General features: G+C 51.3%; 1 protein-coding gene across 4 annotated transcripts; it reads right to left on the bottom strand.

The window, feature by feature from the left end:
* Positions 1 to 1,396: 1,396 nt before the first annotated feature.
* Positions 1,397 to 115,237, bottom strand: SEMA5B (semaphorin 5B). 4 transcript variants are annotated; one of them, XM_045088823.1, is made up of 22 exons: positions 114,906 to 115,236; positions 39,435 to 39,635; positions 34,153 to 34,252; positions 31,080 to 31,125; positions 20,487 to 20,549; positions 20,006 to 20,104; positions 19,075 to 19,288; positions 18,124 to 18,409; positions 15,651 to 15,786; positions 14,102 to 14,309; positions 13,796 to 14,003; positions 7,153 to 7,270; positions 6,831 to 7,012; positions 5,712 to 5,855; positions 5,349 to 5,496; positions 5,015 to 5,240; positions 4,606 to 4,824; positions 4,008 to 4,178; positions 3,767 to 3,916; positions 3,399 to 3,443; positions 2,752 to 2,957; positions 1,397 to 2,527 (listed from the first exon to the last, which is right to left on the bottom strand). In XM_045088823.1, exons 2-22 carry the CDS (start codon positions 39,586 to 39,588, stop codon positions 2,369 to 2,371), a joined length of 3,282 nt encoding a protein of 1,093 aa, XP_044944758.1. In that variant the 5' UTR covers positions 39,589 to 39,635; positions 114,906 to 115,236; the 3' UTR covers positions 1,397 to 2,368. The 4 variants fall into 4 exon arrangements, with proteins under 4 accessions (XP_044944758.1, XP_044944757.1, XP_004745502.2 ...); XM_045088822.1 differs by lacking the exon at positions 114,906 to 115,236 and adding an exon at positions 47,645 to 47,903; XM_004745445.2 differs by having other exon boundaries at positions 5,015 to 5,496; positions 114,906 to 115,237.
* Positions 115,238 to 121,896: the final 6,659 nt, after the last annotated feature.

Below are 121,896 nucleotides of genomic sequence, written 5' to 3'. Positions count from 1 at the left end.
CATACATACAGGGTTATCCAAAAACAAGATGGCCCAAGAAGGCCTAGAGCGCCCAACCCCACATTTCCCTTCCCCTTTGGCTGAGCCAGCTGAGCCTAAGAAGCACCTCTTCTTCATACCTCAGCTTCCTGACACTACACAGTCATCCAGGTGGCCTCAAACACCTGCCAGAGAACACAGCCTCCAGGAAGAACATTCTTGGCTTCCTCATCTGTGGGTCAGGGCTGGCTACAGAGCAGCTTTTGCCAACCACGCAAGCTCATTTGCAGGCAGTGTGGATCCCTTTAATGCATTCTGGTGGTCATGCGTCCAGACACAACAGTTTTGTTTTGTTTTTATTAATAAAAAGTGAATTCAGTGTGTGTGTGTGCGTATGGTGTTTTTCCACTGCACCCATAGGTTTTTCATTCCCACCAGTGCCATTCCAGTCAATAGGGGGTTCCTACAGACCTATCCAGTCCCTCCACTTGAACATACAAGTGGCCCTTGAGAAGTAGGCCCTGGGCCCTTGGACACTCTTAAGCTTCACTTGCTTCTACCAGGTCCAAGAGAATCAGAGACCTCAAGATCTAACACACCCTTGGTTCCCACAAGCTCTGCGCTCATGTTAACAGGAACCTGGTGAGAAACCCCAAAGCAGAAATACTCCTTTGTCCCCTGAGCTCTCTCTGATTGGGCTCCACCCTGCCCTGAGGACACCACTACTTAATTTGTCCCAGAAAGGACAAGGGATTGTAGGACTGGGGCCCAGGAATGCGCTTTTCCTCCTCCTTACTCCTAGGATCATAGGCCTTAAAGTCTGACCTACAAGTGGAATTCGTTGGGAGTCCTGGGAGAATTGATCCAGCCAATTAAGTTGGGAAATTTTGCTCTGAATTGAACATATCCATCCATTTATCTCTCTTTCTGACTTGGTGGGCTGAGGCTTTGAGGTTATTTTTACTTAATCCAGCAAAAACTATATTGGGCTTCTCCTACTTCACTGGTTTATTCATTGTTTCAGTCAGCTTTGGTTTTTTATTAAACTTAGCCTTATAAATACGTCATAAATTAACCCCCATCAATACTCTGTTGCTGCACTCATGCATTTCCATTCTGGAGCTGTTGTCCAGAAGAGCTACTAAGGGAACAGGCAGAAAAATCTCCAGTTGTGTTGCCTTTGGTGGACTTTGTGTTCCTACTTATGGATTTGTCCCTCATCTCTTTCCCAAAAAGGGTTTAGAGCAGCAAGTGTGTATGTACATATTGTCACTTTGGAAAGATACCCTCTATGAAAGTCAAATTCTCTGTGGATCACTCCCCGAGCCCTGAGAAGACCACCTATTACCCCAGTGCACTGCTCGGCTTGACGAGCCCGCGCTGAGAGGAGCCCACACACATAGGCACGAAGACAGAATTCTATTTGGAGACTGGATATCATCTTTAATTAATAATGCCACAGTCCAACATCCTTCTTGTTGCTGTAGCATGTTGAGTGTGTATATACGTGTGTGTGTGAGAAAGTGTGTGCATATGTGTGTGTGTGTGTGTGTGTGTGTGTGTGTTCCTGAACAGACGAAGGGCCAGCAGAGACTCCCAAGCAGGTCTCAGCCAACAGCTCTACCGAACAACAATCGAAGACAGTCTCCATAGTGGCACGGAGGGTGGACTCCTGCCTCCCTTTCTCTTGGACCACAATTCCTGCATTCTGAGGGCAAAGCTGAGGCCTGCACCAGCCCAGATTAAAGGGCTTCTTAGCAAAGATCGATCTTCAGTCCCCAGCCCTCACTGCCTCTGACCAGAGGAGGGATGTCTCCTGGGCAAAGCACAGACTGCTAGGCAAAAGTGGACAACCTGGGCCAGCCTTGGTCGCCAGGTCACACAGGGGCAGCACCACAGTGGCCCAGCCCTGGGCAGAGAATCCGCAGCTTCTGGGACCATTTGCTTAGTTCCTCTCAGAGATAATCAGGGTGGAGGCTGGCCCTTCCTGGGGCCAGCCAGAGAGGGACAGCTTCAGCCCATGGGGGCCATGTGAGCCTCATTTCCAGCCCAAACCTAAAAGTCTGCTGTCCTGCCATCTCCACTCTCCAGCTCCTCTCATGCCCAGTAGGTCCACAGCCCACACACGGCAGGGGAGATCAGCACGGTAGTGGGTCACAAGGAGGCCATGAGAGACCTGGGCTGAGCTGGAAGTGCAGCCATGTGCCAGCCCTCTCCCCCATGGTCACCGCCAGCCAGAGCTCTTTGAAGTTGGATGGGACCCCCGAAGGCAAGGCAGCAAGTTCTTGGCCTAGTGCAGAAGGAGAAAACCAAACTGGCTCCGCCGTCCCATTTCCATCTGCTCTGTGTCTCAAGAAGGCAAGGAGCCCAGGTCCCCAGAACAGTGTTATCAGCTGTTGGGGAAGCACCGTTGTCCAGGCGAGGCCTCGGGCCGGAAGCTGTGTTTGTTCAGCGGGCTGGGATAGTAGGTGGTTGTGTACACATTGGTCTGCTGCAATGGGTAGAAATTGGCTCTGTCATCGGGGATCAGGTTATTCTTGTTCAGGGTCTGTGGGAGAAGGAAGGAACCAGAGAGGAAAGGGTAAGGGAGAGATGGGAAAAGGGACGGGCCAGGGCAAGGGGATCAGGCACCAGGCAGTGAAAAAACATTCTGGCCGCTGACACAGTTCACACCACTAGGGCGCCCTCCCCAGTGCCCAGCCCAGTTCAGCCCAACTCAGGGCCAGAACCCAGACACCCTTCACCCCACAGTCTCTGTATGAAGGCTCCCACCTTGAACTCCATGGGCGTGTACTTCTCATTCTTGGGGGTGCCCCCACCCTTGTAGTGCAGGTGGTTGGGGGTGGCGGGGTGGACGAGTGTGGATTCCTGGGACTGACGTTGGCAGTGCTGGCAGGACAGGTACACTGCCAAGGTCAGCAGCCCGGAGCCCAGGAAGCAGGAGACACCTGTGGCTACCAGGTGGATGAGACTGAACCCTGGGAGAGGAAGAAGGAAGTGGTAAGGATAGGCCCACTGTGAAGAGGAGAGACTCCAGTTCTGATAGCCTCCCAAGAAGAGGCTCTGAGACATAAAGGGAAGGGTTTTGAGGCCAGAGCCACTGAAAACAGGAAAGCTGGGCAGTCTGCCAGGGGCCTCTCTCACAGGACACCTGTGGTTGAGTAAGAGGAGGCCACCAGAGGGGGTGGAGCTGGGTGACTTTTCCTGAATACAGGTTTGGTAACTGCCTCCTAGTTGGGGGGCAGAGATGGAACCTCTTGGACCCCCCATACACGGTCCAGAGCAGCCAGGACCTCCACAAGGTTTGTCTCTCTGGAGCAGGAAGTGGAGAGACTCCAGATTTCAGAGCAGAGCTGGTCTCCTCTTTGGGGAGGAGAGGTGGAAAGACAGTGTCATGAGGTGGGGCAGGTTCCCTTTACCTCCACAGCCGGCAGACTCCTCCGTGCTGGAGGCAGGCAGGATCACTGTGGGAAGACAAGCGGAGAGGGACTTGGTGTAGGTAGGAGAGAAGGTTCCCTCTGGGGTGAGGGATATCTCTAGGAGGACCCCTGGGTCAGCACAGAGCCATGGGACATGGTCGGAGGCCTTCATTACACTCTGTCCCCACTCAGACTCTGTCTCTAAGAGGGGTCAGCCCATTCACTAGAGAAGGGGCAACAGCCCCAAACAGGCGTACCGCCCACCCTGGTGTTCCATTTGAGACTTACTAAGGTTCTTTAGAAGGGGAAGGAGGCTGGGAGCTCAGGGTGGGAAGGGCTGAGGTGAAGCCTTTGGCTTCAGGGCCTACCAGGAATCTCGCTGTAGGGGCAGGGACGGCTCTGGCTGCTGTTTCCGGCACAGGTGCTGGGCCCTGGGACCAGCTCTTCACAGTGCCGACTGCGGCTCTGGGCTCCATCCTCAGTGCACGCGCTCCACTCAGACCACGGGGACCAGCCTTCTGTGGGTTGCAGGCTGGCTTGAGTTTAACTGACCTGGGCCCCCATGAGGTTGATCAGAGGGATCCAGCCCTGGCCCAATGTTCTTAATACCTGGGCAAGCCTGTGTCGCACACAGTGCCTCCTCTGTGTGCAGACCAAGACAGATGTCCTCTCCTGGGGAGGGCGCGGGACTGGTGCAGGACCTTGTGCGTTGATAGTGGCCTCCACCACAGGAAGCTGAGCATGGGGACCACGAGGTCCAGCAGGACCAGGCACCACGCACTACAAGGGGATGGGGTGTGTGAAGGGGGCTGCAGGGGCAGGTGTGACCCAAGACAGACTTCTACCCTATCCCAAGTTAGGCCACTCTGCCCCCATCACCTGCACCCCCACCCCCAGCCCATTTTTAGGGACTGCCCCTTCCTCCTCAGGGGTCCAGGGGGAAATGCAGGATGCAGAGGAGACATCAAAAACCAACCCCACTGCAAATCAAACCTCTAATCTGGCTAACCCGTTAGGGGAGAGAAAAAAGTGACAGGGAAGATGAGGAAAGGACCCCCCCCTCTGCGGGAGTAGGTGGTGTCTGTGGTCAGGCCACAGACTTGCTCTAGGGCCCAGTCTACAGAGTTGGCAAAAAGAAGAGGTCATCTGGTTACGAAGTATGGCCTAGTGGGTCTCCCAAATGGGGGCTCCCTGAGCCCAGGGTCACCTGGACAAGCCTGGGGGTTACAGTCCTGGTACTCGGCTGCGTCGCCTACACACGGCAGGCCTCCATTGCGGGGCTCCGGGTTCGTGCACGTTCTCTTGCGGACGCGGAAGCCCAGCTCGCAGTCTCGGGAGCAGGACGACCACGGGCCCCACGCGGCCCAGCCACCACTCACCGAGTGCGGGGAGGTGCCCCCGCTGCGCAGGAGATCCTCCACCAGGGCTGGGTGGGGCACGGGTGGGGAGACTGGTCTCAGTGAGGAGCACATCCCACGGCCCCACTCCTGCCCCACAGGCCTCCCGGCTCCTTCCAAGCCACGTGATCCACCTCCCTGCTCTCTGTCCGACTCTGGCCTCCCCCAGTCCCGCGCCAGCGCTCTGGGCCTGGGAGGGTGTGGGGCGCGGCGCTGTACCGTCGGTGTCGCAGGCTCCCGAGCCGTCCGCTGGGCAGGTTCTGGTCTCTGTCCTCCTCCTGCCAAACTGCAGGCCGTGGGGGTCGGGCAGGGGCGCGCGGCACGTGAAGCGGAAACGCTGCTCCTGCCGCGCCCCACCCTGAGTCACGTTCACCGGCAGCCACGGTGTCCACGGCGTGTTGCGCCTCACTTCTGGGCAGCCCTCCGGATTGCAGGTCTTGAATTCCTTGGGATGGGACCGGGTGCTGTCTGGTGGACCTGCAGCCCCAGGCCTGCCCTGCGGCCCCGCCTCCCCCCACCCTTCCCTGGGGGCAGGTCCTCGGCAGGGCCTCACCACACCACAGCCAGGGCAGGAGTTGCCGTTCTCACAGGACCGCCGCCGCGATTGCACGCCGCCCCCACAGTTGCTGCTGCACTTGTTCCAGGAGCCCCATGACGCCCAGAAGATGGGCACCGGGCAAGGCGTGTTTTCGTTACAGAACCTGAGGGGAAGAGTGTTGGGGGGGGGGGTAGCAGTCAACGCACTAGGGAGCAGGCACCCCTTTCCCTAACAAGAGGTCACTGGGAGTGCAAGCCTGAGAAGGACAAGAGTCCACTGGCTCACTCGTAGAATCCAGGCCACTTCCTAGGGGGCCGGGCAAGTCTGGGACTGCAGGGCTAGCTTGCCTCCAAAACCTCTGGCCACACGCTCGCTCACCGCTCCTCCCGGCTCTTGCCCACGCAGATGCGGCCGCCGTGGCGGGGCGCGGGGTTGCTGCAACTTCGCTGGCGGACCTGGAATCCGATCCCACAGGACGTGCTGCATAGGGCCCACGAGGACCACGGGGTCCACGCCCCATTCCTGGTGGGGTCAGAGGGGACAGAAACAGGTGACCCTCCGACTTCTAGCTACTCAGATCTATCTATATCTGGGCGGGTGGGTTTTATATTGTTATTAGACAGTGATTCTGGGAAATGGCAGCTCCTAGCCAGGTCGGCTCAGGCAGACTTATTTATTCGTTCCTGTATTCATTCATTCCTCAAACATGTGTTGAGGGCCTTTTTCCAGGGCTAAGGGCATAGAGATAGGACCCAGGGCCTGGAGATACTAGTGGGGCCAAAGGACACATTCTCTAGAAAAGTCTCCATTTGCCTTTTCAATATGCAAACTTGGTTTCATCTTTCTGGGTTGCCCAACCCTTGCACTCGCACTCAATGCCATGCTCTCTCCCCTGTTCTCCAACATCCCACGCTTTGATCCAATCTCAGACACCACTCACTATTGTCTACTTTGACTCCAATTTTCAAGTTTTGGCTGTATCACTTACTGGCTGTATGAGCCTAGGCAAGTTACTGAAAATGTCTGTGCCTCATAAAACTCTTATCTTTAAAGTGAGGATAATGATTGTATTCCTACCCCATGAGGTTGTTTTGACAGTTCAGTCAATACATGTGTAGAGAATTGAGTTATTTTAAGAGAATCCAGGGTCATACTTAGAGGGGATGGCAATCCAGGATGGGCACCAGCTCTGCCTACTGTACCACCATCCTATGCTATCCCTCGTGTTTGGAACAGCAAGGCTTATTGAGGCCATGATCTGTGACTCTGGGCCTGTCCAGCCTTCCTGTTTGTATCAAGAGCCCCCACAAGGCAGAGACTTCTTTCCCACTAGAGTGGAGGGCTCATATTTTAGCCACCTCTCCAGTTCCCTGCACAGTTCTGAAGTGGCTTCTGTCCCTTTGTGGGAACACCTGTCTGGGGATGCCCCATTTCCTCTATTCTACCCCAGCCCCTTTTCCAGTCCAAAGCAGCCACCATCCAGGTATCTTCACATACCTGGAACAGTTGGCAATGTGGATGGCTGGCCCCAGGCAGTCTCGTCCCCCACAGCGGGGTCGGGGGGAGTCACAGGCTCGAGCCCGACAAAGGCAAGAGCCTGAATTGTCCCCATCCAAGTGCTCGCATGGTTGCCATGGTGACCACTGGCCGAAGCCCCCATCCCGAGTCACGTTTCGAACCTGCAGATACACATCAGTGGGTCAAAGGAGGCAGGGAGAGGGAAGATACCAGGTCCCAGGGGACACGCGGATACTGATGGAGAGTCATCGCATGAATTGGGGGGAGAGGTCCCAGGTGGGGAGCATGAGAGGGTTCTCACAGGACACGCTGTTATGTTCTGGGTCCAGAGGCTCATGTTGGAGCTGTCCTCAAGTGTGCTGCACCGTTGCTGCTTCCCGTCCCAGCCGCAGTATGGGTCCCGTGCCCCCAGGCACGCCCTGCCAGACAGAGGTCCTGAGACTCAAGCCTGCTGGCCTCCCAGCCTCACCTGTAACCCATGAGCACACCTCGCCACTCCCCTCTGGGTGCCCTGATCCATCCAGTTGCCCTCCAAAGTAATAACCAAGCTCACTGAACACCTTCTGTGCCAGGAATAATTTTAAACACCTTATGAGCATGAGTTAATTTAACACAACAACCCAATGCAGGAGGTACTGTTATTATCCCCATGTTATATAGAGGAAACCCAGAGAGCTGAACAAGGACTCAAACCTTTGCCTTCCAGGGCCCACACACTTAACCTTGCCTTCCCCAAGCCTGGGTGTCCCGTGTTCCCCATCTAGGCCCCACAGGAGAAGATAAGGGGAACAGAAATCCAAGACAGCAGTGCTGTGCCTCTCTGCCAGACACTATGAAGATAACTCCATAAAACACGAGTGATGAATGAGGGACAGTCCGGCTCAGGGTTCTCAGCCCTGGTTGCACACTAGAATCACGAAAGAAGCTTTTAGAAAACACCAATACCTGCCCCTTCCATACAAAAATGTCCAGGGAGGAAGGAGGAGGTTTTAAAAGCTCCTATGTGATTCTAATGGAAGCCAAGGTGAGAATTACTGGGATCCACAACACCACATTTTTATTGTATAAAGGAAGAGACAGTCACAGAGAGGGAAGAGGAGTGTCACCTAGATCACATGAATTACACATGGCAAAGCTGGGGCTAGAGACTAGAATTCTTCTTTCTAGGAGCCTAGACTTCTTGACCATGATTCTTCCACCATGTTCTTTCCTCCCAGCTGGAGGCTGTGTCTGACTTCACCCACTGAGGGAACCTAGCCCCATGCCTCAAGCCACAGGCATAGGGTCAGGGAACACCAAGGCATGGTCCCCTCTTGGGCACCCACATGCCTGTGCTGCTCAGCGGCAGGAACCAGAGTCTAGTGCGTCAGCATCATGAAAATGAGTGCAGGCTGCCAAGAGAGGGAATCACGTGGCTCACATCCCCTTTCCCGGGCTCTCAGGGCTGGTCTATCTGCAATGACCTAGAGAAGGTAATGGTTCACACAGCAATGAATGTCCCAGATGCCTCTACTTCTCACGTTCTAGGGCTCCTCTCTTCCCTTTCTCCTTCAGATGTATTCATTGTATCCTTTATAGTTTTTCTTTTAAAGATTTTATTTATTTATTTGTCAGAGAGAAAGGGAGAGAGAGAGAGGCAGCACACAAGCAAGGAGAGAAGCCAAAAGAGGGAGAAGCAGACTCCCTGCTGAGCAAGGACCCTGAGGTGGGGCTTGATCCCAGGACCCTGGGATCATGACCTTAGCTGAAGACAGACATTTAATCAACTGAGCCACCCAGGCATCCCATCCTTTGCAATTTTTTCCCCCAAAGATTTATTTATTTATTTATTTGACACACACACACACAGAGAGAGAGAGAGAGAGAGAATATCCTTTGCAGTTTTTAACAACAACAACAGCAACAAGTTAATGTTGGGGGTCCCTGGCTGGTTCAGTCAGAAGGGTGTGTTATGCTTGATCTCATGGTCATGAGTTTGAGCACTACCTCAGGTGTGGAGATTACTTAAACTAAATAAACACATAAAACTTTTATAAAACAAATCTCTAATAGTAAGATTTCAAGGAGGAGAAAAAGAGTATGGAAGTTATGGAATCAGAATTGGCTATTCATTGCTAAGTAAATGGAGTAACAGATTCTGGAGCCTGAAGGAAGTACCCTTTGCTGGGATGAACCCACTGCCAACCCCAGGGGATTCTGGGTCCCTTCTGCCTCCCCTTCCCAACTTCCACCCCTTTTACCAGACATGGCTGCTCCCCAGCAGTGGGCCTGCAAGACAGGGTCTAGAGAGAGCACTGGGAGTGGGGGCAGAAACTGGAGGCCAGGAAGCAGAATACGCTTCAGGTAAAGGGAGGTGGGGGGAGTCCACACCATGACGTGACTCTGCAGAGGGATTTTTGATGGGCCAAAGAGGCCAAGGATGTCAAAGGTGAAAGGAATCTATGAAGGAGTCAACGGTTTTCTCCTTTTGGTGTCTCCAGGGTAGAATCTTTCTTTCCTCTCAAAGCTTCAGGGAGAGTCTCCCATCAGGTGAGTTCTTTATTTTCAGTGGAGTTCAATGGACCATGTCAGGTTCCAAAGAGAAATAAGGTTATATGAGAGAGCTCACCAAGCGGGGGGTGGGGCTTCCCCTTGTTGCCAGAAGCAGCTGAAGATGCTGCCCCTTGCTCAGGCAGCCCATGACCTCATTTAAGGGGGGTGATGCCTGGGGCTTCAGTGGGTGAGGCCCATGCTGGACCCTAGCAAGCACACCATCGCCTGCCCGGGAATCCAGAATGCTCATCTGTTACTCAAAAATCTGTTTTCATTTTATTGACTCAAGGACAATTTGTGTAAATTGTACAATATAAGTGTGTTCGTATTTTCATTTGGGGCCACTGGTTTGATGCGGGGGGTGTTTCACCAGCAGAATGCATCAAACTAGACACCATGGGACTAGATACAGTACATAGGCAAAGTAGTCCCAGCAACATGTGGTTTCGAGATTCTGCTCTCTGGCTGATGCATGGGCCAAACTTGCCGCTAGCAAATCCAGCCCATCAGAACTCACTAAAGTCCACACTTCTGAGGGTATTTCCATCAGGTCTCAGAAGGCAGAATCAAACTCCAGAACCAACTGACAGGGCGCTTCAGAAGCAACACAAATTAAATAAAAGAGAGCCATGACTAGGGATGAATAATAATAATAAATAAAATTCTACTCATCAGAAACTAATGTCTGTCAGTAGAGAAAATGGAGAAGAGCAGAAAATTTGAATCAGTTTGTACAAGATAAAAGCAGATGATTCTTGAGGAATGCAATTTTGCCTCATGCTACTTCTTTCATCTATGGTCTAGCCAGTAGACTAGACTTTTGACGTCAAATTGGAAACTCCTAGGGATCTTTTAAAAAGCTTCAGCAAACAAAATACCCCCCCCCTATCTCTGGGCATTAGGGACCAAAGTTGGCTCAGCCACTGGAAGCTTTTAAACACTCCCCAGGTGATTCTCAGGAACAGCATGGTGGAGAATTGTTGTTCCGGGGCCATGTTGTTCAGGGCTCCCAAGCCAAGAGACCAAATGCCTTGTCTTTCCAATCCATGACAGAATAAGAAGGGAGGGAAGAAAAGCTCAGACTGGCCCCAGAACCCTGACTTGGGGTCCCTTACTCTCTCAGCCGGCTCTCAGTTCTCCCAGACAAGAAAGAGACCAGATTGCCCACAAACATGCCTGCTCTGCCGTTCCCCACTCCTGGGCGCCTGATGGGGCTTACACGACTCCCCCAGAGCCAATATTCAAGCTCTTTTCCTGGCCACATTTGCTGCTTTTGGCCCAAGACCACTCCAAAGCTTATAGAGCAGGGAATGTTTTTAACAAAATTAAAGCTCCAAGGAGAGAATTAAAGCGTGTCTGCCTGCAAAAAATGGGTATCAGTTGATTATTCCTTTCATAAAAGCGGCCATTAGACCAATAAGATATCACCATGTCTTCTTTACTGCAGTGTCTCAGGCAGCCATTACAAAAGGGAACAGGTTCATTCCGTGGGCTGGGAAGCAGGACAGAGACGGATGGTGTAAGTTGAAGAGTGGGCAGATTCCAGCACGGGGTAGCACTAGTCTCACAGCGGGAGCTGTCCAAGGTGGAGATTGGGAGCAAGTGGCCATCATTTCAGATGGCCAAGGAGGAAAACCCAGATTTCCTATAGGGAGTGAGGCACCTTCCTGAGCCAACCGGTATAGACACCCCCACACCCCCTCCAGTGCAGCATGAAAGGCATGCTGAAGGGAGGGAGGAGGCGGTTCACACATAAAACACTTGCTTTGCAGAGCCTGTCAACAGCTCATTCCCTCTGCCCCACCTCTTGTGGGCCTCGATCTCTCTCTGGCCAGCCCAGGGTCCTGGGTATGCCCCATGGGGCTGTGATTTGCCTGAGCCAAAGGAGGGGGATGGAGACAAGCCCCTGGATTCTGGGCAGTGGAGGGGCCTGAAAAGGCCTCTGCCAATCCACCCTCATCCTCCTGCCAGCTTTGGAAGGAATGAGGTAAAAAAGCATGAAATGTCTATGCTAGGACACGGTAAAACCTAAAACCCTGTGACAACCTGCCCCCAACAGCACAAATTCAGATATAGTGTGACAGTTGGCTTCCAGACTCTGGGGTGCACAAGGTTGGTGACTACAGGGCCTCACTCTGGTCATTTTATTACCGTCGCGATCATGAGACCTCACATTTTTAGATCCACCTAGAGCCTTACAGCAGCGTCTCACTGTACATGTCAAGCACTCTTATCTCAAATTCAGGAATCCAGAGAGGGTGAAAGTATCAGATTCCAAACTGACCTTGTTCTACCTTGCGGTTCCACCCGGCCACGGGACGCAACCTCCCTGTCCCTTCTCCGCAGCGTCACGTGAGTGGGGCAATGTCCTGGCGTTTTCCTTCCCCTGGTTCCCCTGCAGACCCTCGTATCTGGCCCGGAGCCACGCTAGCTCACGCTGGCCAACCGTCTTGTCCCCACTGTCTGATTGATCTTTGTCAAACACCTATTCATGCTGCCTATCACTCCCCTCCCCGGCTCAAAGACCACTTCAGTGCCCACAGGCGAAGGTTCAGATCCCATCTTCCCTTGGCGTTCCCAGCTGGCCCGAGTCCCCTTCCCCACTCCTCTCCTGCACCGACCTCCTCTCAGGCCATATGATCAATGAGCTGAAGGATCAGTCATGTGTGCAAGGCCACTTTGTGCCTTGGGCTGGACGTGGCCCCCTGGTGAAGTCTAAAAACTACTGGGATAGTAGTGGGTTTGCCTTCAAAGATTTACCAGCTCCTAAGCAACAAGACACACATGAAAAGTTTAATAACAACACAAGAGTTGAAGCAGAACACAAGGTACGGGGGAAAGGCCGTCAGCAGAGAGCCTGCGATTCGTGCCAAGCAGTGCTGCCTGAACTCAGCGTGACAGGTGCTGAAGCCCCCGAGAACCCAGGCGGCTGCAGGGCCCCGCCATGCATTTGTGGAGATAAGAAGGGAATAAGGACGCCAGCTACCATGCGCGAGCACTTCCTGAATGGAATTCCCAGTCCTTACAATATCTCTGCCAGAATGAACTATCATTTGCTCCATCACAGTTTCCTCCTATTTTCCCCTGAGAAGAAACTTCGAAAGTTGAAGTAGCTTGCTCAGGATTGTGTAGCTAGGAGATGACGGAGCTGAAGGAGAAGCCCAATTCTGCCATGGGAGCCCCGCTTACGATGCCCCACTGTCCCTCCCCACATGTCCACTACCAGACATCCACAGCGCTGGGGGAAATGAGTGTCCTGGGCCCATTTCATCTTGTCTCCCTCCTCCCACATCCACAGTCCTGCAAAGTGCTTTGAGCACTAGAGCTTGGTAAATGTCAGGTGTTTTGTGGCTGGAGCCAGGGGTTGGGGCCGAGGGGAGCCTAAGTGTCTGCTCTCCCTTTCTTCTTCCCTGGTTGCCACCCCGTGACCATCCAGCCTCCTCCCCGGGCGTCCGGCCCTCTGCTCAGCTCCTGGCACATCCCACAGGGACTGGAGAATGACCCTTGGCAGCAGGGGTACCATGTGTCTCTCAGATCTCAAGGACAGATGGGCGTGGCCAGGAAGCTTCTGGGTTGCAAAGACCACGGGAGCCCACATGGCTGCGGCTGTGCCAGCTAAGGCAGCTTTTGATTTATCTCGAAAATGAAGGGGCACCGCTCGGGGGGCGCTTCACATGGTAGGAATCAGAGATACATTTCCATTTGGCTTCAGAATAGGTTTTTGTTTTTCCCCTGAAATGCCAGTGCCATCATTGCCAAATTCATGAATCCACTTGAAGCTGAGGTCCCAAAAGCAGTTGGGAAGCAAATACAACCAACAGCTCCACATGGTTCCTGATCCCCACCCCACCCAAGCCAGGTCTCTCTGTCTCTTCTAAGTCCTGAAGGAAGAAAAGCAAAATTCTGATGCTGACTCAGAGAGAGAGTCCTCTCTGATCTCCCCACACATCTGGGTAGTAAGTCCTGTGGTTTCAAAGATAAAGACCTTTCTCTGGATTAAAGGGGTTGAGAATAAATCAAGTAAGCTAGAGACGGCTGACAGGCCTGAGCTGCGGGGTTGACACAAGGAATAGAGCGGCCACCCTCATTTGGGAAAGCACACACCTTCCCCGGGCAGTGATAAGTGGTATATGCAGACTAGCCCAATTAACCTTTACAAAAAGCCTGCGGATATTTTATGACCCCGGAATTGAGGTTAAGTGACTTGTCCAAAAGCAAACAACTGGAGACTGGGTCAGGAAGCCACCCCAGGCGGCTTCAGAGCTCTGCCTCTCTAGAGCCACCTCCGAGGTGTGACTGGCAGGGCCTAAGCCTGGAGAGGGCCAGGGCCAGGGCCAGGGCCAGGACCAGGACCAGGGCCAGCCCGCCCACCCGCCCTGCAACACCTCCCCCACTCCCCAGCCCCGGCTTACCCCTGGCTGCGGTAGGTGGCGCACCTCTCCAGGGGGACCCGCAGCACGCCGTCGCTCAGCCCCACGAAGAGCGCGCGTGCGCTGTGCAGGATGCGCAGGCTGCGCAGGGGCTCGCGGCGCCCCGGAGGAAGGACGTGCAGCTCTTCCAGGTAGCAGCCACGGAGGCTGCGGCTCGCGGTGGACAGGGCCTTCAGGATGGTGCCCGACTCTGGAGGGGCCAGAAGAGGGGGGCCTTGAAGGCCCAGCCCCGGCCTCGCCCCTCAACCACCTCCCGACCCGGGACAGGGCCGCGCGCCGAGGGCTCACCGGTGCCGATGTAGAGCACGTGGTAGAGCGTGTCCTTAGCCTGCACCAGGTCCACCACGAGGTGTGAGAAGCGCACGCTGTCCTGGGTGACACAGGGCTCGGGGGTCACTGGCTGCACAGCCTCGCTCATCAGGAACAGGCGCTGCGCGTCCTGCAGACTGCGCTCCGTCAGGTTCTCGTTGGGGCCCACCTCTGGCAGGGTGCCGCACTACAGAGGGGAGGGCGTGGGGGTCACGCAGGCCCAGCCGATGGGCCGCCCCGTCCCCTGTCCTTCCTTATCATAACCCAGGCGCCCGCGGGCAGGTCGTGATTACTCGATCCCAGCCCCGCCACCCCCACCCTGATATCCTCTCTCCGTTCCCTGCAACCCCTTCCTGGGAGGAGAGATGCCTCTTCCTTGAGAACTAAGGGAAAATGAGGCTGGGAAGATGCAGAGGAGGGACCTGCGAGGGACAGTGAAGGGGGGGGCGGGGGATGAAAAAGGGGCTGGGTTATCGAAAAATGAATCCTTTGAGTGTGGATATCAAGTGTCCTGAGATTTTCTACTGTTTCTGTAGGTGCTTCTCCCCCATGCTGGGCCACAACCTGCCTTCCTGATCCTGTGTTCCTACCAGCTCCAAGTTCTTGTGCCTTCTAAAGCGGAGCTGGAGGGCAGCTACCATTTATGCAGCATCCTGTCAGGTGCGTGTTTAACCCTTGCACTTATCTTTTTTTTTTAATATATATTTTTATTTCTTTATTTGACAGAGAGAGATCACAAGTAGGTAGAGAGGCAGGCAGAGAGAGAGGAGGAAGCAGGTTCCCTGCAGAGCAGAGAGCCCGATGTGGGACTCGATCCCAGGACCCTGGGATCATGACCTGAGCCAAAGGCAGAGGCTTTAACCCACTGAGCCACCCAGGCGCCCCCCCCCCCCCCCTGCACTTATCTTTGAGGTTGAGAGTGTTATCCCTAGTACCAGATAAGGGTAAAGAGATTCTGGGAGGTTCGGTGACTTGACCCATCCATCAGCATGATCCCACTGCAAAACTTGAGGTCTTCCCATACTCCATACTGCCCGGTGGGCAGGAAGTTGGATGGATTCCAAAGTTAACCATCAGTAGCTTCTTTTGCCTCATGGCTCTTTCCCCTTCTCCATCACAGCACTAGGGATGTTCCCATCACCCATGGCTGGACCCTGACCACTCCTGGCACTCAGACCCTCCAGGAAATAGTACCCAGGCTGGGTAGACTGCAAGCAAATTCCAGCTAAAAATCCCCCAGTTCTGACCAGACAGCTTGTAAGTGCTCCCCTAGTTCCCTACATTGAGTCTCCCTGGAGGTGTGAGGTCACATTTAGAGATCGCTCAGAGCGTGCTCCCTTGCTCTGCATGCCACCCACTTTCCCGCTCTCACTCCACTGTGCTAGGGAATCTTCGCAGACCCCACAGATGGGTGCAGACCAGCACGGATGGGTCGGTGTTTGCACCAAGCAGCTGGGAATCAGCTGGGGGCTGGTTATCTAGGAAAAGCTGCTCTGTGAGGAGAGGGAAAGGGGAGGAGAAGCTGTACCTGGAAGTTGGGGATGGGGTTAGCGATGGGGAGCCAGGCAGCCCTGGGGTTCTCCTGGTAGCGAAATGGGCCATTAAAAGCCTGGGAGATGGCGCTGAGGTTGAAGGCGCAGACAGCAGAAGCCGCAATGCTGTTTCTGAAAGGCAAGAGGTGGTGGGATACTGCCCTCCCTGTGGGCATTGGTGCCTTAAACCCCACTGGTGGCCGTCCAGGCATGACGTGGCACAGCTCCGAGGCCTGCTGAGGACCTAGCGCAAGACCAGTGCTCTGCACACCAGCGGTGTCACAGAAGGAGGGCATGCAGTCTTCGCACTCTGGAAACCCTGGGAAAGGCCCCCTGAGGAGAAGCCCTCTGGGAGAATTCTGTGCTAGCTCCTCACCCCTTTCCCTTCTCCAGTGGGAGGGTCAGATAAAGTTAGGGTTTTTCAGACATTTAATCTGGAGCCCACTGTCAGAAATATGTCCCATGACAACATGCACCCGAGCACACACATCTGTAAAGCATTTTCATGAAACAATACCCTTACCAAATGCATTGTACTCCACTCTTTTGATTCCATTTTATTCTGCTTTTTTCATTTTACTTGACGTTTCAAGCTGGTTATCAAACCACTGATTCCTGCTGCTGCCCACCCCAGCCTGGGCCGGACAGCCTCGTGAGACCTGTTCAGTCCCAGGATCAGGCGTTTCTGGGAGTCCGATGTGAACAGGTCACAGAACCCATAACATGCCAACAAATGTTTCTAGTTCTGTTCTCTGCATTTATTCCCTCTCCCAAAGGTGTCCATTACCCTCCCTACCCTTTCTGCCTTGCCTCAGCACCTCCATCACCTCCATGGTTGCTGTGCTGATCTCATGGCTGCCCTTACTACAGCCTGTCCAGTCTCGTGGAATCCATTCTCCACACAGCAGCCACGGTGAACATTTCAAAATACGCATCCAAGCTAGTCTCTGGCTGGCTTCAAGCCCTTCAATAATTTCTCCTTGCTCTTAGAATAAAGATCAAAACCCTGAAGCAGTCTCTAAGGACATAATTCTTCCTGTCCCAGCCCCTCAGCCTCCTCTCCTGCTTCTCCTCTTCCTCACCCCCCAGGGTCCTGCCACACTGGTCCGACTAAGTTCCTGACATTTCTCTCTTCCCACTCCAAAGCTCTGAGTATGTTGTTCCCTTGGGCTGAAATGGTCCTCTCCCCTAGTTAACTCCCATTCATCCTGTAAATGGCACTTCCTCCAGGAAGCCCTCCCTGATCACCATCCCTCCCTCCACACTGGCAGAGACTTCCCTGAGCACTGCCCTTTCCCTTTGTAGCATTCAACACAGTTAAAACTGGATGTTTAATAACTCCCATTTCTAGAAGGTAAGTCCCTTAAGGGCAGAGCCAGCTTTGCTTTTGCTCACTGGTATCCCTGCTTGTGACAGGCACCACCACAACAGGCACCTGACATGGAGAAGGTACACAATACAGAAACTATTTCCAATCCATGCCAATGTCATCACTTTCTCCCCATGCCTCTACAGCAGCTCCTGCCCCTGCCTCATGACTGTCCCCTTTCTGGTGCCAACTGCCGGACTGGTCACTAATTCCTGGTTGTTGGCTCATGGCGTGCATGGACTGTGATGCCTGGGTGTCCCTCTGTCTTGGATGGTCTCTCTGCTCCTGTTTCCCAGTTTTACCCTCATCCTTGTCCATCCCCTCAGACTGTGCTTCCTGTAGCTAGCCTGGCCCTCCTCCAGTCCCTGCTACTGGGGGCCCAGGGTAAGCACACGGCACTCTACGCTCACATGTTTCCGAGGTCCTCACCAAGAATCCCGCACAGAGTTGTGTAAGACAAACGAGTTCCTCGGTCTCTGCTGCCTGTTCAGCACTCTGTACGTGACAGTCACCTGACAGGGTCAGCCTTTACACAGAAGGGGATGAGGCGAGGAGGGCCTCGTGATCTCCATGAGGGCTACTCTTCCTTACACCCAGGAAACAAAAGGGGCTCCGAATCCCAGCCTGTGTCTCCCAGTGCTGGCAGGACTGCCAGAAGACTCTGCTGCTTAGGTTTAGCAGGATGGTGGAGTCCTGAGGTCGGAAGGGACCAGAAAGAATTCTCTCTGAGTTTGCCCATAGGGTGGCTGCTCCTGGACCCTCCCAGGGCTGCTATCCCCTCATCCAAGGCAGGCCATTTTCCTTCCTCCCCCAGCAATTTCTTCCTGCACGGAGCCATAATCCAACTCCACTTACTTTCTTCAGATCTGGCCTCAGCCTGCCCTTCAACAATTCAGAAAAAGTGCTCCCCCCTCCAAAGGCAGCAAGCCAGAGCAAGGGAGGAATGTAGGATCTGGGAGCAAGTTTACCCCAAAGACCGGCTGGAGCGCTATTGCACTCCCCACTTTACAGAAGGAGAAACAGAGGCCCAGAGAGAGGGACGTGCCCAACCCCACTGGTCTGCGAGGCGGAGAAGGGATGGCAGCGGGCCAGGGACTCACACGTTGGTGGTGAAGACCCCATAGATAAGGTCCTGCTCAGGAAGGTGGAAGGCACTCTGCAGCTCGTTGTAATAGAAGGGGACCTCGCCTGGGCGGGAGCAGTTGAGCCGGGCCTTCATGAACGTGGTCCACGTGTCCTCCAGCAGGAAGCGGCCCCCCACGTCGTTCTTGCACACTCGGGCCACGCGGGAGTACACAGTGCGTCCACAATCGTGCTCCACCGCGTTTTCCCGCAGGAAAAAGTATGCAAACAGCCCTATATCATAGGCTGCCACGAAGTTTGGCTCTGCGGGGCAGAAGAGGAACAAAGGGGTGGGTCAGGCCAGTGGGGAGGAAGGGGAGAGGTGACTTCTGTTTTCCCAGATGGGCATCCTGACACTCCTGGACAGTTGGCGGACCTGGGGGCTCTAGCTAACCCTGTTCCCACCTCCACTATGAAGTTATAATAATAGTTACTATGAGCTACTGAGCCCTCACTGCACACCAGACATTATTATAAGTACTTTATATGATCCTCTTAACAACCTATGAGGTAAGTGCTGTAATTATCCTCTGATTACGGATGAGAACATTATGGCAGAGAGAGGTCAAGTACGTGCTCAAGGCCACACAGCCAGTCAGTGGAGAAGCAGGAATTCAACTCCAAGGGAAAAGAAACTCCTACTGCCCTCTCCTAATCTGTTCTTTCCTGTAACCCTTTCTCCTAATGAATTCCCAACTCCTCTTCAGCCCTCATATCCTCCCCTCCATTTGTTCTGGGTACACCTGTGATTTCATTTGAAGTCCATCTCCAGTGTACTACTGTCCTTGGTGAAACATTGGCCCAATTCTGGGCATCTCAAGGGAGGCGGTGTGATCCCTTTCAGAGGCGGGCAGGGACGAGGATCGAAAGGGGTCAGGGCAGGCCGGCTGGCAGGAGATCCCCCCACCCCTGGGCCTGGGCCCCCTTACCATTGAGCCACTTGGAATTATACTGGGCCGTGCGAAGTGGTGGCCTGCTGCCCAGGCTGCGGTAGATGGCGGGGTCCCGACCTGAGAAGTCAATGACGGTGGCCGCATAGAGCTCCCCCTGAGAGGAGATGACAGCTGTGGAGTTGTGGCGCGGATCGTAGGGGCAGCGGGCCACACCATTGATCTTCTCTATGGTCCGGCTGAGGTTCCCCACCTGGGGATGATGGGGAGATAGGGGCACTTTTCCCTGAGACCCAGGGGCTGCATGTTCTCCCCTCCCCACCGAGCCCCAGACTTTGCTTCTTCCTGGGCCCCTGGTCTCCCTGTCTCCAACCTCTTCCTTACTCCCCACCACCACCATCGTCCCTCTGAGAGAGCCGCCATCGTGGAGGGAGGAGCTTGTGCCAGGAGCTCCTTCGGCCTCTGTTCCCTGCCCCACCCCCAAGTCAGGACCCTCCACGGTGAGGTTGACTGACAAAATAGAGTAGACCCAGTTAAACTGGAATTTTGATGAATTACTGTTTAGCATAAGTATGTCCCAAAGTTTTCATGGGATATACTTAAGCTAAAATATAATTTGCTGTTTATCTGAAATTAAATTTAAGTGGGCATTCTTTTTTTGTTTTGGGGTTTTTTGTTCTTACTAAATTTGGCAACCTCACTCTTTGTGGTGTCTGGGTGAGAGATTCTCTCCATGCCCTTTACTGTTTTTATTTTTTAAATATTTAATTCATTTATTTGACAGAGAGAGAGAGAGCGCGCGCGCAAGCATAAGCAGGGGGGAGTGGCAGGCAGAAGAAAAGGGAGAAGCAGGCTCCCTGCTGAGCAGGGAGCCTGAAGCAGGGCTTAAGCCCATGAGCTCAGGACCACGATCCCGAGCCAAATGACTGAGCCACCCTCTTGAGTCTGCCTTACCCTGAGGGGGCCCCACCTGTCTGCTGGAGCACACGGGGGAAAAGGCATTGGTCCCGCACATGAACACTTTCCGGCCAGTGACAATCAGGACTCGCAGGTAGTTCTGACACTCCTCCTAAAGCAACCGGGATAGAGAAGTAAGAGAGGGACCCGTGCACCCCGTGTGGGCCTAGCTGTCCTTCCTTCACGCCACTGCACCACAGACATCTGAGAACACTCCCCTCTGCCCCTGATGCACCCTGCTCCGAAGTTCAGGTTGCCTCTGTGGACCTCCTCTCCTCTCACACCTCTGCCCCCAGGTCAGCCCGCTCCACCAGTGCCTGCTCCCATGCTCAGTGCTGCCTCTTTAACTGCCCCCAGAACACCCCCCCACACACACACACACACACTCTCCAGGCTGGGCCTCTCTGCAGGCGGCCCCTGTCCCCACATGGTGCCCCTCTGTCAAGCCTCCCGCCAGCTCTAAGTCAGTCCCCTGGACCCCCAGAGCCACTTACCTCGGTCTTCCCTTTGCTTTGGCAGGAGCGGCGCGAGTCCTCGTTGGAGGCCCACTCTGTGGCCTGTGGGAGGAGCACACAGACATCACACGGCTGTGCTGCTCACCGTCGTGGCAGGCAGCAGGCAGGGTTGGGAGAGGACCAGAGTTGGGAAAGGGTCAATGACAGCCAGTGGGGTAAGTGTCCCCCTCACTGCATCCATGTGAACTCAGAGGGCTGCCAGATCTCCTTACACAGAGACCTTAAGGAGGTCGTCCCCTCAGTCCAACAATGCCCCCACTTGGGTCAGGGAGGTCTGCAGTAACAATGTCTCCATGTTGAACCATCCCCAGGCAGCTCTGTCCTAGGACCTCCCCTTTTTTCCTCCCCCAGGCCAGCCGGGGAGCTGGAAGTGGCCAAGGAGGACCTTTAGGACCACCCCAGACCCAGAGTGGGAGATGGAAAATGTGCCTCCCTTATGGGCCAGATGGCCCTCAAATGGGTAGGAGGCGGGGAGGGAGGAAAGGCTAGATTTGCAAACCTTAGAGACAGACATATTTCATTTTCCCACTATTATCTTGCAAAGTGTTTTGTTTAGTTTTGTTTTTCCTTAACAGGTAAAGAAACTCTTGATTCTGTGTGACTTGCTGCTGCCATGTGGTAGAGCAGGGATTGGAACCCAGGTTCTTGATTCAGAGGCTCTGTGTGTTTTTTCTCTTCATCCCACTGTCTCAGAACCTCAGTCTTCCTGTTTCCTAATTGCTCCCCCTTCCCCGACTCTGTGCTGCCAGCTTCCCTTGTAGCATGACCCTTGCTCTGTCGTGGGGTGCACCATGGGGTGCTTGGGGATGGGGCTTTCCGCTCAGGGACTTATGTTCCCCAGTATTCTTGGCATTAGGAGAGGGCGGTTCCACCTAGGAACCCGCCCCTTCCTCTTCACCCATTCTGTCTCTACTCTCTCACATCCCTCCCAGCCTCTGAAGAGCAGGGGCAGGAGGAACGCTACCCTCCATGTCCCGGCAATGCCACCAGCCCTGGAGTGGGGCTCCTTATAGATTTCTGGGTCACATGGATAAACTTGAACTGCCTATCTGCCCTGGGAGAGGGAGCCTGGAGCAAGCAGTCCTTCTATCCAAACAGGAAACAACAAAAACAACAAAGCCAACCTGCTTTTAATTTCTCACAAAGCTCCTTCTTGCCTGCAGAGCTCCAGGGCCAGGGTGTGGGAGGGGAAGGGGGCTGGGAGAGGAAGCAGCAGGCTGCTGTCCACCCACAGCTCCCCAGGCGGCTGCTTTGTGGGGCAGAGGGAGGGCTGACTCCTGCAGAGCCTGGAATCAGGAGGTGGGGAGTGGGGGGAGACAAGTTGGTCATGCCTCCGTCAGCGCTATGAGCAGACTGGGCTCCTTCTGCCACGCCAGGCCTGGAGCACAGGCTGACCTCTGCTCCCAGACCTTGGAGGGCAAAGGACCCCTGGCATCTGACCTCAGAGCCATAGGGTTTATCTGGACAGGGACAATGGAACCATTGTCATCCTCAGACCTCCATCAGCTCCCTGGCTGAGCCTGATGTGAGAGGAAAGAGGGACATAAATAAGCAACTCAGGGGGCCCCAGGGACCCGACAAGAGCAATGGCCCACAGACACTGCAGAGGTTTGGGCCTGAAGCTCCAGACAGTGGGAAACTGCGTGGGAAGGAGGGGCTGGGAGCTGGTGGGCAAAGGGGCCTTGCTCATAAGGGGGTGGGAGTTCCACTGGGTGGGTAGGGAGGACAGTTGTGCACCATCAAAAGCAGTTCAAGTTACCCCGGGCTGAACACCCAGACAGGCACTATGCCACGGACTTGACAATACCTCCCTCTTGGATCCTCACTGCCAGTGAAACATGTAGACTTTTGCTCATTTTATAGGCGAGGATAATGAAGCTCAGAGCGGTTGAGCAGTTTGCCCAAGGTCACAAAGCCAGTTAGCAACAAACCTAAGATACAAACCCGGACAGTTAGCACTAGAGCTGAGCCCTCTCTGTTATATCCTGCAGCTTCTCACTCACAGTGAATACATTTCTCAAGCCCAAAGTTAGAACATATGGCCCGAAAAGGATATGTATATTTATAATGATAACAGCACAGAACAGACTTGTTTGAGTCATTTTGAAAATTTTTATTTTATTTTAAAACTTATTTATGTCCAAGTAATGATGTACAGAGTTGAAAAAGTCAAATGATATGAAAAAATTAATAAAAAAAAAACCCCGACAACCCACTCCTCCTCCAACTCCTCCTATTTCCTAAAGACAACTACTTCCAATGCTTTTAGCTATTTCTGTGTATGTGTATGTTTTAATAGAATTTCTTTTAACTTAATTTTTTAATCCAATTTCTCAGAAATATGTATCAGTCTCAGACTTTCTCTTCTGACTTCCTGTTATGGAGGTAAAGATTTTTCCCAATCACCCATCCCATTCTCCCCCACCCCAAAGCACACATACATTTCTCTTTTCCCCATCCTCTCATTGTAATTATATAATAGTATTTAAAATGTTAAAACAGTTATTTGTTTTTAAATTAAAATCAACATTGGTATTTGCATTATTATGAATATATACAAATTGTTCACTACTACCAACCAGTGCCCTGGATTTCGCTGAATATAAAACACCGTTGATTGCAATATGAAATACCAAGAAAGGAAATATATCGCCAATCAAATCTTTATTACTTAAAATTTTAATGTAAACTTATTGAAAGTACTCTTATTTAGATTTACAAGTGTTATCATCTATCAATCTTGTGTGTACAAAAAAGAAAAACAGAAACAAGATTAATTAAGTATTCTTAAACCTTCTTTGAATTCAGAGTTTGCCTCTTCTGAGTCACTTTACAGTGGTCGGTGCTCATTTGTTTTGTTTGCTTGTTTTCGAGGATCATGTTTTTGAATTGCCTGGGGCTTCAGGGATGCAGCAATTCTTAAAGGGTATTCCACTCTGGTCTCCAGAATTTTCTTCCAAGCTATGGATCCCATTCTGGAAGTTGGGATGCTGGTACTTTCTTGGTCTTATGAGAAGGTGTCCACAGAAAGTTTTCCAAAAAATCAGGATTCATATTCCCTCCTCATATGATCCTAAAATGGTTTGTGGCCTGAAATGTTAATGGGTTGCTGTTATCAGACTAATGACCAAGTTCACGCCTGCATAGGCGAGGACAACTCAATCAGGACGACAGTCTGGCTGTCGGGGATGGTAAGACGCCACAGAAAGACATGGCCTGATTTCAGACTCATTAAAATGTGAAAATGTGCATCTGAGAGTCAATGCAATCATGTCTATTCTGATGAGGTTTCCTTCTTGACCAACTTTTTATTTTCCTGAACTGAATAATTGCCTTGGTTTTCTTCATTTGCTTGTTTTGCGATGTACTTACCATTAATTTCTTCCCGAGTGTTCAACAGATGTTACAAATCCCTCTCAATATCACTTGTATCATGTAAATACAAATGGTTCTGATCATCCATTCATTCCTGTCCTCCCCTCCTGCCCCAGCCTCCGGCCTCCTGCCCCAGCCTCCGGCCTCCTGCCCCAGTGTGCCCTGGTTGTTCCTGGGGTCTCCTATTTGGTTGTTATCCCGGGACTTACCTTCTCTCCTTTCCTTTTTGCTAAATCCCATTTTTCCCATTTTTTTGATTTACTTGCTTATTTTGGTGAAATACATTTCCAGTATCTTCCTAAGAAAAGGAACATAGTAGATCAATTTTTTAAAAGTTTTAATCTATTCATTTATTTAAGTAATCTCCACACCCAACATGGGGCTCAAACTCACAAGCCCAAGATCAAGAGTCCCATGCTCTTCTGGCTGAGCCAGCCAGGTTCCCCATGGCAGATTAATTTTTTTAAATTCTTGCGTGTCTGATTCATCTATTTTCATACTTGATCGGTAGCTATGATACAGAGTTCTAGGTTGGAAATAATCTTCACTCAAAATTTTAAAGACATTTGTTCTTCCATTGTCTTTTAGATTCCAGTGTTGCTATGAGAAGTCTGATGTAATTCTTTTTTTTTTTTTTTTTTTTTGAGGAGATGGGGACAGAGAGGGAGGGAGACAATCTTGAGCAGGCTCCATGCTCAGCACAGAGTCAGACGTGGGTGTGGATCTCACGACCCTGAGATCATGACTTGAGCCAAAATCAAGAGTCAGATGCTTAACCAACTGAACCACCCAAGCACCCCAAAGTTTGATGTAATTCTTACTCCCCAACTTTTGTAGTGACCATTTTCTTTTTCTTTAGACTCTAGGTTTTTCGGTCTTCTCTTTCATAACAATATCCTAAATTTCACACTGACGTGCTTTAGTGCATGTCCCTTTTGGGGACTCATTCAGCCCTTTCAATGTGAAGACTGGTCCTCCACATTGGCAGATATTCTTATGCAATTTCATCTTTAATTTCTTCCTCACCTTTTCCTTGGTTCCCTTTTTTGTAGTTCATTAATGCAGTCAACTGTTGGCCTTTGTCCGTTGATCCTCTGATTTTCTGTTATTTCTCTCCTGTTCTTCATTACTTATTTTTGTTGTTGTTGTTCTAATTTGTGGGAGATTTTTCTTCACCCTCCTCTTTTATTGCTTTGATTCAACTTTTATTTCCCCAATCTCATTTTAAATTTCCATATTTTTATTTATTGTTTTACAAAACATTTTTATATCTCAGAAGATTCAATTCATTTTTTCTAATTCCTTTTAAAAAATGTTTTCTTATATTTTTCTTATTGTCCCTGTTTTCTTACAGCTTTCTTAATTCTATTTGTTTGTTTGTTTTGGTCTTTCTCCTTCCCTTTAGAGGCTTTCCTGATAGGTCTGGTGATTTGGGGCTATTTTTTAATATTTAAAAATAAATCCACTAGCTATTTCCCACTGAAAGGAACTGGCCTCTTAGAGTAATGGCTGATTCCAGGTCTGGGGTTAGGAAATGTACAACAAGGCAAGTTTGGAACATCTCCTCACATCAAACAGCAAGGATGCAACCAAAGGCAACCAGGGTCATGATGTCAGAAGACCCAGGAACTAAAATGAAGAGGCAACCTACTTGCAGAGAAGGGATAGTCATGAAAGATAACTCCAATGGACTGAAACACTTCAATAATGTTTAAAGCCATTTTGAGTTTGTAATAATAAGAAAAGAATAAAATTAACTGATCATCATTGACAGACTGATCATTGACAGACACTAGCATATTCTTTGAAAAGTGGTAAATAAAGAATATCAAAATTTATCCTGCGCTTCCTATAGGACTCTATGGTTGAGTAACCAAATAGGAGATGAAAAGTTTTTCTTTGTAGAATCCAGCTCATACACTGTAACATCTGCAGAATTAATGGATCTGGGAAACAATCATCAATGGCTGCTAACATTGATAAAAACAGAATACTCTGTGTGTCCTAAAAAAAGCACACAATAATATCTACAAAGTAAGCAATCTTGCAATGATCTAAACTGAATGAAGTCTTTAGATCTAGCAATCAATTTACAGATGATACAGAGAATAGAGGAACGTGTTACAATGTACCACTTGCATGGCAATCAGCAAAATCCAGACTGTGGAGAACTCTATAGGGCAAATGACCAAGTTTCTTCAATAAATAATTGCACAAAGAGAGAAAGGAGAGAAACACTGTTTTAGCTGCATACCCCATTAGTGTCTTTAGCCTTCTTGGAGTCTTAAATTTTGGAGACTCGCCAGTTAGCTCTTTAGAGAAAGGGTCTTAGTCTCCCTTTGTTGGGGGAGGGGTAAAATGGATGATGGGACTGCTATGTGGGATGGGATAGGAACCCTGGATTCTAACCTCTCAGTTTAGACAATTTCAACTAGTTCCCCGTCTTATCGTTATACCTCATCCTCACATTCCACAATACCTAGCAACCCAATTTCTGAACCCTTCGGGTGCAGGGGGTGCAGCTTACTTCTGTGCCATATTTTCTTCTGTAAACTGTTCTGCTCTGCTGAATCAGTTATGACTGTCCATCCATGTCCCATCTCCCTGAAATATGTTTAATCTCTTCTCCATTGACATCTCTCTGTCATCGTGGATCCAAACAATTAAAAATTCTTCACTGTCCTTTTAATGGGTTTTTGTGAAGACGTGGAGATAGATATGTATGATCAAGCAATGTGCCATGCATAAAGTTTTAAACTAGGACCGTGTCCCAGAAATTCCAGTATGTTAATCTCTGGTAACTACATGGTTTTTTGCTATGGGAGAGAATGGACGAGTTGGTCAGGAACTGGAGAACTCTTTGCAGAGACTCAGCACCTCCCTTGGACACCAGTGACAATGGCTCAACATTAAAATATCCTCTGAGCATTAAGTCCACTATTCAGCAGAGGTTAGATTTCAAAGAACTTGATCGCTGCCAGACGAGGCTGGAGAATGTAGCGATAACTAGAAGAGAGCTCAAAATCAGCTTCACTGCCAAGGCCGAACAAAGCCCCATATGCGTGCTGACACGTATGTGCAGAACAGACTGCGTTTCTGCACTTTCGAGACATCTGGCAGCCCAAGGTCATAAATCCATTGCAATTAGGCCGCCAGTCAACTCATCCCCTGGAACCCCTCCAGCAAAGGGCAGAAAATTGACAAATCCAAGTTAGCTCATCACACTGTAGCCCCTGTCACTGTGGACGACTGGTCACCTTTTCTTTCCCCAAACCACTTTAAGTTACACTAATAAATAACCTCCACAGATGAGGCGATTTGACTTCCCCTTCCTGTCCACAAGCATGAGTACACACACACACACACACACACACGCGCACATGCACACACACACACACACAAACACGCCTGCACGCGCACACACGCCTTCTGTGCTGCTTCACGCATCTCCCCTCCCTTTAGCATGCTCAGCATTTCGATTTTCCTGAAGAAATAGTCATTTACATAAATTGTTTAATAGGGGTCGGGTACTTAGAAGTCCTTTTAATGGACGCTGGTTTGCATAAACTGTTTGTGATTAGATTTTCTTTAATTATTTAAACTATCAATAAAGCATGGAGCTTTAAGTTTGGTTAAATCCTACCTTGGGGCCAGTGGGGTGATCATTTGGCTGCAAGGAGAGGTAGAGCCATGGGGACTCCCGGGGCATATGGGGAGTAGAGGAAGCCGGGCAGGAGGGGGGTTGCTGGGCCCTTCCTCTCTACTGTGGGCAGTGGTCTGCTCCACTTTGGATAGCAAATGCTTCAGACTGAAAGCTTATAAGCAGGAACCCAAAGCCCCAGAGAGGGCAATGGAAGGGCACTTGTTGAGGTCAGGCTTCTGTGGTCAAAAGTCAGGGCTTGTTCACCAGGCCAGATGACAGACGAGGGGACTGGAGGCTGGGGCTCCCCCCCCCCCCAGCCTCTCCAGGGAATGCTACGCAGCTCACTCCAACTTCTCTCCCTCTCTCCACTTTGTGGCTAGAAGGTACTCACTATGGGGGGTGGATGTGGGCATGAAAAGTATTTATTCTTGGGGCGCCTGGGTGGCTCAGTGGGTTGAGCCGCTGCCTTCGGCTCGGGTCATGATCTCAGGGTCCTGGGATCGAGTCCCGCGTCGGGCTCTCTGCTCAGCAGGGAGCCTGTTTCCTCCTCTCTCTCTCTGCCTGCCTCTCTGCTCTGGATCTCTCTCTCTGAGATCAAATAAAAATCTTTAAAAAAAAAAAAAAAAAAAAGAAAAGTATTTATTCTTCTCCTGAGTTCTGTCATGGGGAATCCACTCTGGACTCCTGAGATCAGGCCCCAAAGAGACTCCCTGGTAAGGTGGTAAAACCAATTCCTGGTGCACCTGTGGCTGATTTGCCACCGCTGAAGCTGAGCCCTGCCCCTAGTGTGAGTCCCCAGTGTGCCTATGGGGCCAGCATAAGGTCTCTTCCTAGGGCTGAGGCCAGGTCCTCACAGAAAAGGATGAACCCAATGCCAGGCCTCATCAGCAAGCCAGAGAGTCCTAACATCTGATCAGGTGTGGGACCTGGGATCTGCTGTCAAGGACACCTGGGGAGGCCAAAACAGCTGGGTAGCTCCTACAGAAAAGATACTAATTTTGGCTGCACACTGGAATCACCTGCAATTAAAAAAAAAAAATCCCAGTGCCCAGCTGTACCTCAACCAATCAAGTCTGAATTTCTGAGGGTGGCACCCAGGCATCAGTGTTTTTTAAATCTCTCCTGATGACTCTAGTGGGCAGTGAAGGGTGAACCTCTAGCCACTGGCTAGCCACTAGCCACTAGCCACTAGCAACGAGCCAGGCTAGCTCCATTCCCAACCTGATCTATGCTACCCAGCTCTGGAAGCTAGAAACCTAGATGGCACCACAGGGGCTTAAGCCTTTGGCTAAGCCCTCCGGGGCTGCTAACTTCCCCAACTCCAGGGGTCACCTTCACGGGGAAGACTGTGCTGGGTACGTTTGATGTTGTGACCCTGTGTTTCTGTCCCCTGAAGATCTTTCTCTTCTCTCCATCCCCATTCCACTGCCTTAGTTCCATTTTCCCCACTACACACTTGGGTTCTGGCAGTTGCCTCCTAACTGGCTCTTCCACTAATCCATTCCCTGCACCAGGCCAAGTGATCTAAACACCAAAACTGGTCATGCCACTTCTCTGCTTAAAACACTTTGGTGAGCCCCATTGCATCCAATTTAACATATAGACTCCTCAGCTCAGCAGTGAAGACCCTCCAGTGTGGCCCCTCTCTTTCCCCAGGCCTCACTTGCCACCCCTCTCCCAGGCACACCCCATGATCCCGAGCACTGGGCCCCTCAGCACCCCATGCTATCTCACACCTCTGTGTACCCCCCTCAGTTGCTTGGCAAACCCCCATCCTTCAAGCTCCAGCCCAAGGGAAGCTTTCCGAGAAAGCTTTGCAGACCATGCGGAGCCTGATGGGTTCCTCATGCCTCTGGGCCGTGGTTGAACCCAGCATTCACCCCGCCTCGCATGCTTCCCACTGCATTGTTTTTATTTCTGTGCATCCGTTTCTCCTCTCTTTGACTGCTTTACTGCTCTAGTACTGCTCCTAGAAGACCTTCATTTGCAGACCTTGGGGACCTAACAAAAAGCCAACTACCTGAGCTCAGGGCAGGGCCCCAGGATCCACTTCCTTCCACCCACTTCAAACCACCTCAGCACCAACTTTCCCCAGGCCCTGACCTGCTGGGCTTAGCATCTTGGCTTCATTTTCTGTGGCTGTCAATTGGTGACTAAGTTCTGGACGGGCACTTGTTTACCAAGCTGGCAGGCCACTGGAAGGCCAAAGCCCAGACCCAGGACCATGCTACAGATACCCCATCCAGGACAGGGAATCATTTGTGATCTCACCTGCTTATTCCTGAGGCCAGTGACTGAGCCTTTGGATCTCAAATGCCTAGTACCATGCCTGAGACCAGACTCGGCTTTCAGTAGGTACTCAATAAATGTTTATTGGATGGGTTGGTGGATGAATGGAGGGCGGCTTGGCTGCTTAAGGTAAGGACTGAAGGATAGATGGACCCATAAATGCACGAATGGCATTTTCCTTTCAATTTGTCCTAGGTCCTCTGGGCCCTTCCCTTCTGATGGTTGCACCTTTCCTGCTCTATTTCCCCGCCCCTCTGGCAACCAGTTGCAATGTGGCCCTTGTGGGTAGACACCCAGGCACAGCTGGAAGAAACCAGACCAGAATGTCACAACAGCTCACCAAGGAGGTGCCCCTTCCCCAAATGCCCTTTGCTGTGAAATCCTGTACCAAACAGCCCAGCACTTGACCACCTCCTATAACCGTTCCATAATAAGGTCCGAGGCGGCACTTATCATCTTGTCTCGGCTACACTGTGAGCTCTAGAGGTCAGAGTCTGCTTGTCTTAGAGCCCCTGCCCGCCCCCACCCCAGTTCTGATGAAATAAACACTCAAGCCTCCCAGACACAAGAACTGAGTCTTTTCCTTCACTGAGGAAGAGATGGACTTTTTTCTAGAATGTTCTGCCTCTGCAGAGGTGGTTTGGCATCTGTTTCTCAATCTGGGATAAATGTTCTGGATCAAGGAGTCCCATTAAAATGCCTCCCAGAGCACTTAGGGAATTATGCTTGGGGAGTCCTTCTTGGCAGCAGATAATAAATCAATCACAGCTCAGTGAAAACGCTGTGTTAGAATGGGATCACTCAGGCCAAGCTAAGAAAGGAACCAGGGACAGCCTTTCTCTCGAGGCCAAAATTCAGACCTTCCTGTAGGACTACGAAGGACCAACCATTCCAGTTTGCCCAATAATGTCCCAGATTTCGCACCATAATTCCTGCATCCTGGGACCCCTTGTTCCCAGGCAAACAGGGCCAGCTGGTCATCCCCACCCACGTGCTCCTTCTCTCCGGCGGCAGCAGCCCCTCTCCATGATGCAGGAGCCCCGGGGTGTCTCCGTGTTTATGTGGCCATGTCCCCACCTGCAGCTACCTTCCCCCAGTTACCTGGAAGCCAGTCTGAGTCCATGCCCATGGGGCTCCTGTTTTTGCCCCCAAGGGCTGAATTTTGAATCTTGCTCCCTCTGCTACCCCAGCCCCAGCTCCCAAACCCCAGGGAAATCACAGGGAAGGGAAGGGAAGGGAAGGGAAGAAAAAGGAGGCAAATGTACCTGAAGGAGAGAAACATTGGCAAGGCTGAGTCTGAAGAGGTAGTTCCTGTGAAAACAGAGACAGAAATCGTAAGTCAAGCTGGCTCTGCTGATAGGTCCCCAGGAAGCAGCTTCTGGGCTCCTGTTTCATGCGGGGCTGGGTGCAGAGTGCGGAGGGCCTATGGTAGGCCAACCCCAGGGATAGCTTCACCCCCACTGGCTCTTTTGACTTTCCAGCAACCCCGGGAGTAGAGAGAGAAAACTTGATTTACAGACAAGGAAACAGGTTGTTGGATCAAGCAAAGGAGCTGGGATTAAAACCCAGACTTCCTGCCCCCTGGTGGTGCTGGCAGGCTCAGGGAGCAGCCCCACCACCATCTTCCCAGCCAGGGAGCCTACTTCTGTGAAACTGGGAGCCTCATGGACCTCCTGCTAATGAGCCATCTCCTTCCTTCCAGCCCGATGCACTCCGCTCCTCAGACAGGCCAGCCCTCTCTCCCAGTGTGGGGCCTTGGGCCCCTCCAAGTCCCGTCTGCCTCGTCATCTCCTGCCGTCCCTCCTGCAGGGACTCTGGATCTGACCTTCCCACGGCCACCTCCCTGGACCACCGTGTCTCCTCTTGCCCAGATCACCACGTCCGTCCCCTCCCGATTCCTGTCCCACACCACCCAACCCACACCACAGCCTCATTGACCCCAAACACTGTTTTCATCCCATTGGCCTGCTGCTTGAAAACCTTAAATAAGGAAACGTGTCCACACAAAAGCCTGCACATGGATGTTTTTCACACCTTGATTCACAATTGCCCACACTTGGAAGCAACCAAGAGGCCTTTCAGTGGGTGAACGGGTCAATACACTGTGGTGTATCCAGATACTAGAACATTCCACAGAGCAAAAAAGAAGTGAGCGGTGGGCACCGGGGACATCGCTTTGCATGGACTTTGGAGCAATGACTCATCATGGACATGGAGGGCGGCAGGACCACTGGTCAGCGTGCCACACAAAAGTGACGGCAGGCTCACTAAGCAGACCCCTCGGCAGAGGCAGGGAGAATTCTGGCTCGGCTATCTGCTGGGCGCCCTCTGGGAGCCTCAGTGTCTGCATCTGGGAAATGGAGAAACAAACACCTGCCTTTCTCATTTCACAGTGCTGTGAGACAAGGGAATGGTGTGATGTGTGCTAAGAAGCTTTATTAATATCAAGCAGATGTAAAGTCTTGGTTTTCCCTAAGAATTTTCTTTATTTCCTTCTAATGTCTTCTTTTGGCCGTTCGTCTTTTGGTTACTGAAGTGTTTGGGAATAATTGCTTTAGAACTTTCTGGCGTACCTCAGCTGTACTGAGAAGAGAATTGAGGAGAAGTCTGTGGCGTGGGCCAGCAGGAGAAGGGAAGGCCTTGCTGTAGGAATCCGGGGACCTGAAGGAGACCTCAGCCTAGGGACTTCTCTTCCCCAGCTGTGGCTCCAGGCCCAGCCTCCACTTAACTTTTTCGCTGTGCTGGGGCTGAGCAGGCCTTCCCCGTGACCTTGGCTCCAGACCTCTGCTGGACCTCCCTAGCCCCTGCTCTGCAGAGCTTCCCCGCCCCCTCCGTCCTGGCCTAAGGACAGATGGGCTCCGGCTCTGCTCTCAGGGAACACCAGCATCTGCTCACAACTTTAAAAAATTAGGGGAAGCATTGCATCACTTTATTAATTATTATCCCATCAAAAATCATTCATCACAGCATTGCTTGCAGTCTGCTCTTCTGGGAGATGAGAACAGAGAGAGATCTCTGCAGGCTGACCGGCCCCTGAATCCCTTATGGAATAAGACAGGGTATCCATGAGTGAAAAATATCCCAGCCTGAATGCCAGAGACCCAGGGGCTCAGAAAGAATGGGGGAAATGTCTAGCAGAAGAAAAGGAGGAAGGAAAGTGACCTAGAGAAAGGGGGAGAAGAAACTGAGGACCCACTTGATTTGCTGTGAGGGCTGCGAGGGACCAAGTCCAGGCCTGACTTTCCCTGTCTCTGAGGGCACAGGCAGGCTCACGGAGTGGGAAAGCCCTAGAGTGGGTGAGAAAGAGCCGAATGAACACAGGTGGGTGGCCCAACCCTTCCAAGCCTCAGCGTGCCAGTCCATACAATGGGGATAATCACAGAACACCCTGCCTGAGGCAAATGTGAAGATGAGGTGACTTATGACATGTGTCATTTACTACATGCTGTGGCTGCTCTCCTGCATGTGTGGTACCCTCTTGTCATCTTATCATGTGATCTTGGGAAGCTCCCCTCCCCCTCTCCTGCCCCTTGCCTCTTCATGTTTAAATCAAGGGCAGTTGGATTAGACTAGTGGCTTTCAAACCTGAGAGTCATCAAACTCACCTGGAGGGCTGCCTAAAACACATTGTTGAGCCCCCAGCCCCAAACTTTGGATTCAGCAGGTTTGGGTGGAGCCCAAGAATTTACATTTCTAACGAGTTCCCAGGGACTGCTGCTCCTGCCCTCCAGGGACCACACTTTGAGACCCACTGGAGTGAACGTCTCTAAGCTCCCTTCCCTTCTAGAGTCGATGGTCCATGCTTTTGTGAGAACTGTCCTTCTGTTCTACTCCATACTGCGTCCCCAAGTCCTCCGTGGAGCTGGAACAGTTCAGCAAGATGAGCAGCACAGAGGGAAGTGAAGGGCTTCACAGGAGACGCCCGCGGCCCAAGTCCAGCATCCCAGGTGCAGGCAGCCGGCCAGCCAGCAGGGGGCTCCTGGGCACCTTTTCTGCAGGGAGCTCCCAGGGAGGACGTGGACAGGGCGGTCCTGGCAGCAGGGTAGGGACAGGGGGTAGAAGGTGGCCGGCAGGTATTCTGCTCTTGGTAACTACCAACCATGAAGGAATATGGCTTGCTGAGATCTGGAGATCTAGAGGTCACCTCCCACCTCTGCTCCCCCCACACCTTGCTTCAACTAATGCTTCCTTTTGTGGGAGACAGACATTCAGTTACAGAAAAGGAACCTGGGCCCAAGAGAGAGTCTGCCCATAGTGGGCTCATCCCAAATAATATTCCCTCTACCCAGGTCTAAGCACACCGCCACTGGTGGCACCAGCCCTCCTACACCCCCTTACCTGGCTCCCACGATGAGCTGGTTCCTGGAGGGATCCAGGGCAAGCTGGGAGAAATCCCGGGCTCCAGGGTAGGTGAAGTTAAAGACCCACGGCTTCAGATCTGGTGGAGGGAGAGGCAACCATTCTGGTTACTGCTCTACCAGCATCCACCCCCAGAATGGAAGAGCTAAAGTCAGCATGAGGTCAGGGAGCAACGAAGCAGGGGCACCACCGAGACCTCGGTTCCACCTGCCCCCTCTGTGAGCAGCCAGCTGGGGGACAGGGAGTGGGGGTGTTGTCACTGTTCCTGCTGTGTTCCCTAGTTTGGAGAAGGGCTCCCCCTAACCCCTAGCCATCCAAAGGGAAAACTATAATTATCCTTGACTCCCGTTAGACCCTCCCCAGCACTTAAAAACACTCGCAAATCCCGACTGTTCCACCTCTGAGAAATCCATCCCTCTTGCCCTCCGTACGCCACTCCCATTCCAAGCTACTAGGGTCTCTTGCCTGGACTGGTGCCAAGAGCATCCTCTCTAGCCTGGCTTCCACTCGTGCCAGTTGACTCCTTTTTAACCCTTTACTCCCAGTTGCCCTAAGGAAAAGTTGCAATTCCTGGGAAGGCCTTTGGGTTCTGCACTCACTGTCTTCCTTCCCGGTTTGAATGCCAGGTACATTAACTATTTAGTGACCCACCGAGAGAATGATGCTTCATCTTTTACATCCCCCTCAAACAACCACCCCAGCCACACTAAACTAGAACACTGCGCAGATCTCTCTTTGCCCCTCTGTGCTTCCTCAATGGAACGGTCCTATTCACCCCCAACGCTATTGCACCTCCTCCGAGAAGCCTTCCCTGACTCCTCCAAGCCAGAGTAAGGTCTCTACTTTACTGCCATCAAAACCCCCATCTTGTTGGGGTCTAGTCCCGTTGTTTTCTCTGGGAGGTAGGGAGGATCTTGCTTCTTAGATCTGTAGGCTCTGCCCAGCGCCTGAAAGGAGTCTAGTGAATGCATGAGTAATTCACTCCCTTCTGTATACGAAGAATCGAGTTTTCGGACAAGACTCCACGGAAGTGGGAATAACAGGGACATGTGTGGTCAGTCTTGAGTCCTGTCTCCAAGGAAGGCCAAAGCCCACCAGGGGATTGGGGGTTGGGCAGAGACTTCATAGCCCTATGGATGGATGGGCAGTCGTCTGAGGAGGGGCACAGTGCCTGGGGCACAGTGCCTAGCTCTTCCATATTACCCTCCCACTGGAGAGCCCCTTCTCCTATCCAGGTCCACAGTCCCTTAACAGCTTCCCTCAGCCCTGGCCTCATGGGGTGGGGGGAGGGACCTGGCCAACAATGAGCAAGCCATGGGGCAGAGAACTTTTATGTCAGTGGGGATGAAGATGAGGGGGGAAATGTGAGACCCTGTGCTGTCTCCCCGCAGTGCATTAGCAACTGGCTCACAGAAGGTCCAGAGGAGTGTGTGTGTGTGTGTGTGTGTGTGTGTGTGTAATCCAGGGGAAATAAATCATTGCTCATTATCCTCCACTACAGAGTAAAAGCAGCCCTTCATTTCTGCACGATAGGCAAACACTTAATCGCTCCCTGGAGAACTCGAGGTTTTGTGAGCTGGATGTTTTTCAGAAAACTGTGATATGCACGATTAAAAAAAAAAAAAAAAAAAAGAGGAAGAAACTCTGCAGCAAAATGTAGCAAACCCCTTGGGTCTGCCTCAGCCCTCAGCAGGTGACTGCAGGTTAGCCAGGATCGTCATGAATTTGAAACGCCATCTGAGCAATACCGGTGTAAGGAGTAGATTGGGAGTCCGGTGGGCTGGGTTTTGAGTAGAACTCAGGGCCACTCTCAAAAATCCTGGCAGATAGTATACTACATTAGAGACTAAGCCAAGGGTCCTCCTCTTCCAGGAAGACTTCCTGGATTGTAATCTCCCCACCCTGAGTTTATTTTGTTCCATATTCTCTCTACCTTGTCTGGTTTACTCACACTGTATGTTTTTGTTGCTCTAAATGTGCTCAAGTCTGTTTTCTGTGTGTGCAGGGGTGGAATACGAGGGGCTTGCCTGTCCCCATCAGACTGCATGCTCCCCAACAGTAGCAACTGGGTCACACTTCATTCAGTTCTCCTCTCCCCCTCCGATGGGGATCTTCCAGGTGTGGGCAGCTGAACAGGGGAGGAGGTAGTGTGATTGGTGTGCAGCAAGCCAGAAGAACTCTGTCTGGGGACTTCTCAGCCTGGTCTCCACTCAGGTCCTTTCCTGGGGTGGGGGGCGGGGAGGGGAAGACAATACAGAGCAGGAGGGGGGTGGCTGGCAACGGGAGGAAGGGGCAGCGATAGGAGTGGAGTGTGGCAGCCCCTTCCAGTTTCTGTCCCTCTCCCCCAGCCCCAGAGGGACCCCCTGACAAGGGCAAGGGGAAAGAGGCGAGGGGAGAGATATGCAGCGGGTGCAGCACGATGATCCTGGGGGAGCTGTCTCGGGAAGGGAGCCAGCTTCCTCTTATTAAACAGGCAAACAGGACCAGAGGGAAGGCTGTCTTTAAAACACCAAGCACGTTCTGAGCTCCGTGTGCAGAGAAGGCTTTGGACGGTGACTTTAAGAGAAAAATGACATTCTCCATGACGCGCCTGTGATTTTAATTATAGTCAATTCAATTACCCACTTTGTGGATTAACCACTGTCAGTGTTAACTCCATACTGGCTTCTCCCTGCCTCCTAGAAATTCCATGCTCTGGCAGAAGGAAGGATGTGCAGGCCAAAGACAAACACAGGTGGGCCCCCCTTAAAAGAAACCCGTAGGAGAAAATTTAACCTTACGAAATGGAAAAATGCCTGTCAGGTTCTGCAACTGGCAGTTCCTCTAGGGCATTTAGGGGTTACTCACAGATCAGCCAGGTGTCGGGGAGAAGGGAACTCACAGCTACAGGGCTGGAAGCCTACTGATCAGTCAGAAATAAAATGTAACATCTGAGGGGATCCTGGGAGCTGGGGGTTGGCACTGGGCTTGGTCGTGTGGCAACTTCTCTGGAACATGGCATCACCCAGAACAGTCAGTCACCCAACATGAGTTGAGTCCCTTGTGTGTGCTCAGCGGTACTAAAAGATGTGAGGAGATGAAAGATCCAGTCCTGGTCCAGGACCAATAGCTCTAGGGAACCAAAGGGAGTGACCTGTAAGGAACAAGAGGTATTCGAGTACCCAAAGGGGACTCTCACTCCCCTGATGTCCCACAGCACCCAGAGCTCTGCCCCTGGTGTCAAGTAAGGCTCAATAAAAAATTTGGTGAATGGAAAACAAAGTCGTCAGAGTAGAGAACTGAGTGGGTGGAGGGCAGGCCAGGAAGGCTGGGGGAAGCGGGGTGGGGGGGTGGGGGTGGGCGGGGAGAAGCAGACATGATGCTTCTCTCCTGGGCTGTCAGTCTAGATGATGGACCATCTCTGCTTGCTGGGGGGAAGGGGATTTCTTAGTTACTCTACGTCAGCTGGAGCCTCATTTCTCCATTCAGAAAGAGGGTAGGCGGAAAGTTAGTTTCATTCAAGTGATATACACCTGCAGATTAAAAATGGTGTCAAGGAAAAAAAAAAGGGTGACAAGGAAGCCAGGCACTCGAGGAACACATCTTCTACCACTCCCTCCCCAGTTGGCTCCAGTACAGGTATAGACCAGCCTGGTGGGGGTTGGGGGGGGGTGGGCAGGAATTCCCATGCTCTCCTTCCACTGTCCCTGCTGCCAGAATTAGTCAGGCCAACTATTTCCCCCAGCAAGGCCCCCTGAGAGGAAATGGTCCATCAGGAGCTGTCACAGGGCATCCAACAAGAGGACAGCCCTCAGAATCCCACCTTCTCTGTCCCCTACTTGGTCCTTCCCTTCCGTGACGGGTACCAGAACTCGGAGCCATCAGAAGTCTGAGAGTGTACGCGTGTTTTGTAGGCTTAAAGACACTGCTAATTTACTTTAATCCACTTAAGCCTTCAAAGCCTTGGATCCCAGCTCAAACAAGACAGCACGGAGGAGACAGCTGCAGATTCTCCTCCCCCAGACGGGAGCCAGCCCACAGCTGGGAATCCCGCACTTCTAAACCACCCCAGCCTCCCCGACTTTGCCACCCCCCCCCACCTGTCCCACCCTCCAAATCCCATGCCAGCCTCAGACTCTTGCATTTATTTTTCCGCTCCAGTTTCCATCTTGGCCCCCTTGACTAGCTGTGTGGAATCCCAGAGGACGGCTTCTCATCCTCCTGCCGAGGGGCCGTGAAGGGAGCTGGAAGAGCCCTTGGATGCCCGCCCTTAAGTCCTGCCTCAGACAAAGCTCTCCAAAGCACTATACCTCAGCCCTCCCATTTGTTGTTGTTGTTGTTTTTTAAGTTGGAAAAGATTGAAATGGTTTCTTTTTTTAACATCTTAATTTTATTTTTATTTTTATTTTATTTTTTTCAGTGTTCCAAGTTATTAAAGGAGATCGACCATCTTTGCCCTGCCTCCCTGTTAGGGTCATTGTGATGTGGAAATAGGGCGGGTGTTTGTTTATTAGACTTATGAACCTGGGGACCCCTTCAAGCTACATCCGCAGATTCCAGCATGAGCTGCCATGCAGGTGATGGTTCTGGAAGGGTCGATGTGATCGTGGCCCCACCGGGGAGCCCCACACTGGCCACCAGGTTATGGGAGGACATCCGAGATGTTCTGGTATTTGTGTTTTGTTTGGGATTTAGATTATCATTGAATACATGTATATTCATTTTAGAAACTTTTACTGAGAATTTATAGACTCCTCAGAAAATGTCCAGCGATTCACAAATCCCAGTCTGTGAAACACTTTAATAGGACATCTTATGCCCTCCCTTGACAGACAAAGGGAGTTATTAGTCATCAAGCCCCCTGTCCCTGTGGGTTCCCAGGGCCCCGAAGACAGGAGTCCCTGCAACTGTCTTAGAGCAGCAGGAAGCTTCCGGAGAGCTCCAGCACTTCCTAAGCAGTGAGTTATCTTCATTCTGCCTCCCAGGGGAACTACGAAACAGAGCTCATGCTTCCAGAAGAGCTAGAACTGAGATGGCCAAAGAACCCTTGCCCACTCCAACCAGGGCCCTCCTCCTCCTGGTGAACATGGATGAAAGCTTCAGTAAATAGTCTGGATACTCAAAGCAGAGCCCTCCAGCCCATGGCTGCCCATCCTTCTTATATCTATCCTCAAGGGGGGACATCTGGGACTTCTGAGAGCTGGAGACCCTGCCGAGTCCAGACCTAAGTCCTTCTAGAACCAGGCATCTCGAAACAGGAACTAGTGGGAAGGGGTTCTCACCTGCAAAGGCCACAGTGGGGTGTTCCCTCAGGCTGCAGAGCTGCGGCTCACTGCTGGGCTCAGGGGCAACATCCTGGGAGCTGGACAGGTGGAACACCAGCAGTGTGAGGCTAGGCGGCAACAGGGTAATAGCCAGGGGTCCCGGGAACACCATGGTGGGCCCCTCCGCAGTCCTAGCTCCCGGAAGCAGGTGGGGAAGATCTGCAAGGCAAATACACTGAATCTCACCACGCGCTTCCTCAGCAGCACCCACGTCTTCCCGCTTTCTCCAAGGTTGTGAGCCGTCCCCCCAGGCTCTGTTTGTTTGTCGGTGTAAATAAATTTATATTTTACTTATGTGACTTACAGTTTACCTCGCCCTTGTAACACAAAGTTAATAGATCATATCTTGAGAGCTAATTTCCCTTGTAATGGTATTCTGGATAAAACTGACAAATTACTGAGCTTTTTCTATTATGATCCCCAACGGCTTAAAATTAGTTTTCATGATAAAGGTGGTATCTAGGGGTTTTAATAAGTGGAGCTGGGACAAGAGGGTAACCATTCATAAAAAGATAAATTGGGATCCATAATCCACACCTTGTACTAGGAAAGATTCCAACTGGATACAAGATTTAGTCGTTAAGAATAAAATCATAAAAATACTAGAAGAAAATGTGGGCAGAATTCTTTATAACTTTGGAATAGAGAACCATGACTCAAAATCCAAAAGCTGTTAAAGAAAAGATCGACAAATTTAACTACATAAAACCCCAAACTTCTGCATGGCCCCCTTCCCCCAAAAGTGAACAACAAGCAAAATCAAAAAGGCAAGTGACAAACAGGAAAAACTATTTGCAATACAAACAAAGGGCTAATATTCCTAATACATAAATAATTCCTGGGGATCCAGAGGGAAAAGATCAACAATCATTTAGAAAAATGGGCCAAGAATATAAATACAAACAGGGCTTAAAAATATGCATGACCCTATTTTCACTCATAATAAGAGCGATGCAGGGGTGTCTGGGTGGCTCAGATGGTTAAGCATCTGCCTTCCGCTCAGGTCATGATCCCAGGGTCCTGGGATCGAGCCCCATGCTGGGCTCCCTGCTCAGCGGGGAGTCTGTTTCTCCCTCTGCCTCTCCCCTTGCTTGTGCCCTCTTTGTCCTTCTTTCTCTCTCAAATGAATGGATAAAATCTTTAAAAAAATGAGAGCAAAGCAAATTAAGACTTAGCAGAGGTAAGCACTGTTCACCTATCACTTTAGAAAAAATCCAAGTGAGACGGCACTTTCGGCGAGGCTGTGGGAAAGGGGGTGCTCGTAGAAACCATGGTGCAGAACAGTACAACTACCAGGGACAGAAGTCTGGCCAAACGGCAGAGGTGTGAACTCTTCGACCTGATTTCTGGGAGTCTTAACCCGTGCAACTCAAAGTGTGGTCCATGGAGCAGTGACCACCCACAACCTGCAATGACTTTGGAGTAAGATAAACGCAGAAACTTGAGAGGGAGTGGTGAAAAAACTTTATGGTAATGCGACACAGTGATTTTTATGTCCGTTGGATCTAATAAAATTTGGGGGCTTGTATCTTTCCTAGTTTTATTATTTTTTTTGTCAATTCACTTCTCCAGTAATTCACTTTTATTGAATTTTATATAAGTACCCATCTGCGACAGATTATAAATTGAAATGTAAAACCTGCTCCTTCACCAGAGATCATGGAGAGGCAGAAATAGACTAAAGAGGCACCTGTACATATGCGAAGTGATTCATGTACAAGATGATCCCATGGGGCATTCTTCGAAAGAACAGAAGATGGGGACACGACCAACTATCTAGCCACTGGACACCACTTAAATAAGATACAGCATATATTTGTGATGGAATATTATGCAGCTCTAGAAAAGAATGGTGATTTTTCTCTAGATTTTGGTTGGGAAAAATCTCCAGGTATATTAAGTGAAGAAAACAAAACAAAACAAAACCCACAAACCAGAACAGTGTAATAGTATGCAACTTTGCATGCAAAAAAAAAGAAGGTAGAAATGAGACTATATATTTATATATGCTTGTATTAGCATTAACATAAATAAATCCAAACTAATTGTAAAACTGGTTAACTATAAGCAGAAAAATCATGATAGAGGCTTCTCAACATACACCTGTTTATGTTATTTTCGCTTTTGATTATTAAATATGTTTAATATTACCCATTCCATAAAAAATTTAAAGACCGTTTAAATCTAGTTTAGGTCCCTAAAATGTCTAATATGGGGGAGCACAGCAGTTCCTCTGGAGTCTGACTCAGAATCTCTGAATCAGCTCCCACCTTTCTCCTTCCCCATCACCAAACCTAGGTGACAGCACATCCCTCACCTGTGACCCCTCTTTGGAGTCACATCCTTACCTGGGAAATACAAGGTTGCAGCAGTCCAGAGATTTCTGGCTGGAGGTGGGAGCAAATCAGAATCACCTGCAGTGGGGGTGGGGTCCTGGGTCCAGCAGGTGAGTGATCCCAAAGGGGATTCCGACCAACTTCTGCAGGGACTAGAGATCCCTGGGGGTCCTTCCCACTCTAAGACCCTTTGCTCCCAACCCCTCCTATTTCTTCCCTTCCTATTGACGTTGCTTTACGCTAGGTCTAGAAAATGAGAGCAGGGTGATTTTCTTCCTGCCTGTTCCGGCACACACGTGTGAGATGGGCTAACACCTGACATTGTATTGCTTCGAGTTTTGTAGGAAATCCACTGGTGACTCTGTGGACTCTGCACTCAGCAGAGCCCCCTTCTCCTTTACCCTGGCCCATCCCGCACAGCCCACGGGGCAGAGGTCCCTAGAGCACCTCCTTGGTCCCCTGAGCCTCAGTGGCAAACGTGGGACTCTCTGTTCCTCCCCAGGAGAGCTGGCCATCCCTCTTTGAGGAAACCCACCGGGTGGGAGGTTTGGTCCAGGCATACCCCCTCGAGTGATTTTCACATGGCCACTGGCATGGCATCATTCCTGAGAGCTGAACGGAGTCTTTCCTGCTGCACAGGGCTGGGCACTGCTACAGAATTTCCTCTTGCCCTTTGACACTTGTGCTAGATGCTTTCTATTTGTCCCTCTACTCCGTCCCCTCCTCCCCACTGTGCCTGGACTGCGACAGGGGACTCCTTCCCTCTGTTTGGTCAATGGAGGCACTGGAAGAGATGGGAGGAAGGAGGGAGAAGGGAGCAGGGTGAGTGGCTGCACCCCTTCCCCCCAGAATGTCAGGGTTAAGCCCCCTGGTTTCAACAATTACCTGGCTCACCCTTCCTCCCTTGGCCTGGGGCTAGGGCTATTTCCTGATAACCAGCTGCAGGGTAGAGCCCGATGAGCAGTCCCATAAGGCTCCCAACCCCTTCCCAGACCTTCATAGATAGTTCCTTTATTAAGCTGCCCTCCCATATCCCGACCTAAGTGTGCCATCTGTTTCCTGGGGGGATACTGACTGATAACAACATCTCACAGGGTGATACTCGACACAGAGGCAAATACCATCTTTTCAGACCTTAGCTGGGGCTTTGCCTCTCTCGGCCCCTCCCTGGAGATGCTATGGCAACGGCCCTCCCCTCATTGTTCCCCATGGTCCCTTGGCCCCATCTTTCCTCCAGGCCACAGGCCTTAAAGTACCCAATTTCCACAGCAGAAGTTCCAGTCACATCATGGCTTTTATGTAAATATGTCCTCCAAGTCCCTCCTGAATCAATAATTACTAGATTAATATCAACCTGGTCCACCTTGGGCGCCCTGCACTGCGCTGTTTGAGACGGGAAGGGAATGGCGCACAGAAATGTGGGCGGGAAGGGTGGGTGGGGGGCAGGACCCTTATTTCAGATCAGCTCCACTCAAATGAGGGAGGAGGAAGAGGGGAAGAGAGAGCCATGCACACTGCACATAGACCAGACAAGCCCCCAGAGGGAGACAGACTGAACGCTAATCAGGGAGGAGACAGGAAAAGCCTTTATTCTGATGAACGTTCCGAGTCTTAGGAATGCAAGTTCGGGCCAAGGAGCTGACTTCAGGGATCCCGTGGGGACACATGCACCTCCTTGGCATCACCTTCGCCCTTGGTAAGAAAGCCAGCAGACCCCAAGAGGGGTGCAAAAGAGGGACAGAATGAGCAAGACAGCGAGGAATGGGGCTGGAGTGTGGAGTGCTGCTGGTCACGGCAGAGAGCCTGATAAGCCAGGGTTTGCAGCCTTGTGAATGTCCGCCGAAGTCGAGGATGCCATCCCGAATAAAGGAGAAAGGTGGTCCATCCCCACATCACTGAGCCCTACAAGACTGGTCTTCGTGAGCAGAGTGTAAGACACTTGTGTGTGTGTGTGTTGAGGGGGTGGATTTCCAACCCCTGAGGGTCCCTCTTTGGAAATTACCTCCCCTCCATCCACAGGTCAAGGGGGTAGTCCGGCCAGTCTTGCATACACCCATCCCCACCCACCATAGCCCAAAGCACGGAGGATAGTCATGTGGTCAAAACAGACCAATCAGATGCTCTCCCGTGGCGATTTGGGAGTATGACCCCCATCCCACCCCAGGGGTCAAGTCAGTCTTTGTGGAGGAAACAGAGAAGAGCAACATGGGCCCTGTGGGGGGTCTGCCTTCCCCCTGTCACATGAGATAAGTGGGGTAGCCGAGGAGATGGCCATCTAAAGATGGCCAGCCCTGGCGGGAGACAGACAACAGAGACTCTCTGGAATGCTAATAGATTTCCTGAAGTCTGATACTTCCTACTTCCAGGAGGCATAAGCCTACTTCCCAATCCCTGTAATAGAATCTTCCATGTTTGCTTAAGTCAGCCAGAGTCATGTCAAACCTGGAGTTGCCTCACACTATCAACTCTGCATGTGCATGCTTTCCTCCTCCTTCCTAAAGGAGCCTCTGCACTGGTGGGCATTGCGGGCAAGGTGCCCTGCTCAAAGCCTCTGCCAGCGGACCAAACCAGACAGGGATGGCCGGGGCGATGCGTGAGGAAGCCATCAGTGGGGCCTCTGCGGAACCATGAGAGGAGGGTTTCCTTCTCCCCACTTGGCCTACAGCCGGGATGTAAGGTGCCACATTGACTTCCCTGAGCCGCATGATACGGATGGTGGTGCAGGAGGGTAGGTGGGACCTGGGAGGGTGACAGAATCAGTCGGCTTTGGTCTGCCCCCATCCAAACCTTTTCTGTGATGTTTGCCCATCACAATTCTGTGCTTGTTCCCTTGTCTGTGACATGGGGAGACTCGTGGCACTTGACTCGGAAAGGGGTTGTGAAGATTGGATGAGGCTTAAAACGGCTCCAGTGGGCACCTGGGTGGCTCAGTGGTTTAAGCCGCTGCCTTCGGCTCAGGTCATGATCCCAGGGTCCTGGGATCGAGTCCCGCATTGGGCTCTCTGCTCAGCGGGGAGCCTGCTTCTCTCTCTCTCTCTTCCTGCCTCTCTGTCTACTTGTGATCTCTGTCTGTCAAATAAATAAAATCTTTAAAAAAAAAAAATGGCTCCGGTCACCTGGGTGGCTCAGTGGGTTAAGTGTCTGACTCCTGATTTTGGCCCATGTCCTGATCTCAGGGTTGTGGGATTGCGCCCCGCATCTCGCTTGGCGCTGGGCATGAAGCCTGCTGAAAATTCTCTCTGCCCCTCCCTAGAACCACACCTGCCCTAAAGTACAGAGCACGGGGGTTGGCTATTATTATTGTTGTTGTTGTTGTTGTTGTTGAATAACTCACTCCCCATCCATTGAAGCCCTTGTTCTTCAGGTCTCGGGGATCACCTATCCCATACAGTTCCTATCTCATACAGTTCAGGTTTTCATTCCTGTAACCAGATATGCCTCAGACAAACAGGAATTTCTATTTCTAGTACATTTGTCTGATCTGACATTAAAATAATCTGGGAATTTCTCCGCAGGCAGTGCATAACAGAGGTCTCCCCCCACTCCCCGCCATCTTCTGGAGGGCTGTAGTCCTGAGCTCAGGAGGCCACCGGGCCTGTGGAGATTGGCGGTTTTGTCACCTGTAAAATGGGGCTTATAGTTCCCTGCCTGAGAACTAAGTCTGGCACAGCGTAGGCCCTTTATGAAATCCCCTTGTATGAGTGTATTCATACACATAAAACCCTCACTAGTTACTGAAGTGTCTTCCCACGTATAGCCATTCGTTCACTTATACCACACTTGCCTGGGCATTAGTTGAACACCTGCTATATGCAGGTGTCTGGACAGACAGGGGAAGCAAGGGACGGACAAAAGCATGGTCCCTGTCTGCAAGGAGCTCAGAGTACAATCAAGGAGAGTAGACCATTTTCCCAGGGCCAATATATCACTAGACAGACACAGCAGCCCGGGCCCCGGGCTCGGACAGGTAAGGGGACCCAGAAACCCTGCACTCCGTCCTGCCCCAGAGCCACATGTCACTGGCACTGTGGCAGGGTTCTCGAGGAGTGGGGAAGAGAGGACTGTAGCACCAGCCGACTCTTGCTATTTTGGGAAACCGCCAGTGATAAGGAAAGCATTTTCCCGAATCATGGGCCAGAGCTTCTACAGCCTTCTCTCCTGCTGCTGCCCCAATTCCCTGCGGTCCTCGATATGGGGTCACTCTAATGATGCTGGGAGGCATGTGATGCATGTGCTTGTGTGTGAGAGAGAACAAACACCCACACAGGCACCCTCTTGAGGACTCCTCGCCTTCCATGGGACTTCTCCCGGGCTCATTTTCCCAGCACAGACAGTGGGAGGAGGATTAGTAGCAACCCGGGCTGGGGGGGTGGGGCGGGAGCGTGGAATTGCTGAGTGCGAGGGCAGGAAAGCAAGGGAAGGGCAGAGGACCAGGGCCAGAGCTGTTGGGAGGCCCAGTGACAAAAGGAGCTTTGCTCTTCTCTCTGGGGCAAAGGATGAGGGAGGCAGGGGCGGAGTGTGTGTGTGGGTGAGAGAGAGAGACAAAGAGAGGGCACACGAATCCCACCCTCCCATAGAACCCAAAGTGGCCCCCACTGTTTGCTGCATGACTAACTCCCCAGGCCTTCTTGCGGTGGCGAGAAGCTGAACGTCACACGGGAGACCATCTTCATTTACCAAGCCATTCAGTACGGGGACAGACAAGGGGGTCCGTCCCAGTGTCTTGCAGGTGACAGTCCAACAAAGGAGAGGGAGGCCTGAGTGGAGAATGAGCAGGAAGGGAGGTTATGAGGGGGGTCTGCAGAGAGGTGCAAGGTGTCCTGAGAAAGGGAAGAGAGAGGAAGGCCAGGGGCTGGAGGTCTAAGATGCCTCCTGTGGAAGGGAGCACTCTTTGAAGGAGAGAAGTGGGGAGCTTCCCGGGACATCAGGGGCAAAGAGCATTCCAGAAGGACGGAATGGCAAACAGCACTCAGCCCTGGACCATCCTCACATGAGCTACAGAGGCTGGAGAACCGGGCAGGGCGCACTGAGTCTGGAGAGAAAGACCGAGGCCAAATCATGGCGAACTTTCGCAAAAACCTACAACATCAGGAGGGTTCCTTCTGCTGAAAGGAGGACTAGTTGGTGGTTGGGGCAGCGGAAGGATGTGGTCAGATCTGTGCTTTGGGAAATTGGGTGGCGGTGGCAGCAAGAGCAATGGGTCAGAGCTGGCCGCTGGCCTGCTGGGCAGCTCAGAGAATGGAAGTGGGCACCTCTTGCTCCAAGAGACCCCAGCCCCACACCCAGAGCACGGTGGATCTCAGGCCTCATCTGCACCCTGCAGAGGACACCCCAGCTCAAATGCAAGTGATGGTCCTGGACAGAAGCAGGGAGGGACTGGGGGATGAGGTGGGAAAGGCTCTGTGTCCCAGAGCAGAATCAAGGCAGCAATGGAGACCACTCATGTTGCTGTTGCCGGGGGTCCTCTCCAGAGAGACCGGGGACCCTTTTCTTTTGATTGGTAAAAAGGGTGGAATCAGAAAGGAAAAGACAACCTATGACCCTGATGATGAGGGCTTACATAAACAAAGCTGCTATGTACTGAGAAATGCCAGGTACAGTGCTAAGTTCTTTCCCTGCAAGACTTCATGGCCATTTGGCAAGATCGCTGAGAGATGCCTTTGCTATCATTCAAGGATTACCCTTCACAGCTGATAGAAGGAAGTGGAGGTTGGCAAGGCTGAGGACCATGCCCAAGGTCCCAGTGCCAGTGGATAAGAGAGGAGGGATTTGAACTCAAGACGGTCTGCTGCAGAAGCCCAAGTCTGGACCACCCCACACACGCCATCCTACCTTGAGGAGATGGGATCCCAGCCCTCCTGGCACCTTCCAGAGCCCTAACTCCACATTCTCTCCAGGCAGCCTTCAGAGTTTCATTTGGTTTCCGGAGTTGGCTTCCCAACCAGGGAGAGCACTTTCTGGCTATAAATTATTAAACTGACTTCCTGCTGCAAATCAGTCTCCTGTGAGTTGGGGCTGTGGGACCCAGTTTTCCAGGTCCTGAGCAGCTACAGAAAAGGAAATTCCAGAGCTGACAGACAGGGCTGAGTCCAGACCTCAGCCTCGTTGCTAACAGCCACACCCCAGCCCCCAGCACTGCAGGACTGCCAGGGGCCAGGCTGGGTGGGAGAGAACGAGACTCTTCTTTTTGTGCCCACCTCCTGCTCAGCCCGGGAGCCCTTGAGGATCTTTCAGGAAGGGGGCACGGTTGGTCCTCCTTCCCAGCCCCTCCCTTCTTGCCACCATTCAAAATCTCCACTTGGCTGCCTGCCTGGGGAAAAGGGAGAGAAAGAGAAGGAAAGAAAAGAAGAGGAAACAGGGGGATACCAAGAGCAGGAAAGAATGCATTCTGTCTGCGGTTTGGTAAGGAGGGGAAGGCGTGGGGGCGCCCCTCACTCCCCCACCGGGGCCACCAATGCCATCTTCCCACCCACCCATCACTCACCACTTGGGGGGCAAAGCTTAGCCAAGCTCAGCACAAAGATAAAATTGAGATGCAGATTCCTTCCCATTGCTCTGAATAGAGCAGATTGGATACGGATTTTCCTCTTTTCTTCCCATTTAGACCATCTGGACAACTGGGGCCCAGAGGGAAGGTTGGGACCAGGTGGGGGAGGGACAGAGGCTCAGAAAGACTTCCCAGCACTTTTCAGCTCTGGAACCTGGGAGTGAGCACCCCCACCCACTTTTCCAGGACCAAGTTCATTCCCTGCCTTTGCAAGGTGCTCTCGGCTCTTTGACCAGGACAGGTCCTGGTTGGGTTCTCCTCTCCCCTGTCTATTTCTCACGAACTCCAGGCAATGCATTTGCCCCATCAGCGAGGGGTACTCCTTCTTGCGGTCCCACCCATATCCCCCCAGCTGCAGTCAAACCCAGATGGAAGATCAAAGGAAAAAGGCAAGCACAGAAACTTGAAGATCATTTAGTTCAACCCCATATTTTACAGATGAGAAGACTGAGGCTTTAGGGAGAGTGTCTAGCTCAAGACTGGGCAGGGAGGTGGTGGGGGAACCAAGACTAAATAAATAGCAACAACAGAGACCGTGTTACCATATATGAGGTGGTATTCTATGCTCGTTTTGCCATTTAATCCACACAATAACCCCCGGGAGGCACATACTATTATCATATCCATTTCGTGGATGGGGAAACTGAGGCACAGAGCAATTAACTAGCTTGCATAAGGTCAAACTGTCAGCCAGATCAGAACCCAGGCCGTCGGGCTCCAGAGCCTGCCCTTTGCACAGTCTTAGTGCACATCATGCTGGAAAATGGCATTATTTGACATAGCCTCGTGAGCTTCTCACCAGGGCTCAGGCGGCTCCGGTGATCTTTTGCAAATGAGAGCCCTCTAACGCACAAGCCCACGGCCATTCTGTCTTTATAATCATGGATCCCTGGCTTGCTCCAGGGAACAAAGGATGTCCACCCAAGGTAAGAATTGAAAACAAAAATACAAAGGGAATGTTCACATCACTTGGGAAAGCAAGCGAGCTCCGTAGGAGAGGGCACATGTGTGATGGCAGATGGGCCAAACGCATGAGGAGAGAACCGGTGTGGGAGGGGGCTGCACAGGTTAGACCCAGGACGCTGCCTCATATTTGCAGAGCAGCTCAAGTGAAGGGGAACAAATGTTCGGTTCATGCCTGGCACAGATCAGTATTAGGAATGGCGATGGCGGTCCCACGAAGGTAGTATGATGACGAATAGGGACTTTCCCCCCCAAACATTCTGTAATATTTTATTGTTTTTGCAAAGAAAAGGAAAACAGACTTGCCTACTTTAATTGCTGAAATTAAATGCTAAGGATGTTGCCAAACACAAATCAAGCTTATCTATTCATTAGAACAGCCGCCTTTCTCTCCTCCCCATGGGCAAGCTCTCTCCGTGGAAACATTTTGCTATCAGATATTCAGTTGCTGTATAAAATGAAAACTGCATTTGAAAACATGCCTACAACTCAAAAATAGCAAATCCGGGAAGGGCCCAGGTTTCCTTGGGGTTTCAATGACAGATTCACTGGCTCCACATAAACCTTTGCAAAGGAGGGCCCATTTCTGTTCCCGCTCCCGAGCGAGGTTTGACACCCAGAAAGCCAGTGCTCCTAAAAAGATGGGGGGTGCAGGTGGCTGCACAGCTGTGTGAGTACTTGATGGCCTGCACTGGCCTGCGCAGTGAAAACCGGCTGAAACGGGCTGGCGGGAATGCAGAATGGAGCAGCCGCTATGAAAAAAGGTATGACGCCCCCTCAATTAATTAAAAGTAGAATCACCATCTGATCCAGCCGTTCCACTTCGGATACGCCCCCCCAAAAAAGCTGAAAGCAGGAACTCCAAAAGGTATTCGTGCCCCCGTGTTCACAGCAGCCTTACCCACATCAGTCAAAAGGGGGAAGCAACCTAAGTGTCCACTGGCAGACGAATGGTAAACTAAATACAATGGACTATGATTCAGCCTAAAAAGGAAGGAAATTTGGCCACCTGCTGCCCCATGGATAAACTCTGGGGGCCTGACCCTGAATTACAATAAGCCAGACACAAAAGGACCAATACCGTATGATTTCCCTTACATGAGGTACCTGGAATGACCAAATTCATAGCCATAGAAAGTAGAGGGGGGGTTGCCAGGAGCCGGGAAGACGGGGTACTGGGGTTGTTATTTCCTGGGTACAGAATTTCAGTTTGCAAGAGGAAAGAGTTCTGGAGACTGTTGGCGGTCCGGGTTGCCCAGGAATGTGAGTATACTGGTACTACTGAGCCGTACGCTTCAAAGTGGCTAAGATGGTACATTTTATCTTCTTGTATGTGGCCCCAATTTAAAAAACAAAAAAAGAGCTCCTAAAATCCGCTGGGCTGAGGAGGACCAGGAGATCTCAGGAGGTGGGCTACAGGCCCCCCAAATGATCAGGTCTTCTCTCTGCTCTTCCCTCAGCGTGGGCCCCTGCCAGCCCCTCCCTCTTCCTCCTGCAGGGAACCCTGATCCCTGACCAGGGCCAAGTGAGCCCCCTCCTGTTCATCCGCACCTTGGCTGTGTGTATGGGACGTTGGGAAGTTCAGGGATGAGGTGTGGGCAGCAGGAGAGGGAGGGGAGCCACAGAGCATCCAAAGGGACAGACCCTGGAACGAGCTGAAATCACTCAGTGAAAGGGGAGAATTTCGGGTGAGTCCATGAACATGCGGTGAGCGAGGCCAAAGAGACGAGGTTCAGTGTGTGGCCAGATTTCCCGACAGACTGTGGGGTTGTCACCATACCCGCTTCCTGTTGCTGCTGTAACCGAGCGGCCTCAGACAACACGTCCATTCTCTTCCAGTTCTATGGGTTAGAAGTCAGACATCTGTTTCAATGGGCTAAAATCAAGGTGTCGTCAGGACTGGATTCCCTTCCAGAGGCTCTACGGGAGAAGCCACTGCCTTCCTTTTCTGGCTTCTAGAGGCTGCCCACATTCCTTCCATCTTCAGAGCCAGCAGCACCGCCTCCCTCCAGCATTCTCCCATATTTACCTCCCCCTCTATCACACCTGGGAAAAAGTCTCCGCGTTGAAGGACCCTCGTGATTACAATGGGCCCTGCCGGGTAATCCAGGACCATCTCCCCACCTCAAGGTCCTTAGCCGAATCACAGACGCAATGGCCATTCTGGTAACACTCACGGGTTCCAGGGATAAGGACATGCATATCTTCGGTGGTCGTTTTTCTGCCTACCACACTCATCCAATGTATTCTACCCAATTGTTCACACCTGGCAAGCATTTCTGATACCCCCTCCCCTCCCCCCAGACACATCTGTGGAAGAAGGAAGAGCAGTAAAGGATCACCAGCAGGTCATGGTCACACAGTCTGGGGGTGGGGGCGTGGGGGGAAGAGGCTACTGCTGAGGGAAGGGTCAGGGGGCATGACGTGAGAGCCTGAGGGGGGCAGTGGGGAGAGAGTACTACAGATGGGGGACAGGACGTACAGGGAGGGGGAACAGCGTGTCCCGTGGGAAGGAAGACGGTCCCAAAATTCTAAGAGGAGATCATGGGAAAGACCTTCCATGAACTGCGCTTCAGACACTGGCGCAAAAGTTGTACCAAAGGGTGATTATTATTCACTTCCCACAAGGATTTTCCAATGTGTTCTTCAAGTAATGAGTTCCACTGTGTTCTTAAAATAGGATTTACACCCAATTTTTCAGTAACACATAAAGGCATGCTTGTAAATCTATTGAAATGAAGTGAGACCAGTAACATCTGCTGCCTTCTGTGCTGGGTGGGGGGTGGGAGTATCAGAGGGAGCGGGAGGGAACCTCTGCCGGACAGGGTGGGGCTCAGACTCCAGCCTGGGCCCCCACGAAAGCCACCCACCTTGTGCTCATGCCCAGCTGCCACCCTTCCACACACGTACAAACACACCGACAGTAGAGAGGTGAGAGGGAGGCAGGCCACAGGCTGGGGAAGGGCTCCATGCCTCGAGGACTCCACAGCCCCGCGCCTTCTGCCTTGCCTTAGAGATGAGAGACTTTTTCAGGGTGGCAAGGAGTTGTGCATCGGTGTTGGTTAGAGAAGCTTGCATCCCTCTTAGGTGCACAGGCACAAGGGGCTGCTGGTTGCCTACGGGGTCATTTCTGGGATGACACTGAAACTTTCCATGAGGGACAAAAGCCTTTCCTTCTAAAGTTATTAAAGACGCTGGATGGCCTCAAAAGGGCAAAACTGCCACGATGTAAATGGATGATTTCACATGTCTTCGAAGGAATAAGGGCATTAGTTCCATTTCCCTCCCTGGGGCCATAGAACTTGCTGGAAATAGCCCTTGGTCTTTAAAGCAAAGAACATAGAAGAAGGGTCATCAAAATCTTGGACACTTCCTACTTCTCTGTCATTACACTGTCCACGTTCCTCCTCAACCTTTATGTTGGCCCTAACTTTCATTTCTAGCTCTTTCTCCCAGACGTGTGCTTCTCCAGGTTTCTATTCCCCGTTCCCTCTCCTCTCACTCTGACTGCTCCCAGGGTGGTCTCAGCCCCCACTCGCTCCTGCCAGGGCTCTCACTTGTACCCCAGCTCCGTGAGTGCCCCAGATCTCACCCCCTCTCTTTGAACTCCAGACCACATGGCCATCTCCACATCAAGTCACACAGACATGTCTACAGCAGACTGTCCCAAATTCACTTGTCACCTTTCTCTCTTCACCTGCTCCTCCCATGTCCCCCATTTCTGTCAATGGAACTATGATGTCCCCAGGTATCCTGACTCACATCTCAGTATTTCCAGACCTCCCCTGCCTCCCCTGTCTGGTCCACTGTCAAATCCTGGCCCTTGTACTCTGCTGCAGATCCCAAACCCAGAAGTCCTCAGGGGCAGCAGGGGCACATGAGTTAGGTGGATGGGGAGGGGACAGCAGAGGACAGAAAGGCATGGACCCCATATGGACAGGACAGCTGGGACTCAGATCCCTCTTCTCCAGCTGACTGTTGCCTTCTCAGGACACGGTCCTTGATCTGTCCATTTCTCCCACCAAGTTACTAACCAGGCCCGACCCTGCTTAGCTTCCAAGATCAGACGAGATCAGGCACATTCAGGGTGGTATGGCTGTAGACTCATCTGTCCATTTCTAAAGAAAGTCTATCCATCTGGATTCATGCGAAATTCCCTTATTGTTTAAATGCTGGCAATTACTTGCATTTTTTGAAATCCCTAGGTGCGTTAATCAAAACATGTCTGTTTGTGACCTCAGGGCTTCAGTCTCTCCTATTATTCCTTCTCTCTGTTCCCAGTGTCACTACTCCAGCATGCCCATGCTCCCCTCCTGGACAAGAGCACCACCCCCTCAGGGTCACCCTGGGCCACTTTCCCCAACTTCCCTCTGCTGGTCTCAGGCCCCCTGCACCAATCTGGGCTTTCCAGGTACAGAGGGTAGTGAGGGTGAAGGAGACAGATAAGAGAAGGCTGATGCCACTCAGGGTAACAGAGCCATTAATTAACAGAGTTAAACATCTGGTGTTTAATTAACACTTTCCCTCCTCTTTCATCCTCCTTCCCATTTTCCTTTCCCAAGGGGGCTTCATGGTGGGTAAAAAGCAAATCAGAAAGCAGGAGGGCAGAAGGCAGATGTGGGGAATGGGATGGGAAGTCGTGGCTGGCAGTGGGGCAGGGGGAAGGGTGGAGAAGTGAAGTCCATGTGTGCAGAAGGGAAAGAGGACAGGCTAGGGAGAAGCAGGTTTACGATTCAGCAGGTGGGACTCAGATCAGTCCACAAATTTCTTTGGCAGGAGCAGGGGCGGAAGCTCAGTGCCTAGGATCGTACAAGGAAGTTCACAGCTCGTCCTATGATTGCCTCCCCACTGGATGACATTCATTCCCCCACCACTCTCAGTAACATCCCCATGTTGCAGAGTGGCAATGCTCCCAGCCCCAGGTAAGATGCTTTCCCAACTTTCATGCAGTTAGGGATGGCTCTGTGTATCATTGCAGCCAATGAGAAATAAGCAGAAGTCAGCTACAGATTTTGGAAAAGTGCTGCTTTCCTTATAAGAGAATAGAGTAAGCTGGCACCAACCCCTTCTGTCCTGACACCCTCCTTGGTGACTTCCTTGAATGTGATGTCTTGAGCTATGGCAGCCATTTTGACACTATGAGAGACAGGCTGAGAGAATGACAGCACACCCTGATGATGCTGAGCCAGGAGACAAAGGCCAGCAGCTGCAGTCACCTCTAATCTTATGTCCTTATGTTTAAAGTTATTTTGGTGGTGCTTTTGTTACCTGCACCAAAAGTATTCAGGGAGGTCACAAACTGATCCCTTGCTTATTTAGAGGTGAGTGACGTCAAGAACACACACTGCTGTTCAGAGCATTTCACAGCCTGGATGGCTCAGGACCGGAGATTAGGGACTGGAAAGATGACAGCAGGGTGGGCCGTGTCTGCATTAGATGGTGAGCTTCAGGCGGAGCCCTCTCCTCCCTGCCTCCCCAGAGCCAAGCACAGAGCCTGCCATGTAGTGAGAACTCAGCTGACATGCACGTGTTCTGCGAATGAATGGAGGAACGGATGGATGTGCCACTGCTTGGCAGAGGTCTCCCAGTGACAACCAGCTGGCAGGAAGGGAATATTTAGCAGCTAGCTTGAATCTAGCTCATTCAAGACCCATGCTTCTCTAAGGCCAGCCTGGAACACCACTCCCCTTCAGAAAACCACCCCCCCACCCCGACCCATCCAGTTCCTACAATGCGCACCTATCCTCTTACTTGGCATTTGCTCCAACCTGCCTGTTTGTTACGTATCAGGCTCCCTGGTTAGACCAAAAGCCCATTAGGCAGATAACACAATCTTTTCAAAGTCCCCAGACACTACCAGTGTCTTGAACACTGAAGACCATTGATAAATATTTTCATTTGAGGTTGATGCTTTGGGGGTGGGGTGGGACTGAGAGGTTGATGATTTAAAGAGTTCCTTTAAAGAATGAGCTCTCCTAAAAAGAAGAGTCCCCAGATGTCTGTAGTGTTACCTGCAATTTTACTGTTAGAAATGAACTATTTTGCCTAGCTGAGTCACCTCAAGTAACGTGCTTCGCCATTCTGAGCAGCAGTTTGTGCAGCGGGAATAACAACAACAACAATAATAAAAAAGCTGCTTCCCAGTGCCCTTTTGAGAAGCGAGTCAGTGTGAAATTTCATCATAAGAATATTTATTAGAATAAGCCTTTACATATGATTGGTCTTGGAAGAATTACCCCAATAATTACTCACTGTGGAGTGTAATCTTATAGACTTTAGGATAGAGAAGAACCTTAGACTACCCCCCTTTCCAATCACCCCACAAATGACCTCTATATGGTTTTCAGAAATACATGAGGAACTTCTTGAGTTTAATTAATGTGGCTTTTCACAGGAGAGAAAGAGGAGAGGACGAGTGTGGGGTTGGAATAGCTGTGTAGCAGGTGCTGCTGGCGTCCTGCCCAGACCCCCATTCCGCAGCCAGAGTACCCATCCCCCACCCCCAGCAACCTTCTTGAGAGGCTGGCCCTGAGCCCAGGGCGGGCTCCTCCTGGAGTTATGTCTGGGAGACGAGTGGGCAATCACCGAAGTAGAAAACCCAGCCCCCAGTCCTGGGTGCACCAGCTTCTGGTCTGTAATTCATGCCCCAGAGCTCCCCCGGAGATCGGCAGGCTTCCCCGGATAGCACGTCTTCAGCTGGCCTTGTCCTCTGCTCTGTCCAACTTCCCTCACACCCTGGCAGGTGCTTCAAAAGGGCCCTTTGACCACTTGCACGGGAATCCCAACCAGCTCAGACTCTGCTTCTCGGGAATCTGCCCAAAAACAAGTCCTTAGGAGGCTTTGAAGAGGAGGGCTGACAGGAGCTGGGGGAAGGAGCGCGCTGTTGTCAAGACCAAACTGCATGAAACTTTGGTTGGGGGCTCTTCCCTTCACCCTGTTGGTATGACAAAGTGTGGGCCAGGCCCAGCCCTCAACCCCTTCCAGGGCTGGAACCTTGACCAGAGCCGGTGTGGGCACCTTCTTCCTCTAACCTGTCTTTCTCTCCTCCATTCCTCCCTCCCTCCAAGGAAATTCGTGAATCCTCTCCAAGGCTCCAGGATGTTTTCCTGGAAAGCTAAAAATCCAAACATCAATTGGTCTCCATGTCACCCGATTATCAGGATGGGCCCCCAGGAACGTTTAGGCTCACAGACTCACACAGTCCTCGGGCAGAAAGAGCCTTGGGGGAATAGTGTAACTCCCCTTTGCCGTTTAATTTGGATTATACTTCTGCATCCATGCTCTCCCTGCTCATTATAATTGTTATAATTACGGGCTGCTTTAGTCTTCACTAAGCCATTTACACAGCTGGACAGAATCAGAAATGCATGGATGCTAATCCCCCACTCCAGGCCTTTCTTTCAGGGATGGTCTCCTCAGAAGCAAGAACCTGAGTCAGAAGGAATAGTGATCCTGGGGGTGATCTAGTGGTGGCCTGGGTGGCTGGAGGGGTCCAGCCCTCCCAGTGCTGTCCCTTTTATTTACTTCTTTTGACATATTTTATTTGATTATTTACCTTAGAGATAGAGAGCGTGAGAGAGCGAGCAGGGGGTTGGGTGGAAGGAGCAGAGGGGGAAGGACAAGAAGACTCAGCTGAGCACAGAACCCAACACGGGGCCTGATCCCAGGACTCTAAAATCATGACCTGAGCTGAAATCAAGAGTCAGATGCTTAACCAACTGAGCCACCCAGGTGCCCCAGTACTATCCCTTTTAGATTAGAAGAGAGAGGAGCTGTTTGCATCCCAAACCCCAAGCCAAAACACAATGGGACATACCATTTTTTTGTGAGAAAGGGCAGGGGGAAATCAGGCAAATTTGGATCTTCCTGAGGTTAATAATGTTTGTGCGGACACCTGAGGTAAATCTGTCCATCACCACCAGGTCTAGGCAACACAGATCCTCCCCACTCCATTGAGGCTGGCTTCAAGGAGGGGAGGAGGAGTCATGTCACATGAACATCTCTTAGTGACTTCATCCGTGTCTGGCACCCACCACTAACAGGACATTCTTGCATCTCTTTTGCTACACAAACCAATACTTATCAAGGGCCCTAATAAATGCCACGAGCCCCAAATATTAGGGACACTGTCTCTTTCTTTGCAGTACCTCTCTTTTAAGAATTACATGATCTTCTGCTCATTGATTAATGCTTACATCTGAATCCATTTTCCTCACCAATGACGCCATTTTGCCAAATTCAATACCCGGGTTTCCGGTGAAAAGACATGGTTTCTGCTGTCTGATAATTATAAGTATAACTAAGCTTATTATGTTCTTTATTCTATGACAGTATGCTAATGGTTTCACAAATGTTATCGCATTTCATCCTCACCATATGCCTATGAAATAGGCTTTCCAGACTTTTGATAGGTGAGTAAACAGGGAGGTTGGGTCCCTTGTCCAGAGACACAGGAGGTGGCTGAGCTAGGATCTGACCTCAGATCCGTTGGATGTCAAAGCCTGTACTCTTAGCCTGTTTCCTATGTCCAGATCGAGCTGCTATTGAGGTGTATTCTCTCCAGAAGGGAGGAAGCATTGGTCTGGCCCCGGGGGTGGGGTGGGGTGGGGTACAAAGCAGGGAAGCTTCCTGAGTCTCCTCCACACCCCTGTGTCCAAGGTTGAGCCCAACTCGGTCCCTCTCCCACTGCCCACAGTTTGCTCCTCACATCCCATTCCATCTCTCTTCATACTGAGGTCTGGGTCCATTTTCAGTCATGATTATCTGTTCCAGCCTCAGCATTGAGAGCTCCCAGCTCCACACTCCCCTGCTCCATCCCCCAGACACCACAGCCCCCGGTCCTCCCAGCCTTCCTGGATCCCACTTGGATGTAGACTTCTGGGGCAGGCAAAGTCCCGCCCCCAGCTGAGCTGCCCACTGCTGGCCCTTCTGTCTCTCCACGTTAGCCATCAGCTGGGCCAGTGGCGAGGGTGGCACAGAGCAGCCAGGCAGATAATCCAAGGTAGTGGGGAATGTAAAAATCATCTCAATTTGGCTGTGGAAGGTATTTTTGGACTTACAGTGGAATGTGGGTGTGTGTGATGTGCTGGGAATTCACAACACTTCAGACCAAATCCCGAAGTGAAACCAGTAGGACCTGATGGCTGGCTTTGGGAATTAGAGTACGGGCTTCCTTGTTCCTGTTGCCTGCTGGGCCCGGGAGCTCAGCGTCCCAGGACGTTCTCCCAACCCCGCGACACTCAGGATCTGGTGAAACAGAGCAGCTCCCTCTGTGAGTCAGACCCTGACCTAGAGCCCTGGCTGCAAACTCAGATGCCCGCTGCCAGGGGCTGGGCAGCCAAGGGAGGGAGGCCAGCTGGTGGGACACAGGAGGGAGCGGCAGAGCGAAGACTGTAACCCCTTCAGAAGGGCACAGCCACTCTTCAGAGGCAGCTGCTGCTCAGCTCCAGCTGATGACAGAAGGCAAACAAAACACATCTGTGCAAGAACTTGGCCCCCTGACAGCGGGTTCGCAATCTCCAGCCCAGAGGTTCCTCACATTTTAGCCTCGATCACAATCGCCTGGAGACTTGTGAAAATCGATGATTGGGGTCCCTCCCCCAGGATTTCTGGTTTAGTAGTTCTGAGGTGGGGCTCGAGACTTTGCCTTTCTAGTAAGTTCCCAGGTGCTGCTGAGTCCAGGGCCACATTCTGGGAACCACTGTCCTATCCTCGTGGGCCTACGCTAGGGGGCTTAATTATTCCTTATTTTCTAGCATTTGCTCACTTTTTCTTGGGAAGTGTCAACTCCAGAGGCAATCATGCCCTTAAGAAGCTGAAAGTCATTTGGACACTGAAGGAAGAGTGGTCACCCCTCTATTAAATGACAAACAGTCCAGAAGCTTTCATGTATCGTATCACATTTAATTACTGCAGCGAGATTACTGCCCCCATGTCATGCTAGGGAGCTGAGGTGCACAGACATTCACAACTCGCTCAACCCCATAGCTAGGTAGGTGACAGTTCTGGGACTGGAATCCACATCTGCCTAACTGCAGCGTCGCCTTTGCCGAGCCACCAAACTCCATAGAGAAACAAGGCCTCTCTTTTGCCCTCTTTCTGGGGGTGGAGCAGAATGGCCTCCTCTTTTCAGAGGCCCTGCTAAGCTTGTCCACTGCAGGCAGCTCTCATAAGAAGGGCTGGATCAAGAGCCAGAGACCAAGAGAGTGAGCATGTGTCCTCTGCCTCATTCCAAAGGGAAGGATCCACCAACACCTGGTCCTCGGGCACTGCCACAGCAGACAGGACAGGCTGAGTGTGGGGCAGTCGAGGACCCTAGGAACGCCATGCCTGAGGGAGCCACTCCTGAACAAAACACCTCAGTTCTTGGGAATGCATCAGAGCACGACGAGGGAATCATCCGGTTAATGTCTGTAAACTCCCATGGGCAGGAATCCTGTCTTTTCTGCTCGGCACTGTATCCCCAGCTCCTAACACAGTACCTGACATGCAGACCCAGAGTTATTTGTTCACTGAGGGGGATGACTGAACGGTGGAACAAAAGGTAGGGGATCCTTGCTCTTAGCCAAAGGGAGGTTAGATAACGTGCCCACTCGTGGTTGAAAGTTTAGATACTCATAAAGCAGCCAGCTTGGAGAAGGAAAACGTGGCAGGTGAGAATTCTGCTCAAGGTAATTGATAGGAAATGTTTTTGGAATCTGGTGTGGGCTGAGAAGCAAATATATTAACAGGTCTGCTAAGAGGTGACAAGAATAATGTCATATTCCTCTCTGGATTCCCCAGCCCCGATGTCTGTTGAATGAATGAATAGGAGGCCCCATCCTGAATGCCCAATGAGGAGGGTCTCCACACACGGCTGCATGGGTGGTGCCAGGCTTCTGCGGAGGAAGCCTTCCCTGAGGCTTTCGGGCAGCCAGGTGGGGTGTGGGGACAAGTGTATGTGCTGTGCCGGCACTGCCTCTCTCCCTAGCTAGTCAAAGGGCACTGTCCCAGGTGGGGCAGGGTCAGACGTTGTGCTCAAAATCATGGGGCCCCGCTGGCCCCTTTCTCTTTAAAAGAGGGATCATGGGGCACCTCGGTAGCCCAATGTGTTAAAGTCTCTGCCTTCGGCTCAGGTCATGGTCTCAGGGTCCTGGGATCAAGCCCCGCATCGGTCTCTCTGCTCAGCAGCGAGCCTGCTTCCCCTTCTCTCTCTCTCTGGCCTGACTCTCTGCCCACTTGTGATCTCTCTGTCAAATAAATAAATAAAATCTTAAAAAAATAAAACAAAAGAGGGATCATGACTACAACAACACTAGTGGTAATGACAGCTACTTCATAGACTCTGCAGGAAGATGAAATGCCGGGGAGGTGGTGGCACCACGAGTCGAGTAAATAAATGTTCAACGAAGGCCTCTCAACCAGACCCACGGGGGCCCAATCATGTCCCTAGTGGCAGCTGGTGAGACCTCTCCACAAAACTAGTTCTTCAGTATTTCTAGGAAACCGGCAGTAACACACTTTTTGGGAGTCGCGCACTGATGTCGCGGGGAGTATGCGTTGAACGTGTGATGTGTTCAAATGAACACAACTTCAGACCACACAGCAACAGGTATCGTTCTGCTGCCCCGAGGGAAGGGTGCCAGCTCTTTCCCCTGCCATCCAGCACTCCCCGGATCTCTCCCCTCCCCCAGTTGCAGAGGCGCAAAACTCAGTCTAGACCTGTCATCCTCAGAACGTGAATCAAATACAAGTTATTCACAGTTTGCACGCTGTTTTGCACTATCTGTGCCTTGGGCTACGGTTTGACTTTTTTCAGGCTCTTCATTAACCCACTGGCTTCACTCCTGCTCCTGGGCTAAGAGGTCCAGCCCTGGGGAGAGACTTCCCCGGGAGTTAGTGAGGGTGGTTAGGATGCTGGCTTGGATGCAGATGAAATGGCTCCATGGAAAGGCTGGGGTCAGGGAGGACACACACCTCCCGCCCTTTGAGGACCCCGTCAGATCCCCTATGAAGTCTGCAGGCCCTAAGAAGGGCCACAGATCCGAATGTTCGGAGTGCGAAGTTAACCTACCCCGGCCCTCCCCTGCTGTACCCTCTCCAGATCTTGAATGCAATCTTCTCCCCAAGTCAAGCCTTGATGGCCGCCCACACTGGATAAGGCTCTGAGCAACGTGGGCCTGGGAGCCTGAAACTGAGAGCCTGTCCTCATTGATGACAGGTAATTCTGAGGGCTCACATACCTTGATTCAGAAATCTGGAAGCTGCAAATGACTGAATCCCACCATCTCCAGAAAAATCACTCTTAATACCCGCTTTGGGGAGTGAGCAGTATTGAGACCATGGCAAAAGAGAGAAACAACAGCTAGTCATCAAGCCCAGGGTGCACATGCTGGTCCAGCTCAGCTTCTGAGATGCCAGCAGCCAAGGACAGCACCCACACCTCTATCCTGCAGGCGAGTCTTCTCCCCTACCCTCGGTGACCTGGGCAGGGCCTGGCAGGCTGCAGGAGGTGCTGAAATCTGCCCCCTTTCCTCTTACAGAAAGGAAGGAAGGAAAGGAGTTGGGGGGAGGGTGGAGGAGAAAAGAAGGAGGGATATAATATGGACAGGGACTAGAAGGGAACAAAGAAAATTGAACAGCTCATCTGTTAAGGTCATGAAATGGAGGGAGACTTTTTCTTTGGTTTATGTTATTGCTGTTATGGTGGTGTTTGTGCAATAAATAAAACAGCGGAGGGCTAAGAGACTGGAGTTCGTGCTCAAGGAGAGTCGGTGGCCTGAAGATTCCCAGGGAGGGCAGCGAGTGTAGAGCCCAGGTTGGGGGCGGAGAGTGGCAGGGAGCCACTCCAGGAGGGTTTCCTCCTGGAGGGCCGAGAGTTTTCTCCACCAGGCTTAGTTCCTGTTGATCTGGGTCTTGCCAGCTCAGATCCCCGAACTTCCAGAACTTAACTGTGTTCCAACTCATCGGGCAAGGCCACGGGCTGGGAGCTGGTTGCCATTCCCTGCGCATACCCCATCGGCACCCAGATCCATCTGGCAGCACGTGGTTGGTTGGCTGAGGGAAGCTGGGAGAAAAAGCCCAGGGACACCACACCCCAGCTGCTCCCCACACATGCTACACACTTCAGCCCAGGGAGGAAGAAGGCTTACAGGTGGTTGGCTGATGGCGAGGGGAGGCTGGGACAGAGACAGGGCGCACACAGCCCCACTGTCCAGCCCTTGCAAGAAGCCTTTCCAGAAAATGCTTCCATCATCCTCCCCTGCCAGGTGAGCCCCATTCCTCCTGCACAAACAGGTAAAAAACAGATTTGAATGAAGAGCAGGTCTGGGACTGCACCACCACCACTGCCCCAAACACACACCCTCCATATGGGAATACGCACATGGGTGCACATTCAGCTGCATGCACACACACGCACACAGATGCCTACAAGGCTTCTGCAGGTACAGTAAGAACCTCACTGCTGCCCTAGCCCCAGGCATCTATGAGGCGGGTCCTTCTGGTTGGTGGGAGGGGGAGGTGGCGGGGCAGGGCACGTGCTCAAAGACCTCCCAGGTGGAGAGTGTCCAGGAGCTGAGCAAGCCTTGGGGCTTGGTGGAGGACAGGGCAGAGAGCTTCAGCCCTGGGCCAGGGGATGGGAAGAGAGGAGGGGGTTCTTTAAGAGAAGTACAGTGAGCTCTTTCTGACCTGGTATAAAAGCAGCCCTTCTTAGAGACAGAAAGATGGTCAAGATCTGACAAAGCCCTTCCAGTGCTTAATGAATGTCTCTCTTTAAACCTGGTCATTGGTGCCAAAGTCCCCAAGCTCTGCATTCATGGAGCCCAGTTATAAAAAGAACAACAGCTAACAGGCTTACTATTTGCAGGCATGTTTCTGTAAGGACTGTTACTTACCCTACAGGTCCTGCCCCCACACCCATTCCCTTTTCAGTAATGGAACTGCCTGGGTATACAGTGGCCATGGTAGGGTTAGAGGAATGCCCGAAATGCGAGAATTCTGGGGAAGTACCTGGAAGTGTCCTTTCCTCAGGCCCAAGGACAGTAGGGACCTCGAAGGGAGTGGGAAGCAAGGTCACTTTTCTCCTAAAAGCTTTAGTTAAGTGACTACAGGTGTGGTGTACAAGCAGCCGTAGGGAGCACTGCACATGGAGGGACAGAGAGTGGGTGCTAGGCCCGGGGCAGGGTAGAGGGAGGCACAGCTGAGCCTCTGCTTGCCAGGAAAACCACGCGTGGCTGGTGGCAGAGGAAGAGCGATGGCTTCCCCCCGTCCAGCTGCACCTCTCCCAGCTCGGGCCCAGCCTCAGCAGGGACGTGCACAAGACCCCGAGCTAGGGACTGATGATGACTCCCTGGGGATGTGAGGACCCAGGCAGGGACCTGCCAGCCTCCTCCTCCTCCCCACCACTCTCCTCACCTTTGTGGGAGCACCCACACAAAACGCACAGCCCTGGGTTCGAATCCCAACCCGGGCACTCCGAGTAGGTTTCCTCACCGGGAAGACCAAGCAGTGCAGTTGCAAAGATTAAAAAGGAACGTTTGCAAAAGCACGGCACTGGCTAGCCCCCAGAAAGCACTGGATAAATGTCAGCCACTATTTTATCATCATTATCCGTGTTGTGATTATGTGGACCCTCCACACGACTCACCGCGGATGCTCACAATAGTCTCCTAAGAACGCTGCCTATCTTTCATCTCTCCTCCCCAATCTGTCCCACACAGAGCTGCCAGAATGAACAGTCCACGGCGATGATTTGGTCACATCATTTTGCTGCTAATAAACCTTCGCTGGCTTCCCACTGCCCACATGATCAAATCCAAGAGCTCTTGCCATCTGGCACAAGCTACCCTTCCTGCCTCCCCTCTGGCCGTTCCCTCTCCATCCCCCACCACCCCCTCGGTCCATCCCCAGATCCAGCTACCCCTCCTGCACTTGCCCACCTCCCTGTCTTTGCTTCTACTGTTCCGCTGCACAGAAGGCACTCTCCTCCTCTGAAAACCTCCCCATCATGAAAACCTTCCCATCTTCTAAAGCTCGCACAAATGCAGGCTCTTCCACAAAGCCTCTTCTGACCCTCCCACAGCTAATGGCTTCCTTGGCTGACAGATCGGCGTGTGGTTGATACTATGGCTTAGCATGCATCCACCCTGTGTCTGGCTGTGTTTCTGTGCGAGGTGCTTCTCAAAGTGTGGTCCTGGCACCAGCAACATCTGCAACCCCCGGGAACTTCTACAAAGTGCAAATTCTCAGCCCCCTACCCAGACCTACTGGATGAGAAAGTCTGGGGAAGAGGCCCAGTCATTTGTTTTACCCAGCCCTCCACACTCGGATGCACTGGGAGCCGGGCAACCACTGATGCAGGATACCTGTAGCCTGCAGGGGGTGCCTGGTACACAGGGAGGTGGGATGGGTGAGCTCAGATCACCTGGGTAGCGTTGAAACAAGACTGCTGCCTGGGCCTCACCTGCATAGATTCTGATTTAATTGCTCTGGGGTGGGACCTAAGCATCCAGGGTTTTTTCCTCCCAACTTTTAAGGAATACTTTCAAATATACAAAGCAGTTAAACGATTGAACAGTGAACACCTGTATACCCACCGTCTAGATTCTGTCATCAATGTTTCGCTATATTTGCTTTATCACATATTTATCCATCATCCCTCTGCCCATGCATTCATCCATTTTATTTTCTGATGCATTTCAAAGTAAGTTGCAGACATCATACACATCACCCAAACACAGGGGAGTGATTTAAAATCCCTCCAGGTGGTTCTACTGTGTAGCAGGGGCTGCTCTGATCTCAGCTGGGAACTTCTGACAGCCTCCTACCCTCAGTTCCCACTGTGAAATGGGGATAATGGCTATAATGCCAGCTCTGCCTCCCCATCGTTGCAAGGGTGGAAAGAGATCACATCAGAGAAAGCCCTTTGTAAAGGAATACAATTAACAAGAACCAATCACGGACTCCAGGCTCAAGAGAAAAGTGTGCAGAGCTGTCACATCCTGAAATGCAGGATGCCCAGTGAGATCTGAATTGCAGATGAAGTCTTTTAGTATAAGTATGCCCCAAACATTGCATGAGACACACTTCTACTAAAATAAGTTTCAATGCTTATCTAAAATTCAAATTTTACTGGGCATCCTGTATTTTTATTTGCTGAATCTGACAATAAAATCGAGGCTCTGTCCTGGGGAGGGCAGCAGGTCAGGACCCTCCGCCCAGAGAAGAGTCAGGGCTGGGCAACAGCAGTACTGCTATGCTTAGCCAGCCTCTCTCAGGTGCTTTAGAACACATGCTTACAAAGCCAGAACTGGTGGGCAGAGGCAGACAGTGGACTGCTTTAAGCTGACATCTGCCCAGGTGTGACTGTGATGTGAGGGCCAGGGTCTTACACATAGCAAGCCAGTGTATTAGTAGAGGTTCTTTCAGTAAACAGAACCAAAAGGGTGTGTGTGTGTGTGTGTGTGTGTGTGTGTGTGTCAGAAAGGGAGGTTTATTTCAAGGAATTGGCTCCTGTGATTATAGAGGCTGGCAAGCCCAAAATCTGCAGGGTGGGCTGGAAGAATCCCCTTTCACTGAGAAGAGGTTAGTCTTTGTTTTATTCAGGCCTTCAACTGATTGGACCAGGCCCACCCACATTACAGTGAGCAATCTGCTTTATTCAAAGTCCACCAATTTAAATGTTAACCTCATCCAAAAATATCCTCACAGAAACATCCAGAATAATTTTTGAACAAATATCTGGGCCCCATGGCCCAGCCACATTGACACAAAATTAACCATCACAGCCAGCAAGTCTCAAACATTAGGGCACAAAAATATCACTTTGGGGAACTGATTAAAATGCAGATCCCCAGGCTCCACCCAGAGATTCTGATGCATTAGGTCTGGCATAGTGCCCAGGAGCCAGCATTTTAACCATCATTCCAGATGGTTCCTATCCAAAAGCTCCATGTTCCCACTTCGGGAAGCACTACAGTTCGAGCTCAATAAATATTTGCCAACTAAAGGAATGTCGAAGTCAACAGTGTGGGCAGGAAGATGTCCGAGCCAGGGCCAGATCACCCCTGCAAGACTGTGTCCTGGAGCTCTGGTGTGGAGACAGCCGTGGCAGAAGAGGAGCCTTGCCAGCCAGTCCTAGCCCAGGTGGGGATGCACAGCAGCGTGGGCAGACAGCCATGGGAGATAGATGGCAAGACTTGTGCCTACACCAGCCCTGGCCCTAAGCTAAAGGGTGAAGCCCTGAACCTCCCCTCACCCCACTTGGACCCTAGAAACCCCCTCTCTCTCCAGTGGGAGTTGGTGTACGTGCTCAGCCTCTCATGAGCCGATGAGATCATGGCTCAGGAATCCGTGTGCAGTTGGTTGGCCCTGAAAAGAACCTCTCACTCAGCTGGGGAAGTGAGCAGCTGAATGCTCACAGGCTGGGGTGGGGGGGAGGCGGGCTGCCTGGCTGCAGGATCACAGCATCCCAAACACCAGCCAGCCAGCATTCTTCCTTTCCTGCAGAAAGGAGGAAAATCGATCCAGGACAGTAGAAGCCCATTATAACACAGCTTGTTTTTTAATGGACTCCCATAAACCATGGGTCAAAGTTATGTCCCTGAAAACCTAACAGCTAAATAGGAAACAGCCTGGGAGTGGAGGGAGTTAGGCAGACAGAAACTCGGTGGTTGATGAGCCTGTCTTCCAGGACCAGCTTCGCAGAGTAACAGGAGTTAGGCGAATGGAGGTCTTGGCCATGCAGCCCAGAGTGAAGCTCTGCAGGGGTACAGAGGAAGGACAGGGGGTCCTTTCTGGAAGACTCGCTCACCCTCAGCCTCCACGGAGTGTGTAGGTCCTCCATAAATGCATGATCAGCTTACCTGGGCAAATGGTAAGGGAGAGAACAGGGCAGGAGGGGAGGCTGATGATGGTTCCTCCTCCCAGGCCCCTTCTTGGGCTCCTGTCTCTATGTCCTATGGCTCTGGGCTGCTCTGTCTGCCCTTTTCCCATGATCTCAAAGCCACCATGATCCCTCACCCCCAGTCACCCTGCCTCTCCCCCCATGCTTTTAACTTCTTCAGCTTGCCCTGCCATTGCATAGTGCCTAGGAATGGGGGTTCAGAGGGAGAAGTGGAAGAGACATTTAATGAGACATTTTTCAACGAACACCTTGAAAAAAAGATAATGGGCTGGAACTCTACAAATTGGAACAGGAACAAGATATCAATGGAACAGGAGGTGGGGGGAGAGAGTCAAAATCTTCAGGTCTCTGAAAGGCTATCACCTAGAGGGGATGACCAGAGACAGCCAACAAAACAAGGCAAAGAGAGTATAAGGAAAATCAGAATCAGAATTGGAGCCGTGGGGCAGATCCAGCTCTCTGAGGGCACTCAGGAGTGTCCCCAGGGGGAAATGTCACTCCACGTGACACAGAACTCAGAAGCTGGCCTCCCAGTCCAGAACCCCCTGACCACCCACTATGGATTGTCATCTATGAACATTTCCGCACTCTCCCTGAGTCTAGTCCTGTGTTTAGTTTACGCCACCTCTGGGGGCTATAAGTTCCAAAGATGCTTGTTACCCGCCATGTAAATAACACTTGCTCATGGTTGTGCTAAAGCTGCCTTTTGCCAGGCCCTCGTTCTGATTTGGGGGACTTGGAGATCAAGTTCATATGTCACCTCAGCCAAAACGTTAAGGAGAGGGCATTCACGGTGGGGGATGGCCCCTGCCTCATGACTGCCCTCCCGTCCTGGAGTCCTGGTAGATTTAGTCTCACCTCAGAAAGACAATCCCTTCAAGAAGAAGCAACAGGCTACATGTCCAACTTTTGCCGAGGTCAGACCCAAATGCCTTGCTGTTTCCAGCACTCTCACTATAAGGCCTGGCTGTTTGGCTGGTCTTTTTGTCCAAAGCAGCACATGAGTCTAAAAAGTCTTTGGGAGAATGTTTCCAACAGCTTTTTAGATTGGCTGGGCTGTATCGGCTAGATCGAGGACATGACATTACTTATTTTTTCCTAAATGTATAGCCTTACACATCTGGGGTAAAGGGAAGCTGACTCTGGTTAGAGCCATGCACACCAGCTGACCCAACATTTCATCACTTGGAAGCTTCTGATGGCATCCACATTTTCTTGGAGACTCTGCATTTGGCTTCCCCCATTCGAAAAAGTATCATTTCCTTCCATTTTATTAGGCCAGTCTCTGACTCTTGCATGACACAAACCCCTCCTGTCCCAGCATGACTTACTGTGGGGTGGATCTGAAGGACCCAAGGACCCAAAGAAGGACCCCGTCTCCAGGGTGTGGGACGCTGGGCAGGGCCGTGCTGGACACAGACCCCCCGTCTCTGGAGAGTTGCAAGGCCAGGGCAAGGCGGAGCATTCTAGCTAGCAGCGCTCTTCCCAGGGGCAGGGCAATGGCTCAAATTATTAAAAAGTTTTTTATCGTGATGAAATACACATAACACAAGTTTACCACTTCAACCGTTTTTAAATCTACAGTGGCATTAAGTTCGTTCACATTGATACTATCACCTCCATCCATCTCCAGAACTTTCTTCATCTTCTCTAACGGAGGCGCTCCGCTTCCTCCTCTTTCACCACCCCTCATCACCATTATCCTATTTTCTATCTGTATGAATGTAACTACTCTAGGAACTTTATATTAGTGGAATCATAGAGTACTGGTTTATTTCACTCAGCACCATGTCCTCAAGATTCATCCATACTGTGGAACATCAACATCTCACCAATTTTTTTTTCTTTTCATTTTTCTTAATGATTTTATTTATGTATTTGACAGACAGCATGAGAGCACAAGCAGGGGGAGCAGCAGAGGGAAAGGGAGAAGCAGGTTCCCCGCTGAGCAGGGAGCCTGATGTGAGATTCAATCCCAGGATGCCTGGATCATGACCTGAGCCAAAGGCAGATGCTTAACCAACTGAGCCACCCAGGTGGGTGGGGCTTGAACTCATAACCCAAGATCAAGAGTCACATACTCTGCCAACTGAGCCAGCCAGGTTCCCCTCACCAAAATATTTTTAAGGCATGCCGGCAGCTGGCACTTTGGAGGCATGGTGATGTAAGAAGGGGCCCAGTTCCCAGAGTGGCACCCATAAATATGGACATGAGCACACACTTGACTCCTATGGGTCTAAGCATGCAAATGCACGTGTGCTTGCACACTCTTTCCCACATGACCTTCACAAATCCCAGAGGGCTGCCCTCCTGCCCTTTGGGAGCTGTTCTCAGTCCTCCTTGTCATTAGACACACATGACAATCTGGTCGCAATGCCAGTTCCAGGCTCTGCAGGGCTTCCTAGTGGCCCAGGGACATCAGGTGATGCTGAGGCAGGGGACCGGGCACCACACTTTGGGAGGCATATAGTCACAGGAACCGCTCCATGTGCAACAAATGGTGGCCTTCACCCCAGACCGAGCTCATGTGTAGACAGTCAGCTTTGGATGGCTTTGTGGAAAAACGGAAGGCGAAGGCTCTGTTGGGAGATGACAGCACCATGTTTTGGAGAGCAGGCCGGTCCTATGAAACTCAGCTCTAACTCGCTACACCCGTTCCAGGGGAGGATCCCATTTTCTCTACTCAAGGAACCCCTGGACAGCACACGTTGATGGCAAGGCAGGGTTCCGTGCTTTCCGCAGGGAGGACAGACTATGCAAGAAATTTCAGGGTGTCTGGGTGGAAAGAGACAAGAACGCCAAGGCTGTCACATAGGTAAAGCTTGACATGAACCATAAGAGAGGCACATCTGCCACCGGTTTTCTGAGCAGAGGGAGAGAGAGGGAGAGAGTGAGCACTTTTGGAACAGGGACAGGTCCTCAGAAGAGGTGGCACCTCGGATCAACAGAATCCTGACAGCAGAGAGAGAAGAGGCAGGAACTGAGGTGCGGCTTTGGGAGTTAGCCAGGATCCAGCGTGCTATGGATGGATGGGAAGACTCTGAGTCAGAATTCTGGGTACAATTCCAAGTGCTTTGCATCTAACCACGTGACTGTGGCAAGTTGCCAGGCCCTGCAGGCTGTTTTTCCTAATGTCAGGGGCATGGCTGGAATGATGGGAGAGGAGGTTAGAACCTTGCTACGGAAGGCCTTAGGTGCACTTAATTCAGGGAGAAGCTGGGAGCCATTCAATGTTCTAGAGAAGAGACTCATACTCCTCTTTTTTTAGCTATTGGCTTGGTGGGGGTGGGAGGGAGGGGGAGTGGGGAAGGTGTCCCTCTTGAGCAGGGCCCTCTTGTGCGATGGGCCTGGTTAGCCTAATACCTCCAATCTCATCTTCATTTCCCACTTTGGGGATTCCCGCCCATGAGTGCATAATCCCTGGAAGAGGGTTTCCTCTGGCTTCTGGGAGGACTTACAGCCCCCTCCCAGCACCCGTTCACAAAATCATGAAATGTGAACTCTAAATAATTTATAAACATGTTAAATAAGACTGCTTCTAGCCTTGATCCCTGGGGAGCTCGCTGTTAATACTTCCCTCATTTAACATCAGCCTGAGCCAGACATCATTAGGAAGGGAAATCTCCTCTCTCTTTTAAAAATCATGTAGCTTAAATGGTTTGGGATTATTTGCTGCTTTGAATCATTCTTACCACCGCTCCCTCCCATTACGGGGATAATTAAGAATTGACTATGGTTGGCAAAAAGCATTCGACAGCCAACTTTTCATTTGGTTTTCCAAGTGCCCCCACCATCCCTGCCCACCCCGTAGTCCTCCCTTTCTTCCCCGCAGCCTTGCAGCCCCAGACCCCGGGGGCCCCCACCGCTCAGGTCTGCTGCCTGTAAACACACTTGGGGCCCCATGGAAACCACACACTGAATGGAGGGAAAGCAGGGAGGCCATTCACTCTCCTCTTATTCCACTGCCCCATTTCCTCCAGGCACCTTGCCTGGTGTCCCTTGGGCCTGGAGCCAGAGTGTATTTTTTTCGGCTGCCCTGGTCACCCGGGAATGGGGTGGGCTCAGATCCCAGGCCTGTCCCCCAGCTGGTCACTCTTTCTTTCAAGAGTCACTCTCTCTGATGGGCTATGGCAGGATTAGAAGGCTTCAGGAGGAAGACCATGCCTCAGATCACAGAAGAAGGGGTCACGACACCAGGCAACCTCTGAGACCAGCCCGCGGGCTGTGGGCAGAATTGCCACCTGTCTCCATCTCCCCCACCATGAAGCCTTGGCAGTGTCCTGCAGACATGAGTGCTTTTGTTACTGGCTTGTTGTCATTATTGGCAGTAGTGGGGTACCCGGCCTGCCTAACCCTTTGAGGGCAGCCCTAGGACTGGGGTGATCTCTATTGCCCCATCCCTGACGAGAACCACATCCCAGTCATCACACGGATTGTCTTCCTTTTTGTAGCTCCGTGTCACTGATTTCTAGTATTCTAAATTCTTTGTGCGGTCTCACTTTAATCTTTCCTGCTGTAGGTCCAATGAATTCTGGGTTGTTCTGGGTTCAGGAAGCTGAGGCCTCGGCTTTTTTGTATAATATATCATCAGGGAAACTAACAAACAATAAACCCCATAGAGACACACAGGCAGTCAATCTACCTTTTCATGGAGATGGAGATTGGAATGCAGAGAAGATTCTGGAATGGCTGCCAGCGTTCTCTTTCCGCACCTGGGTGGGTGTGAGGCACGAACCTTAATATAGCCCACTACTAAAACACCTATGTTGTGGTTTGTTATATTTGTTTTATAATATCTCAATTAAAGGTAAAAGGAAAAAATAAATCATTGTGGTGTTAAAAATAACCAGTCATTTGAGTCATTCTTCAGGCCCCCCTCCCTATGAGCTCTTCTTTGGGGGTAAAAAAACCCAATTTCATTATCATCTCCTCCAAGGTTCAGAGCCCCTGCACCAGATGGTTAGCCAAATCCTGTGACATCTGTCTTAAGGCAACCTTTCAACTGAGGTGCTGCTGGCCCACTGAAGAGGACAGAGTGGGCCCTTCCCCAAACTTCCAGAACAGGTAAGACTGTTTCGTGCTGGTTCACTAATCAATACAGGGAGATAGAATGTGGCCTGAGACTGCCTTTCCTGGCAACCTGGTAGTGAAGTGTGAGGTGGGGCCCATAGCCCTCACTGACCCTTCAAGGTTGGAAGTACTCAAATTGACCAAAAAGAACCTAAGACCCAGGCAGTTCATCTCAGCCCAGCATCTAGTAACTGCTCAGTAAAAGGTGGCTATTGTGACTCCCCCCATCACCACCGCTGTGAAGAAGGGGAGGGTGTGCCATGGTCATGGCACACGAAGGGAAAAGAGAAAGGAGGGCAGAGAGGCAAGGGCAGGTCACCCTCAGGGTTTGGCCCTAGAAAGACATTAATCCCTCAGCCTCCTAAGCGGCCCTGCCATGAAGGGGGGTAAATTGAGAAACAGCTGGCAGGGCGGAGAAAAGCCACCCCTGCCATCCTGCAGTGCTCTGCTTCGGAGGATCTGCCCACAGTTTTCCTGCTAACCTTCCCCATGCCCTTCTCATTGGCTGCCTCCCCTCAGGGCACCCCAGAGGCTCATTCACGTAGGGCCAGCCTCCAGGTATCAGAAGCTGTGAAAGCCGGTCCAAGTGCTCAGAGTGAGCCCCCCTCTGCCATCTGCCCGGCCAACCTCCCCACACCCAGAGCTAAGGAGGATGCCTGGCAAAGTGCTTGGGAGATCCTCACTCCCATCGTGGCCAGCGGACAGGCGTCTGGGTTTGACACTAGAGTCCTCTTTATTTGTCACTTGTCAGTTGGCGATGCCAATCTGACAATCCATGTCTTTTATTTTTTTTTTGAAAAATTTTATTTATTTACCTGAGAGAGAGAGAGTACATGCGAGCGCAAGTGGGGGGAGGGGTGGAGGCAGAAGAAGAGGGAGAAGCAGATTCGCTGCCCAGCAAGGAGCCTGATGCAGGGTTCCATCCCAGGACCCTGAGATCAGGACCTGAGCCCAAGGCAGATGCCTAACCGACCGAGCCACCCAGGCACCCCACGTCCATGTCTCTTTATACCCATCTGTGGTCTTCGGTTTGGGCCTGTGTCTTCATCTCTTTGCTTTCTCGCTCTCTGACACTCTCGGCCTCCTCTGCTCCAACCAAAAGCCATAGTAGAATTCTGAAATCACCTTAGATGGTTTTCTTTAAGAATGACAAAGGAACCTACAGAGGAGGAACGAAGAAGGAAGACTTCATCCTAAATTTGCTCAACACAGAAGATTCCCAAGGGATAAGACTGAAAATGTGAAGGCCTAGAAGAAACACATAAGGGGAAAAAAAAAAATTCCCCCCACCCTGGTTTGGTCCCAAGGACTTCTTTGAAACAGATTATTTCAAATATATCTCTGGATTCTGAAACTTTTTCAGAATGAATAAAGTGTTGAGGATGGAGTGTTTTTATGCTGTTTCTAAAAATTATGCAGTAAGATTTTATGTTAAACAAACTACATCTATCTTTTTGTCTGGATATAATGGTGCACCATGTTTGACATTCCTTTCGAAACGACCTCCAGAAAAATCAATTGTTCCTGGGAATCCAAATACATTTCCACTTATAAGTACAGAGGAAAGTAAAACAAATTGCTTTAATCAAGTATGGGAAAAAATTTTGTCCTCAGCAGCTCAAATTGTTGTGAAAGCCCTGGGTCCAGGATTCAGAGGCAGATCTGTGCACAGGTGAGAGGGAAACGGCCACAGCGCCTGACCAAGCCACGAAAACATGCCTCAGCTGCTCAGTGCTGCAGACAGTGGGCATTGCTGGGGGGCCTGGATCTAGGGAAAGCTGGGGGAGGGGGTGTCCAAAGCTAATGTCCCCAACATGCTCCCATCTGTCCCCAACTCTCACTGCACGTGGCTGCCATGGAGCCGTATTTGGAAAAACGTGACGCACGCAGATCAAGAGATAAGTTAACAGGTAAAAAAGGAGAGCAGATTATCTCAATCTAGGTGAATCCTCAGTTTCCAAGACTCTGGGAAGGCCCTAAAAATGCAGCGCTGGAAGAATCCAGAATGACTCAAGGTCGGGGCTCCGAGAATCTGGCTGGTTGGAGAACATTCTGCGGAGCAAATTGTGTCCGGTGAGATTGGGAACGTCTCTCTCTTTGCACAATTTCCTTCCTGAAAATAAGTGCTTTTCTGTCTCTCCCAGCAGCAAGTCCAGAAACCATAACGCTGTCCTTTGTCTTGTTCTAAGTGTACTGCAGATGGAGTCTTCTGTTCAAGGTTTTACTACTTCTTAAAAAAAAACGATCAGAAGAGAAGAGATGCCAGGCTTCTGAATGGGCAGGTGCTTTTACCACCGGAAACTTAGAATTAGCAGGATAGACTAGAAATTTGACATACCCAACAAACTCATTTTATTTAAAAAAAAAAAATCAATCATCTACAATCATTCTGATGTTTCAAAACAAAGAAGCATCCGATTTTGTGAAATCACCAAAAGGAAGTTTTATACAGGGGTGCCTGGGTGGCTCAGTCATTAGGTGACTGCCTTCGGCACAGGTCGTGATCCCAGGGTCCAGGAATTGAGCCCCCCATGGGCTCCCTGCTCAGCAGGAAGCCTGCTTCTCCCTCTCTCACTCCCCCTACTTGTGTTCCCTCTCTCGCTGTATCTTTCTCTGTCAAATAAATAAACAAACAAAAAAACTTAAAAAAGGAAAGTTTTGTATGTATGTTCATTTTCTATTATTTGAAAAAACATACCATCTCTTTTCCCTGTGTCTCCCAAATTTATGAGAATGCTTACATCCAAAATAAGACTCTTCTGGTGCTCCCCGGAAAGGAGGAGAGGCAGGGTGGAGCACTGGGAGGTGAGGCCGGCTCCAGGCGCAAGTGTGCATGCGTGGGTGTCTGTGTGTGTTTGTCCCCTCCCTCACTCCTTACCCCGCCCCTCCCCTGCAAACGGTGGACACAAGGGAAACAAGGGACACACACACACACACACACACACACACACACACACACGGGCATCCACTCAGCCAGGAAAACACTCTCAGCAGAGGTTAACCTCCATAAGCCTTCATTCTCTCTGCCCCCTTTAAAAGAGATTTGGAATTCCTTCCCCAACTTTGCTGCACTTTCCATGAGAATGGGGATGTTTCTGCATAAAACATGAGTGTGGGAGGGCAGGAGCTGCCGGCCTGGGGGAGCCTTGGGGAGCTGGGGGTTGGGGGGAGGAGTGGGCAAGGAGAACAGAGCAGTGGGGGAAGGGAAGGGAGGCCGTTTTCTCAGGCTGCATTTCTTGCAGGCTCCTTGGAGACCAGAGAAAGGCCGGGAAAGGTCTCAGCTGGGGCCGGCTGCTCACAGAACCAGCGCAAAGTGGGATGCTGGGTGTGACCCGATGGAGCCCGACCAGCAGGGGTTTGAGGACCTCCAGGAAACTGATGCCAGCTGTCTGCACCACGGAAGGAGAGCGGCTTTGGGCCAGGGGAAAGGCCTGCAGGGGAATGGAGGGAGCCCGAAGCAAATGCTGAGGACGGCGGCATGCCCCCCCCCCCCCGCCCCCCTGCTAGACCACTGGTTCACAGAGGGCAGGGACAAAAGTTCCATTTCCTTTGGGATCATCACAGAATCCAGTCTAGCGCTGCTTTTGTGAATGACTGCAGGGGGCCAGACAGGCTTCCTAAGCTGTTATCAGCACCCCGCCAGTAGGGTTTAGGGGTCTGCGAGAGGTCTCCTCACCGGCAAGCCGGTTATTAGTATTGCTTGAATTAACTCAGCAATGGGCTAAATGCCAGCAGCAGGAGAGAGATGTTAGGGCATTCTGCTCCTCCGGGGAGGGAGGCGTTATTAAAGTCACCGGCACAGGCCTCTGTGCACTGCTGTGGGGGGCCTGTGGAAAAGAGGGGAGCAGCTTGCAGCTGGCCGGCGGTTCTCAGGGCCGCAGCGCCCATAGCAGATGCCCTGTTATTGTTCACTAGACTGTGGCCCAGCTCCGCGGGTCCTCCCTAAAGCCCCTGGGATGCAAACCACCTTAAGTCCTTTCTGGAAAAAATGAAGGGTATAAATAGTGGGCTTTGTTTCTACTTGATTTGAGTTGGGGTTTTTTGGTTTGTTTTTTTTTTTTTTTTTTTAATTTTGAGAATTTAATGACGCCCTCGGGATAACTGGCCATGCTCCTGAGTGTGGCTGCTGTATTTTTGCAAGTCACTAGTTATTGCCAGGTGGAACATGATGAGCCCAGCCTTAGTATTGCAGTTGGAGAGGGGCCTGACTGGGTTCCAGCTGTGGTCCCCAAACGTGGGCTGAACCAGCATCACCTAGAGGGCATGTCCAACACAGGTTGCTGGGCCCCAACCCTGCCGCCTTTCTGTTTCGGTGGTCTTTTGGGGGGCAGGGCTGAGCGTCTTCACTCCTACCAAGCTCTCAGGTGCTGCTGATGCTGCTGGTCTGAGGACCTCACGATGAGGACCCCCATTCTATCTAGAACTCCCCTTCACTTTAGATGTGAGGGACAAGAGAAAGCATCGGGGCTTTAATGTAGAACCAGGTACCCAACAGCCCCTTTTCCAGAGCCCCCCCCCACCCCCCTACTCCCGTGGAACAGGGGAATGGGAACAGGGGAACGTGGAGGTGAGCTGAAGGAGAGGAAAAACACCAGACGCAGTGAAAATCCAACACAGTCCCTCTCTATACTCCGTGCGTTCAGGTAGGCTCTACAGAAACACCAGCCACGTGGCTCCCCCTGGAGGGTCTGAATGGGCCAGTGGGGAGGAAGGGACAGTCCCAGAGCCTGAACAGGCAGACCCAGCAGGGGGAGGAAAGGCCCGGGAGGGAGCGAACAGAACAGATCGTGGAAAGCAATTAACTGAGTGCAGAGAATTGAGGGGCATTGAGGAGCCTTCCGCCAGCCCCGGGGGAGCAGAGTTTAACAAGCCCCTTTAGGACTTGGCAGTTTGGGAACAGCTCTACTGCGACCCGCTGTGACTTGACCCCGCATCTCAGTTATCTCCCCAAAAGCCTTGGGGTGGAGCCTGGAAAGCTCTGCTGGGAGAAGAGCCAAAAAACCAATTAATCTGGACCTCAAGTGGACTCCCACAGATGTGTGCGGGCCACCTTGTCTCCACCAGCCTCCATCCTCCCCCTGGCTGTGAGCTCCGGGAAGCCAGGGATGGGGTCACCGGGCACAGGGCTAGCAAGCACTCTGTAAAAGCTGGATGACAAAACGGACGCCATAATGAATGTGGCCTCCGGCTCCCGGAGGGGTGGGCTCTGTCCTCGTATACTTCCTCAAGAGGAATCACATCTGCTTCAGATTTCAGGCTCAGTCCCAGGGCGGGGCTGGCCAGCAGCGCTCCTGCTGCTCACTGGCATGGGATGGGCAGAAGCGCCCTTCTACATGCCCTCTCCACATCTTTCTCTCCTTGATCCTGATGGGAAAAAATTCTTTTTGCCTCTGCCCAGCACAGAGCACATGCGCTGACAGTCTGACCACTACTCAGGGGACTGGGCTGGGAATCTGTGACGCTCTCAGAAGCTTCTCATGGCCACCCTACCAGTTCCTGGGCTCAGAGCCCTGCTGTTTCCCAGAGGCCACACAGAAGCAGCGGTGGGCCAGAGGGGGCTGGGCTAGGGTTGCTGCCTAATGTTGCCAGGGCTCACTGATGAGCTCTCTCTCTGGAAGAAACAAGGGCCTCTGTGCCTCTGAGTGACCTCTCTGTCCCTGTTCCAGGGTGGATGAACTTCATGGAAGTCCTGGAAGTTTCATAAATCCAGGCCTGGCCCTGCCTGCAGGCCCTGGGCTCCTCTAAGACCCACCAGCTCAGAACAGAACAGAATAATAGGTGAGGACCCAGCTCTGTCTTAGGACCACGACACCGCAAACCTCAGAGCCTTACCACAACACTATGGGTTCAAAAGCTGCAGGTCACAGAGTTCTGTGTTGCCCCCAAACTCTCCGTGTAATGAGATTTCTCTCCCCTTCTCCGTGGCCCATCAAGCTTTTCAGGGAAAACTGGCTCACTGAGGGACATGGGGGGTAGAAAGGGAAGGTCAAAGGCCCCCAAAGAGTTGCTGGGGCAAAGAGTCCACGTAGTCGGGTGAGACCGTGGAGAGTCGGGTGGAAGGACGCTGCACTGTGGCTCATCGGGGGTGACTAGAGATGCCAGGGGCCACCGCCCAGCCACCTCCACATCCCTGCCATCGAGATGCTGTTTGGTGGGAGCCTGTAAACTTACCCACCAGAATCAAGGCTCACTAGGAGACATAATCTGCTGCAACTGGACCACACAAGGCATTTCAAAGCCCAGCAGGCCGATTAGGCGATGATTTGCCGGCTTGTGCACCTGAAGCACCTCTCTGTTCTATCCACAAATTAGAACGTGGCCATAATTTCTCTGCAGCATGGGGCTCTCTGTAAGTCCCTCCTCTGTGCTGGGGGTAAAAGAGTCTACCGTCCAGCTCAGAAGACAAGTTTCAGCAGAGTACGTGGGAGGCATGGAAAAAAAGTGCTGGCACCTTGGTTACTCAAGGAGGAAGGATAGACACTCCTTAGCCAACTTCTCTACGTGCCCCCGCAAAGTCACTGTCAGCAAAAAGGTCCAATGCTTTCTCTCTCTCTCTCTCTCACACACACAGACCATGTTGCCTCCCACCCGCATTATAGGTTCTAAAATATCTCCACCTTCAGGAAGTCCTCTTGAATTGATAAAGAGCAAGACCACTGTGACCCCACAGAGGTTCTGATAAGCAAAAAACTCAAGAACTTTCTTCTCCCCTTGTCTAGTCTTCCTCAGAAATAATTTGCCTAGAAGAATGAAACTTAATCTAGGCAAGGCACAGAATCCTTTGGATTGGTTTATTTCTTTATTGGTACATAATAGGATGTCCACCTCACTCTGCAAGTTTCCCAAGGCAGGGCTCGCTTCCACATCATTCATTCAGGACAGGGTCCGAAAGCTGCAAGCAAGTATGTGTGTATATACATGTACACATATGTGTGCATTTACACTTGGCCCTGGGGACTGGACCCATCCTGGCTTCCATGCTGCTTTTGGCTTTAGGGCAAATGTCAGGAAGAAATGGTGGTATCCTGCAGTGGGATTTTCTTTCCCAGGCCCCATCTCTCCTGGGGACTCCTACCCAGCTCCTCTGAGCCTCACCACGATGTTTCCACTAGGAGATCTGGAAGTTGGCGGAGTCAGGGGAGGACTAGAAGTGATTCTCAGGCCAGACTGGGTGGGAATGTGAGATCACTCAGGCCCAGAACCCAGGTGTCTGCATTCCAGGACCAGAGATGGCTACACTTCACTTGGCCACACTGGGCGCACACCCATGAGGCCGAAGAAGAGAACATAGCAAGAGGAGCACTAACCTGAACCAGTAATTCTCAACGAGTATAATTTTGTCTCTGGGACAACATTTGATAATGTCTGGAGATGATTTTGGCTGTCACAAAAAAGGGTGCTACTGGTGGGTAGAACCCAAGGATGCTGCTAAACATCCTACAAGGCACAGGACAGTCCCTCCACCCCACCAAGAATTATCCAGCCTTAAATGTCAATGGCGCCACCATTGAGAAAACCCACCCTAACCACACACTGCCGCCCCAGCCCCCTGCTGTGATTTTGGAATCATAAGATCGAAATTCTCAAATGAGTCAGAATCCCAGTTTTCCACCTATGCGTTAGATTTCAGATGGGCCCCAAAGGATTGGGGTGTAATAGGACATGGGGGTACAGAGTTGTCCCCCCCCCCACGATCTCCAGAAAGCTGGAGATGTTCCCCAAAAGGACTTCAGATCTCATCATGTCCAAACACATTCCCTGTATGAAATTCATGCAGATATAAGCAAAGACTGTGCCATCGTAAGGGAGCAGAAAACACGATCATCGACACATCTGAAACGCTAGAAAGTGGGCCTTTGACCATGGAGTCCAAAGAGACAGTGGAGGGCCCATGTAGGAATATAAGAGGTATCAGGGAGCCTGGGTGGCCCAGTCGTTAAGCACCTGCCTTCGGCCCGGGTCATGATCCTGGGGTCCTGGGATCGAGCCCCACATTAGGCTCCTTGCTCAGTGGGGACCCTGCTTCTCCCTCTCCTTCTGCCTGCTCCTCTGTCTACTTGTGATCTCTCTCTGTGTCAGATAAATTAACAAAATCTTGGGGGGAAAAAAAGGAATATAAGAAGTATGACTTCATGCAGCATGGGGCGGCCTCCCAGACCTCCTTGTTCCCAGAGGCGGCCCACGCTGAAAACATGTCTGTAACCAGCAAGGCCCACGCTTTAGAGGGGTAGGTAGGGAATGGAGTGATGACAGAGAGCCCCTGGGTCCCAAGGCTGCGTCTCCCCGGCCTGGAGACGGAGACCTGCCCCCGTCCCAATGTCTTGTGCTGGTAGTGCCAGGCACAATCTAGCCCTCAGCAGCCCAGTGTGCACGCGAGCAAGGAGAAGAACCGAAGGGCCCTCTCTGATGGCCACAGGGCAGAAAACAAGAGGGGAACCTCACTCAGCCCTTCGACCCACAGGGGCTGGGCAGCAAGAGGGCAAGTTGGCCCCAAAGCCTGAAACACCCATGAGGAGCGGGCATTCAGGGGCGGCCATTCCTCCACACAGCCCTAGACACATCCCCCCCCAACCAGGATGGGGACTCAGTGAGACAGGCTTCTTCTTCCAAGGTTCCCTCAGTCCTCTGAAAAAACACTTGCGGCCCCAGGTGCGTGAAAGCTCACCTCCTTAGCCTGAGTTGGCCCTGCTCCCTAGATTTTCCACCCCACCCAGCTGGCATGAGGTGAGGCAAATTCATATCTATTCTCTGAAAATAAATGGCAGAGATAGCCACGTGGCAGAGCTAGCCACGGTGACTCATGTGGGCATGGCCAGTGAACACAAAAAGGCACATCTGTCCAAGTACTCACCACTAGCAGCTCAACCGTGGATACGCAAGACCCAAACACAGCACAGGCAGGAGAAGCGATCCCGAGGAAACCAGCTCCTTGAGCCTGGCAGCCCAGCTGTCTGTCAGAGCCCAGGCAAGCTGCCGCACACCTGCTCCTCACCCCCAGCACTAGCGCTGAGGACCCTAGTCGCAGCCTGGGGGCAGAGCCCGGGTCACAGGGGAGCCCAGTTCCCAGGTCTCTGAAATGGACTGAGGGCTTCCTTAGGATGATGAAGGGCCAGGGCTTGAGTCCCTGCTAGTGTCTCTCAGTCCAGGGGACCAAGGCTGCTGCTGCCACTGCTTTCAGAAACATTTGCTGGTAAAATCAACCCAGGCTTCTGCGCTCAGGTTAGCAAGGAAAGCTCTCGGTCCAGCCTGGGGGCTCTGGCAGCCCGGTCCGGCCACCAGAAAGGCAGGACACAAGACAGCGGCCCGCCTGAGTGGCTCCGATTGTCCCTCCCTCTGCTGAGCCTTGCTCCCAGCACCAAGACAAAAGCACTGGAAACAGCTCGCTGCCCCAGCCCCAGCCGGTGGCACACCAATCGCCAGTTCCCAGGCTGTCCTCCCAGCCACCCCACCAAGGGCTGGCTCTGCCTCCTGAGTTTCTTCAAAGGCGCCTAAGGATGGTTTAGGATGATTTATCCTCACGCAGTAGACTGCTCATCCCAGAAATACTTCAACTTTGGCTGGACCAGAGAGCAGCAGGGCAATGCTTACGGAGACAGAGAAAAAGAGACCTGCGAGAGTTCGTGTGTGTGTGTGTGTGTGTGCGTGTCTGTGTGTGGGTGTGCATGTGAGCAGGAGTGTGAGAGGCAGGGTGTGTGTATCTTCCTGGGGTGTCTGTCCCTCTCTCTCTCCTCCTGGGTTTTGAGCCTGAGGGTGTGTGGGGGGAGGGATGGGTGGTGACAGACACAGATTCCAGAACAGGCAGGAGACGCCATCCCCCTTCCCGCCCCGCAGGGTGATAACGCCACCCCTCCAGCTCCTGCCGCCTCCACAGCTGCTGCTGTCAGCAGTCAGCTTCCTCTCCCTCACACTCTCGGGGAACAACTTCGGAGGAAGCAGTGTTTCACAAAAGTCAGCGGCACCATCTCTCCTGTTCCCAGCCCGTGTCCTTTTCTGTCCCCATTTTGGTCACTCGCCTCCCTGCGCCCCTCCCAAGGCCCATGCTCCCGAAGAGAGCCCAAATACCTCCCCCATCTTCTTCCCATCACAGACCCACATCCCTCTTCTCTATCTTCCGCAGGGGTCCTGGGCTAGAGGAGAAGGAGAAGCCAGCCATCATGGAACTTCCCGTCAGGGAAAATGGAGAAGCCGCCAGCTGGGTGAAGGACCTGGAACAGGATGAGTGCTTTGGAGAAAGACCACCAGGGTCCCGCCCAAGACCTAAAGGTCATGAGCTTGACCACACTAGCTGACCACCCAGGTAGCTTGATATTGTAGGTAATGGCTTGGGCTCAGGAGTTATGCCCAACTAGGACTTTGAAACTCACTAACCGTGGCATCCTGAGCAAAGTGCCAAACCTCTGACATTCTGTGTCCCTGCACAAAAACTGGGAATGTTAACATCTACTTTATGGGACTGCTGTGAGGAGTCAAAGAGATAAAATATGTAAGGTGCCTCCCCCATGCCTGGCCCATATCAGGCCCTCAGGAAAGCCTGGTCCCTACTTTTCTTCATCTGTGGAATGCCGAGATGGTTGAGGCGGGTCCTTACAACGGGAAGGTCTCCAGGTGGGCTGAGCAGAGAAGGGCTCGGCTCTGAGACACAGAGAGCAGTGGAGAAGGAGCAGGGCCAGTGTGTAGAGCTGGAGGGGAGAGGCTGAAGGGCGGAGTGTTGGGAAATGGAGCCCAGCAGAGGAGGCAGAACAGAAACGGAGCAACTGTGCTGGAGAACAGGACCCATAGGAACCGTAGGAGAGAAATGGGCACGGTTGCTGGTACTGGTGGCAGAGAGAGCCGCCCACCCAGAACGAAATGTTAGTTTGGGGTTTTCTGGAAAAGAATCCAGAGACTGAGGCAGAGAGTGGCTGGATCAGCACCAATAATCAGAAGCCAGAATGGACAGGGGCGTCTGGCTGGCTTAGTCAGTGGAGCATGTGACTCTTGATCTTAGGGTTGTGAGTTTGAGCCCCACGTTGGGTGTAGAGATTACTTAAATAAATAAATGAATCTTAAAAAAGAAGAAGAAGATAAAGCCAAAATGGACAAACTGAAGCCTAAATAGAAGAGAGCCAACTTTACCAGATTCTTCCAGAAAACCCTCGATAATCATCAGTGCCAACAGGGATGATGTGGGGCCCCCAACCAAAGGATCTGGGCCTGGAGACAGCTCCAGGGCTAAAGAGGTGGTAAGCAGGGGCTGCCCATGAAGGTCTCACTTCACAGCTGCAATGGGTTTGTCTAGGCTGCAACTGGCGCACATTCTGAAGCCCTTTCTGGCAGAGGAAAGGCTAAGAAAGCCTCGTACCCAGACTCAAGAGGTGGGCCTGACTCTGTTGGACAGGGAGGGGAAACAGAGAGTGCTTCGAGGCAGCCCAGTACCCTGGAGCAATAGGGGAACCGAGGGGTTTGGGCTCCAGTCCCCACTCTGCCGGTAACTGGCCAGGGTACTGACCTTCTCTGGCCCTCTGTATCTTCCTCTCTGAAATGAGACCAGATCTGTGGCCTTCAAACTTTGTTTCTAGCAGCCGAAACCATTCTTCAAATGCAAACTTCTCTAGAATATCTTTATCTAAATCAGATAAAAGCAGAGTTACACAGATGGGCGGGGACGGGGCCCTGGATGCTCTGCCTCTCTCAGCAACTCTCGAGGAGGCTCAGGGAAACCCCAGAGCTCCTCCAAGAACAAAGTCTAAAACTACAGCACTAGCTGTCTCTGGAGTCCTTTCACCTCTCTGACACCAAGGCTTTCTATCCCCAGGGGAAGCGAAGAAGCTACCAGCTAGGATGGGCACCAGTTAGAGAGCCTAGTGTGAGGGGGTCCTAAGAAAGGGAGCAGGCTACCCGCCTCGGAGCACCTGCTGGGGCTGGGAGCTGTGGCCACAGATGGCAGAGGGGAGGCCAGCCCTCTTCCAGGCTCCAGGGTGATAAATGTACTACACAGAGAGGCCAGATGGATGCCCCTGGCTTTGGCACAGCGGCTCCTCCAGGAAACACTGGGCCGCTTTTCATACCCTGGATTGTTGCAGACTCCCGCTCTCCCCAATTCAGCCAAATCATAAATCTAGCCTGCCAGGGGAGCTGGCTGCCCTGACCCCGGCCCTGTGCTTCCCCCGTCTCGGCCTTGCCTCATGCCAAGATGGCGATCCAGACACAAGCAGCAGAAGGAGGGATCGTGGGTGGAGCTGGGCCACATGGACCGAAGGTCCCAGCTTGGCTTGGCGTTCCAGAACTCCTTCATCCAGACTTTTCTCTTTTTGCCTCTCGAATCACTGCCTCGGGCTTTTACCACGCCCCCCTCACACCAGCCTCCTCAGTCGAGAGTTACGGGAAATCGGGGAGTTCCACAACACCTCGAAGCCCGAGTCTGCCTTCTCCCTTCCTGGAACCTTCCTCCTGGCCCAGCCCCGCCTCAGCTGTTCTCACCCAGGCACAGGCTCCTCAGCTGGAGATGCAGACACAGCCCACGACTGACAGCCGCCCGCATTCTCTGTCTCCCAGAGGGAACACAAACTCCCTCACCAAGGGAAGGTTTTATGTGTCCCTTGGTCCATCTTTGGTCATTTCTTTCCCACTCCCCATCCCTCTGCCTCTCGTCTAGCCACGTCCCCAGACGTGAAAGGTTCCTAACAGGATCTCCCCTGGCTCCCTGCCCCCAGCCTTCCCTGCCTCTCTTCTCAGTGCTTTTTATTGCGAATTCCGCGTGTGAATTTGGGTGGTACTTTATGGTTTATAACCTGCTTGTTTTACCCCAGGGCCCCAGTCTTGCATTTTAGGTGTGGAAGGCACGGCCCAGAGGCCCTGACTCACCAGAGACTAAACCTCTGAGCTCTGTGTGTTTCTCATTTTACCGTGGTTTTTTTCTCCTCACCTCTATCCCTACCCTCCTCTCCCCGCCCCTTTCTTTCTGGTATCTCTTCTCAGTCCCATCCCCTGGTGCACAGATGAAGAGACTGAGGCCACGTTATGTGGCTGGGTCCCCAGGCTTCTTCCCTTAGCTCCACCAAGGCACGTGGGTGCCTGTGGGAGGCCAAGAGGGGTGATGGATTTCTTAAGTCAACCTGATTTTATTACTTGAAGCATTTCTAGGGCAGGACACAGACAAATGCTTGCTGGCGTGCTCCCTCCCTCCCTCTGCAGCAAAGACTGCATCTCTGCATAATGTTTGCACCCTATTTCACTCAGAAGGGAAAGGTCAAGGTCTTCTGTCTCTGCAGTCAATGTCATCAGTCCAGGACTTGGAGAAGTTCTCCTGCTTGCTCTCTGCCCCCAGTCCCAGGCCAGGAGACCCTGCCCCTCCCCATATCACACAGCTGGGGGTGGTTCTTATTGTTCTTTGGTCTCCTTACTGTTTGTCTCCCTGGGACAGAGATCCTCCCCACTCCTGTGGATCACGATTTCTTGTCCTCACACCCCCGTTTTAGGGCATCCCTCCCTGAGATGCAACCTCAGGGGGCCAGAAAACACTGAGCGCCACCGTGCTGGGGACTGCCATGCTGGGCTCGGTGGCAGGCGTGGCTGTGTCCCACTCTCAGCCACAAGGGCACAGCTGGTCAAGAACCATGGAGCCTCCCTAGGAGCCCCCTAGGAGCCCTCTGATCGCAGATTGGATGACTTCACTGCCCATACCCTCCTGATCTTTCCCATGCCCAGGGCCAGCCCACAACAATGTATCTTGGGTAGTTTGCAGACCCTCCATAGGGAGGCCAGTAGAGGTAGCCTGCCAGGCAGGACAAGCTAGCCCTAGTAAGGTAGAAGGGACATGGGCTTTGGAATCAAGAGGCTTTGAGCTGAATCCTGATGATCACTTATTAGCAACTTAACCTTACCTTGAGTGAGCCACCCCTTTGAGCCTCCATTTCTCATCCGTTAAATGGGGGAGATAAAAGTTCCAAGCTTATCTATTTCACCAGGTGTAGGAGGATTAAACAAGACAATGCAGGTGAACGTGTTCTGGAAATGGATGTAAGGCAGAAGTACAATTCCCCAGATCTGCAAGTCTGCCAATATTCCACTCTATCCACATGGCTCCAAGCCTACCCTGAGAGGTGGCTCATTTTGTTTTAGGACAGTGCCACCTAGCTTTCTCTATGTGTGGCTTTGATCCTGACTCCTGGCCTCCCAGAGTCCCCAGGTAGGAGCTGGTGGGTGGCTCTAGGCTCCCTCTTCCCAAGGGCTCCATTAGGAGAAAACACAATCCGAGTCTCATCCACTCAACTCATTACAAGAAGTGGAGAGATTTACTTCTGAGGCCTTCATTATCACCTAATTGTGTTCCCACTAAAAACTCATTAATTAGCCATTCTGAAGCTGTCAGCACATTTAAATAGACTTGTAAACTTACAAACTTTTAGAGTTGGAAGAGAACTTTGGCAACTCCAACCTGTTTAACACACTTAGGCTAGCAATGAAGAAGGTGAGGCCCAGAGAGGTTAAATGACTCAACCAAGTTCACACAACAGGCTAGTGATAGAATCAGAGCTCGAAACCCAAGCCATTGACTTTTTTTTTTTAATATTTTATTTATTTATTTGACAGAGCTCACAAGTAGGCAGGGAGGCAGGCAGAGAGAGAGAGAGAGGAGGAAGCAGGCTCCCCGCTAAGCAGAGAGCCCGACTTGGGACTTGATCCCAGAACCCTGGGATCATGACCTGAGCCAAAGGCAGAGGCTTTAATCACTGAGCCACCCAGGTGCCCCCCAAGCCATTGACTTCTAGCCCAAAGACCCTCCTTCCCACTACATCACTCTTCTAAAGCAAAGTAATGTCACCCCTTACCTGTCTCCTCTATCCTTTTCTCAAAGGAGCGATTCTAGATTGAGGTATGACCCTAGCTGGAAGAAAATATAAATGTGGAATTTTAAGTAGATATTTTTAAATGATGATATATGTACCTGAGCCTAGGAGTGATCAGCTCTAACATGTCAATGGGCCTCATGTTTCCTGGGAGTGGGGGCAGCAGTGGTCCTCCCCTTACTGGACAAGAGCAGACACAGACACTGGACCTCTGGAGCTAGAGGCTGCTCTGTGGATGCCACCAGCAGCAAGCCAGATGCGGAGTCTTGGTCCCCAGCTGGATATCCTACTCAAAAGCTCTGGAGTGGGGCCCAAGAACCTGCAATTTGAGTACCACAGCCTAAAAGAGGTTCTAAAAAAGAAACAGGAACAAACATAAAGAAATACTATGGAGAGAGAAAAAGAGAAATACCATAGAAATAGACTTCTAACGAGAGGATCCGAGAAGCCGCCCTCCAGAATGATCGAATGGAATGAGGGCAAGAGGGAGGAGCTGGACAGGGGCCAGAGTCAAGGAAGCACAGCGTCCCGGGCTGGGGGGCTCGGGTCCAGGACCCTGGGTAAGTGCCTGGGGCCAAGTTTCTCAGTCCTGGTGGCTGGGGGCCCAGCTGTTTATGAGGCAAATGTCTGCTAGGACCACAGCTTCGACCTTAGGCTGAGGGGTGGTCCTGGAGGCCCATCAGGAAGAGGGAATGTTCTCTGGCCCTTGTGATACATGGGCAGTCCTAAGTCTCTATGTCTATCAACACATCAAATTCTACTTCAACTCTGTGAAATGGGGGCACCCGCTGTAGTGGGAAATGAAGGAGGCAGTGGGGAGATGCCCTGACTCCCAGAGGCTGGGCTCCCTCTGGGGTGGGGGGGTGGGGTGACAAAGGAGCTGGCCAAACCACAGGAGGGGTGCCTGGGAGGAGCAGGGAACTGGGCTGCTGCAGGAGGTGTAGGCAAGGGTGATGCTGGCCTGAAAAGGGAGAGAAGAAGAAGAAGCCATAAAGCCAGACACAGACGCTTGAAGGGGAAACCCCAGGTGAGTCTGGGATTCCCTCAATTGTCTTCCCTTAACCCCAGCATCTCATTCTCTCATACGGTTGGCCAGAGCGGCCGCAGTCCTCCGAATCTCAGAGGGTGACCTTTCCCACGGAGGCCAGGGTAGCAGCGAGAGTATCAGGCAGAAAAAGAGAAACAAGTCTGAGAACCCAAGCCACTGACTTTAGAGAAGGAACTATCCCTCTACCACCATTTTTTAAAAGATTTATTTATTTATTTGAGGGGGTGGAGCGGGACAGAGGGAGAGGGAAAGAATCTCCAGGAGGCTTCTCGCTGAGCTGGGAGCTCCATGTGGAGCCCCATGTGGGGCTCAATGCCCGGCTCTCCTAGGGGCTTGACAAAGTGCGGGGCTTGATCTCACAACCCTGAGGTCATGACCCTGAGATCTTGACCTGAGCCGAAATCAAGAGTTGGACACCTAACTGACCGAGCCACACAGGCCCCCCTGGCCCCTGCCCCCCCCATTGCCATTTTTAAAAACATGGCTGGTGGCAGCAGAAAATTCAAGAAGAGCTGTACAAGCCCCAAATGGTCTGGGAGAGCCCTGTGTCCCCGTCATCAGGGACCCTTCCACTTCATCAACAGATGTGACATCAGAGCAGAGCCCGGGACCTTCAAACCTCTCTCTCCTAGTATTCAATACACTAACCGCATGGCATGTATCTCTGCATTTCCCACCGCTCTCCCCTTCAGACTCCTGCAGACCAGACACCCAGAACGTACCTGTAAGGTCCTGAGGAATGCACTCAGACATTATAAACTACATCCACGCCCACTCATCCCCTTAAAAGCCTAGGCTTCGTGAGTCCCGAATTCAGTCTCACAGTGAGTGGCCAGGCAAGGTACTCAGCAGAGGAAGGAAGCACCGATAATCCATAAAGTCGAACTCTAGGAGGCGAGGACATTTCTTAGGTATTTACTGGGTAATGCATTTGAAAACTCTAAAAATTCTATAGGATAAGGTAAATGCTAGATGCGGTGTGTCATTGAAGAGCAATTCAAATCATGATCCTCACCCTGTGGGAAACAAGGCATACACACAATGTCATTTCTGAAATAATGTCAAAATAGGCGTTCTACACAATAATTTCTATTGCTGTTTGGAAATGCAGCAGAGATCAGCTCGCCATATCCAAAGGAACAGGAATCAGAACAGGCCGTGCACCCCCAGCGTGGCAAGCATCGTCAGAGAGGCCCTGGCAGAAGTTCAAGCAGGGAAACAAAAATGGGTTAGGCCCATGGGGCGATAGGAAGTGAGAAGGGAAGATGCCCTATGATAGGATCATTTGGGGGCTCTGGGCTGGTTCAGGCCGTGCAGGGGATGCGGTAGAGATCACTTTTAACTCTCCAATGAACCTTGGGCCATGTAAACCGAAGGAGCCCTTCACAGCTTTGCTATACAGAGGGGAATGCATTCCCTCGGCAGCAGACCCACTTCAGAGCTCCCAAAGGCCATTGTGTGGACCACCATCATGACGCAGGTCCAGAGCAGGAAACCCTCAAGCTTCACGATTGCTGTTTTTAGCTGCGAAACTTACAAGAGCAGACAGAGGCAAACTCCTGCTTCTCTTCCACGGGGGAGAGCAGCCCAATTTGAAGAGTAAGCACCAATTAGCTAGGTGAGAAGCTCAAACTGTGAATCTTAAAGAGCTTTAAGCTGATGGCAAATTGCAATTCTTCGGGTGACAGTGGGAGGTAGAGACAGTGCCATCCTCAAGACCCGACCCGCAGTGGCTGATCATTACGTGATTTATGTCTCTTAGCGACCAGAAGAGCACCCATTTAGGAGAAGTCTTGTAAGACAGGATCCTTTTTAAGCCCAGGGTTATTTGTTCTCAAAGGAAGTGCTTTGGATGCCACTTCAAAATTAAATTTGTTAAGAACTAATTATAAAATTAAGCTTTGTGTAAGTCCACTGACCTTTGGTTTTCTTATCTGGAAAAGGACCATGATCCAGGCCCTACCTATTTCCTGAGATAAGGCTGAGGCACTATTTTACGGGCTGGAAGGCGCTATGAAAAACTTACTAGTGTTAAGACTTTGTGGTCTGTCTTTAACATCATAATAGACTTGGTAGGTGAGTGCCCGCAGGAAGGAGAAGAAACACGCAGTTTGAGTCAATCTGACATTTTTTTGAATGCCTAGTAAGGGCAAGGCCCTGTGAAGAGTACTGGGGATACAACGGTGAACAAGAAGCAGTCACCAGCTCCCTGGATGAATGCAGGAAGAAATAAGCCTCCAAAATCAAAACACAAAAACCAGAATAGAGTGACAAGTACACATACTACAATCTCCGGGCTTCACCTGGAGCCCACTCGCTTTTATTTTGTACATTTGATATTTAAACATTGTTATGCTTTTCGTTATAAGTAACCCAAAACCCTATTCAATTCCAAGGGGCTGAAACCAAAGCAAATATAATAATTCACACGAGAGGAGGTGTAGACATTCCAAAAACCCACCCAGCTTGTGGTTCTTTCCGATTTCTCCACTACGGCAGCCTCTGTCACATTTCCATGTTCCGCTCTGCCATCCCCAGGAGGTGTTTTTCCCTGAAGAAAGTTCTGAAAGTTACAATTTGGCTGCCAAAAGCAATCAGGGCTGTGTGTCTCATTTCTATCTACTTGGGAAATGAATTCCCATGGCCCTCCATTGCTAGTGAGGAAGAACTTTCTCAGAAATCAGTGGAGAACCTCTCTTCAAATCCCGTTAGTCAAAATTCCATCATGTGCCCATTTATGACCCAACCACTAATGAAAGAAAAGAGTGTCTCCTTATACCAATCAATCAGGCCACCTCCTTAGGCGGAGGTCGATCCCAGATGTCCTTGCTGCTACTCGGGGAGAGGGTGTGGAATGAAAAATGGGAAGTTAACCACAAGATATCCTACCCAATTACAAGGACCTTAGTTGTCCATTTCCCAAACCTATATAATAAATGCAAATTGGAAGTGAAGAGACATTTGCTTTAGGCAGGTACATTGTGTCTAGCAAGAAGGGACATCACTCAGCAAGAACCACAGCTGGAAAAATTAAAAAGCTGACACAAAAATGCAGAACCTCAGGGGGCCATTTGGTATAAGCCAAGAGTCCTGTAAACCCCACTGAATTACAGCCCCATACATTAATTAAGGTCCCTAACACACCCGTGGGACATCAAGAAAAGGTTACATTTATGCTTGTGTGACTGTTTAAAAAGGCAGGGGTGCATGTAATACATTTTACAGAGAATCGCAAATGCAGTGGCTGACAATTTTTCTTAAGTGTTGTTGTTTAAGTGGACAAACCTTAAACGAGTTAGAAAACTTTGAAATTTGGAATGACCCAGCTCAGCCTCCCTGGAGAGCGGGGCTTTAGTGTGCAGAGTGTAAAGAGGATCCCCGGCAGGCCGCAAGATGTCACGGCTGGCCTCCTCCCAGACTCCTTCGCACTGATGGAAATTGATTGCCGCTCATCTCCAGACGGGGTGGCTGATTACCAATGCCAAACAAATAGTAGGTATTTGTATTATGGTGTTGCTCTTCTAGAACAAATATTCAGACTGCCAGCCCCACCTAGATTTATCACAGCAGAGTCTCACAGGTGTGGCCCACACTCTTCTTTCCTTAACAGTCCCCCTAAAAAAACCTGATCCTCAGCCACACCAAACCTCATGCTACCTTGCTGAGAATCCAGAAAGCTCTGCAAAGGGGAAAAGCCCTACAAAGGACAGAGCCAGGCCTCATGGACTCCAAGAGTCTTGCAATAGGAAGGCCAGCATGAAATGTCAGAAACCACAGGTGTTCTGGGTACTTAGCCCTCTGGGGACGGGCACCACTCTGCCCCAACCCCAACAGGAATGTCTCAACAGTACGCGACACACACCACCATCAGGTTAAGTCTCTTGCTCAAGAATCACCGCCAGTCCACCTCCTAGACCCAGCTGCTCCCCTCCTCCACCTCTTTCGGTCCCCAGTCTTCCCCAGCCAGTCCCCAGCCCCACAGCTCGATAGCTCCCAGCCAGGAAGGATGTTCTTTGTCACCTGTCACATGGCACCACAACCAGTTTCTACTCCACAGGTTCTCTTTGCAATCGACCACCCCACCCTACCCTCAACTCCCTCTCCATCCCATCTCACTCTTCAAGGCCTTATTCATGTTATATCCAGTCCCTCTCATCACAATTGGCTGAGCATGGGGTGGAATTGGGACTCACGACTCCAAGATCACCAGACCGTGCTCCGAGGGACCAAAGGGCGATTAGCCTGAACGGGAGACATGTACTCCCGTTTACCTTTCTCGAACAAGGGAGAGCGTGATATCCTGACCTCAAACACTCCAGCTAGGGAGACACGGGTCTCAGGCCAGACAGAAGTCACCATGTTCTGCAGGCCGGCCTTCAGCTTCTCGGACACTCTGCCTCCACCTCCCCAACTCCCGTGGCCTTTAGTTATCAGCCTCTGTGCAGCCAGAGATTACGGAGTTGGCCAAGGCCTTAAGGCTCTTCCAGTTCTGGCCCCACTTAGCACCACCTGTGTGACCTCGGAGAGGGTATGCAACCTCTCTGAGCCTTCGTTCCCTCTTCTGGGACGGATAATGCTTGTCTTGGCTCATCTCCCCAACTCTCATGAGGCTGAAAACACACAACAAATGTGAAAGTGCTCCGTCAACCCGAAAGCACTGTTCACTCACGAAGGATCACTGTCCACTGGGCTCAGAGCATCTCCAGCTGGGGAAAGTGTCTCATTCATCTTTGTGTCTCCAGTGTCTGGAGTTGGCAAATGTCTCCTGAGGAAGGGCCTTGGGTGGTACATGAACTGAATGAGGAGAGGACAATAAAGCAGAATGGGCGTGCCTGCCAAGCCAGGACAGTGAAAACGAAGAAAGTTGGGGAGAGAAGAAATGCCTCCTCTTTCCTATCACCCTCCAGTCTCCAGGAGCAACAATGTCTGCCAAATGCTTCTCCCCTACCACTGATTAAAGAGGTAGTTTTGAAAAGCTACTCTAGCTCCAAATAGAAATAGAAAAAGATGTTATTAAGGCTTTTCCATGCCAATTTAAATAAATAGCAAACATATCCAACCTTTAAGCTAAATGGAAAGACCCTTTTTGTTAACAACCTTCCAAGGTTGCTTGCTTGCCTTGGCTGGTGCCGCAGGGAACCCTGAGATTGGGAACTGCGGGACTTGAGAGCTTGGGGTGGGGCCCTGGAGGGCACAGCTTTCCCCTAACTCCATGTTGCTCTGGTTTTCTGGAGAAACAGGCCCTCCAGAGGCTGAGGGAGCCAGGATAGCCATTGGGTAATTTAAGTCAAGGTAGGAACTATTTCTACACATGGAGCAGCTCCGGTCCTGGGAACTCACAGGCAATTCCTACCGTCCGCCACCATCAGCTCTGCTCCCCGCACCTACCCTTCCACCACCACCACCCCTGCTCTCAGAACAGAAACATGACCCCTTAGGAGATGAAAAGTACAGCTGCTTTTCACCACACACAATCCCTCCTACTACAATCTCCGCTTCATTGTCAACATTTCTGCCTCCGTTGCATCCCCAGGCCTAAACTGTAATAGCATAATTGGGATACACTGTGAAGGAGAACCCCCTCCCAACTCAGAAAAGCATGAGGAATCAGAAGGTGGTAATCTGGGGACACAAAAGAATATGCCCGCTACGTGACCCTCGCCCTCTGAATGTGGGAGCAAACCAGCACACCCTCTTGGTACATCCTTGCCACACACATATACACACGCATCTTGTTCTTGACCCCTCCTTCCTCCCCACACCGTGTTAGAGCTGGACAGGGCCTTGCTCCCAGGAGCAGAGGGCGGACAAGGGCTTTCTGGAGAGTCCCACATCCACAGAACCCGACCATCCTCTCTCTCTCCAGGGTAGAGCACAGGGAGCCAGAGCCAGGGGACCCCCTTCAGCCACCTCCACCCTCACCCCCCAGCTCCCTGACATCTGCTAAGCACATCCCAACCTGAAACCTCAAATCTTCCCTTTTTAATAGGAGACTGAGTCAAGTATAAATCCAATTCCTTAAAATCTAGTCCACGCCAAGCAGGAGCCTAAACAAGGACAGATGAAGAAAATGGACAAGCCCCTGTCAAAGGATGGTTTTCCAATGCTCTCATGTAAATGTAATTTATGATTTAACTCATTCATGAGGGATGGTGAAGCTAGCTCCAAAGAGAATTTGAAAATGGGGGTTTGTATAATCAGTCAGGGAAGGCACGCAGAAATGAGTTTGCAAAGCCCAGACAAAACTGGTTAATGACCTACAGGGCAAAAAACCCATAACTTTGCAGTTATCTCTTCCACTGAACAGAAATCATTTGCATCTCTGCTGGGTAAAGATCTGTGTTTTATCAACCTATATGTTAACATTTAACTTCATAAAGTCTGGCCCCCAATCAATAATACATTGAAAGTCAAGCAAAAGTACATCCCCCTAGAGAATTATATAACCTTTGGGTGCACCTGTTAGGCAACAGTATGAGGTTGCTAAGACAAGCAATCAGCCTTTTGCCTTGTCTCCAAGCTTTGGATGCTTTTTTTTGACACCCTGGTCCTTGCTTTCAAAAGGCTTCCAACACCTGGCAAAGTAAGACTGTCAGACACAACAGAGTTAAACTGTTTAACTCTGTTCTACCTGACAAAGGCAGTGTTTACGTACAATGTAAATACATCTTAACCAGTTGTGATGTACATTGAATTCTCCATAGATAAGATTTCAAGAAACCTGGGATTGATTGATTGATTGATATGCTGGGACAAATAAAAGTTTGGACGGGGGAAGGGGGCGGGGGATGGGGCGGAGTGGTCACGTGGAATAGGTGAAACAAAATGGGCTTAAGTATTGTCAACTGTTGAGGCAAAGTAAGGAATGCATGTAACCCATATATTTGGGAATTTATTCAAGCTGTTGTCCTGCTCACAGTTCAGACCACATCCTATCCCATGTCTATGATCTTCTCACACACTACATGGTTTACTGTCGTTTTTCTCAGTGTTTCCTGCTTAGAAGAGAAACTCGGTGGGGAGGGCTTCTCATCAGTGCTTTCATGCCGCAAGCAGCGGAAGGCCAGCAGCAGCTGTGCGCACAGTAGGTACTTGTGAAAGGATTCTTTGAGACCCTCCACCGCTCTGGGGGCCTGGTCCCGGCCCTAAGGGGGTGGGTGGGATCAGCACGGGAGGGGAGGAGAGCTGTCAGGGAGCAGAGCAGGAGGACAAGGGGTGCAGGCTGGCCAGAAAGAAGCCCCGGGAAAAACAGGGTTTTGTGCAGAGCGTTAAAGGTGGGGGATCCCAGGGGCCGAGCCCTAAGAAGTGGCCCCTGGGCTGAGTCCCTGGAAGCCCTCCGAGAAGATCACTCAGGGAAAGGGATAGTGGCCACCGGAGTGTGGGAGGCTAAGGTGGGAATGGGGGGAAGGGACGGCACGGAGGTCGGAGGTCGCAGGCAGAGACGGCACATGGGAAAACCTGATAGAGCAGAGGTAAAGCAGAGGCAGTCCGGGGAGCAGCCAAGCTAGGGGCAGGTCTGTGGAGAAGGGCCAGACTGGGCCCATTTGGAGATGGGAGGAGAGAGGCAGGACTGTCCAAGCAGCAGGTAGGCTGCAGACCTATTGGAAGGGGCTCTCCCAGGGGTCCTGGGCTCAGGGGGCGTGGCAGGAGGCGGGGCCTCCAGCGGGAGGGGGAGAGCCTGCAGCTACCCAAGGAGGCAGCCACCCCCCACTGCACGTGCGCCTTTGATGTGGCTCAGGCTGTGGGGCAGAGGAAACCCGAGCTTCCCAGCGTGGCCCCCTGCATCAATGCCACCCAGTCTTCAATGGGGTCGCAGAAGATGTGGGCACGTAGCGGGGTTGGCAGGAAATCAAGGCACAACATTTCAGCAGGAGATGAAAGGGAGTTTGTACCCAGACTCCTACCAACACACCCAAGCTCCATTCTCTCCCTCTGGGAGGGGTTCTCAGTGTGGGGAGCAGGCTGCTACTCTCTCTTCCATGTCCTCACTTCACTGAGGAGAAGATCACCCAGTGGGGTGTCTGTAACGAGAGAGACTGGGGATTGAGAGAAGGGTCTTCCTTATCTGTGCAGGTTTCAACAAGCTTCCCCTGTGGGATGAGGGAGGGTGCCATGTATACATCAGGTAAAAACACAGACACAAAAGGTGTCCCCTCAGCCCTTGCCTGTCGGCTCCCCCACCCCCGTGTTTCGAGATTTAGCACCTCCATTCACAATTCAAACCATGTATGAGAGAGAGACAGAGACAGAAAACATGAGAGTGTGCAGCTTCATGGTGACCCTATAAAGGACCCTGCCCATGTCCCCCGCCCTGTTTCCAGCCACAGACACTCACCAGTGACCCTGAACTCCTGGAGGGGTTCAGGACCCTTCTCCTCACCCTACACTGGAGATATAAAATCAAGGACCCTGTTTTCGAGAACATGCTGGTCCATGCTTTGAAAGAAAGAGAAAGGGAGGGGGTGGCCAGGATGTTTTCTGCTTCAGCTTTCATTAACAACTCAACACACATCGACTGAGGCTTCGGTGCCAGGCATTGGGCTGGGCAAAGGGACATGAAAACAAATGGGGCTCTCTCCCTGCCCTGGGTGACGGAGCTCATGTCAGGGACACCATCACCGGTTCTCAAACAGTACAGACAGTGGTAAGGCTGAGGGCAAGGCAGAAAGATGTGCCCCAGGGTTTCTTACCCTGACTGTTCCTGAGATTCAGCTGGGGAGCCCTGAAAATTAGACAATTGTCCAGCACCCTTCCCCCACCCCTGGGCCAGTGGAAACTCTCTTTGATGGTGGGACCTGAGCTTCAGTAGTTTTAAGCCAACCCACACCCATCATTCCCTACCACCCCCATGATTCTACTGTGCTGCCAGGTTAGAGAACTGTTAAAGCATATGTTCCTTTTCAAAACAGACATGAAAAAGGATAAGGAGTCAGGGCCCCAGGGAAATGCTACCAGCTCAAATTCGCCCTTCCCCACCAAAGCATGGCATGGCAAGTGGCATAACAGTCTCCCCTCCTCAAATGGCCACTCTGGCCAGTTCCAGGACAGCCCAGAGCAAGAAAGGGAATGCTTTGGGCTCTTTTCCCCCCAACTTTGACCTCAAAGGTAGAAAAAAACCAAGAGGTTTTGTTGACATGGAGCCCAGAAGCATCCTGTCCCTCTCTTTCTGAAACTCATTCTGAGTCTTATTGTTGCCTTTTTTAAGCACTCCAGCATGCTGGAGGAATGAAAAGGAACAGCACCCCTGCTGAGTGTCCTAGATGCCCAGGGAAGGGAGAGGCACTGCTGATAACTACAAGCACTATGGGTGGGCACCTTCAAGTCCAATTCTGAACAGATCTAGAGAGGAGCAGTCAGGGTTTACCCTTAAGGAAATGGAGCAGGTAGCCAAGATGGCTAGCTCTGCGGGGTGCAGGGCAGGGAGGCCTCAGAAAGTCCAGAACACCAGGGCTTATGAGAGCCTGGCAACAGAGTCCCCCCAGATACTCACCCTGAGAGCAGATACTATGTGGTATGTTCGGACACAGCATGGAGTTTGGGATTGGAAACAAGGATCTCAAACTGCCTCTTACTACATGTATGACTGAGACATATTCTTTCTGGAGAATCTCTTTCCTTCCTTCTTTCTTTCCTTCCTTCCTCCCTCCCTCCTTCCTTCCTTCCTTTTCAATATTTATATATTTATTTTAGAGAGAGAGAGAGAGAGAGAAAGAGAGCAAGCCAGAGTGGCAGAGGGAGAGAAAGAATCCCAAACAGACTCCATGATAAGCTCAGAGCATGACACGGGGCTCGATCCCATGACCCTGAGATCGTGACCTGAGCCGAAACCAAGAGTGAGATGCTTAACCGACTGTGCCATCCAGAGGCCCCTCTTCATTTCTAAAAAATGTATATATACATACTGTGCTGCGGGGAGAGGAGGAAACTCGGGGGTGCCCAGCTCAATCCTGGTACTGTTGTCGCCTCCACCTTCTCTTTTCTGCCCTGGCTCTTCTCTGCCGCATGTGGGCGCCTACGTGGGGTGGCGAGGCTGTGGGAATCCTGACACACAGATGCTGCCATTTCCTCACATCTCAGCCTCCCCACCTGATGGAGACCAGGTATCCCTGGGTCCACCTCTCACTCTGAAATGTGAGTATCATCAACAGATAATGAGAGCTCCAGAAGTTTGTCCCTTCAAAGCCCTGAGAACAGGGCACCTGAGTGGCTCAGGTCAGTTGAGTGTCTGCCTTCAGCTCAGGTCATGATCTGGGGTCCTGGGATCAAGCCCCACATCAGGACCCCTGTTCAATGGGGTCCTCTCTCTCTGCCCCTCTCCCCTGCCTTTTGTTCTCTCCCTCTCAAATAAATAAATAAATAATCTTAAAAAGAAAACCCAAACCCTGAGAACAACTGTGACCCACACTCAGAAGAGCCCATCTCTCATCAATGTCACTCAATGAGGAGGACTGGCTCGGCTGTGAAGCCAAGTTCACAGACTGCCATGGCTGAAATTCCAGACCCACTACAACCTCCATATCCCAGCTCTTGCTGTCTACACTAGATGTTATCCCAGATCTTTCCAAGCCCTGTGGTTCTCCCGTTCACTGCAAACATTTTTATCCACAGTGTAAACACTGCACAAGGTTTTGAGTTTAGAACCAGGAAGAATTTTGGCACAGTCCCATCAGAGCCAACCCAACAGGAAAAACCTCAGTTTCCTTAGTGCCTGCAAGGATGGATGGTCCAAGCACACAGACCACCCAGCGTCTGAAGCCCCGTCTCCCTCCCACTGACCTTCACGCCCTCACAAAGGGCACCAGCTTGTGTCAGGCCCACAAAACAGGTTTTCTTACCATGGAAAGATCATCTCAGACCCGCAGTGAGTGGAGCTTGATTTTTACCAGTGCTTCTGAGATGAGAGGCTCTCCATCTCAGCCTCACCACCCGAAATCTCTAAGACAGATATGGGGTGCGGTTTGGGCTAAATGTCTGAATGCAAAGCCATGGTGCCCGGTCCTGGGAGCCCAGCCTCTGGTGGGGAGGCCCAAAAGCCATTGTTGAATGAAAGTGGGTGGGAGGTAGTAAGCCCCTCTCTGAGCTGCTGAGCCCCTTTCTCTTGCAAGCCCTCTCAAGGGCTGCAAGGAAACAGAGGGTATCAGTCAGTATGGCCTGGGACCAGTTACCTAGCTACCAGAGCCTCAGTTTCCCCATTACCAAAATGAGGGAACAACTCTTGGGATGGTTCCCTGGTAATTACTTGGAGAGCAGAATGCCAGGCATATTGAGCACCCAAGACATGGTCCCCCTGGTCTAGCCTTCCTTGTCACACATGAGCAAGCTCAGGTCCAACACAGAGCACTGTGGGACATCTGGGATGACAGGAGATGGAGTCTGGAGTTCTGCCCCAGAGCAATGGGAATATGAACTCTGACTGGGGATGAGATATGGGGCCTCCACAGGGCAGCAGACTCTCCCTCAGGCTTCTGTGAAAAGACTTCCCTGCCTCAATAGAAGGACACATACACGCTTCTAAGTCAGAGCCAACGGTTCTCTCCTGAAGGCTCAGAAAGTGCCCAGGACATTGGATCTTGGCAGAGGTGCAGGCCAGGGAGTGGTCACTAGAGGGCTCAGGATGGCACAGAGGTAGCTGCCCCAGGGAGGTCACAGGAGAGGGACAGCCTGAGAACCAGGACAGGGCTGGGGGTGGGGGTTGGGGAGAGACAGAAAGAGAGAGAATGTCAGGGGGAGGGAGACCACGGCTGAGCAGGATGGGAGAGCAGGATGGCTTCCTGTAAAGCTTCCTTCCCCATTACCTTCTCAGGACCCAGAAAGACCCAGAGAAACCCAGAGCCTCGGGGTTCCTAGCAGTGACAGCACTCACACACAATATTGTGGCAGAAAACACTGCCTACCCCAAATGCCGGAATCCCCTAGTTTCCTATCCCCCTCCAGCTCAACGTGCATTTCCCTGGTTCTGTCTGGCACTCCCCACCTACAGGAGATTGCTACTGGGAGGGGCAAACAGCTACTGGGAGAGCCCTACCGTCAGGAGGAAAGAGCACTTGTTCTGGGTTGACTGGGGCCTGGGTTCAAATCCTTCCACCTTACTTCTATATAGTTGTGCCATGCTAGATAAATTTCTTCACCTCACTGAGGTCTTTCCATCCGGTGTAAACCAAGAGCTAAATCCCTCCTTCAGAACCTCGGGAGCTTAATGAGAGACTGACCCCCATTAGTGGTTGTTACTTGTGACTACAAAGTAAATGCCTCCATGATTGATCCCTGGGGCTGGAGGCATTCACCCACCCCTAGGGCTAGCTGTGCCTTCCCCCCTGTGCTCCTTTCTGCCCAGCTCCCTGTTTCCTGCTATCAGAACCCCTGAATGAGGCCACAGCACCGAACTGCCAGCAGAAGTCTAAGTCACAGTCAGGGAGGTTTCCCCAGAGAGGTGACCAGCGCAGGACAGGGCAAGCCACAGTCACAGGCATGCCCCCCTTTCCTAACCCCCAGGCCCAGACCCAGGCAAAGCCATCCTCCCAGGCTCTGCCCACTCCAGGAGAGGAGTTTGTGAAGTGGAAACTTCTTCCAACATTTAGCCCTGTGTGACAATCTCAGAGCAATCCTCTCTCTCAGCAGGACCAGCCTGTGAAGTGTAATTAAAGCCACGGGTTAATTACGAGCGGCAGCCATCTTGTTCAGAGGAGCACCTCACTGCTGCTCCTCCTGCATCCAAAGCCATCCTCCCAGAGGTCCAGACGCGGGAGTCATACCACCTCTCCACATCCTCTCCCTCTTGCGCTCCTCCACCTCAGCCCTAAAGGTCTCCAGCTAAGTCATGCCAGCGTTGCCTTCAACGAGCTGTTTTAGTATCTCCTGCAGTTCGTACTTCACAAGGGCTCCCTGTGCTCTGACTTAAATCCGTCCTTCTACAGACTGACGGTGGGAATGGGAAGAACAGACGTGGATGTGAGTTAGGGCTTCATGGAAGGTGCCCTGAGAAGGGTCCTTAGTGAAGGGCAGGGCCTTGTGACCCACCCCACAACCATGAAGAGGAGATGGGGGGCAAGGATCCGACAGGATCCAGCCAGGGGTGGGGGCGATGTGACAGTTGGAAGGGAATGGGGAAGGGAGAAGCCTGTCGGTCGGAAGGAGGAGAGCACGAGCTGGGAACTGGAGGCCTGGATTGGCTTAACAGTTATCTACTAGCTCCGTAGCTCAGTCAAGCCACCTATAAAATGGAGATAATAAAGTCAAACTTACTCTTGGGACCTTTGTGAGCTAAAATACAGAAAACAGCTTTTTAAATGGCCTGGCACAACTTAAGCTCTCAGTAAACTCTGGGAAATCCTCTTAACACCGCATCCTTGTCCACAAATTGCTCAGAATCCTAGAGCTTCTTCCCTCTCCTTTTCTCTCACACTAACTTCTTCTTCCCCATTGCCACGGCCTCAGGCAGTCATGGCCCTCATCCCAGCCTGTGACCTCACCTCCTCCCCAGCCTCCCCACGGGCCTCCCCAAGGGCCTCCCCCGCCCCCACCACATCCACCTCCAGCTCCCCAGTCCACTCTGCAGAAGGGCAGATGTGCTTGGTACCCTCAGTCCCCAGGTACTTTTCCAGACGTCCCGCTCTACTAAAAAGAAGCTCATTTAATTCAGTCCTCACGCTCACCCTCGGAAACAGGTGTTATGGCCACCTTACAGATGAGGACACTGAGCCTCAGGGAGGAGAAATCATCTGCCCAAAGTCACTCACCAGTAAATGGCAGAGCCAGAATTCAAGCCCTACCGTGGGGATCAGGCTGCCTTCCACATGGGACTCCTCAGCAGAGCATCTGAGACCTTCCGCTCCCCGCCCCCCTCCGCTGTCCCAGTGGAGCCCCGTGCTCGCCCAGCTTCTGATACACCCACCTCACCTTCACTTCTGTCTTATCCTCAAGGAGTCAAAGAGTCCAATTAGAAAAAGAGAGGAGAGACTATAGGACAGGACAGGAATTGGGGAAGGAGAGAAGAGCCGGAAGGGGAAAGAAGGCCGAAGGGAACGGATCCGGCATCCAAAGGTTTGAGGACTTCTCCAGTGGGCCGTCAGCTCTTCCTCCAGCTTTGCTTCTGTTTTCCCCATCAGGACCTGGGATTCCGCGGAAAGGAAAAGGGGAGCTGAGCGTCGGGTGCAGGAGGCCCAAGCTGGAGGATGGTGCGCAGACTGTAAGAACTCCAGCTGCTCTGCAGCCAGGGCGAGAGCCAGCCACTTGACCCAGCCGCACACCCGGGGTACAGGCAGATGAGGCGGAGAGCAGCTGTGGGGATCTCGCAGGAATCCTGACAGGATCCTGGCAAGCATGAGAGGCGCTGGGAGGCCTCAGGCAGGCTACACAGCCCTCATTTCCAGAAAGGGGTCTGGGGTGGGTTTTGCAAACCACACAGAGGGAAACTCAATGTGCTGCCCGAGAAAAATTCCTGCAAAGACTATAAACGAGGGGTGGTGGGCACTGGGGAAAGGCGGTTGAGATCGCGAGCAGGCAGTGTGTGTTCAGTAATAAAGTCCTGTCAGGCAAAGCTCATCTTCTCTGTTGACAGGGTCACCAGGCTGGTAGACGAGGGAAATGGGGCTTGCCGGGAGAGCTGATCTTGAAACCATCTGACAACCTCGTCATGAAATGTTGCATGTAAGCTAAAGAAAGGAAGCTATAGGGTGGGAAAACGAGTAGGACAGAGCCGGCCCACAGCATCATGCCCAAGGGTGCTTGCCCATGGATCAAGTCCCCTGGGACAGAACTGTCCAGGGGCAGGTAGGGCTCTGAATTATCCCACTGCATTCAAGATCTTAGCAGTTCCTTGGATCAATAGATGGGAAGCATTTGAAGGTGGAAGCTACTGGCAGATATATTGGATGCCAGAGACAGAATCTGAAATCTTTTTAAGATTTTATATTTTTAGCAATCTCTACACTCAACATGGGGCTCAAACTCACGACCCTGAGATCAGGAGTCGTGCGCTCCACCGACTGAGCCAGCCAGACATCCCCAGAATCTGAAATATTTTAATCAGCTAGGGAGATGGACTGAACTTAGACAAGATGAAATGAATTAAGGAAAAATATAGAGTCCCAAACACAAGACCAAAAAGGCTACAGTGCTGTTATGGGTTGAACTGTGTCCCTCTAAAACTCACGCATTCAAGTTTCAATCCCCATCACCTCCAAATGTGATCTTATTTGGAAAGAGGGTCGTTACAGATGTAATTGGTTAAGATGAGGTCATACCGGAGTAAGGTGTGTCTCTAAACCAATATGACTGGTGTCCTTACAAAAGGGGGACTTTGGAGGCAGACAGGTATAGAGGGAGAATGCCATGCAACGATAAAGGTAAAGATGAGGGGGAAGCTTCTATAAACCAAGGCATGGCAAGGACTGTCCAGAAACCACAAGAAGCTAGGGGAACACTCTCCCTTATAGCCCTCAGAAAGAACCAACCCTGTCAACGCCTTGATCTCGAGCTTCTAGTCTCCAGGACCGTGAGATAGTACACTTCTATTGTTGGAGTCACCAGTGTGTGGTCCTTTGTTATAGCAGTCCTAGCAAACTGGTGCAACACAAAGACACGACTGGAAGATGGGACTGAGTTGCAGATTATGATAAAGAAACCTGAGGGGAATGGTTGGCTGCTAGCTCAGTAAAAGTCAGCAGGGACACGCGGCTGCCAAAAATAGCCAGGGCAGAACTGAGGCTGCAGGAAGAGAAGCTGTGGTGCCTGGACTGATGTGGGTATGCTGGCCAGGCCCTCACCTGGAAGACTAGATTTGGTCCTGGTGACCGCAATTTAAGACAAGTGGGAGGACTTGCAGAGTTCTGTGCCTAGGGATGAAGAGACAAGTCAGAGGAGCACTAACAGGAGTGGGGAAGGCAGTTGGTCTCCAAAGCTTGAAAAGCTGGGGCATGGAAGTGGCTGGGTTCACCTGAAACAGCCACATGAGAAAGGATGGAACCCTCAGTGAGAGACACGGACTTCAGAGAAATAGAAGAACTTTCTATTAGATATTGTTGTCCAAAAATAGAATGGGCACCTTGTGGGCAAGAAGAACTGGAGACTTTACCCACTGACGACTCAGTAGGGACTTGCAGAGGTGATCTTGGCACCTTCCAGCTCCAAGGGACCCACTCCAATTGCCCAGCTTGGCTGACACCAGCAACTCAAGTTCCTTATTCACGTAAATTTAGAGGCTCCTGAGGACTATTGGGGCCCAAGTCCTTTCATCTAGGCTCTCGTGAGTCAAATTGCATGCTAGACTCATACACCTTAGAAGATCAGGTCTGGCAAGACCCAGGCCACCGGAAGGATGGACTTGCTCATGCTCACGAGGATGAGGTCGGGAATAGGGGTGGGAAGGAAAATGGTCCTGGCTCTCCATTGTCCAGAAGGGGAGTAAACTGGCAGACCCAGAGTCAACCAGCCTCTGCCTTGAGGGAGCGCTCTGCTGGTGGGTGCTAAGGGGAAACGGAGGAGGCTTCACCCAGGCCTCCCTTTGAGCAATGGCTATGCAAACAAGACCCTTCCCAGGATGACATGATAGTAACAGTGAATGTAAGCTATATACAGGAGTTCCTCTACTTCAGGTAATCTTCCCTTAAACTAGTCCTCCCTCCTCACTTTATAGTGCAAAAAGCAGGCTCAGGGAGGGAATGGATTTCATACAAGACCCGCAAACACAAACCAGTCACGCTGGGTTTGAACTCAAGTCTGTTTCATCCTGAAACCCATGTTCCTTCCAAGTTTCCACACTACGTCCCCAGGAAAGTGTTATGGGTTGTAGAAATGCCACAAGCACCCAGCAACGGAAAGAAGAGCTTAGTGTGGTCTAAAGTCGTGTCTCTCAAACTTCAGCGAGCATCCAGATGGCCTAGAGAGCTTGTCAGAGGGCAGGTTGCCGGGTGCTGGCCTGAGAATTGCTGAGTCAGTAGGTCTGGGGTTTAGCCCAAGAACTCTCACATTCCCAGCAGGTGCCAGGCGGAGCTGATGCTGCTGGTCAGGGATGTGGCTTTGAGAACAACTGCTCCAGAGCAATCAGGAAAGGAAGCAGGTGTCCTCCAGACTCAGAGCCACACAGAGATAGAGGTTCACTTCCGGGTCGATCATCTGTCTCCAGGACGGGAGTCCCCCAGCAGCATCCTGGACAGCAAGACTGACAGCTGGTGCTGCTTCACCACAACCCATCTGGTTGGGAAAATGCTCATTCTGAAAAAAATCCAGCTTCCTGTACTTCCCACTCTGGAGTCTCCCGCTTCTCCCAGGTAGATGAGCTATGTTCTCTCCTACCGGAAGTCCTGCCTCTTTGGCAGTCAGCATCCAGGACCCCAGGGTTTTCTCCCCCTCTAAGTGGACAAGTTCCCTTCACCAGACCTTCTGTAGCTGGGTTTCCCTAACCCCTCCTGTTGCTGGCTGCCCTCCGTGTAGCACACTGGACTTGGTCGGCTCCCCTCTAAAATCCGTGTCCAGAGATGAGGACATAATGACCAGGAAGAACCCAATCTAGTCCCTGCACGTCTCTTCGTACCACTGAAGACGGTGTTGTTTTGAGCAAGCCCCTCGCCCTGCTGGTTCCTATAAAGCCTGTGCACAATTAAACCCCTCAGATCTCTTCCTGAGGATCCGCAGCCAAGCCAAGTCTGCTCCCGCCCCCATCCCCTCATGAACTTGAGCAATTAATTTGTGCAATCTAAATGTGACTTTCCATCTGCCCCTGTTAAATTTCATCTTGTTGGTTTAAACCCAGCATTCCAGTCTGTTGAGATCATTTTGAATATTTATTCTGTCTTTTATAGGAGCTGCCCATCACAGTCTTGTCATCAACAAATTTGATAAGCTCGCTTACTCCAGTTTCATCCAACTCATGGATAAAAATGTGAAGCCTCATTTTTCAGAATCTCACCTGCCATAAGCCATCTTCCCTTTTGGAATCCCTAATCACAAGATCCGACTTCCTAAAATCAGAATTCCTAGATTCTAGGGAAGGTCTGTGGGCATGTCATTTCTTTCTCTGGCTGTTATTAACACTAGGCTGATGTGTCTTTCATCCAAGCACCATGACATCACCACCTAGCTCTTGGTCAGAATCAAATCAGAAGGATAGTTTCAGTTGCTATTTCTCTATCTGTTGGGCAAGGACGACGTTAAAGAGGCAAGAATACAAAAATGTATCCACTCCTCCACTTTAAACAGTATTTGACATCCAACAGAAGTCAGACTGCCTATCCCCTCATCATTGCTGTAGCATGCCTCCCTGACAGCTTTATAAGCCATACTGGGCAAGTAGCATCCAAATTCTTCTGACTGGGTAGGGAAGCTGCAATAGGGATGGATATGTCAAACTTGGGCCTGCTCAGCTGCAAGGCATGCTGGGATCTTGGCAGCTGGTCAGTGAGGAAGCAAGAAATGTTTTCTGGCATGGGGTACCTGGAGGAAGGGATGAGGACAGAATCAAGGAAGTGAAAAAGGGAAAGGGGTTCCTAACAAATAGCCACTCTCCTGCCACTCGTAGGAGAGAACTGCTCTTCTGCTAGAGAAAGGCACAGTCTGTGTCCATAGGATGCTGATGGAGCCTTTGTGAACAATGTATTGATACCATAAGCCAAGGATGAAACAAAGTATACACACATATACAGACATTCAAAGTATACAAAGTATACATAGTTAAGAGGCTAGGCTCTGAAATCAGGCAGTCTGGGTTTAAATCCCAGCTCAGCTATGTTTTAACTGGGTGACCTTGGGCAAATTGTTTTCTCTCTCAAGGTTTCAGTTACTTTGTGCAGAATACACACACAGAGACCCATGAGTATTAAAAGAGAGAATGGGTATACAAAGTGTAAGAGACTGCCTGGTGCATAGTAACAACTCAATAAATAATAGCTGTTATTATGGAACAATAGCTTGAAGGCAGAAAATGTAGATAGTTCCTGGGCTGGAAATTCAAAGAAGAAAAAGCCAAGCAGGTGAAAGAAGAAACTAAATATGTGGGCAGGGTGGGGTGGGTGTTAGGAGCAGGAGAGACTTGGAACTCACCTGGAGAGGGGTAGCAGTAATTTGTGGAACAGACCTGGAGGTAGAGCTGAGGCACCAGGCGAGGGCATGGATTCTGACCTTCAGGTCAAGTGGGGGTGAAACAGCCAGCTTGCGGGCTCAGAGGAGTTCAGTGAAAACAGTTTGTTTTTTCAGCTCTGAATATGAAAAAATTTTATTGTGATCGGAAGTGAGTCAAAAATGTCTAGAAGGTCCATGTTAAAAGGAAGCATAAATATCCCCACTTCTAGAAATCTGTTCTGCGGAAATAGTCATCAATGGGCACAAAGATTTACGTACAAGGATGTTCACTGCAGCATTATTTAAACCAGTAAAAAAATGGTTTACAGCCTAGATGTCCAACTCACAGAGGGTTCATTAAATAAATTATAGCATATCCATATGATGGAATACTGGAGGCCATTAGAAAGCCCATTTGAGAAGAATACTTAAGACACGGGAAAATTCTCTCAGTATGTTATGAAATGGAAAAGGCTGGTTACAGAGCACCGCAGGGTACAATCACAATTTTGTTATCTACATATCTAGAAGGAAATAAGCAATGATGTTGAAGGAATATGCATTGCTTTTATAAATGCTTTTTAAGAAGAAATGACCACAGAGAAATTACCCTGGAAGGGTGCTCCCACAATCAGCTTATAATAGAAAGTCATTAAATTCAGAACACAGGAACACAAACAGTAGCCATGAACCGAATGCCAGGAGCTGTGCTGGTAACTACTAGAAAGGACCTGGCTGTTCTGAAGGGCTGAGGGCAAAGAGATTCTGCATGCCATTGGCGTGAGTCCAGGGAGAGCCTAGGAACGAAGATTTAGGTCAGTGGCTCTCACCCATGGCTGCATTATCGGAAGCTCAAAAAAATATCAATTGCTCAGGGACTCTGACTTAATTAAAAGGTCTAGGATGGGGCTGGTCATCTATAGGTTTTCAAAGCTCTCCAGGTGATTCTAATAGAAACCAGTGAGTTAGAGCTGAACTGGGCCAGGCTACTGTTACTTGAATACAGAGGTCAGTGGAGCCTTGCTCTCCAGGCTGGGCCCCGTATGCCGAGAGACTTGCTCCGTAAGTTAGAGGAAAGGGAGAAAGGGAGCAGGTGGCCCCAAGGTACCTGGTCTATGCAGGAAAATGCCCCCTCAGCCAGGAAGGGCATTCCCAGAAGTACTCCTTGGAGCTGGTCCCTTTGGGAGTTTTCACCACAAGGATCCTACTCTCCACGGAGACTCCTGAGGGGGCCCAGCTAGCTCTATGAACAGGAGAAGGGAAGAAAACCAGAATCCCAGGAAACCTACAGGGACCTGACCCTGTACAAGCTAGACTTAGTCTGGTGGTATTTTCCTCTTCTGTCCTGCTTTGGGGCAGAAACACACCCTGGTCAACAGAGCAATGTGCAGACCTTAAAGGCAGTCTGTTCTAGGTGGAGGAGGGCTCTCAGAGGCTCCTGGTTCCCTCCGGGCACCTTGAGGGAAGAGGAGCAGAAGGAACAAGCTGCAAGAAACAAAAGTTTGTATTAAATGATAAGATCTCCCCCAGCTTCAAACTACAGGTATAAGGTTACCCCAGGCACCAAAAGAAGGGAAAGAACAGACTTGGGTCGGGTGCTTTACACACTGAATCCATCCATCCCTGAATAATTAAGAGCCAACTGCAAGCTCTTTCGTACTCCTTAAAGGGGAGCTCCTGAGGGCCCTTCAGGACAATGATAAGGGCAGTATGGAGGGAGTTGGGGTTCAGGAGGAAAAATGGGGTTAGCAAGTAGGGATGGATCTAAATTGCTACCCCACCAGCCCTTTCCCTGAAATTGTCTCTCTAGGGGCAGCCTTACATCAACTCTAGCAGGTGAACGGAGCTGTGGATAATCCAAAATCGCAGATGGCCAAATGATAACACCGCTTTGCAATGCATCGCATCTATGTTTATACATGGACGTGTATGCATATGTTTACACACACACGCACACATGCATATACCTAATATGCAGCAGATTTACCTTGCAAATGGTGTTGGCTCAGGCAGAGGCTAAAAGGACCATGTACCCTCTGAAGGCACCGGCAGTCAGGTGTCTCACCAGCAGTGGGGCTGGAGGGAACTAGAAACTGGTCTTAGACTAAATATTCTCCACAAGTGAGCCACAAAAAAAGATTTTCCTGGAAAATCTAGTAGTAACTGGAGTCTCCATTCAAGATGGCTGAACTGGAGGGCCAGAAAGTCTTAGGGTCCATTTGACCTCCTCGTTTTCACAGATGGGGAATCGAGGTCTAGCAGAGGTGCTCAAATGGGGCAGACTCCCTCATTTCTAGGCCTCCTCCTTTGGGAATTTAAACTGTTGATCTGCTCCGATATGATTCGCAGTGGACTGACAGAGCAGATGGTCACCAGCCATCCTCTCGTACCAACCCTTTCTTATCACAGAAGAGGCCAGCCAGAGACATTCTTGGTTCAAATGCAAAGATATTCTGATAATATTGACAAGGCTTCAAATTCAAACGAGTTCCAGGTGCAAGTCTGATTAAGTCATCCTTATTAAACGCAGATCAATGAGGGCAGTGTCATGGCACAACTCAGCACATACAGCATTGCCTTTAAAGCTTCCATTTGCTCAGGAACAGCCCAACAGAATCCTTGTCCTCCTGTTTCAAGTCAGACTGGAGGAGGCTGAACAGCCCAACTGTTGGGAGGTGTGCTCAAGGTCAAACTCTCCCAAGCCTGGTCTCCATCCCAGGGGTCTCTCCTCCTGCTTTCCTCCCTGTGCCTAGCAGCAAATTAGACAGGAAACCACCTTCTTCTTCATTTTTTCCCCCTTCCATTTAGAAGCCATCAAGTGTAGTAATTTCTCACTGGTGAGTCCCTGACTAATGTCAGGATTAAAGAGTGCATTCTGCAAAGGTTTGGTTTTCATCTCTCATGCTCACTAAAGCAAAGCACTACAGCAGAAGGAAAGGAAAGTGACACGGCAGAGCCACAGAACATTCAGCACCCTGCTTCCTTGTCAGAACTCTGCTCCCAGCTGGAATTTTTCCCTGCTACTTTCTAGCATTCAAGCCAGTTATAAGGGAATTTTTTTCCCCCCGAAAAGAAAGCCTTGGGGGAGAGTCCTCCATCTAAGACAGAGAATGGCATAGGCAAAGATCCCCTTCCAGATTACCCATTGTTGAGCCATCTCTTTAGCTAAGGCACGTGTTATCAAATGGAAAGTTGGAGAGAGGGAGGTTCACAAAGGTAGAGCACTGTGAAATTCAGGTGTTGCCCACACAAGCTGGAAAAGAAGGGCTCCATTCGGCAATTCAATGAAACTCCATTAGTTAAGCCACTTGCTTTGGCTTCTTTTCCTGTATTTAACACCAAGCTAGTTAAGCTTTGTCGTAGATTTAAGACCAGCTCTGCGGTGGCTAAACTAATATGCAAAGATCTGAACATGAAGAGAACTCATTCATTAGAGGTACCTATTTCCAACACACACACACACACGGAGTCACCAGTCAGTGAAGACAGACTAATGATCTAGGTGCCTGGGTGAGGCGAAGGATGGTCTCAGGTCTCAGTGGGGCTCAGACTCTGAAGATTAACCAACACTCCCTCCCAACAGTTCTCATCTCCACATCTCCAGGTGCCTGGCTATGCCTCTGTGTACACCACAGGTACAAGGTAGGTATTCAGCGCCCTTGATGAATGAGAAATTTGAGGAACCGAGGGACGATCTGAGGTGGTGGCATCCTAGAGCTGCCAGCCACAAACCCTGGATGACAGGTCATTTGGACAACTCCACCTTAGCTGTCAGATCACCCAGACAAACCTACAGGGAAAAGAGGGGGAAAAAAAACCCTCACAGTAAATTCCATCACAGAAGTCGAGGCAAGGCTAGTCATTATGTCCTCCTAGTCATATCGGTTTACCTCCATTCAGATCAAAGATATGTCTTGTTTACTAATATCCACAGCTTTTAGCACAGTGCCTGGCGTATAGGAGGTGCTTAGTAAACGGTGAACATGTGAGTTTACTGCCACTATTGTTCTCATCTACCTTGCACCTAGGCAATAACAATGCTAACACTTGAGGATCTTAGGGAACATCTGGAGGCTGGAGGCATGGGGCTCAGCCCAGTGTCATTTAAGGTTTACATGGTGGCAGGCACTTCTAATCAGGTAACTTCCTTTGCCCTCTGTGCCCATTCTATCACCTCCATCCTCAAAGAAAGTAGTAAACTGGTTGATTATACGGTAGTGATCTGAGTTGCTACCTTGTTAAATTTCCCAGTGGGATGTAAGAGAGTTACCAAGATTAAGAACAAGAATGTCATGATCAATGTTCAAAATAATTGGACTCAACAGCATCTTCCTCCCAAGGGCACATACTCTACCTACTAATCCTCAGCCTTGCCAAGCTAATCTGTAAATGTCTGCCACCCCTCTCCCCATTGCTGGGGTTCCTCTTCCCTTTTTTAGACCCACACTCAAGGCTCAAGACTTTCTGGATATTTCTTGGGATCCCTGAACATCCCCTAGGTGAGGTTCTAGATTTTTCTTATCTAAACCCTGAATAAGGTTTACTGCATTAGGGGAAGCAAAAAGTCATGGTTGGATTTTCTTCCTTTGGAAAGAACAAAGCTGGCTTACATTCACTGGGCTCCTAGGGTGCTGGGAAGGGAGGGGGAAGTAGGGACTGGCAGAGGTGTTCCAATCCTGGCTCTGCATCTGGAATCTTGCATCAGTGGATGTGAAATGCTCAGATTTAGAGAAGACAGACGACTCCCTGCCCTTAAGGAACTCATCATCTAGAGAAGTCATCATAGAAGAATCCTAATGGGTCCTGAAGATGAGAGCGAGCTGGGAGTCCAACAGGTCAGAAATGGGAAGAGACTGTGGGCTGTTCCAACCAATCCCCAAGGTGCTGGGAGACACGATAACACACACACACACACAAAGAGATAATGCTTCTCAGGATCTTGATTTCTTGATCTATAAATATAGGCGATATGTCTGCCCAAGGGCAACACATTGGTTTTGTTTAGACCATTATTTGGACAATTTGACTTTTTGCATCCAGTTGTCCAGCCTTTCTAACTGCCTGATCAGCACATTGTTCCCTGCCTGCCCTCTGTAGGCATCACAGTTTGTGACCCCCCGATATGGACAATCTCCAAGCCCTCTTCCAGATTTGAGCCTCAACAAGAAGTAACAAACTGAAGGGCTTTCAAACAAGCCAAGAAGGGTACACCAAAACAAAAATGCTTCCGCAAAAAAAAGAAAGAAAGAAAAGAAAAAAAGAAAAGAAAACTTCTGTCAATCCACCAGTTCTGAATGGGAGATCAAGCCACAGAACCAGGGTGGACCTCTCAGCTTCTCTGTCTTCCTGGTCTGGCTCTAGAAGTGGAAAGGGAGCCCCTTCCTGACCTTCCCTTTTCTCTCCCACCCTCCAGATATAGACAGCTGCTGGGGAGGGAGGCAGAGTCAACAAGCCCAGCTCTTGGTCCCCCCTGAGTCCCAGAGCTTTCTTCAAACAGTACTCTCTTATGCCCTAGGTCACCATTTGGCACCAAGTCCTTGATGTTTTGTATTGCCTATGGATTTCCCCTTTCACATTCCCCTCCTCAAACAAATACACACATGTCTTCTTTGAATCAAACTGGTGAATTTAGCAGCCTCTCTGGTTATGAGCTCAGCCCTGGACCGCTCTGTATCTCTAGTCACCGAGTCTGGTGCAGCCAGCACAGTAGGTACTTAAAAAGTGTTTGATGTCCAAGTGATGATAATGCTAACTGCTGTCAGCTCTTGAACTTACTCCCTGGAAACAGAAAAGAGACGGAATATCTGTCACCCCCCTCCCAAACTGGTGTTGGTAGTTGTTGATACCCCTCCCCCACCACACACACACTTTTCCTGGCTCGGAGAGAGGCAGCCTTTCCTGCTGAGCAGGTCTCCCAAAACTGTCTTCTGGTGGACCAAGTGGCACACCCCCCTCTCTCTTTGATATAGTCTCCCATTTTCTCCTCGGTTGGGGGTCGACTTTTGGGGCAGGATACTGACCGTTTTTCCCAGTCAGCTTCTTAACCTGCTCCCCTTTTCCTAGTTGTGAGGTCCAGTTCTCAGGCTCAAGATTTCACCCTGCCCCACCCTCAAGGTCACCTATCCAGTCTCAGAAAGGGTGAGAGGTCACTTTTAAATGTCAACAAGAAGGGGGGGGTGAGAAGTGATGGGAAAGAATAGACTAAAAGATGAGGGAAAGTGGGGGTGGGGAGGACGGAGAGGCGGGCATGGAGGGCGCTTGGGAGAGAGGCGCTGCTGCCTTCAGAGCAAAATGAGGCCAAAGTGGGAGGATGGGGAGAATGGGAAGCGGGGTGCCTGAAAAATGTGCGAGGAGATTGGAATTGCTAGGGGCTGAAGGAAAAAGATGGGGGTTGGAGGCAGAAAAGGTAAGATCGTGGTGGGGTCGAGACACAGGCGAGCTTCCAAGCCTCCAAGGCCAGTTGCGTTTGTTCAGGCTTAGGGCTGGGAAGGAGCGCATCCCGAGGGTGAGCTGCCCTTCCCAGCTCCAGCTGCTCCCATCCCCACCGCAGAAAGCCTGGAGGGGATCGCAGAGGTGGGGGCAGAGACCAGCGGCTACCCGTCCCCATCCAACTCGGGGCCCACTCCAGCTCGAGGCGGCTGGGCGGGCGGGATGACCCGGGGATTGGACACCGGGAGATGGGGAGGAGGCAGGAACCGCGCTTCAGGTGGCTCCTCCTCGTTGTTTAAAGTTTGCGGCAGGCGAAGGAGCCGGCTCTGTCCACCCCCCAACCTCCCCCACGGCCCGGGCCGCGGGCTCGCTGCTCGGCTCGGCCGGGTCGCCTCAGCCTCGCCTTCTTCCTCCGCGCGTCCTACCGCCACTTGCCTCTCGGCTCCCGCCCCGCGCGGGTCCCGGATCCCCTCTCCTGTCTCCATCCCTCCCTGTGGCCGAGCGCCCCCCGCTCCCTCCCTCCGCGCTGGATCTCCCGCACGACGTGAGCAGAAAGTGAATGAGCAGCCCCAACCACAAAGACAAATTACCATGAGAAAAATAAATCAGGAAATCGCCGTTCGCGTCCCCCTTTCCCGCCACCGCACCCCTCTCTCCACCGGCCGAGGCGGGAGCGCGGGGCTCCCGGGCCGCGGCGTGTGGGGCCTGGCAGGGCAGAGTTTGGGCTCTGCGGGGCCCTGGCGGGGCAGGGGGTCTGAGAAGAGCCCGGGTGGGGGCCCCGCAGGCGGCGGCGGAGCGGGGACGCCGGCGAGCGTGAGATTTCACACTCCGAGCGGGCCACGCGTTCCCACGCGCGCTGCCGCCTGCACTCTCCTTCCACCCGGTTTACTCGTCGGCCCTCCGTGAGCCTCCATCTCGGCGCCAGTCTCAGCGCCTTCGCCCGGCGCTCTCTCAGCTTTTCATTCGTCCGTCCCCTTCTCCAGGCCCGGGCCGCGGGTCCTCATCAGGGCTGCAACCCAGACGCCCTGGCCGCGGCCCCACGAGGGCCCCGCGCCGCCCGGACCCGGAGCAGGCGGGCGGCGGGAAAGCGGCAGCTCTGAGGGCGAGGGAGCACAGGGACCCCCTTCTCCTCCCGCCCGCGGCCTCTCCCACCTGGTTCCAACTTGCTGGAGCCTCGGGGCCCCTACCCCTCCGCCCACCCGAGTTGCTGAAGTTTGCAACTCGCAGCCCCAGCCCGCGCAGGGGAAACGCCCGGGGCTCCCGGGACTCACCTCCAGGCTGCGAGCACAGGTGCCCGGCTCTCTGCGGCTCCCGGCTCCCGGTGGCACGAAGCGGCGGAGGCGAACCAGGAAGGCTGGCGGCCCGTCTGGGAATGGGGCGGCGGCGCCGGAACGGCCCCGGCTCTGGGTTCGGTGCTCCCCGTGCAGTCCGGACCCGGGCCCGCGCCCGCTGCGCTCCGGCTGCTCCCGCAGCCGCTGGACGCGCGGCCGACCCGCCCGGCTCCGCGGAGCTGGGCTCTGGCAGCAGTCCCCGCGCTCCAACTAGCTCCCGACCCGGAGCGCGGGTGCGAGCAGGGAGGAGGAGACCGAGGGAGCTGAAGGAGCGGGGGGGGCGGGGGGGGGAGAGGCTGTGGGGGAGGAGTTGGGAGCGAAGGGAGAGAAGGAGGGAGCGGGAGCGAAAAGGAGGAGGGGGTTGGCGAGGACCTGCCGCGGCCGGCGCTTCACCCGCCAGCCCCGAGGCGCGCGGAGCAGCGCGAGGGGGCGCCCTGCATCGCAACGTCCCCAGGCTCAGCCCGACTCCCGCCCCTGGCCTGCCGAGTGTGTGCCGCACGGGGGGTGGACACAAGTCCCGCTCCGCAGCCGGCGTTCGAACGGCGAGACCCAGGTCCGCCTGAGCACTTGCTACCTTTTGCTACATCCTGCCTTATTGTCCTCGGTGACATCCCCCATCTCTAACATGACTTCTCCGGGGTGTCAGCTCACCCGAACCCTGCCCACCCAACCCTTGGAGCCTGAGGAACCCCACCCCCACCTCCACCCCGCCACCCCCGCCACCCGACTCCCAAATTCTCCAGCCCTGTTAGCTAAAGACGATCTTCCTGCCTGTGGATTGAAAGTGGGAAAGAAAGAATCTCGTACGAAACAGGGGAAATCTAGAATAAACTGCAGTCGAAGGGAGTGAGGCGAGGCTGTGGGGCTGGACTGGAAAGCCAGAACTGGCTGGATCAGGGTTAACTTTACACTGGACACGACCTTGAGTGAACCTCTCCAAGCCTCAGTTTCCTCAACTGTGAATTAGGGTTAGCAACACCTACCCTACGGAACGATTGGAGGAACAGTAGGAGCTGCAGTGAATGAAATAACCTCAGGAACATGGGGAGGGCATCCCGGAGATTAGCGATCCTGGGAGGCAGAGGGGTGTTCTCGGTTAAGAGCGAAGGTTTACCGAGATCACGCATCAGGGCTGATTGTTTACAAGTTTAAGTATCTAGCGTCTGATGGCTAGAAAGCGGGAGGGAGAGACGGGGAGGCGGGCGGGGGGCTTCAGATTCTATCTGCCCGGGCTGCGCGAGAGATGGGAAGGGAGCCCTCTGCTGAACAAAAAAAGGTATTTTAAAAATTTGAAGAGGTGACCTAAGATTTAGAACGAAAGAATGAAGGATAAAGACAAAAGACCAGAAAAATTAAACATGGAGAAGTGTGATTTTAAGAGATAACCAAAGAGAACTGTGAAATAAAACTGGATAAGCCAGAAGAAGAAAAACATTAAAATATTTTCTGGAATATGCCGGAAATGGAAGAATTAGAGTGAATCACTTTATAGAACGAAATTCTGGGTAAAGGAAATCCCAGATAAAGCAGAGCCCCAGAGAAGCATTTCCCTACACACACACACACACACACACACACACACACACCCCTTAACTAAGATGAGAAGCAATTTGGCCAGGATGAGGGGAAAGAAAGAAAGAATCCAAGAAGGGAGTTTATGGGATGCTGTAAAAAGGGAAACAGTGCACAATCTCAGAAATAAAGACTTTCTAGGGCAACAGAAATGCCAGAACTCATAAAGTGTAGAATGGAGAGGAACTTGCAAAAGTAAGACACACTCTGGACAAGAGGAGAGAGACACAGACAAGAGAAGAAAAGGAAGTTGTGTGTCAGGGCATACCAGTCTGGTAGCGATCCATTTAATTAGGGGTCGAAATCAAGTTGGAAGGGGGAAATACAAGGCATTGAATCCAAATCTATTATATTATAGGTAAGGACAATGAGATCTAGAGAAGGAAAGCAATTCTCCCAGAGTTCCAGGCTGGGGGCGGGGAGGAGGTCTCCTGATCCCCTGAGACCCTTCTACCACTGTGAGATCTGCTTCCCCCACACCCACCTCCCCATTCTCATTCCCTACAGAATCATGAAACTGTTGTCATTGCAAAAACATAAATGTGTACAATAGATAGACACCCTTTAATGAATACAGGAAGAGGAAAATATTCCATGTATTGCAGGGGTAAGGGGTGAGCCGGAGAGTTTCCCATTTGTCTGCTGGGAGAGTAGACAAAATGCCTTCTGAGTGTTTCTGTGGCAGCAGCTCTCTCTTGAAAGCTAATAAAAATCATCTCCATCCTTCACCATGTTCTCTCACCCTCCCTCTCTTTCTCTACCATGTTCTGATTGCTTTATCTTTCTGCCTTTCCCACATCACTTCATGCCGCTTCCTGGTTCTCCCTCTCCACACTATGAATGAGTAAATGAATGACAGGGGACTTGATGCAGTATGGGAAGCAAGGAGATGGGGGACACTGGTCAGACTCTTTCTTTCTAGGGGAAGGAGGAGCCAAGAAGGGGAGACACCAAGGAGACACACACAGAGGAACAGAGCTGCTTGGGATGCTGGGCTAATTAATCCTAATTGTGTCCTACAGTATTGTATTGATTAACAGTGATTACTCAAGAGCTCTCAATAAAAGAGAGCTTCAGAAGTCCGAACCTCAGGAAAGGACAGTTGCTTTTCTAGCCTGGCTCATCACAGGCCTCAGGCAGCTCCTGAGTTGGACAAATCCAACCTATCAGGATCTCTGACCATTTACTGGGAACAAAACCTGGGGCTTTGACCCCATCACCACAGCATGCCCATCACCTTCCGTCCCCTTCCTTAAAACTTGGCAATAACCTGTACAGTAATGACTTCTATTAGAAGTAATTCTCTACCTACCGGAACGGTACTTAATTAAGTAGAATGCAAATACAGTAATTAATACAGAATTATCCAAAACAAACATGCTAAAGAGCAGGTGGAAAGGAGTTCTTAGAATTCACACTTGACCTAGAAATTCCAAACTTAACCTTGAACTAAGTTGCCAAGAGGTTAAGAAGTAAGTCCAAATTTTCTGCTCGAGGATGACAAGTCTGAGCACAACACCGCCTCCTGCCTCCCACCTGAGGGCATTTCTCTGGGAGATCTTCGGTCCCTCTGGAAAACTAGAGTGCAGCCTCTCTCAGGAAGGCTTGTAGAGGTGTGTGTATGTATGTATACACACCTGTTACACGGCCCAGACACAAGCACAAATCTGCCCTTGTAGCAAAAGGGAAACAAACAACAGCCACACATATATTGATAGGAGAGAATTGAAAAGAAGTCACCCATCACTTAGAATGTCTGAATAGTTTCCTGGTCCCCAGTCACCTGCTTATTGCGCCTGGGGAAAGAAAAGAAAAAAGACATTCCCCACCCCACCAGTCATTGTCAGTTTGTGAACCAAGAGCACACTTAGGTCAGAGGAACTGAAGTGTCACTAAATGGCAGCTTTGCCATTGTCCTGAGCTAATGCAAGAGAAAAGACCTTCCTTCCTTCCTTCCTTCCTTCCTCTCCAAACATTTAAGCACCATTCACTAAGGCTGGGTGGAGAGGTCTTAGGAAGAGGAGAGAGTCTGAGCCGCACCAGCAGGCGGGAGAAGCAGGCAGGATCACAGCAAATCTGAGGACTGCCTCAGGGCCAGAGGACCGCAGGCCCGTGGAGGGCCAGGGACCAGCTCCACTCGGCAGGGCAAGGAAGTCTTCATGGCACAGGGCTGGGAATGGAGACAGGGCTGGGATTCGCCAGACAGAGAAGCAGGAGGATGCAGAGTATTCCAGGCAGAGGAAATAGCATGTATGAAAGCACCAGGCGATATAATTAGATTTCTGTTTTGGAAGAATTACTTGGCCCCGGTTAACAGATTCAGAGAGCTGAAGCAGTAAATGTGAGCAGGTGCGTGGTGTTTGGAAAGAGCACTGCACCAGCAGTTAGGGCTTCTCAGTTGTAGGACCGGCTCAGCCACTGATGAGCTGACTGTCCTTGGGCAGGCCTCTTAACCTCTCTGACCTCAGGTCCTCGAGGGTAACAGAGGGTAAGTGAGGGGTGGGTCAGCTGCTTTCCAAGGTCCCCTTGCTATGATTCTCACCCTTCTGCAGACACTCTGTACAATTACGTTCTTTACCGTATTTATGCACTTTGCCTTTTCCATGTGTAGAGCACTTCCAGCTTACAGAAGAATTTTCCATTTGATATCTTTTGACCTTCACACTCCTGCGAAGGGGATAGCTCCACTGACACTCTAGATGATTTTGCTCAGCTCCATGGTGGTAAACACCACCTCTGTGCTGATCACATCCAAGGTTTTATCCGAGGCTCTGACCTTTCTCTTAAGACCCAGATGTACAGACCTGACTATCTGCTGCTCTCCTCTATGTGAACATCTAATAGACATTTCGAACTTAATATTCCCCGAGCCTAACTTCCAATTTTCTTTTCCAAAGCCAGATCTTCCTCCCAACTTCTCTAATCTAGTAAATAAAAACTCTGTTCTTAGAATTCCTCAAGGCCAAAATCTTGAAGTCATCTCACACCCACACCCAAGCTATCATAAATTCCATGGTCTCGACCTTTGAAATGCTTTTAGAAACAAACAGCTTCTCACCCCCTCCTCCACTAACACCTCAAACACCTCGATTCAAAACACTGTCTTCTCTCACCTGGTTGTTTGCTCTTCCTGCTTTCACCTTTGTACTTACTGTCTATTCTCTACATAGAAGCCATTCTAAATCAGATGCTGTCACTCTTCTGCTCAAACACCCCCCATGGCTCCCCAGCTTGCCAGATGAAATGTTCCATCCTTAACAAGCACACAAGGGCTTGCTGACACCATCTCCTACCACTCTCCCCTCCTTCACTTCTCTTCAGCCCCACCAGCCTCTCCACTATTTCCAAAATACCTAAGACTGTCACCTCAGGGCCTTTGCACTTGATGTTCTCTCTACCTGGAAGCTCTTCCATCAGATACCCATCTGGGTCATTCCCTCGCTTCCTTCAGTCTGCACTCAAATATCAGTTCATTAGAGATACATTGTTATCCTTTCAAAAATAGCAAACCCCTTTCACTCTCTATCATCACCCAACATTGTTCATACCTATTTATTGTCAGTCTTCCCTGACCAGAAGATGAATTCCACGGAAGTAGAGACATTGCCTGATCTGTTCATTACTATCATCCCAGCCCACAGAATGGTGCTTGGTAAACAGAACTGTGCAATGACAATTATTTGTGTGAATTATTATTATCCCCATTTTACAGGTAGGAGAACTGAGGCACGATAGCAAAATTGGCCATTTTCAAAGTAGGGATTTGAGCTTGGGTTTTCCCATATTAAACTGTGCTCTCCAACTGGTTATTAATTAACATCCATATTTGCGCTTAAAACTTTTTAATGGAAAATGCATATAAGAGGGGAAAATATATTAATTGTTTTCCACCCACTTAACCACACAGGTCTATTGACCTACACAGTTAAGACAGAGTAGAGTTAGCTCTGAAAACCCAGAACCTCTAGTGTCACTAATCCCACATGCACATACTCATCCTGGCATCCTTTTGTTAAAAAGATTTTATTTCTTTATTTGACAGACAGAGATCACAAGTGGGCAGAGAGGCAGGCAGAGAGAGAGGAAGAGAAGCAGGTTCCCCACTGAGCACAGAGCCCCATGCAGGGCTCAATCCCAGGACCCTGGGATCATAACCTGAGCTGAAGGCAGAGGTTTTAACCCACTGAGCCACCCTGGCGCCCCTCATCCTGGCATCATTTTTGTTTCTTGTGTTACAGTTCTGGTTTTTCTTCTCAACTCCTGAAAAAGTAAATCCCCTTCCAGGCCATCACATATTTATCCTCACGCATTGTCTCTGGCAACATGTATAAGTGAGTGTGTGCATGCATGCTTGCACCCCCCCCCCCCCACACACACACCATTTTCATGTCTCCTAAATCAACGGTGTGGTGAGAGAGGAGGAAGGCTCCCTGCGTAGCTGGCTCTGGGACCAACACCGAAGAAGAATCACATGTCTGTCCCCAGGCACTCAAGAGGGCCTCTCCACCTTCCTCTTTCCTGTTGTCCCAGCAAATACTGTCAGGTCTGGCCTGCGGATGAGTTGGGAGGAAGTGAGGTATGGGAGGGGTGTGAAGAGCAGAAGAAAGGACAGAGGCACAGTTGGCCCAACAGATGACACCAGACTTCCCAGTGCATGAGCTACATGGACGAGTCAAGGACTCAACTCTAAGCCAGCAAGCAGGGGTCACTGTCAGGACATTTGGATTCAAGGAAGAACATAAAGTGTGGTCACTCTTCTCAAAGACATTTGAAAACATAAGATCTGGGTCTGTGATTTTCTCCCAAGATCAGGGTGAAGCCACAGAGGTCCCATACTGATCAGGACAGGATGGATGTTGGCCAAGGAAACATAAGGCAGTGTTCCCAGAAGGAGGACCTGAATCCTATTAAAATGAGGATCCCAAGTTGTAACCAAGAAGAGACCCAGGCCTGGCCCTAAGAGGACCTGAGCAGGGTCAGACCTCTGGACAGGAAACAAGGAGGAATGGGAAGGAGACCTGCTGCCTGAGTGGGCATGGAAAACCACTAACCTGGTTGAGAGGTTATAGAAAGTTTCCTTTGCCCTGACTAAAACATCTCTCCTCTGATGTTCAGTGACCTCAGAAATCCTCCCACTGGGAGAACAATAGGTTGGCATAATGCCTTATCTAGACAAGTAACCCATAAACTAACAGCACTTTTGCAGGAGTGGGGATAAACAATCATTCCTTTCAATTTGTTTACTGAGCACACTTTCTTATTATTTACTCAAAATGGTCCCAGAACACTAGCCCGAAGAGAAGAATCATTCCATACATTGTTATTCATTGAACACTAGGAGATATATAGTAGGGAGTGA

The sequence above is a fragment of the Mustela putorius genome, unplaced genomic scaffold (assembly GCF_011764305.1).
Source record: "Mustela putorius furo isolate JIRA1106 unplaced genomic scaffold, ASM1176430v1.1 tig00003834_pilon_pilon_pilon, whole genome shotgun sequence".
Lineage (NCBI taxonomy): Eukaryota > Metazoa > Chordata > Mammalia > Carnivora > Mustelidae > Mustela > Mustela putorius.
The sequence above is the reverse complement of the archived record's forward strand: the minus strand, read 5'-3'. Positions and strand labels throughout refer to the sequence as shown.

Bases quoted from the DNA above. Each gene is read 5' to 3' on its own strand.
- SEMA5B (XM_004745445.2), bottom strand. From the start codon at position 39,588: ATGGTGTTCCCGGGACCCCTGGCTATTACCCTGTTGCCGCCTAGCCTC. The intron at 20,105-20,486 runs GTAAGTGGCTCT...CGGTTGCTTTAG, and splicing joins AAAGCAAAGGGAAGACCGAG to GAGGAGTGTCAGAACTACCT. The intron at 14,310-15,650 runs GTACAGCTTCTC...TCCCCTCTGTAG, and splicing joins ACCCCATCCCCAACTTCCAG to TGCGGCACCCTGCCAGAGGT.